General features: G+C 38.8%; 1 protein-coding gene and 1 long non-coding RNA gene across 4 annotated transcripts; both read right to left on the bottom strand.

Moving 5' to 3' along the window:
• Positions 1-3398: 3398 nt before the first annotated feature.
• Positions 3399-5598, bottom strand: LOC121337637. Of its 2 annotated transcripts, none has more exons than XR_005952922.1 (3): positions 5336-5598; positions 4076-4202; positions 3399-3745 (listed from the first exon to the last, which is right to left on the bottom strand). It is a non-coding gene; the product is annotated as an uncharacterized LOC121337637 (long non-coding RNA). The 2 variants fall into 2 exon arrangements; XR_005952921.1 differs by having other exon boundaries at positions 3399-3740.
• Positions 5599-11125: 5527 nt separating this feature from the next.
• On the bottom strand, positions 11126-94532 carry LARS2 (leucyl-tRNA synthetase 2, mitochondrial). 2 transcript variants are annotated; one of them, XM_041407889.1, is made up of 22 exons: positions 94434-94532; positions 91354-91604; positions 89376-89504; positions 80060-80151; positions 78168-78228; positions 70438-70527; positions 66154-66297; positions 54104-54211; positions 52392-52551; positions 49094-49198; positions 46289-46404; positions 45053-45336; positions 42373-42417; positions 41860-41958; positions 38904-39041; positions 30761-30864; positions 29388-29570; positions 26632-26801; positions 25557-25634; positions 23436-23547; positions 16935-17062; positions 11126-11491 (listed from the first exon to the last, which is right to left on the bottom strand). In XM_041407889.1, the coding sequence occupies exons 2-22, from the start codon at positions 91585-91587 to the stop codon at positions 11312-11314; spliced, it is 2760 nt and encodes a 919-aa protein (XP_041263823.1). In that variant the 5' UTR covers positions 91588-91604; positions 94434-94532; the 3' UTR covers positions 11126-11311. The 2 variants fall into 2 exon arrangements, with proteins under 2 accessions (XP_041263823.1, XP_041263824.1); XM_041407890.1 differs by lacking the exon at positions 42373-42417.
• Between the last annotated feature and the right edge of the window lie 28621 nt (positions 94533-123153).

Genomic DNA, 123153 nt, shown 5'->3' with positions numbered 1-123153 from the left:
GTCACGCAGCAGAGCTGGGAAGGGCGTGCACAAGGTGGTTAAAGTCACCCGGGTGATGCAAGGAAGGTGCTTTTGCCTCGTCTCCCCCCTGGATAATATTCCTCTTTTTCACCCTGCAGCCCGGAAACCTTCCTGAAGAAGCCTTGTGAAAAATCACAGGCGCCCGTCGGGGAAGAAAAAAAAATACAACAGCCCTACTCCCCATGAAAAACTGCGAGGAAAATCTCATTCCATAAGTGTTAGAGCCATTAGTCTGTAGAGTAGGAAATTGTATGAATTTTCTTGGTGTAGATAGACATTCTGTGCTGGATAGTCACGCTTAAGTAAGCATGGCCAAAGGACTCTTTGCCTGAAGAATAAAGGATACCTCTGGATGCCCAAGATAACATCAGCATCCCAGCTTTCCAGACACCTTTGAAACCCCCCACCCTGTTATCCAGCATCATACATGTAACTGCAGCAAGACAACTCCAGAGACGTTTAGATGAGGAAAGAAGCAGATGGATCATGACATCATAAAATTATTGTTGCTTTGTGATTTGGTAGCATATGTGTGATACATAGGGACTGTGTGAATCATGTTCCCAAATGCTTAGAAGGTATAGGAGCTGTGTGCAAAGCTGCATTTGGGGTGCCCCGATGTGATCAGGACACTTCATGCCCACGATTAAAGACTTACCCATGTGAATCTACACTTTACATCCCAGTCTCCCTCCTCTGTCAGCCTGGGCCAGTTGCAAAATTTTCACGGCAAAACACAGCCTGGGGCTGCCCAGAGGTTGGAGGGCTGCAGTGGGAGCTCTGCTGGGCTCATGGGAGAGGCTGGTTGGTAAGGGAGCTGTGGTACCTCTCAGTAAACTTACTGGTGCAGTTGATCCTACGGGCCCAGGCACGTGTCTGGCATTCCCATGACTTGTTATTGTAATTCTCCCCCAGGCTCCAGGAGAGAGGGCCAAATGTTAAGGAATGTGGAAATTCTCTGCCTTTAATAATAGTGAATTGGGCTGTGACCAAAACATGCCAGAAATTAAAAAAAAATCCCCTTCTCTCTTTGACCCATACCCTTACAAAAACACTCCTGAGCAACTGAGGCCAGACCTAAAATATCCTGCCTCTTCCTGTGAGATTTGGCCCAATGTGCTTAAAAATGCACATTGAGCCCCTGGAAAAGGTGTCTTGTCTTCTTTCAAGGCAACCTTGGAAATACTGTGGCGTCTCCGAAGAGGCTCCGAGCAGGATTGAGAGGTTGGAGGCTTGTCCCTGCAGCAGCAGGCTGGAGCTTGAGCTGATAAATGATGAACTCTGGACTCACAAAAGTTAGCCCAGCCATAGCACAGCTTTAGATAAGGGGGTTTATGGTTTCTAGGGAAGACAGGTGGATGGGAATCCCAGCACAGGGCAAAGGACAGCTCCCCCAGTCCTCAGGATCTGGAGAAGTGGCACCCCAGCACATATTGCTACTAACCATGGCCTGCCACTTTTTAAAGAGATTGATAATGCTGGAGCATTTCACAGTATCAGGGAAACATCCCAACTCTCAAGCAATCCCATCTATCAAACCTTTCCAAGCCCTCCTCTGCTGTGGGGATGAGGGAAGGAGGGGTCTCACAACTCTCTCAGGCTGATCCCCACAAGACCTGTTTCACTTTGAGAGAAGCTGGGTCCCTGGGGGCTAAACCCACTTTGCACAAGCCCCACAAGTTCAGGAGGAGAGTTTAGCCATCTGGATGTCCATCATGCAAAGACAACAAACCCCTGCCCGTGCTAGGGCTCTTTTGGCTGGAGTGGAAGGGGTTTGCCTCCCATTTTTGTGGCTGGGAGAGGCCACAGTGGCCCCCACCAGCTGCTTCATGCCAGGCAGGTGTAGGCTCAGGCCACCAGTTGCCAAAAGCAAGAGTGACTACCTCTTTTGTGGGTCTTGGCCAAAATTGTCAAGTTTGAGGTAAAGCTCAGATGGGGCAATGAAAGCCAAAACAGTTTCAGTGTCTAAAGAGCATCCTCAGAAAGGTCTCCTGGAAGTCTGTTTTTGGCAACACTCTGGGCTGACCAGGAGAACCACGGCAAGTGATTGAGGCATGGGACGCCTCCTCCTCATTGCTGCCTTCAGGATGCTTTTGGAGATGGGCTTAGGTGAGATGCTTGGCTTTCAGTATGACCACTTTTATCTAAAATGGGCAAGCTTCAATGTTAAAACAATAAGTAAAAACAAAGTTGGTACTGAAGCACATATTGAGTTCATATTTGTATGGAGAATGACAGAAAGGAAACAGAGCATCAGGTAGATAAGGATGGGAGCGTGAGCCCCAGCACTGCTTTACTCGCTGGAGGAATATGCAACGTGGACAAAGAGTGCTTGGAAAGGAAATTACACATCGTGCACCTTCTTGCCTCCTTCTCCCCAAAGGATGTGAAGTTAATCAGGGGAGGCCATGCTCCTATCCAGCACATCAGAGACTCAGACTTGTGTCTACTGGAGTTTTTTTTATTCCAACACACTGAGATGAGGCTCTTCCATCCCTCTAAAAAACAGTCTATTTGGTGGAGCAGAAGGATTTGGGAGTAGATGTCTCTATTTTCAGCTTTCAACACACAAACCAAGGAAGAATCTAACTTCCATCAGATCACGTATTTTTTTGTCTTTCTTTTTTAGGTCATGCATACATTTTCTGCCGTTACTTTTTATCTAACATCTGTAAGTCCTCTTACAGTCCGACCTGCAGGAGCTCACCACTTTGCAGAGGGAAGGAGTGGGGGGAAGCAGTATTCTTGCCAAACGGCCGCTCTGGATGCTGCTGACCTTCACCAGCTATGTAAAGTACATTTCCTTCCTATGCCAGAGGATCAAATCAGCTGTCTGCAGAACAATGCTTACGCGGTACGCGGACGACGTGGAAAAGGCCGCTGAAGCCCTTTGGATAGGGAACCCCTCGCACTGGGCTTGGCCTCCTTCCAGGCTCCGCATGCATGAGCAGACACTTTGATGGCAAGCGCCTTCGAGGGGGGATCACCGCCAAGCCATTCAAAGGCATTTTGGAGTTGAATTTGCAACGGTTTCAGCGAACATTAGGCAGTGAAATACCTTTGAAGTTTCCTGCTCGGATTTATTCTTTCTGTGAGATTTGGGCTAGAGGTATTCCCAAGTGAGCAGATGATTAACTTGAACTTTCTACTAGACTGGAGATGTAATACTACACTGACTTGCAGACCCTTCTGCTATGATTAGATATGGTCCCACATGTTTACAGTTCCTGTGACTTTTACAGCCCATGCCTATTAAGAAATTAATGGGTCCACGATTGCTGTTGTAGCACAGGACCAAAATCTATGTGCCAATTGGAATTAACTTATTCTAAACCCTACCCCTTGAAGAGAAAAAAAAAAACAAACAAAACCCAAAACATTGCTCATTTCATCTGTTTTTGTTCCTGTGGGCAAGGCTTACACACTGCATTTATTCATGCAAAATAATGCTGACAGCTTGTAACGTGGCAGTCTCAGCTGCTCGTGGGGTGGAGGGAAGCAGTGATCTGGGGAGACGCAGCCCCCAGTGGTGTTCCCAGCTTTTGGCTCCACCTCGGTGGGAGTGCTGGGCACACCAGCGCAGCCTTGTGCAGGGGCAGCAGGGCGCTCCAGGGCCGGCAGGCCGGGACACAGCTCTGCCTGCCTGGGTAAACAGGGAAGTCGCCAATAAGAGCAGGAAGGGGATCATCTGTCCTTGTTTCTCGCTGCCACGTTGGTGTCTGGGCTCACATTGCAGAGAGATGGAGAAAATGTGAAGAAATTCTCCACCACAAGTTCACAAGTTTCTTTTCCCTGCCCTCCCCCCGCCCCGATCTTTTTTCTATCTGGGAGAAAACGCCCTCATATTTTAAAGCATGACAACAGCCCGCGGCTGTATAGTTTATGGAAAAACATGATTAGGAGGAGTCTGGGTGCCAATTTATAGGCAGATCTCTCTCCGGAAGCAACTATTGCATGCTCACACTGCCTATTTGCAACCAAACGAGTGTGAGGAACCAGCGGCTGGCAGCACACCAGGTTGTTTGTGGACATGTCCAGGGCTGGTCCCCAGTACCTGTGTCTCTCCAGGGCCGTAGCTGTCCCAGGCAGGTCACTTCTCACAGGACTACGCACACCGCTCTGCAGGGCCTGAGATACGTGCTCTGGTGTGTTTTAGCAAGAAGGTAATAAAGGCTTCAGTGCTAGAGTATAAACAGAGTGAGTCATTTATAAGGCAGAAGTATTTCCAGGATAGAGCCTGGCGTGGTTCTTGCAGAAGTAAATGTGCTTCTCAGCTTCTTGCAAGGCAGTGCCACGGCATCTGTGAACTCCTGACTGAATAGCAGGGGGAAATGATGGACTTTCCTTGCAGCTTTCTAATAGAGATTTTCATTAAATGTGCCATTTATCTGCACCTGCCAGATGCGTTATACTAGGAACAAGATGCACAGCACTGTTGGGCAAATAAGAGGGTGGAGGAGGAGGAGGAGGGAGGGATGAAGCAAGGTGACTGCAGAGGTGAGCCCGGGGGCTGCTGTGGGTGGGAGGGTTAGGCTTAAGCCGGGTGCCAGACTGCTGGATGGGGCGCTGCGGAGGTGGGGAGGCCAAACCTCAGCCTCTGCCTTCCCGAAGGTTTTCAGGAAGGCGGCAGGGCAGGGCAGGGCAGGGACATGCTGTTCCTCCTCACAGCTGCCCCAGGGGCCCCTGCATTCCTCCAGGAGGCCTGTCCTGCCTGCAGCCGGCTCTGCCAGCCCTGCCTGCAGCCTGCCTTGCCTGCTGCCTGCACACTGAACCCCCAAGCTGCAGGGGCAGCCTGGGCACTGGGGGCAGCCCAGGTGCTCACCATGCAGCCTGGGTGGGTGCGACCCATGCCCTTGGGATCAGGGCAGAAATGGATCCAGACATTTCTGCTGGATCCTGCTGTGCTACAAGTGTCTACCACAGGACATTATCTCTGGCAGGGAATTATGCTAGGAGTATTAATTAACACTAATTTAATTAACAGTAACGGAAGAGAAAGGCCAGGGCAGTACTTTGCACACTGCCTTTCAGGAGAGGCAGTTCCTTCCTAAATAGCTGCACCTACAGCATCAGTTCAGTGGGGATGCTGTGGGCCCTGCCTAGAGGAGGGTAAACTGAGGCAGGGAGGGTTACTTGGCAGGCCACACCTTGGGAAGGTTAGAGGAGCCATGCAGAATGACCGAACAGGAACCCAGGAAGCAGCAGAGAGAGAAGCTGCAGATCCCTGAGCTGCAGCAGCTCGGTCTCTGTGAGGAAGGGCAGAGCTGGGTGCCAGGGACCCAGCTGCTGCTCCGGGGCAGACAAGAACGTTTACCTTCCCCTCCTCAGTTCCTCCAGGTGCCAGTGGTGTTGGAATCATTGGTGTCCCTCTGCTGTCACTCCATGGGCCAGAACACTTCCTTTCAGTGGCTGCGGATTTACAGCAACTGATGCAGACAGCTCTGTTAGTTTTCCTACCCCTGCTCAAAAGAATGTGGAATAGTTTGTTTTCTCCATTTTTTACTTAAAAGAGCCTTTTATCAGAACAAGAGCTTGCCTGGAGAATTTTCCAGCTCTGTTTCCCTGCCTCTTTATCAGTGCATTAACACAAACAGCACCGTGACCTTTTTAACCAACAGACGTGGCCTCCAGTAATGCTGGGCTGGAAGCACTCCACAGGTCAGACGACATCCTGCCATCAGTCATCGGCCTCACGTGGTCTGGTGGACTTCGAGTGGATTTGCCAGATGCAGTCAGTGCATCCACTCTGTTCTTCCATGCATGTCCTAGGAGAAGCTCTCTGACTAACAGATGTTTTAAAATGCTCTTTCACATGGGAAAATTGGGAATTACATGTTTTTGTTGTACCCTTGCTATTTCATCCAGCGATGTGGCTCTCCAGGGATGGAGACGTACTTAAGGAAAATATTCACTTCTAAAAGCTTCTACAGATCTTTTTCACAATACTTCCTTGGCTTAACCAGCCAGCAACACACACTTGTGTTTCTGTTTTGTGGCAATTAGTAAGATTTGCTAATTACACCACTATGTGCTTAAAGACAATTGATTTCCCTTTGTAGCAGAAAACAATTTCCTGTTATGCCAATTCTCTTAATGTTCATCAGAAACAAACCCAGGCTGCCATTGCCAGTAATGTGTCACGTTCCTTTATTAAATCACTCTTTTTCTGCCCCAGTTATGTGTCCTGTGTTTATTATTCCTGATCAGTGGATTGGATCACCTACAGCTGTTATGACTTGTACGTACTTTGCTTCATGTATTGCTGGCACCAGGCAGAGTTACTGAAAAGCAACTCCCTTTGCTCAGCAGCTTGCGTGTCTCCTTTGGCAGTGGGACGCGGGTGTAGGGACAACCCCGGACCTTTTACGCTTGGTTTTGGCACGTGTAAAAAACTACTGGCAGATGAGGAAGGTCAGAGCCTTGTATGTGAGTGTGGGCCACCCCCTTGCAGCCAGCCCAGAGAGCAAGCACAAAGCACACATTTCTGCTCACGTAAATGAACAGGTTTTGTTTAGAGTTATAGTGAAGAAGACCAGGCTCCTCAAATAAAAGAATTTCTCATGCCCGGGCTGAGCACCACTAGTTCAAGCAGTGTGTGAATATTCAACTCACTGTACTTAAGCCTGCCCCATTTACACATTCCTTTGCTTAGTGAGAAAAGCAGCAGCTCAGAAGAGAGAGCAAATTGGTGTGGCCCAGGCAGATGAGCATGCAAGGAAATGTCCTGGATAACTTTGTATGGAAGATGGTGCTGGATGGCAACAGGGCTTCAAACCAGACCTGAAGTTTTCCAACCCAAGGCTTACCTAGTGAGAGAAGTGCCACGAGCCACAAAGGCGGTGTGTGACTCGGGGCCTCCTGGGACAGACAGGGTTAGTGCACTGAAGACTGCTTTGTGATAGCGGAAAGCCACATTATTCAGGAAAGGGAAAAAAATTCCCACCTTTCCTCCACATGTCAGGCAAGATCTCTTTTATCATCTGGACTGCAGATGAGAGCTCTGATCCTCTCCCCTCCTGCACAGAGATAATGCTTCAACTCAGTTCTCCCGCTACTAGGGCTGGGAGATGCTTAAAATTCCCTCTGATTGACTGTGATCAGCTTCATCCTTCTTCTTTGAGACATGAACCCCATTTCCATGAAAAAAACCCCAAAACTAACCACAGTGTAGTTCCAGCAACATTTTTTAAGGTCAAAAGCAGACTGATAGTATGTATATTCACCACTCAGGTTCTGTGGTCATAGACCTGGTTTAACAGCTCAGTCCTTTGATACAAAATCAGCTCAGATCATTGAAGGAGAGGACTGATGAAACATGGAAGCAGAAAAAGCATCCAGCAAAGCCAGCATATGTACTCTTCCAAGTGGGTAAATAAACATGAATAAAACCAATCCCATTGTAAACTGTATCCCATCTGTAATCCCATCTGTAAACTGTAGTAAGTATTGCAAAACTACAAAAAAAAAACAAAAACCAAAACCCAAAACCAAAACGCCAACACACCAACCAGCCCAAATTCTTCACTTATAGCAAGCTTTAGAAAAATCTCCCATACTGCAAACCTCCCTGGGAAGGAACCAGCAGTGCACTAGTTAACACTCTTTCTAGTGCATGTTGGTTGTGAAAGGTTTAGAGAATAGGAAAAGCTTTCTGTGAGGCTTTACACAGAAGGAGAGACAAAGAGGAGAGACTGTACGACCTGCCTTATCTGTGGAAATTCTCCCTCCAAAAGAAACAAGCAGGCTTTACAAAGTCAGATCAGAAAATGCCACTATTAACCTGATTTCAGTTCTGGGGCATTACTTTCGTCTGGTAAGAGAGCACAGAGTTTTTATTTTGCACCAAATCCCCATGTTTGGGTTCTGATAAAGGTCATGGAAATATAAACGCTTGTCCAGCAATGCCCCCGTACAGGGCTTTTTCCAAAGAACAAGCTGGATAGAGATCTATCTTAGCTAGTGACCTAACTTGTAACAGTATCCTTTAATGTGACAGGAAAAGCCCTCTTGCCTTGCTGCAAAGCACCACGGGTGTGTCCATGTCACCTCAGTTCTCACCCACACCAAATAACACATTTTTCTACACAGTGGTGTCTTCCAGCACATTTCAGTGCCCCCATCATCCCAGCATCTGAGATCCTTTCTCATGAAATCAGTGGCATAGGAAAACTACTTGGTGACCTTTCAGGACTTTGCCAGTTTTTATTTTTCTGGAATCAATGTTTGGGGGCTGGATTTTTTTTTAAATTTAGTGACAACAATGAACAGTGAACAATTTTGGGTGGAAAGTGTGGCAGTAATTCTTTAAATCTGACGTTACTTAAAATAGAAATTCAGTATAGATTGGATCAGTGCAACAACCAATCCTCTATCCCTTAGATGGACAGGATGCTGAAAATGCCCCTTCTGTGTCATGGATTTGTTTCTTGGAGCAGCTTGTCCTGGGTCTATCCCACTGGGTTTAGCAAACCCCCTCCATCATCTTTGGATCTCACTTTATGGAATAAGGACAGTGGCACCATGTAATTTTTAATGTGTGTGAATGCAGTGCAGTTTGACTGATCACCTGCCAGCACCCTTCCTTGTCACTTCTCAAGTGTCCCCTGCCCAGATTTAAAACTCCAGCACTATTCACCACTGAGCTCTTCAAGGGGGCACAATCTATATACACCACCTTCAGCATAAAGATGCCTGTCTACTGTAGCACAAATAACAACTGCCAAATAAATAAGACTTCTGTGCCGAGTTATTTTACAAAGGCTTGGTAACAGGCTGCAGCCTGTGTATCATTATCAGACCCATCTAGGCACAGACCGAACCTGTGAGTCACAATTACTGTAGGACAAACGGTAATTGTGCTTCAGAGCAGCTCACCCTTGTAAGAAATGTCAGCGGCTGCCAGCACACAGCAAAGCTCCGCAGCTGGCACCTCTGCCATCCTTCAAACATACACTTAGCAGGGGATTAGGCTCTGTCACACTGTCTGCATCATCTCTCTCACTCACTCTTTCACCACCTTTTTTGTATCCTCTAGACCACACTGAATTACAACTTACTGTAAACACACTGGCGGGACTTCTGACCTTACGCTTTTTGTGAGTCGGCTGTTCACTACCTCTCCTTTTTTAGCCTGTAGAAATCCATTCCCTATTTTGATTTTTGCCTGAATCACCAAGTGACATCTACAATTCACTTCCTCAGGCAAGAGCAAATACCCTCAAGTGCTAACAGCAATAAACACTGTGGGCTGCTGCCCGGCCCTGCAGTGACTGCAGCTTTTGTTTAAAGGCACCACAGGGTTGCTGGCCTTACAACATCTTTCTTCATCCTTGTAAATTTATAAAGTTTTTATTTACATCAAACATGTCACCTTTCCCCCAAACAAAAACTCTGTAAAAATGGTTCCACAGGGTGTGTTAAACCTTTTACATACATTAAAAAAAAAAAAAAAGAAGAACAAAAGAAAAAAAAAAGAAAAAAGGAGAAAAAAAGCAGGATTGGGCTGTGCCACAGATTTTACTTCAAAGGATCTCTTTCACAGTCCTTTTAGGGCTTCTGAACAGGAGTTTTATGAATTTATAACAACATATATGTCAGGCAGACACTGGAATTCAAATTATTTTAACTCCAACTAAAGGCCTGTGTTCAAATGTCTGAATGGATTCCTTTGTGGCTCAGATTTTTGGAGTCTTAAAACTGCAAAGACCATATCTTAATTGTAAATATTCCATTTCTTAGTCATTCTGCTGTCAAAGGACTGCTGGAGAGAAAATCTGCGCAAGTGTGGTCCAGGAGGAAGCAGAAATCAGAAGAGTTTTGTTGCAGAGGTGGGGATGTGTAGAGCCAAACACACTTGCTAAGCCTGGCATTTCTGTTATGCATCTGGATATTTGGTACCAAAAACGCAAAAACCCCAAATGAATATTGGCATTGCTTAGCAAGTGCCCACATGGCAATGTGAACTGTCTTGGGCCTGGTTGCTGAGGATCTATGAGACTTATTTACTGTTATGTGGGATATTTTTCTTGGTTTCCTTTCAATTCAGTACAGAGTCTGGGTGCCTGCTGGGCTGGAAGGTTACTGCAGAGCTCTGTATTTGCCTCGCTGGTTGTTACTGCTGATTTCTTAACTGTCAGAATGGCTCACAAATGGCTGGCTTATTGGGCTAGTCAGTTGGATGACTGTTAAAGAAAAAAACATTATTTCAACATTATTTCACAATGAACCCTGCAATTGTTTCCTTGGAAACTCTTTTTCAAGCATTTGCTGAAGACAATAAGTATTTCCATGTGGATATATCAGCAATGCAGTGTACAAATAACCTGTCAGGAATCAGGCATGAGAATGGCTTTACGTTTTAGGAATGTCTGATTGATTTTTAGAAACATGATGGCTATTTTCACTTAATGAACCCCTCAGGGAAAAAAAAAAAAATCTCAATTCCAGTTTCACTATCTAGGCACTACAAGAGCCTTCCCCACTGCTGCATTTCTAGCAGCTGACTGATCCCTCTCTTGAGTGCCCTGAAAGTCTCAGAGATGGCTCATGCACAGGAATGAACTTCCATCCTGTTCCATGCAGAAACAGCCATCAATACTTTGCTGAAGCTGCACCTCCCATGCATGTGCCAACACAAATACATCAGCTAGGAAGGAGAACCCTGGCTAAGGCAGGGCTTGACTAAATAATCTGACCTTTTCCTTGGCTTGGCTCTGAAATTTATGTGAAACATATCAAACCACCCCATTCTGGCTACCTGCTGTGCCCAAGGCCATTGGTCAGCACAAAGAAATTATTTTTTAAATTAACCCTCTGTAGTGTTTCCTTAAAACTTTAAATGCTAGTTAATGGTAGGGTACCCAAACATGAGATCCAGGGAGCAAAGCACACCTAACATTTGGGGTAGCACATACTCAGGAAAGTTGTTTAGTCCTGGAATCACATTTATGCATCTGCAATTAGCCAAGCCAACTTTCCAACAGGATATATTCCTGAGGCTGACACTAAGCCCCATGTGCTTTCTTCAGTTACATTCTCTTACAATTAGTTCTTCTGTGCTTCCTTCTCATTCTCCCAAAGATTAAGGACAAGCAGCATCTTACTGTGACTCAGTGAGAAACTTTAATTCCGCACATTTCTCCACATTGAAAGGAAGATTTAGCAGCAACCTGATTTTAATAAAATTTCTTTCCCACCTTTACATGAAGTGAAATAACCACAACTGCTCTTTTTGCATTGCTCTCCACCTCAAAAGATTCCAGATCCCTTCTGCAGCCCAGCAGAGCCTTTACTATTCTTGCACTAAGAAGTTGATAAGGGCAGTTCGGGGAGACAGAAAGGCCTTTTTAATGGCTCGTCCCTGGAGATGCTTGACTCCAAGTTCACTCTGAAGAACAAGCTCATGGACTTCTTCAAAATTGCGGGCTGCTTGCTGAGGCACAAAAACTTTGCCACAAGCTTTGTTATTGATCTGAAAGAGAGACACAAAACCAAGAAAAAACAGAAATTTAACTAGACTGTTTCCTACCATTTAATTTCCCGTATCCAACCCATCTTTTTACAAAAGGAAAGGGGGAAAGTGGAATAAACTCTCTTTTCTCCAAACCCACACTTTCTAAGCAGAGGATAAAATTCTTCCTATCTCCTGTCCACCATAAGATAAAACTCTGATTCATGATACTCAAAAAAAAACTGGAGAAGTGGCCACAGGAAGTCTCAGTTTTGAAGACAGCAAGCAGCATGTGACTGTGCAATGCAGTGATCTTTTAATTTTAAAAACGTGACAGTCACATAAGCTGCATAAAATGTCTGGTGGGAGTCTTGGTTTGTACATACTTCTGGGCAGCAACTTGGATTCTTTACAGCTAAGCAATGTCTTGCAGAGATTCAAATGGAAGATTTATTATTTTTAGAAAAATAGGCTTTAACTTAGTGTATGTTGCACTCATTGTTATATGTTGCACTCAACCCATGGCTCATTAATCCAACACTGACCACAAAGACGTCAGCTACTCACTAAGTAACATTTTCTGTGTGTGGCTGGTTTTCAGTGCAGCTCCCATGCTGGTTTTGCTTCAGTAGGGCAGAATCACGTAAGTAAAACTGAGTAAGTCCTTTGGTGGGAAGCACCTTAGTTTATAAAATGGTTTTATAAATCCTTTCTGTCATCCAATAAGAGTAGATAATGGAGACAGACTACAGAGCCTGACTGAGTACCTTTCTGGAGCTGGCATAAAATTAATTATTGAAAAAGGCTTTCAGATTTATATTAACTATTTTCAGGGGCTTAATGTGAAGAATGTCAATCACACATTTTAGAAAATGAAATAATTTGAATTTTTTTATGCAGTTAATCACATTACTTGCATATTAATCTATTTAGGTACTGCAGATTTCTGACCCTTAGGCATAATTTCAAGGAGATTTCAATCATCTAAAAGAAACACATATTGCTTCATGCAGTTTGGACATAAAATTGTTCACGACTTGGTTTTCACCTGGATTTTATCCAGGATATCTGTATGCAACATATGACAAATGAGAAAGATCTAGTTCACTTACCTAGTTTGTATTTGTTTTATTGAAAATAAAATAATTTGTGCAATTCTCTGAGAGAGGAAGTTGGGACAGATTTTTAAGGAACAAGATGGAGTCTCAAATGCAGGAAGGATGAGCCTCTTCTGTTTTTTGACTAGTCTTGACAATAATTTGCAGTGATTATGTTAGTAGGCTTTTAATTACTCCTACATGCATCCATAACATGGCATCATAAAAGGCTGGCTGTGTTAAACTTTGCCTTTAGCATCTCGTGTAAAGTAAAAATCCTTGAAAAAATAGGAGTTAATTTTTAAAGTTTTTGTGAAAAATAAATCCAAACAGTTCTTTTTGACAAGACACTTCAGAGAAAAAATGCATTCCACAGGAAAAAGAAAACAGTAAAATCCAAACAGATACAGTTTTAGTGGGAATATAAAGCAAGCCTCTCATCTTGCTGCTAGAACACGCAGCCTGCAGTTCAAAGCTATGCCTGCCTAGTTAAAATGTCATTCACTATCCTCCATCATGCAAATTAATATGTCCCAGTGGATGGATGTTGGCAGGGGGAAATTTTCCACAACTAGTCTATTTGGTGCTGTTCTCAATAGAAAACCCAAGCAGCCTAAATCAACTTGGTAAATAAATGACTGCTAGTGGTTGTGTTTTCCTAGAAAGGTTGAGAAGCCTGGGCGACCTGGCACTGTGTACCTTCCCACAGCAGATCTCCACCTTCCCACAGGGTGTCTCCTGATCTTCCCACACTATGCTCTGAGCCGGGACCATAACTCTTATCAAACAGCAGACTGGTCATGGTTTCACCACGTGTTTGAGCATGGCTTTCATTAGATTGTAGGTATCATGAAGCATTTTAACACTATTCTTAAAACAGGCAGCTGCAGCTTTCATCACATGCTGTGTGTAACAAGCATCCTATTCACATATCCTTTTAGTCCAGGGCTTAGGTTCTCAGCAGGAGAAATGCCTTCTGCTATTCCTCCATCTCTCTTTCTGTATCTCACTAGACCAGCAAAACCCTTGGCATTTCCAGGTAAAAGTGCCACACAAGAAAACTGGGTGCTGGCAGCCTTGTTTCTCTGAAAAACCATGGCAAACTGCAAGAGGAGAAATACATGAGTCTTGGGTCCTTTCTTCCCCTGAGGAAGGAAGCTGTTGCTCTTCTCTCTTCTCTTCTCTTCTCTTCTCTTCTCTTCTCTTCTCTTCTCTTCTCTTCTCTTCTCTTCTCTTCTCTTCTCTCTTCCCTCATTTCTTTTTTTTTCCCTAATAACATTTGACATTCTACACTATTCCAGATCTACAGGAAGCCAGTGGTAACTACAGAAGTTATAAAACTTGAAATGAAATCACAAAAGACTGAAAAATAAGCACTTTGAGGCTGCAGAGAGGAATTCTAAATTCAACTCAAATATTTTTTTACCATTGATGCATAATCCTTCTGAGAAGTTAGAAAGAAAATAAATATCTGTGCACTGTTAGGCCTCCCTCATATGCCAAAGCAAGGAAAATGACACCAATTTTTTTTTTATTTATAAAAACATCAGTTATAAGACCACATCTGCTAACAGTTCTGCACCACCTAGAAAATGTGAGGAATGTTAGTCAGAAGTATTTATAGGATGAAATGCACACTACATTCAGGTCAGATTTTTCAGAGCATTAATAATATACAGTATTATTAAAAATACTCAACTTTGCAATAATATTTAGAGGAACAGATACTGGGCATACCCAGTGAATTTAAATGTCTTTCTTGTAGGCAATTTATATTTTTTCAGCCAAGGATACAGGGAGCTGGTTGCTTTTGTTGCTTTGGGTTAAATATGAAAAGACATAACTCCAGCACAGACAGGAAATAATGAAGTATTTTGTGTGAAGAGAAATAAACCCAGAATGTCTCAGCAGACAAATCCCTGGCAGCCTGAGGCAGTTTTGATGGCTTGAGAAGAATAGGGTTGTGGCCCAAAGACTTGCTTTGACTGTACAGCCTTGTGAAGAGACACTGACTCTTTGCAAAACCAATTCCTCTGTATGGCGAGTGTTTCTTGGTTTAATGAGGGCAATTTATTTTTGCAGCCATACAAAAACCTTCAGTGTCCACAAAACTTTCCACATTCCGTGCACATTCACATTCCCTGCTCCCCCATATTTCCCATTTGCTTTACTCTTACAGTAGAAAGCCAGACACTCTCTGTAGGCACTATTGCTAAGAATTATCCCCAGTTCAAAGAAACAACTTGTCTCTCTGGTCCTCCAGTCACTTGCTTTCTCAGAAGGAAGGTGTTTACATACATCATATAATTCCATGAATACATGACTGAGAACCCAGGGGGTATTTTTTTCTCTTATTACAACAAGACTTACACAAGTCTATGGCTTTGACAAAACCAACCAGGAAAAGAAACAAAAATAATTTTAATAAATTAAATAAATTAAATGGATTTTTTTCTTGTTCCTTTTTATGAGAAGGAAATTTTCATGCCAGCAGAAAAATATTAGTGAAATATTTAGGCATTTTCATGTTTGGTTGTGGAGTCTTAAAAACACTGTGTCCAGAGCTTTCCCTGTGTTGCTGAAGTTGTTATTTCAAGGATATATTTAATAACATGTTTTCTTTAACCACAACTGCGAAGACGTTTCTATAATTACACAATTTCTCATTCATGACTTCCTTATAAACTGAATGCTGGAATTCAAGATGTTTGCTAGCTGTGCTTGGACGTGAAGGCTTATTTTGGGCTTGAGAGAAGTGACCATACCTCAGTGAAGATTTTTACTGTTAGAACTAAAAGCTTATCACTTAAAGAAAGAAAGAGAGGGCAAGAAAGAGGAAAAAAGCAAATCACCCACAGTGACTATTAGGCTAAAAGTCTTCTATTAACCCCAGCTGGCAGCTGAGTCCTTCTTGGTTTGGAAAGATGACGACTGAAAATTTCTATCAAAAAGACATACTCCTTGGTCTTTCTTAAGAGTGTATGTTTAATGTTGGAAAAACTAGTGCTTTAACATTATTTCTCATTCTGTTCAAATAAACTGAGAGATCTGGCAAGATATGAAATTATTTGTAAAGATACTTTGATTAAGGAAATCTACAGCAAAATGGCTTCCCCTAAATTCAACCAGTCTTTTCCCTCCTCAAAAAACTCAACAAAAACAACCCAACTGCTTTGCTCCCTCCCCCAAAGGGGAGAACAGAAAAAAATACAACTAAAATGCATTGCTTCTGTTTCTTTTTACATACATAGAACATACAGTTTTACATGACCAAATGACATTTCTTCTATAGGTTCCATTTTCACTGAATATCCAGAAAAACAGGAAGTGTTTAAGTTGAAGTGTTAATTTTAATTTAGAACATTAAAATTTAGAATGTTAGCATTGAAGATTATCCGTTGGGGAACAGTGAAAAAGGCAGGAATCCTCAGATCTAGTTAATTACTGACTAGCTAGGTTAATTACCGACTATCACAGTGCCTGAGCATGAGGAACTTGAAGGCAGGTGGAGCAGGAGTCAGCCAGTGGAAGAGCTGAGTCATTGCTCAGGGATCCCACACCTTTGGCTCGAGGCATCCATTCCCTCTGTGGCCTTGTCTAATGACCAAGCTTTATGATGCCTGGGAGCATCCTGAACACATGCTAGTTAACTAGAGCCAGAGGAAAGAGGACAGTGAACTACACTGTGCACACGCTGGGAAACTGGAGGTTAACTAAAGGTAGCTCCATGTGCACTCTTCCACTGAACAGCCAGCTCCTTCCCTGTGCCATAAGGGGCTTTGAGCCCAAAGAGAAATTGGAAGTTATAACATTTCCAAAGATAGCTGGTTTTCTCAACCCCATTCCTGCAAATGGACTCTCCTGACATGTGCCAGAAATTCAGCCCTAGGCAGATGGGAAACATCATTCAGCAAAAATCACAACTTAACTGAGCTTATGATTGGTTCTGTTAGGGAGCCATAGCACTACTGGTACCACAAGAAATATCTCCTAATTACACATTTGTGTACAGGGCTGGGTGAATAAATGCACTGTCAGGCAAAACATCTGGGCCTGTATTGTGATCCCAGTTTTGACTGTATCATCCTTGCCCATAGCTGTTCATTGGTCAAATCTCCACAGGGACTAATATGCAGTCACTCTGAAAGGTTTATATTTAGGGCACCTCTCTTCCAGACTCACTATATCTTTTTGTTTAGGAAACCATTTTAATTACTCAGGACAACTGTAATAACAGCTTCTATTTTGAACTTTCACTGGATCATCTACTATGGGCACTGACTTCCACAAGAGAAGAAATTCCATCATCCTCCAGGCTCATAGCACATTACTGGGCCACTACTGAAAATAAATCAAAATGCTCTTACCAGTACAGACATCTCCACAACATCTGATGGCTGAAGGTAATCTGGGTCTACTTTGGGCCAGGACTGAAGCAGAACATCAACATCCCAGTGATGATGAGTACAAAGTTTATTCTGCATATGTGCCAAACCTAGAAAATGAAAACAGTAAAACATTCATCTGTATGGTAACCAGAACATTTGGTCTCTGGAATTTGTTTGACAAATTAGATCAGGATAAAGTTGACTTTAAAAGCAAGTGCCATAGGAGGAAATAACATTGTTTAGATTAGCATACAACACATTATAAACAGAAGGATTTACATCTTTGAAGCATTTTATACCTTGAGTAAGGATGGACATTAACAATGTGGGCACACTTTAGATTCAAATTTACACTCTATAACTCTGCCAAGAGCACAGAAGACCGCTGCTTATTATTTTAAATTGTAATCCTACAACACAAGCTGACCTCTGCTTCTAAAATTCAACCATAATACTGCATTTATTTTCAGTAATGCCACCAGTTTGATTAGAATTTTACTAACAACTGAGAATGACAAATGATTATGCTTTATTTTACTGCCTATAATATGCTGGGTAGTTTCTAAATTTGCAAGTCAAGCTACTTGCAAGATTTTCTCTATTTTGTGTATATTTTCTCACAAATTAAAGGTGATACAAAGGAATGCCTTGCAGATCTTGCTCTCCTTATGATTTTTACATTCTGAAACATTTTATCCTTCGATATTTTAAAAAATTTCTAAAATGGCTAGAAGTGATCTGCTTTTATTAAACTGGTCTTCTCAAGATAATTAATTCCTGATTTCTTTAAGTCATAGGAGAACAGGATGCAAGTAATTCTGAAGCTGCATTCTATAACTGAATAGAAGCTCCTGAGTGGGATTTCTGTTGCTGTTTACTGCAGCTATATGACAAAATACAAAGATTTTTTTTAACAAGATGCTGTCAAATATAATCAATATTGATGATTATATCTGCGACTCTCACAGAGCCAGGAGATTTTTAAATTAAAAGCATTCTCTGCATATGAATAAGAACACAGACTAAAACTTTTTATAAGCACATGCTTCATTCAGGATTGCAAAGTGAAATCTCTTCTGTATGTGAAATCTCTTCTGGTTTAGGGAAACTCCACCAAAAGCATAAAGAAAACATATCCACACAAGACTCACTGGTGAGACTGAGGCACTGAAGCTGTTCAAAACAGCACGACAGCAGCCACAGGCATTCACCCAACCCATGCACAGTGCATACATCAATTCAGCTCACTGGATTGTTTAGACTAATACGGTGAGTAACAGCAAACAGGGGCATAAACACCATGCAGCTCCCTCCAGAAAAATCCACCACATTTTTGTCAGTGCTTTTTCAGACAAAGTGCTTCGGTAAAATGACACACAGCTGTGCTATTTGCTGAATGACTCAGAGAGGGACAGTGGGGAGGACCGATGGGGGAGTTATTTCTAATGGCAAGCAAGAACATGCTCATTTCCTAATGACAACAACTATTTGTTAGGCAAATCATTTATTATCAGTGGCTCTGATTTTGTGTATTTTCTTTTTCTTTTGCAGCAATAGCTCAGAAATTGAGAGAGCAAAAGATAGTAAGTCAAGCAGAAAATAATCTTCATATTGATGATTCATGATCACATTGACTGTAAAGAAAACAGCTGTTAGATTCTTTCCTTTTTGGCTTTTGAACATCCAGATGACCTCATTTCTTTCCAACTGATCACACGCCTTGTGGCAAAAGGATGAATCCTGGCCAGTCCTTATTTTACTGTTGAAAAGGATTCTTCAAACTATCTAAAACCCACTTTCTGATATATGAGTTTCTATCTACAAAAGCAAACCAGGGTCCCTTTTAATTCCTGTGGAGGCTGTCAGTCCTAATAAACCGACCAGTACAAAAATAATTAAAATATGTTCTGAAGCAAAGTGTGAGTAAGCCCAGTGTCACTCCTTTGGTTCATTTTCTTGCTACAAAATGAGTTATGAGCTCATCCATAGAAAAACAGAGTAGAAAAGTCAACAGAACTAGTTGAGAAAACAGTTTGACAGGAAACCAAAATGAAGGTTTTAGTTATGTTGCCTGTTTGGCTTCCTGCCTTAATTCACATTTTATAAGCTGTAGAACACAGAAAACATAATGATTTGGTTTGTATTTTCAAAATTCAACATGCTAAACAAGAAACTTCATCACCCTGATCCAGAATAGTGATTGATACATTAAAAATGGACCATTTCTGAAACTTTGATTGTGAAAACATGAAAAACATATTTTATTGTTTTACTGTACAGGAAAGTGCCTAGTGAAGTGTATTTGATGAAGTGGTGTGCATTTTGCATCATATTTTTTGATGTGTTTTGCTTTTATGGGTATAGATTCTCTTGCAGATGCACAACAGAAAGCTAACAGTATATTTTTTACTTACTGTGAGCTTTTTACTTATATGTATCCATCCGTACAGGACAGATCAAAGACAATACTTGTGCTCCGTCTGAAGTCTTGATCTTGCTGTTGGATCTGCTTCAATGGACTTCTACTGACTAGCAAGCAAATATTAGAGCAAGTTTTCCCTAACCAGTAACTCACAGCATTGGAACCCATTTTAAAACACCAAGTTAAACGAGTACTATAGTACTGTAAATTAGTGAGTTGAGAGAAAGAGGGGACAGGACGAGTCTAACAACTTTTTAGCTCAGGGCAATGTTTTACTAGCATTACAGGAGTATTTCATAAGCATAATACTTCCCCTAAGGTGCTATTTGACAAGGCAGAGCAGATACTCATTTTAAAGAGATTTAAGAAGGAAGATGTGGGAGCAGTCGTGTATCAGCAAGGTGTCAGGATGGAAAGGTAACTCTAGTCTTACAGAAAAAATGCACTGGAAAAAAAATGATCTGTAAAATTCCAGTAATTGTGCAGCTACTTAGACACAAAATTCTGTAGGCCAGAGGAAAAGTTGTGATTATGAAGTAAATTGAGAAAGAGCTGGCTTGTGACAAGCCCTGGAACAGAGAGGTTAAAGCAGAGAAGGAAATGAAGATGGAAGTCTTAATGGGTGATAAAAGGAAGCTACTGAAAGCATCTGAAACAATGGCAGTATGAGACTTTAGGACTAGGGATTTTCAAACAGAAAATGTAAGAAGATCAGAGGAGGAAGTACAAGATGACTCTGAGGGGTGAATATTCAAATACTGCTAATTTAACTAAAAAACTCAGATTGGGAGTGTGTAAGGGCAAGTGGAGAGACATTTTGGGTGAGTATCTACTTGCCTGTGCAGCCTCTTTCTGGCATTGTTACCATGTTACTTTGTTCTTGATATTCTCTTTACTATTTAATGAATCTCCCTATTTGACAGATTTGGGCAAGTTACATATCTGAAATTTCTTTCTGCAGCTCAAGAAGAATATGTCTGTCAGTCATATGTGAAACAATCTGCAACTCAAAGAAATGGTAACAGCTGTTTGCAGACAGCTCTGAAAAAAGATGTATTATACCACTGGTGTAGTAGTACAGAACTAAGATGGGTTACTGTAAGCTAACTCTAGGATGTGCTTGCAATCCAGCAAACTCCAACCAAATACTTTTAACCTTCTTAAAACAATCTGTCTTCCTCCATTTGAAAAAACTTTCTCTCTTTCCTTTTATGCTATTACTCTTGGAGAAAAAAAAAAATTGAAACTCCAAATCATGTTTCTTATTGGATTTGCGAAGGGGGATTTCTTCATTCAGATTTTCAATTTAAACCTGCAACATCAATTAGCTTTTACTCAACTCAATTCTTTCCAGAAGCCTTTTTGAGCAAGGGCTGAATTCAGAAAAATTCTTGCAGCAGAGCTATTGTAGTTACAGTTAAAATATTGCTAAGACAATGATACCATTAAAATTTTTTAAAAAAAGTTTAATTTCAGTATTTCCTAAGATGTGTTTATCAAAGGTGTACATATCTTTCATGTGCCATCTCTAATAAAAATTTAGCAACTCACAATAAGCAGTTTCATAACCTTGTCTGAACAGCGAAACACTGTACTACTACAAACAAACTAAAAAAAAAAGTCTCAAATGGTGTCTGTATATTCCTTAGATACAAGGTTTCAGGAAGGAAACAGATTTCCTCATCCTGTTAGTGTTCATAAACTGCCAAGATATCAGCCGGATGAACTCTTCCCACACTGAGGGGCTACGGCTGCTTTTTATGTTATTGAGCGATAAACCGGCGCATTCTCTGCACGATTAACACCGTCAGGCTGACATACCAAAACACCAAAAACTGCTCGTCCTCTAAGGGGGGAGAAGAACTTCTTCACACACAAAGTGTCATGGGTTGCTGTTGTTCAGCTGCTGAAAGGTGAGGCACTTACAGAACAGCATTCAAGCAGCTTCCATCAGAGTGGGGTCCAGTGCTATAGGTGCAATTTATAGAACTAACAATATACAAACTCCTTTTCCTGACCAATTTACGAAAGAGGAAGTAGCATTATCCTGACATTTAGATGCAAAGCCAAGGTACAAAAGGAGAGACTTATTCTCTCTGAGTATGGAGAACTAAAGTGTAGAGAAAACTAAACAGAGAATTTAGAAACTTTAATTTTCGTATTGAAATTATTTAATATAGTAAGCATCATCACTTATACACAACAGAGTTTGAAAAATTGGTTACATTAGAAGAACAGCAGGATTTCGTGGAACCTGAGTGCAATTCAAAACTTGGGGAATCTTTAACATGAAATCTCAGTCCCAGGACAGAACTGATAGATGTTGGCTATTTCAAAATAATACAGTATTCTTACCACAATGCAGTAGTTAAATGTATGCACATTTTCCTGATAAAATTGTTCAATAACTTCAGTATAATGCAATGATTACCATGTTAAAAGCTACTGTCATTTTTAAATTTAGTAATAAAATTCTTCAGGCAATAATCAATATGCAATTTTTTTTATGATTGCTGCACTGAATTACAGTGCACATGTCTTTGGACCACACAAGTAAAATTTTATCTTTAAATGCAGACAGAAGCTGAGGACAATACACTTCCAATTTTCATATGCTTCCTTTTGATTCTTACATCAGAGGGAGATCCAGAAAATGTTCATCATTTTCATTCTCCAGTGATTTTAGTACCAAGAAGACTTCCTTATCTAACATTCAAAATGCTACAGGATTAAACTTTGTGTTCAACAAGTTGTTAATTAAGATACCCTAGTGCTCTTTGTCATTTTATCAACCATAGCTGATAATTCTTTATTTCCTAACATATATTAGAATTCCAAGTTCAGAAAGCACTGTATGTATAATTATCCTGAATCTCTTCCATCTCCATCTCAACCACTGCAGAAAACAGTCATGCTAACTGCTTTTAGTTAGCATTATTTTAATTAGATGGCATGTGATAGCATAAAACCAGATGGATCATGTCTGATGCCACTCTTTATTCTAGACAGTTAAACTTCTATTAAGACATTTTTAAATCACTTGAAATGAAAACACATGCAAAAAACCCAACCCACTCTCCCTACCCTATCTTCTTGTTTCCACAGGCTCTGCTTCTTTGTTACTGCTTTGAACAAGAGTGGTCTTTCCTTGGTAATTAACATTACAAGCCATGCACAACACTGAAATACCATCGGTTTAGTTGCTCTGCAAACACTTGAATGCACAATGCTTTTTGGGACGACCATTGAAAATAAAACCATTAAAACAGCACCCAAAAGCTAACATTAGGTCCAAAACCACACAGCAGTTTGTGGCCAGCCACGATGCAGAATATATTCCTATCTTCCCACATGCATCTTGGGACTTTTCCCAATAAACCTTACAATCAGTTTCTAAACTCTGGCATGCACATCCCTTACTTCACAGGCTTTAACTGTATCAGAACCACGCAACTTAGCCCATTTGGTATTCAGACCTGTACAACTGTGACAGGTCTTAGAAAAGATACCCTGTCTACAACTCCCATTCTCCATGGCAGGTTAATTTAAAGCATAGTGTCCCTCAGTTTCTGGAGCATTCTAAAAGGGCAGGATTTTTATTGAACATTTCTTTAGTCTTTTTAGTATCCAGCTCTCTGATATGGTTTGCTTTGTCTGAATTCCTGAAAGAAAATATTTGTAGTCCAAAGGTTCTGACAGAGTTATTTAAAAAAAGGCTGGTTCTGCCCTGGTGTTCAGATCTTAATAATACCATCCATATTCAGAAGCAGTTAGCAGCTGACATATGAATTCCTCATGCAAGTCCTGTCTTGAATTTTTCTTCTAGCTGCCTTTCTCCACCTAGTTTCAAGAAATCCACCTCTCTATGCAAGGAAAAAGAAACCAAAGGCAGAAAAGAGGGATGTGGGAATGACACAAAGTTCAAGTTTGTTTAACAATTATGACAGAAGGTGACAAGCTGATAAAGAATTCAGAGGTGACACATGTGCTGAGTTACAGACATTTTTGCAAATTTCTTGTCCTTTTTCCTACAACACCTGTATGAAGTTTATAAATACCTTTCCACATCTCTGACGCAATGTGGGGAGCCATAGGCGCAACCATAATGCAGAGCGAAGCCAAAGCATCTTCAAATTCTGTGCTGTGGAGAACAAGAGGCCGAGGAGCATGCTGAATGAAACAACAAGGACAAAGAAACAAACTATTAACATTCTGAGGTGGGGAGGAAAGTAGTTGAATGAAGAAGAAAATGCAGTAATAAAACCTACAATCAATGTCTATGCTAAGGAGAGTGCAATTTCACAACAAATTGGAGACTTATGAAAATGGAGAATTAAAATCACAACTCTTGGTCATAGAGTGCCCTCTAACACTTAGAAGCTGATCCTGAAGTGGCTGATGAAGACCCTTGGGGATCTGCTCTAGCACAGAACTCTGAACACACACTCATGTGGACAAGAGTGGCCCACAAAACCATTTTGAGTGCTGCCTTTTCTAGAAGTGCAATCGTAGGCAAAACCAGAGCTATCTGAGAAGAGGTGAAGCACTTGTATATGACAGTCAAACTGTGCTGAATGCAACACACATTTTGCTTGGACAAGGTTCCATTCTACAGGATCATAGAGTGGCTTCAATAAAGCTGAATTTAGTGACAAAGTGAGGTTTTAGAGCTGAAGGAAGCCTTGGGAATGAAAAGCACAACAAAGTTTTATATTCTCATTATTTTAGTAGAGTGTCTGGCTTCTTTAGTATAGAAAATGTGCAATTTCTGGAAAAAGGTAGCTTGACTGACAAAACTTGAACTTCATTTCCCCATTTAGCTTAACTTAGGGAAAACTTAATAGAAAAGATACAGCACTAAAAGTAATCAGGTGAACTTTTGTTTCTTTGCCTAAGAGATTACATCCCATGGCAAATTCAGCTGATACATTTATTTTGTAATCTATCTCTCTAATGAAACAGCACAAAAAAAAGGTCAATACATGTCAACTCATGAAAATTATTTGATGTGAAGAAAACCCATTCTCATCAACTACAAAATTGTCCAAAACCAGAGATTTGATTGACTGCAAATGTTGTCAGAGGGCGTCTTATAGTGCAAATTATATTTGAGTAAGTTTTAGCAACTACTGCCCACTTTCAATGTTTAATCCTTGCCCACCTCTCCACTTCCTCCTTCTAACTGGGAGCAAAAGAGGAAGTGTCAGCATGCTATGTGGAAACTTATTCTTCAAAGACACTGCACTGTCTTCTTCACTGCTCAAGAAATATATCAGTGTTCAAGTATCTGGCTGTCTGTAGGACTCTGAATTTTATTTTTTTTAACATTCATTCCACCTTCCATTAACCCCAAATGCCTGTGAGTCATTGAATTGGAGATAAAGAACTGTCTGTTACCTTCCCAACACCATACAGGATGCCAGACTTAAATTGTCTCAGTACAGCACCTGTGCACAACGTACTTCACTTTTTGTTAACTTCCTTGATTGTGCTAAATAAGCACCTTGGAATCCATAATGTATAAAATGGCATTTCAATAAAGAAATTAAAGCTTTCAAAATTATATTTAATTTCTGGTCTATATCAGGTTACCATTATATGCCTGAAGGATTGCTCAACCAGATCTAAGAGTAGTAACGAAAATAATGATAATAGTTCATTATATTTATCTATCACCACTGGCTGATAAACAACATAATCTAAATAAAAAATCTTAAAACTTAAGTTCAGCAGTGTAAGCTGTCTTTGAGGACTGACCATGTGTGATTTTCCTTGCAAAGAACAACCCTTTTAAAATCAGAATGTTTGGTAATTCTATAATGTGCTACTATACCTAGTTACCTAGGCAACTTGGCTAAAATCAAGAGAACAAAGAACAGAACTAAATAAAACGTATCCTCTTCAAATTACAGGATGCAGACATAAACATCAGAATTTGGTGGATCTAATATGATCAAGCTCCTCCTGCAAAACTGTTTATAATTCAGGGTTACAGTGATATCAGAACATGCTTTTGAACTGAATGTAACTCAACAAGGCTGCTGACTTAGTAATACTGTTTATGAAGTTAATGACTTACAGAAAGCTGGACCTATACTTCAGGCAGCTCCTGCTTCGTAGAAAGACTGACAGGAGCAGTGTCTGAGAGAAAAATACCTTCATTAATATCACATACTTACATGGAGTACATTTGTGAGGCTCATCAATCGGGAAATAGCTGCATTGAACAAATGATCCTTTGTGAAGTACTCGGTTACCTTGTATTAGAAGAAAAGGTCTGTCATTAATTACTTAAAATTCTCCAACTCGGAATACTGGGTTTTTAAATGCAAAACAATTACTGGTAATCAGTTTCAGTTGGTGAAATATGTGCATCTTACCTCTTATGTAAAAATCACTTTGGTATGCAAACACATCATATGTGCAATCACATGGGTGGAGGGGAAAATAACAATCACATAAAAATTCAACTGATTAGCTTCCCTTCTGTTTCAGGATTTAAAAAGCTTCAATCAATGCTATGAAAAATGTGCATTAGTCACCCTTTATTTCTTTTAATAAAATACATTCCCTTTGCCCCTACAAGAGGCCTTCTCTCTAGTAAATCCATTTATACTGGTGAAAATTTGTTCATAGATTACAAGATTATAATTATAAAGTTTGTTAAATGATCTAGAATATCCCTCACAGCTGGGTTTAAACTGGCAAAAGTTTTTATTCACAGAAAATTACTTGAAGTTATTTTGCAGGTATTTATGTTTCCTTCTCAGTCTTGGATAACTGAATTGATATTAATCACAGCAGGAGACAACATATAGTAAGAGATGAATAACCACTTCAGTATGTTTTTCAAGGCTCTGCTAATATATTTTCACCAGTGGCTTTTTTCATTCTGTATGAAACAGCAGGCATGATAATGAGGTATGAAACAAACAGACCAAAGCTTTTGTTAGGGTAACCTACAGAACTCACCTATGGTTTTGTTACTTGAAATGGAGTTATTCGAATCCCAGATTGATAAAACTTCAATGTCATAACATTTCATTCCTTAAATGAGGCATATATCCTTTAAATAATTTCTGTCCCACAAAATTTGTAGGTAGATAAAATTATTTACATAGAGAATAATTCACTTAGAAAATTAGCTACTCATCTGGGTAAAAAAGCTTTTGGCTCCGAAAGTCAAACATATGGTTTTAGCATAAGAAGCAACTTATTTAGTAATTTAGAAACTATGTAAGTGTTTCTTTTAACCTCAGAAATCACCAGATTCTTCTGCTCCCAGATCTTTCTGGCTTCAGCCTTCTCTTTCTTATTCAGAAGCTCAGGATTGGGCATGGTTCCTGAAGTCCTTGCTTCAATGAGTTTGGTTACAAGTGCCCAGAGGCGCACCTGCCATCTCTGAACGCCGGGCATGGCATCAGCTGAGATTAATGAAAGATTTCAGAAACAAATGTCAGTTACAAGTAAAGAATTCAAAATTTTAAAGAAAAGCAGGAACAAAACATTGGAGTTAAACATTTAAAAAAACCCCTCTCTATTTTAAATGAAAGACACCAATGCAATTAAAATATCTTTACAAGTAATACTGAGTTGCCTTAATGAAAAAAAATCAGTAAGTATTTTTCTGCAATGACTTTAAAACAGATATATGTATATAGCAAGAATACAGCATAGAATATTTACTAAAATCTGTAAAATAAGCCAATATTATGTCAATGCTAGAATGCTCATCTGTTTAAATGACTTCACAAAGGAGTTGTAGGTGCTCTCATTTTTTGAACTCACAGCAGAATATAAACATATACACAAGTATGCATACACATATTTTTTCAAACTGAGAAGTTTCTTTTCAAATTTGATTTTAGCAAACATGTATACTTTTGTTGCTAGAGATGTTATTGTGCTAATGGGTATAGGCTCTGACCTTGGTACTCTCTTTTGACACAGCTTAGTTTGGGATGGGGAGACTATGAAGCTGTTGACCTTGACCCTGCAGCATCACTCCTGCTCCACGGCTGCTCACACCACAGGAGAGAATGATGTAAGCCCTGCCTTGATGTCCTCCACTGAAAGGACAAGGAATCTAGTCTGAAGGGCAATCATCCAAAGGCTATTACATCCAGAGGAGAGAAGGATCATGATAACTGAGAACCACTATTCAACACTGTCTGAATGAAAAATTCCTGTAATGGCTTTGCATGGCAAAGTTTTGGTAGGGAGGGGCTACAAGGATGATTTCTCTGGGAAGCTTCTTAGGAGCTTCCCCCATGTCTGACAGACCCAGTTGAGCCCAGGAAAAAGGGAGGGATGAAGGGAAGGTGTAAATTTGGTTTTACTTCTCATAACTCTAATTTTAATTGGTATTACATTAAATTTATTTCTCAGCTGAGTCTGTTTTGTCCATGATGGCAAATGCTGAGTGATCTCCTTGCCCTTACCTCAACCCACGAGCCTTTTGTTGTACTTTTCTCCCCTTATCCAACTAAAAAGCAAGGAGTGACAGAGCAGCTTGGTGGGCATCTGACATCCAGCCCAAGGTCAAACCCAACACAACTTGCTTAATTTCTTTCATTTAAACATTCATAATGTTGTTATAATTAAAAAATTCAGAACAAAGTATAAAGATATTTAAGAGATGTTTTTCACCTAACTTTCTATTTTCTTCTCCCCTGGAAATATCTTTAGGCAGCTAAAATCTCATTCTGTTCACATTTTCCAATACTTTTAACATTAGATGATGCCAAAATCTTCCTTTGTATTTCTCAAATGGTAAACATGTTAGCTTGAATGACGAAATACATTTTTGCTAGCATTATAACTGCATGTGCTTAGCTTTCTTACAAAAATGTTTAATCATCAAACTCTCGTATACTTTGCAACTAACATTTGGTACACACTATCCTGACAGTAATTTAATTATTCCATCTTCAAGATCAGAAAATACAGCAAAAAGATTGTGCATCGCCAAATGAGCTGCCTCAGAGGGAATTGTGTACCTGTGTAGTGTTTGGGGTGCAGCCGTTAAGGCTTGATTCTGACTCATTTTTTTAAGAGAGCTTTTCAAATGCCTAGCTCTCTGCTGTTGTGATTAGGTGGTGACAGAAAGCCAGCTGAGAACTCATAAAGCCCACTCCTCCAGTACATACAGTAGTGCAACAATATATAAAAAAACACAAATGAATATAAAGCATGACAGACACAACTGAAATAAAGTTTAGTGCAGGCTGAACTAAGTGGCAAGAACTTAACACGTGAAAGAATGAAGAACAACACTTTTTGGAACCAGGAATGGGCTGTTTTATTAAAGCCTTATGCAACAGGAAGGTGAAATGTAAATGAATGTATAAGACTACATTAAAATGTATGAATCACAGTAGGTAAAAGAAATTACGACCTGTCAGTATAAGGAATTGCATGACAGGAGTAAATAAGTGCACAGGAGGGTAATTCTTAACTTATTCAAGAAGTAAGCTCATAAAAATGTCATATCTAGAAATATCAATTACTAGGAACTCTGATTATCTTCTAATGAGATTCTTTCTGAGAACTATTTCATAGTCCATCTTAAAAAAGCCATTGCATGTGTGTTAATAAACAGAAATAGGAATATATTGTGAAGTTGTATCTTTGATCTGATATGATGAGGAAAAAAACAGATTATAAAGAAAAATAATTTTCAGTTAATCAATTACTGCTAATTTAAAAAAAGATAATGAGGCCCAAGTTTTCAGAAGAAAATACAACTTAAGAAGTAGTTTTCTTATGTGCTTTTAGCTTATAAGAGGTAAGCTGCTTGCAATAATGTAAGTTTGCCTCTTAGCGACAGCTTCGTGACCTTCCCTCCTTTAAAGGAAACAAACAATAAAACCTGTTTAAGATACTTTATTCATTCATTTTTCCAAAACTTGGGCATCAAGAACTGTATTAATTTTGTGTCTAAAATATACTACTTGAGAAAAAAGAAACAAATCCACAAGAAAACAAACTACAGAAATAATCTGACTTACTTTTAGCATCCCACAAAATGTCTTGTTCTGGAGGAGCAGCAAACAGAATGTAAAGGCGCAGGGTGTCGATGCCATACTCTTTCACTATTTCCTCAGGGTCTATTCCATTGTACTTAGATTTGCTCATTTTTTCCCAAGCAACTTGGAGCTTCTCACCAGTTTTTAGGTGAACTGGTTCACTTCCTAAATATTAAGACATACAAAAACTACTGAAAGAAATTTTGTTCACTTGTAACAGCAATTAATTTTGTTCCCTAAGCTTGAGAAGAAACAACAAGTGCTAGTGTTTCGGTTTTGTTTTTCCAAAATAGCTTAAAGAGGAATACCACCCATTCCAAACACTCTTTTCCTTCCCAAATTTTTCCTGTGTTAATGTTTTTAACACAGTGATAATGTTTTTAACCAGTGATATCCTAAAGCTTCCATCCCATCATTACAAAAAGTCTTCTACCATTTGGAAGCTGTATCTGGCATGCATTCTAAGTGCTGCCTTGACAGCTCCTGATATGTAAACTTTTTTATAACCATGACATTTAAAACTTCCTAGATAGTATATTGATTTGACACAATTCTGACCTGTACTTAGCTTTTGCAAATACCAAAGTTATAGGTTCCAATTGCAGTAAGTTATCCTGAAAAGAGTGTGTTTTCTCTTGCATGAATTTAGAGACAGTTGGACACTAACACTGAAAAAAGTGCAACTGAGTAAAACCCTCTACTAAAAAACCCCAATCTTTTCTACTTTCTAGAAGAAAATGGGGTAGCAGAAAGTGGCAAAATTTAAGAGGGTGGGGTTGGTTGGTTGATTTTTAACTGTCTTGCAGGGTTTGTATCCAGTAAAAACAAGGATGTATGAGAGGAATGCTTAAGAGAGGCAAATACAACCAAACCATTTTTGTTAATACAGGTGCCAGAGGAATGACTGGTCCAACTAATGAAGTGAAGGCTCTGCAAAGAACTTGAGAACGAGCACTGTTTCCTTAAAGTTTGACATTCCTAATACCTACTGAATACCACTGCACCTGTGTTAGTTTTGCCATAATGATTTTGTAGGTTGCCTATTTGCTGGGACTAACTGGCTCCATTCACCAGGTTGCTGAGCACTGTCTTAACAAAACTGACTTTTGATCTTTTGGACTACACTGGAGCCAAAATAATACCACAGCACTGCTTCTATGTTTGGATGCAATTAAAAGCTGCTCTGTTAGTAGGATCTCTGTGTACTCAGCAGTACGTGTAAATCCAAAACTCACAGAAATTGCTCTCCAGTTTAAATATTAGCTTCATTTTCTCATCCAATTTTTCCCAGCACTGAAGCAGTCCCTGGCTTTAGGGATGCACCTATGCTGATTTTCCCATGCAGTTTCTCTTACCAGTGAGATCAACCTCCTCTCTCTTCAAACACTGGCCTGTTGTTGTTAGTCTGAATGTCTGATTCTTGATAAGACCTTGAACCAAGAGCTTATGGAAAGGCTCCCTAAGGATGGAAGGAAAAAGAAACTTCTCTGTTGAAAAGAGCTGTCAAAAGCATACTTTATGATAAGCCTCAGGTGTTGAGCCAATCAGGCACAATTTTTTAATGAAACAAGAATTTCAAGTTGACTATACATAAATAGTTGTCACCTTAGAGTACTTTGTGCATTGATTAAAGGTGGTTGGCTGGCAAGTCTAAGTATTTATTTGCATTCTGCTCACATTCTTGTACCCTAATTTACTACTAAGTTATTCTAACACCACTTTTCAAATTAGCATATGGATAACACACAGAAGTTTCTTGGCCAACAGTACTATTTCCCTAACTTCAAGCTAAATCTCTTGCGTGAAAGCATTCAAGTACCTGGCCTCATTGTCTTACAAATATTTAGTTCTAGCTTCTCTCTGAGTAGTACAGGATTTTGAATAAATCAAAATGCTGTTGCACATTTCTTGCTATAAACAGATAAGACAGTTTCTCTAACATAAGCACCCACATGTCTTGGCCCCTTGCAGAACTAGCCAGGAAGGCCTGGCTGTATGAAAAAGTGTACTAGAGAAAGGGCAGTGCTGAAAAGTTCATACCTCAGTGCATCAATTTTTTAGCACCTTACTTTTCTAGCAAAAATTTACATCAGGGAGAGTAAACTCACATGAAATTAATATATGACAGGGCTAAAAAGAGCCTTGAAAGGCAGTAGTGCACTCAGCAAGAAATAAACTCTAAGTAAACACTGCTCTGGTTGACACACTATTGTGGCCCCCTCCTTTAATGATCTTGCATTTCTAATGCATTGAGTCACACGTTTGTCACTGTCACTGTTTTCACTGAAAAAAAAGGCAAGAAAATTAATCTCTAAAGCTTTTGGGTCCCACTCAGTAGAACAGGAAACAGTTCTAACATAGCTTTAAGAACAGTAGGGGCCAGGGAAGGAGGCATGGAGCCAGTCCCAGAAAGCACACACAGTCTGGAAGCCTTCTCATGGGACCCTCCAGCACAGGGACATCAGCGACCATCATTCTGGAGGACGTGATCATCAGCACTGGTTAATACTGACTTGCACCTCCTAATGCTGACATGTGTGTGCAACATTAAACAATCTGAATTTTCTACACTTTTTACTTAATGAAACCTCAAATGTGTACAAAAAAACTTATGTAAAAAGGATGCATTATTTCTATAAACTTTTTTTAAAAAAAGACAGAGTATACCCATCTAAAAAATAAGTAGCAAAACCAGACTTCCACATCTTATTTATTAGGTGTACAAAAAAGTCATAATCCAAAACATGATTCACTGTTAAGGAATTAATATAGAATTTTACATTATTAAGAAATATGAATTACATGACAATTTATCTCACAATTTAAAATGAAGTAATTTAATAAAACAATTAAAGTATTATTAAATTACAGAATAATTAGGCATGTTTTTATCATATTAAAGCAGGCATACTCCAAGTACTACTCCTTAAACACTTTTGATGACTCTGAAGTAAGAAGATATTTGAAAACAAAACTATAAACTGGGAGAGAAAGTGACAGGCTTCATATTTTATCTTCAGTATGCTCAAGTTTGAACATGAGTTTCCATCCTTGCATATTTTGTATACTTATAAATATTGTGCAAGTACTGGCACATATTGATGTATCACTCAGTCACAAAGAAGTATGAGTCTCTGCCACGCCACCTGGCTTTATCAACAATGTTAACTAAGAGCAACTCAAGCATCTCTATAAATATTTTGTAGATGATACTTCAGAGGTTGATGAAAAATCTTGTTGTTTAGAAGTAAAGGAACTTAAGGGAATGAGAACTGAAGTAAAATTTAGAGTAAAAATTTAGAGTAAAATGAAGAAAAACTATTTCAAAAACAGGATGCAAAAATAATCTAAAATGACAAAAAATTATTATAAATTATCCAAGTGGATTAGAAGGTAAAAACTGGGAACAAAAACTTTGTAACCCTATCAACAACAATGGTGGGAAAATCCTTCAGGATAAAACAGTTTATGATACATTTCTTCTGTCTCTACAAACTGCAGACATAACACCACAGGAAAAAAAAATTCCCTCCCTATCATTCAGTACTTCAGTCTGTTTAAGATCTCAAACAGTTATTAAAATAGCTACACTTCCTGCTATCTAAAGTAAAGCTAATGAGGTAGCCAGATCATCCAAATCAGACAGGACTCTCCACTGGAAGTGATTTTTCAAGGAACACTTATTTTTAATGACAAAGAGTTAGTTCAGATCCTACGCCAAGTTACTAAAAACTGAATGCAGGAACGAGCATTTCTTATTTTTGTTTATGCTGACAGGGGCTACAAAAATGCAACACAAAATACATTACCAAGTATGGGGAAAACAAACCCCAACCATGTGTCCCTAGTGGGAGACCGCAGGAGTATGGAGGCATGCCCAAAACGAGAAAGCCAGAGCCCATCTGCTAAACACAGGGCTCTAAACCAAACTGAGCCCTGCACTGTATGCACAGTGATTTTGGCAGTGTTCTGGTGGCTCCCTCTCATGTTCACATGCAGAGTTACACTTGAATTCATGTTCATAAAACTGCACACCTCAAACAAGCCCCTTCAAAGGCAGGGATGCACTTCATGGCTGCATAAGGGAACTGCCAAGGGGCTGCAGCATAGCAGGGATGATGCCATTCTGACCTCAATACTGCAGCACCCGGTCAGGGCAGCATAAATACCTCCTGATCCAAAACACCAAGAATAATAAAATTAAGCCATTTTCAGACACACTGACATTTCTGGCACAGAAGAGGAGTCTGGAGTTTCTCTGAATGCTTGGTCGTGTTTCAGACTGTAGGTATAACGGAATGGGATAGGCTTTCACCTGCCTGTGAAGTTTGTGCTCACGCTGGGGTGTCTGCACTGAGACCTTGCCCATATTACAGCTTTTGATCATGCTGTACATCCCACCTGCAGTGTGCCTGACACCTCTGAGAAGGATCAGCTAGCCATGAAGTCTGTAATCCATCTTTTCCTTTCGCTAATGTTCATATACAGGTTAATCTCTATGAGACTAATCTAGGACCATGCAATGGATAGTAGGGCAAGCATGACAGACAGATCAGGAATTCCTGCTCAGTGCCATGTTCTCATGCTCTTTGCTTTGCTCTGTGCAGGGTGAGCAGCAGGACTTTCAATCCTAGTACAAATGACCAGGCTGGAAGAACTCTGTGCAGCCTGACACAGTGATAAAACAGTGAATTCAGAAAAAGGGATAACCCTGGCAAGGGAGCTCACTACATGTATTTGTACCCTGCACCTTTAGAGAGGCTGAGGGAGCCTGTGTGAAGACAAGAGTAGGTCAGTTACTATTGGCTGAGTCCAGGAGTCTGTGAAACCTGCTGTAAGATACAGCTCAGCAACCTTGTGGAGGTGACTGAAGGATGTGGAAACTGATAATTTTAGGCAAAAAAGAAAAAAAAAAAGCTATAACAATATTAAATGTTCAAGATTCCACACAGTTAACAACTGAGAAATTTGGCTTAAAATCAGCACTAGAGATAAGGTCCTAAATGAATGCAGAGAAGCTGAAGCATCGTTCCTTCACAGAACAAGCTATTTCTGTCACACACACATCTTCTTTTATTCTGTAACTCAGCTATGTGAAAAATAGTGCTTTCTTACTCTGTAAGAGTCAAATCTGCTGACTTAACGGCAAAAATAAAATTTTTTAATTGCTTTATAACTCTTCAGGGAGAGTGTGCTAGATTCCGTTTCCAATTATTCATCAGACAGAACTGATTACTGAAGTCTAGGGCAGAACCAAATTCTGTGTAACTTGTACTTGCACAGCTGAGCAGGTGCAATGGAGAATGTCAGCGCACGCCAGCCATGGTGGATTAAGCTGGAACAGAGGAGGAGTTTTCTGGCCCCAGCTGCCTACCTGGCCCCTCTCCCAGCAGTGGTCACAGCTGGGAGGGCTTGCTGCCTTGTGAATTATTTATAGAACCAATGCATTTTACAGACGAGACTGCCAGAACAAACTGACATCAATTTGGGCTTAATCTGGTATCACATGTATGAATACCCAGAGGGTACCACTTATTCTGCCTTGTCATTACTGAGAAATTGAGCAGCATTTCTTTCCCACCATCTTCAGTCCAATGCATTAAAAAATAAAAGACCATGCCTCATCTTGAGGGGATATTTAAGCTATACTGACACCTTTACAATTCTAAATTCTAATTCTAAATGTCTACATTTAAACACTGTATTTTCACTGCATGTATGTGTGTCTGTAAATGCCTATTTCATACATGTTGCCTGTAACATTTCTGTAATAATCCTTACACCATATTTGGAAAGATTGCTTTGAAAATCCAAACTACAAGAATTTTAATTTCTGTTTTCAACCACATTACTATATAAATAGGCACTAAAGACTACCCATCATTAAAGACCACCCAGAAGTATTTCAGTGGTTTTGAACATCACAGGATAGGAGCTAAACAATGAAAATTTCCATAAAGAAAACATATCAAAATGAAAAACTACTACAGATAAGTAGGGGAATCATAAAAATTTTTAAGGACGCTAGATGACACTTTAAATGGTGGCAGCTCTCATCAGCTGATATAACAGCTTTATTTATTTAATCAGTGAAAAAGACCTAAGCTACTAGACAGAGATTGAAAATGCACAAGAGGGCAGTGTTTTTTAACATTTTAGTGTTTTCCCTCAGATCTGTAGGTTTTGACATCATGACTTTGAGCTTCCTAACAATAAGCCTGTTGTTTCTAATTACACTTTTCAGATCTTTCAGATCAGCCTTGAGCAGTTCAAACAGAAGACTGAGCAAAAGTGGCTTCTGGTTAACACTAAAACATTTAAAATACATGGTAATATTTATAAAGGAGTTATGATTTCCATAAGAAACCAAAATCCTAATTTGACTTAATGGCTTCAAAGCACCAAATGCTTTACCTTGCATAGAGCTAAAGCAATTGAACAATTTTGTGCATGATGATGAATTTGTTACAGTCATCTTGCAGTCTGAGCACACACCTAAGCATTTCATACACCCGGCCCTCAGGGCAATGCTCTAACACATCTTCACATGTGCAACAGCTCTTGAGATTGTATACGATGCCAAAGGAATTCTCCAGAGTCTTGCAAACTGCTTCTGCAGAAAGCAACTTCTATTTTCTTCTGCCATTGTCACTAGACGTAGTCAGTGCTTCTTAAGGATTGTTCTTAACTGAAGGTAGAGTTTTCTTCTGTAATTTACCACATTTAGACCAGCCTACAATACACAGTTTCTGTGCTACCTCTCTGTCACACCAGAGTGTGAACAAAACACATTCCAGTGTAATGCAGGTACAGAATCACAGAATCCTTAGAATAATGCAGGTTGGAAGGGACCTTTGCAAGTCATTTGGTGCAACTCTTTTCTCATATCAGACCTAACTTCAGGTTGTTCAGGGCCCTGTCCAGCTGCGTTAAGAAAATATGCAATGATGGAGATGCCACAATGTCTCAAGTCAAATGGTTCCAGTCTCATCACCTCCCCTGACAAAACTGTATTCCTTCTGTCCAGCTGAAACTTGCTACAATCTGTGACTGTTACTCCTTTCCTTTCTCTGTACATCTCAGAGAAGAGTCTGGCTCTATCTTCTCTATAAACCTCCTTTAGGTAACAGTAGATAGCAATTACATTCCCTCCTTAACCTTCTCCTCTCCATGAGGAACACACTCAACTCCCTTAGCCTCTTCTTGTATGTCATACGCTCCAACCCTGACTATGGTGGTGCTCCTCTTCTAGACCCTCTTCAGTTCCTCACACTGGGGTGAGAGCCTCAAAACTAGACACAGTGTTCCAGTTGCTCCTGAATGATGAGAAGAGATAACCAAAGCTGGGCATGGTTTTGCTAGCAGAGTATACTGTCACGCTATACTGTCATGCCAGCTGCTGACCCACCTCTAACTTGCTGTTCACCAGGACCTCCAAGCTCTTCTCTGTTGTAATCCTCCCCACACAGATGGCACAGCCCCAAATGTTCTGTTGAAGTAATGGTAAAAGATATGCACAGCTCTCTCCTCATCCACCGATGGAATCACCTCATCACAGAAGGAAAGCAGATTAAGTCGGGCATAATTTCTTCTTGGTAAATCCATGGTGGCTGCTCCAGTCACCTTGCCTCTCATGCCTGGAACTTGTATGTGTCTGGCTTACTGAAGTGAACTCAATCCTACTCCACAATGGGCAGTATCTCTTGCCTTCAAACTTTCCTACTAAGCACAGACCTTGACAGCAAAGGCTAAGGCAAAGACTTTTCTTTCTACTTAGGCTCTTTGTTGGATTTTGCATCAGGCCAATGTCTTCCTTGCTGTTCTTTTCAATGTATGTCCAGAAGCTCTTCTTACTACCTTCACATTCTTCACTAGTTTCAATATCTGATGAGCTATGACCTTTCCATAATCCATATTGCCTATCCAGTAAAGGCTTCTACATTCCTCCAGGGGTAGCCCCTCCTTACTTTCCTTGCACTTATTTTGCTCTTCTTGAAGTCACACAGGAGGTCCCTTTTCCAGCTGGCCTCTTTCCAAGCCTTTTTTTCTAGCACACCACTCACTCTGCAAGCAAATCTCCCCTGCCCTGTGATCTCACTTTGTATTGATAGTACTTCAGCCACTAATGTGGTTAATGTTATTTTGGAAGGCTGAAGTATTTGACTAGTAAAAGAACATTTTGCTGCTGTGTGTTACAGCTCCACTAGATGGCTGATGGAAAATAGGATTGTAAAATCTTTTGTAGAATTAATAAGCCTAAAATTGCTTGCAAGGGAAAGCTTTAAAATTCTCTGCTTGAAGGCACAGCACCTCTGAGAGGAAGGGTCTGCTTTGAAAGGTCCACTCAGAGAGAAGAAACAGCCTTCCTGCTGCAGCTACACAGGCTGCAGACAACAGAGTGAAACAGGTACACAAATCATCTATATCCAATATTTCAATCAAACTATTGTACAGCCAAGAACGAGTTATTAAAACACATTGCCTATTTTCATCAAAAATAGGAAATACCTTGGGAAACATTCCGCTAGCTGCAGCAACTTGTCCATCTTTTTCTGGCACATAACTACTTAAATTCTGATTTTGTAGCAAAACTACAGTATTTGAGTGAGTTCAGTGATATATATATTTAGACTCCTCTTTAACATCAAGGTTTTAGAGGGAATACTTGTAAATAATGAATTTATTTACATGAGTTGCAGCTGAGAAATCACTGAGCAGTTCTTCTCATGAGGCCACTCATTTTGACTCACTCTATTCAGTCATCTCTGCTGATGGCAGAACAGAACAGAGCATGGGCCAGAATTTCCTTGTTCTGTCACCAGTACTCTTCAAGCTGAGGAAGGCATTTTAGGGTACAAAAGAGCTGAATTTCAGTGGAAATGGGGATGTCAAGCTCAGAACCTATCTAAGAGGACAAAGAACAGAACAACATATGACTCACCTTCTTCCATCACACTTTACCTCTAACCAAAACAGAGAACAGTGAATTAGGCTATAGCAGCAGCATCAACAAGAAGAATTAAAAGTAATTATATAAAATTAATTAAATAAAAAATAAATTGACATGAGATAAATATATTGCTTTTGCCTATCAAGAAGTGTTTTGTACTGCTCAGATCCAATTATACAGTGACTTATAAGAGTGCTTTGTTTTTTACATATGCATGGTTCCACTGAAATTAATGCTATTATTGGTAGGAAGTTACCTAATTTGAAATAATAGCACTGCACAGAATGCCTGAAGTTACTCGTTTGTGCACGCTTTTGCAGGCTGGAAGTCTACAGCAGCACTTTATCACTTGCTCTGAGCCAGTTAATACTCATGCAATAAAAACCTTTGTATGAACACATACAGGAAGTGCAACTCACTGTGAGAAACCAAGTACTTAATTAAGGCTTATTCAATGTCATGTTCCACCGTCTCAACAATGTCCAGTAATACTCTTGTGACTCAAAAGAAATATGAAAGATTAGAATAGAAATATATATAAAGCTTACTTGTGTTTAGTCATCTTTAGATCGTGGCAAAAATGGCTGAAGAACCTTGCATAGAATAAGTGCATAACTGCATGCTCCTTTCCTCCGATGTACAAATCCACAGGCATCCAGTAGTCTGCTAAGTCACTATTAAAGGGCCTGACAAAACACAATTATAGGAAAAAATCCAGTGTTGAAAGAAAAAATCAGCACTACTGAAGTAGCTCATCATCCTTAACTGGACAACACTGTTTACTCTGAGCAATACATGTGTAATAAAACTTTCAGTTTGCTATCAGATCTTTTTGTTTTTTTAAGACATAAATGCTTATTATAGACAAAAATTTAATTTCCGCTGAGATGTAGATCCACAAAAAGATTATTTTCCTATATTTCAGGCAAGCAATTACCTGAGAAAGCAATGAAAACGCTTGACTGCTCTTTAAATGACTTTTTGTAAATACCCTGTGGCTGGCTTTAAATTTTTTAGTATTTATCAAGCTTTATATACAAATATATTAGAATGAAAGACAAAAGACATGACCACTTAAAACCAGTTTTTTAAAGTGACAGTTTGCATTGTTGCCATTAGAGGGCAATGATGCAGTTTAAGGCTGCAGAACCCTCTGTAGAGTGAGATGGGTCACAGCACTCGAATGAAGGATGCTCGATGAAATGACAGTAAATTTGCCATTAACAGCATATTTGCATATCATTGGAGGTCACCTGAATGGTTTCCCAGCATTGCTTACTGCTTCATTCCATATTTCTACGTCTCCTGTAGTGGGCCCACAAAATACAATTTGTACAGAGGTTTTTCTCTTCAAGCTTTCGCTTCAAGCCCCTGCTCTAACAAATTTATTTGTTTTGTCTGTCTGATTATTCCATCTGTAATTTTTGTTACAGTGATACTTCCTCCCTCACAGATGAGCCCAGAAGCAAATCATGGATCTGGGATTCATGTCTTTGGTGGAACAAATCAAACCTAACTTGTTCATAGGGTTCCAGAATCAACAGAATAATTCTCTGTAGACTAGTGAAATATGGTTTATGGAAATGAAGGATTTACATATGCATAGCTTAGTTAAAAGAACTAACGAAATAAATCAAATGCAGGCAGCAAATTAGTGCACAAGTCCATATAAATGTCCTCATTTCAGTGTAAAACAGATTAGACTACACTAAGCTGTTACTTTGACAGTTGGATGTTACATCTGACTATTTATTCTTCAGCTTTTGGAAAAGTCCCTCTTGCCCACATACAAAAAATACTTCAAACTGTAATGGAGAGGAAGCAATCTGCCGAACTCAGTAATAGCAGTAATATATTCATGCTATCACTAGAAAATAATTAAAACTGGCAAGAAATAAAAGAGTTCACAGAAGATTTTTCTCTAGTTTAACCAAACTAGTGCTGCCAATACAAAAAAAAAAATTATTGGCCCAGCAATACTGTCACTGAGTATATGTAGTATGTTCCCAGTCACTGCTCTGCACAATAAATAAACAAATACATGCTCAAACAGCCCATCATGTGGTACCAATGTTTTAAAATGTGATTCTTCCTGTCTTCCTCAGACTATATAGTAGGGATGCTGCACTCATTCTTCTTTGGAAAAAAGGGTGCTATCAAGCAGCGCTACTACAGCCAGACTATGAAGCAGAAAAACAGCTAAATAACTACATCTGTCTCCCCACACTCTCCATGCTGCAGACATTAGTCCACAGCACATGAAAAATCTCCTTTCATTAACTACGCATGTAGTGGAAGTGCTGACACAGCAAGACATTGCTGTGATGCCTTTTCACTCGAGGTCTGCACACAAGGAAATGGCAAGAGTCACCAGAATTTAAAAGGAGAGAAAGGAAGGTTCCAGGTTTGGCAGCTGGATGTTACACTGGACTTTTCCTCTTCTTACCAGTGGAACAGCACTGCCTGTCCACACACTGAACTACTCAGTGCATTGCCAGGGAGGTATAGCCAGCAATTTACCATGGCAGGCTGCTATTCCTGATGGCACCCCCCACTAAGAACTTCAGCTCCTCAGCTGAACATTTTCTCTGTGCCCTGCCCCATAATTCCCATTCATGCAAATTTCTGCTCCTTGCCCTGTAGCTCCTGTGCTTACACAGTTGTGCTTACACATCCTGCTCTTCTAGATCTCCTGACACAGGAGCAATCAAAGACCACATTTTTAGACCAGCTCCATATATTGTCCTAGTTTTGACTGTGATAAGAGTTCTTTTTCTTCTGAATAACTGGTACAGTGCTGTGCTTTGAATTCAGTATGAGAATAATGTTGATAACACGCAGATGTTCTGGTTGCTGCTGAGCAGGGTGTACTGTAAACCAAGGACTTCTTAGTCTCTCATGCTCTGCCAGAGAGCACGTGTACAAAGAAGCTGGTAGGAAGCAATGCCAGGAAGGCTGACCCAGACTGCCCAAAGGGATATTCCAGACCATGGACTGTCATGCCCAGTAGATAAATAAACCTGGGGAGTTGGCTGGGAGATGCCAATCTCTGCTAAGGGATGAGCTGGGCAGCGGTCAGCAGATGGTGAGCAATTATATAGTGCATCACTTATTTTTCCTGGGTTTTCTCTCTCTATTTCTCCCTCTCATTTTATTATAATTATTATTATACTTTGTTTCAGTTATTAAACTGTTCTTATACAAGCCATGATTTTTACTTTTTTTTCCCCTCCTCCTAACTGTCCTCCCCAGCCCACAGAATGTGTGGGGGGGGTGAGCAAGCAGCCGTGTGGTACTTAAATGCCAGCTGGGGTTAAAGCACACCCCCTACCCTGTGCTGTGCTCAGGCCCAAAGGGCAGGCACATAATGAGGGCAGTGCAGGGATTTACCCTGCCAGTAGACTGCAGCTAGGAGCTGGAACCAGCTGACTGTGTGGTCTCTTTGTTCCCTTGTGTTCTGTGTAGCAGGCTTGTCCCCAGTGGCGCTGTGCCTGCAGCCCTCACCTGTCGGTGTTGTGAGGGTCAGTGTACCTCAGGTAGTACCAAGCAGAATCAACAAATGTATCCATGGTATCGACCTCCCGCCGTGCTGCTGCCTTGCACCTGAGCAAGAGAGGAGAAAAGCTTTCTTTAGATAAGCGACAAGTTTGGAAAAAACCCAAACAAACATGGACAGAGTGACCATAAAGACATTTAGATTCAAAACAGCAGCCCGAAGAGTGACATGTTCAGAAAAAGTGCAACAACAGTAACAGGACTGACTTCTTCCCTCTCCCTCCCAAAGCACAGCAAAAGCGAGCCAAAAAGAAGCCTGAGCAGCCATCACATCCAGCAACAGCACAAGATGGCACTGCACTGGACAGCCCTCTCAATCTTAGAATTTTTTAGAATTGCCTTTTTAAAAGCTACAAAGCACAGACAAGCCTACTTTGCCATAAAGTTAATGGGTACTGAATATAGATCACACTCGTTAGGTACCAGCAGATTTAGCAGAAAGGTCAGGTGGTTGCCACTCACTGATTGTCTGTACAAAATGGTCTTTGCAGATTCCATTTATTATCTCTAGAAAAAATTAACTTAGTTTAATTTCAGCTTTCACTGAGATCAAATCTCTTCTAGACCTTGTAACACAATTTTAATTTGTGATTACAGTAAATTGATTTTTGCTTGTAATTATATTGGCAGCCCTAAGGAACAGTTTCAAAATAGATTTTAGGAGCTCAGGTTACTTTCTGTTAATTTCTCCTTGAATATTCGTTGTTTGTAAGAGCCAATAATCACATTTAATAAACTTCCATTTGTGGTAAATGATCCCTCTTAAAACTCTTACTATTAAAACAATGGGATTATTCTAAAGTCAATGAAACTTTGCAATCTGTGGCATAATCTTGTACATAAATTCCACTGATTATATGTAAGAAATGTACACAGTTAATAACTGTATGTACGTTTAAATGCATGTATATAGTAGTAGTAAGTACACATAATGAATAGGGACTAGCTATTTCATATTTACTAACTGAATATTTAGTCTCTGATCAGTATTGATGAATGAGCTGCAACATGTATCTCTGCTTGTCTGCCTGATACTTCAGCTTGGCTTGCCAAGGCAAGTTTACAAGAGCATCACCACTTAACATTTTCCTTCATTCTGTCTCTGTACCTGGTCCTCCTCAAATTTTTCTTCCAATGATAATAATCTAATAAAGGAGTTTTACTTCTAACTGCTTTTTAGAGTAGAAAAATAATTTTTAAAAATTGTACACATAAACAAAGACTCGGCCATTGTAAAAGAATGGCTTTTCTGTCAAAAGTAAGAATACTTTACAGTCATTGAACCATAATTATATCTGCTTCATGCCTCTGTGCTCTAAACGGACATGGCTCACTAACACAGACCAGCATAGGCATCTTTCAGAGTTTATACAATTTATATCAATATTGTGATTACAGGCACAATACTGTAATCTCATTAGACAATCTTCAGACGACTAACACAATTACTGGGACTTGTATAACAAAGAATAACTTGGGCATCTCCTCCCATTTATGATTGTTAACATTATTGTCACCCAAATACGCAGACTTTTGTAGCTTTCCATCTGGTTTCCCTTATTAATTCTAGATATTAAATGAAACTAATAAAAAACCGCATTACTGGAGAGAAGAACTAAAGGAAGGGATGATGTCACTTCTTGGAGCAAGAAAAAGCAAGGATGACTGCACACAGAAGTAATAGCTCAAATGATTTGAAACTGTAGCAGACATGGATGAGCAATACTGATGATAGCTGTCAGATAGGTGAAAATTAGGAAGACAAATAAAGATGAGAATTAAAAAAGTTAATTTCAGCAAGCTATTACATTTTAGGCTAAGAAACTAATCCTGTGTGACTTTATTTCTGACTAAACAAATGCCTTTGGTTAACGTCTATGCAGAGCAGCCACAGTAATTATCCAGAAACCATAAGGATTTGCTATACATCAAAAGCGTGTTACTGTCTGGTAAACAACAAATTAATTTTTAACTAAGGTTGTGGGGCAAGACAAGAGTGCACACAGTGACTTTCAGTCACAACAGGAAAATTTTTCAACTGAAATTAGGAATTGTAGACCAAGGCACTTCTGGGGGCTTGACTAAACCTGTGGATCTTATTCAGTAAGGCTTCACTGCAAAGGCCACACTTTAAAATACACTACTATGTGCACTTTCAATAGGCACATCTGGGAAGAAATTTTCTATGCAGAAACATGGGAGTGAAGGTCTGTTTTACAAAAAGTTACATGTTATCAACAAAGTTCAAAATACATGTTTCCAGAGAACCATGAAAGTGCTAATATGAAAAAAATGTAGATGTTATGAATCTGCTGAATTATCAGTGAGAGCCCTATTGCCATTTATATGTCTGATTTCCCTACCAGACAGCCTGACAACGTTTCTTGTTAGTTTGGTCAGGCTGCTAGGAGGAGCGATGCATTGCACTGCTGATGAAAAACGTCTCTGGGATACTTTATGTTCTACCAGTTCCTCCCACAGAACCTATAGGCAAACTTCAGTGTACAGAGTATCTATGCAGTCCTCAAGATTACACAACTGATTTTTACAACACAACTCTCACTACATCATTTAGACTTTTTATTTCTTGAACAGATGGACTACAAACAATAAGGATTACAGTGAGGACAGGATGCATTTACTTTCAAATCTGAATTAAATCCTATCTGTAAGGTACAGCTTCATGATAAAGATTTATATAGCTGAGGGAGCACTTTATTGTTGACTATTGCAAAAAAATAAACACAATGTTAGTTTCCTTAACAAGATGACCAATTCAGTAATCATTATAGGGTTTATATGAACATTGATGAAAGATAATGTAAATAGTAAATGAAGTGATAAATACTGTTAAGAAATTAAAATGGAGAAAATTATTCTTTTTTTCTTTCCTCCAACTTAAAACCAGTGAGTTTTGTTTCAGCTTGTTTATGAAAAAACAGCAGTAGGTATTGAGTGTTGCAAAAAAAAGGAGTTTTACAGAGTGTATAAGAAAAAAATCCCTGTCCTGGGTCAAACTGAATATTATTTTGAAGTAGTATCCTGTCTCAGAGCAGTCGCCAACACTTTGGGAAAGCGCACGAGAAACAGGCAGGTGCAAAGTGATCTCTCCCAGGCTGCAGCAAATACAGCACTGACTTACCTTGGACAGGAACAGTTCACCCATTCTGAGGCGCTTTCCAAAGGTGAGGCTCCCTTTCCTGTGAAGGTGGTCACATTGGGCAGCACCACAGGTAAGTGCTCGTAGGGTACGGGGACAGCGCCGCACGCCTGGCAGTGAATGATTGGAATGGGCGTTCCCCAGTAGCGCTGTCGAGATATTAACCAGTCTCTCAATTTGTCACTCGTTAGGTCTCCACCTATTCTTTTATTTTTGGCCTGCTGAGTAATAGCTTTTAAAGCCTCCTGCCGAGTCATGCCGGTGATCTGATTGAAAAAGAAACAAAAAATGAGACGTGGAAAAAGAAAGAAAAAATTATAGTTGCTGTCAGTGAAAGTGCAAGAACAAACAAAGCCAGTCAGTTTTCTGAGAGTCAAATAAAACAACAATTTCCCTCTTACCACTGTTTAACATCCTGCTACCCAAGGGACTATTCACATATCAGCTGCTCATTTGAACCTTCTTGCTTAAGGGATTGTGTTGATGATCTGAACAGAAGAAGGCTGAGAAAGAGTCTTGTAGACCCCTTCAGCCATTATTGGCAGATACCTGCACTTACGGCTGATATATTTACCAGATGCCGTATGCCAAAACTTTCAGAATTCTATCACAAACATAAGGTAGAGACCTTATGAGGAAAGTGCAAATGAAAACTGCTTTCCTTCTCCTGTGCTCATTTCAGGTTTTTCTATTCTTGCTTTCACATCCATTTTAACCACTTAGACCCTACCTGGGAATTAAAGTGTCTGCTATTAAAACACATATTTTCAAGAGCTATTTCTAAAGATAAGATTCCTATGTTTCTTGAGGAATCCATGATACCACAAAGGCTGAAGCCACATTTCAATTAATTTGTGAAAGAAGGGTTAGTATGTTCATGTTTAGGTTAAAATTCTATCGAGGTTACGAAATAAGAGCCAACTTTTAACATAGCTTAAATTATTCAGTTTCCATTATAGAACTGAAACCAATACAGAGGAAAGTTCAACCTTCCTCTCCTGTACAAAAGGAAAAAACTTATTTTATTGATACAGCAGGGCCAACATATCTCATCACTAAATTATTCCCAGAAATTTGGTAGCATAAGCTTGGCTTGATTTAAAAAAAAACAAACAAAAAATCTCTTTAATCATACAAAGTATTTGGCATTCTTGAGAAAACAGATTTAGTTTGCATTGTTACTGTAAGCTGGAAAGAAATCCATACTTGTATACTCACCTCTGCAGAATTAATGACCTTCTCCGAACCATCTGGCAATGTCTCAATGACTTCAGTGAAAGAAATGCCCAGATTCTTAGCTACTGCAGCATCTTCTGCACTAGTACTAGGAATTCCTAGAAGGGATGAAAAACCATTTCATTTCTGTGGCACTCTCTTTATAATGACTTACATTTTCCCAAAAGAGTTAAAGAAAATGGTTTAAGAACAGTAAAAATGTTTTTGTATTCTTTAAGCAGTAAAATTTAAACAGAAATAATCGCAACTCAGTAATTTCTCAGTTCCTCTGCAATTCAAACATTCATTAATGTTCTGTCCTTCTTTCAGAAAAGTTTGAAAATTTTATGGTTCTGAAAAAACTAAAAATAAAGCTATAAAATTTGGATAGCTTTACAGAATTTTCAATATAACCACATTATCTAAATATAATGTATTTAAACAATACAAATTTTAATTCTATTTGCTAATATGATAATCAAAGGCTCAACAAAGAACACAGTCTTCCTGTTTCAATATTAATTTATCTCTAATTTCATAGAATTATGAAATAATAGAATATTATTGGAATTAGAAGTCATCTAGTTTCACCATAATGCAACAGTCTCAAACATTACTATCCCTTTAACTTACTATGAAAGACATGATTTGTTTATAAACTCAGGGAAACTATTAAAATAACATCAGTTTGCTATTCAGACTATAACTAGTGAGAACACTTCCTACAGCTATTCAGATGAGTTACACAACTCACACTATTTAAGGCTCCCAAAGCTCTCTTTCCCTCTGCATTTTATTATTTGGGACAGCCATGCATTTTAATTCTGCTCTGGAGGGTTTCACAGTGACTTAAGAAATTTCTTAGCTTGCTTTATTCTCACATGTATTCTGAAACAATATTAAGATACTAACAGATTTATTATTTACACAGAGATACATCTTTTTGCACATTTTCCCCTTCAATAATTTAATTAATAATTTGAACCATCTTGCAATTACTGTCATCTTTAAAAGGCAAAGAAACTTATTCTAACAAGACAATGCCAGCATTAAATTGGTGAAAACTACACACAAAAGTTCTCAAAATATTTGTTGAACACATTGGGATTATTAACTAAACCAGCTTAACAATTGTCTTAGTTCAGGCAGTGAAATGCCAGCTATACTTTAACTCTGCCAATATGTGGAAGTTTGGAAGCAGATGACTAAAGAAAATCAAACGAAACTCCCCTGTGACAAGTAACCCCTTAACTAGAAAAACACAAAATTGCTATTATCTTCCCAGCAGATGTACACTCTTGCCATTTCAAGAACAATGTTTGTATCTTAATTTGTCAGAGAGCCCTGTAGTCTGCAACAGGTGACTTCACAATATGCTCTGCAAATGGAAAAAAGCAGGTCCCACTTTCTGGTCTGCTTCCTTTTGGAAAGATGATGCTATTAATGTACACTGGCAAAGCTCAACAGCTGGCACCCACAGCTTTCCCATGAAGAGCTGGGCTGTTTCCAGCAGACATAAGGCCAAAGTATGTGCCAGCAAACTGGAAGATTTTATGGAAAATTAAGATTAGGTATCTCAATCATTTGGCTTCTCCTATATGAGGAAAAACTTAGTTTGTGAAAACCAGATTCAAATCAAAAATGTAAGATGTGGGATGCTATAAACAAGGTAGAGAGCCCAAATGAGTAATTTCCATCAGCCCTGCGAGGGTCATCCAAGACATTTTTGCACAGCCAGGTGGTTTAATTCAGTCCAGTTGTGCAAAAATACCAATGTTGGCAGCAGTGAAAGCAGCAGCCCCAGGACAGGAAAGAAGTATCAGCATCAGGGAGACAACAACAGGAATTAAGGGATAAGGAATGCACTGGAAAAAGGGAAGAAGACATAACCATTTCCCATTAGGACTGGCATTGAACACTGCCTTCTCAATGCAGCTGAGACCATGGCAAAGCACAAGAGTAAACAAAGAGCTGGGTGGGTGCAGATTAAAATGGATATGGTTTTTAAAACTTAGTACAATTTCTACTTTGATTTATTAGGAGAATCATATCATCTAAGAGGATGTACTTAGCTGCCCAGTTTTGGGACCAGGCTCCAAGTCCAGGAAAGGAGTAAGACAGGCAGATTCATAGGACAACTTTGGGAACAGAAGCTCACTGCAGGTGATTCAGCATCCTCTAGCAACACCCTCCCCCTCCACTAATGAATCCTCAACTCTAAATCATGTCTTAAATTATGGGAATGCTACCTTGAGAGATAAAGGATCTAAGATAACCGTCCAAGACTACCTGAAAACAATTATTACCTATCCTGATCTATTTTACTGGCCTCAAAGCAAATATTATTAGATAAAAGTCAAAGTTGAAGTTTTGTACATTCACCATCTGAAGCATTTCTCTAGAAGCATGTACGCAATTTATGTAAACTTAAGACACACAAAAAAGACGAAAAGTTAGGGTGTTTGCCAAAAAATGGTACAGCTCTGTTTTGATTAAGGATGGTGAGAGACAGCCAAACACATATGTTGTAGGTAACCAATTATCTTAAGATATACAGATCCTCAAACTTAACTCATTAAATGCACTAATTTTATAATGTTTCCATTTAAAATTATCATCCTGTAAATCTCTTCACTCACATAGATTCCACATACCTCCTTTTTCCTCCCTTCTTCCCTAATGGAGAACAGAAATCCAAAATCCAGGAGAGAGAGCCTCTGTGTTCAAATATTTACTACAACAGTACCTGTGCTCCAACACAGCAACTGAAAACCATACTATTCCACTTAAATATCTAATGTCACATACCTATTTTAGTATCAAGATAATTATCAAAACTGGTTTTTGCTGAGATGACTACAGGAATCTCCTGATTGGTAAGCAAATTCACAGCTGTCACTGAAGTAAGTGAGTCTGAAAACAAATGTAATGATATGGTAAGTAAAATATAACAGAAGATATACTAAGAACATCACTTACCATTACAATGCAGTTTATCTTAAACTTACATGAATTTTAAATAACAGTTTTCTTTAAATAAGAAGAAAGTGACAAACCTATTCACATTTCGAAAAAGCTCAGATGTATTAAAAGGCTCACTAAGTCATATTGATAAATTACCATGATTAGAAAACATACTTATAACAAGCACCTTTATAAAAACAGAGTAAGATTTGGATTATAACAAAAAATTGAGTCATTGATCAAAATACAGGCTGCTGCAAAGTTGTACAAACTGGTTTTATTAAGCCTTGAATTATGTACTAGCATACAATGCACACAATGTTACAAAATCCCACCAAAATCAGATAAAACTGCAGGGGAGCATATATCCTTAGGATTTAATTTCTTACAGAAGAACTACGAAGCATGTGACATCTGTTTTCTAACTTGGGCTAAAAACCACCTAAGTAACCTAGTGATATCCAAACAGGATATTAATATTAAAATCAATATTCATATTCAAATTACAGATGAGGAACCCGATGTCCAAGCAAGGGGAAATAGGAGAGGAGAGAATTAAGGGTTTTATTAGAGAACTAATAAACTGAAATTGATTTACCATGTGCAGACTGGGTGGCTTAGCAAGAAGAAATCCAAATCTGAATACTCTAAATTTTGAGGATTTGAACCCCAGATCTCAATTTGGGCCTATTTCTAACTTTTTCAGTGCTTTTAAATTGATGTTAATTACAATCATTAAAATATGGGCTGCTAAGAGCTTCCTTTCACCTTTCTTCATAGCTAAGCTGAGGCTATGAAGGCTTACATTGCAATGCATAAAATCTGCTTGAAGTAAAGTAACAGCAATTTTGAGAACAGAGCTGTTTATTAGGTGTGTCATCACGCTTCTTAACACAAATTATACATTTATTTATTTCTGATTACTACTTTTCCAAATTTTAGATGTCTGAGGTATCCATATTATAAAGAAAATTTCCACATTCCAACCACCACATGCAGCTTTCCTCTGTTTAAAAAAAGCACAAAAGGGACAATTTCATTTTTTAAAAGCAACTAACCAAAAAGCGTCATGAGCAGGAAGCTGAGTGGGCAGGACACTGCTTTTAAAAATAACTTCTCTCTTCCACCCAGCAATAATTTTCATTTTATGCTGGAACCCAAAATATTATCTACAGTTTATGAAGGTGCTCTTTCCTGTGCCCATTTGCTCACATCATTATCATCAGAACCAAAAAGAGAGAGTGGTACAGGTACAAGTGTAAGACAATGTATGCAGAGAATTGTAATGAGATAATGAACAACGTAAAGGTCAAATCTTTATCTCAGGCACCTCCTGCTGTCCACACCATTAGACTTACCAGATTCTAAATTAACATACATTTTTCTAGGCAAAAAAAAATTGAATGTTTGACAACTGGTTGTTCAATTTATTGAAATAAGAGTAGCCTAAAATACAGACATGTACTTCAAGACTAAAGGTTTTAGAACTTTCAGTTACTCTGCTACACAATTGCTCTTTTTCTCTCCTAGAAAACATAAAACCATACCCTCCTACTTATTGAAATGAGAACACAGTGAAGAAAGAGAATTGCAGGACTATGCCCATTGAAAAGAAAACAATTACATTTAATTAAATTAAAATTTCAGTGATAGTGAGGAATTTTTTTAAAAAAAGTCTTGCTTAATGTGAAAATAGGGTCTATGCAAGGCCATCCAAAATTTCTTTTTATTTAAATGCCATTGTTGGCCTTTTATATGTCAAATTACAATCTCAGCTAATTTCAACTGAAGAATGTCTGTTCACAAGTAGCAGGAGTATACAATAGCAGAGTTATGTGCAATTGTGCCTCTTTTTTGAGTACTTTTGGCTGTCGTCATTTCAGCTCAGAGTTTCGTAATTTAACTCAGCTAAAAGCTTTAAGCTTATTGTTAACAGACATACAAAAAACCTTTTGCAAGTATTTCCACTTAAAAACAATATAAAAATATACCATTGTCCTTACTAAAAGCAAATTTTGCACATTTTTGGTTTGGCTTAAGGCACAAGATCCAACAAAGGTACAGGCACATGCATGAATCTGTGTTTGTGCAGTTAGTGCTTTGACTTGGTTCAACTGCAAGAACTACAAATTTGTTCTCCAAAATTCTCCCAGCTTTTCTCACCTCTTAGACAAGGACTTTATGTACTCAACCCAATCAGGCTCCATGTTTCTTTCTACTAGCAAGCAAACTTTTTAAAGGTAGAAATGAAGTATTTAACAAAGCAGGTTCTGTATAATAACACAATTTTCCACAAGATGCTGTTGAAATCAGATGTTATATAGACAATGAAGCCCCATCTTTACCAGTAAGGGAAAAAAATATTGAACACCAGCCTGAAGTAGAAACAAAACATATTATATTTACTCTTGTCATATCCAGGTTTTCCAAACAATAAAAAAAAAATTAGACCATGGATGCTAAATACAGGCAGAATTGGTGGTTGGAGACTTCAGGAAAGCAGCTAACAACAATTAAAGCATTATCAGTTGACTGTGCAAGTCATGAACTGCCATAGGGATACTCTGATTTTACTCCATTAGAGTCTTGTATTTACAAAGGATCTGCATAGTAGAGTATTATTTTACTATCTATCAGTTTTCCACTTTGCTATGTATTAGTGATAAAACCAGAGAATTCGTTTTTATTTAAAAACAATTTTTTAAAATAAAGTAAAAAATTAGTGATATATTGACCTTTTTAGATTCCTTATGACAGGAAGAAAACATTGCTGGTGCAAGAATTAGTTCTGCTGTCTTTGTGCGAATGACAACTTACCATACAGACATGAGATTTTCCAATGGGCTGACACAGCCAAATTTGGGCTATTCATTTCTGGTGGATGAGGAAATAAGACTCTGTTCCGTTGCTTTTATATACTATGAAGTGTAACAACTATTATAAAAGGAATTCTAGCAGAGCTGCTCTTGCCACATCTGAAGCCAGGACAGGCTGATGTGACACTGTGTGACATAGCAAGAATCAAAGGCCTGCTTGCTCTCAACAGGAACAGCTCCTGCTCAGCTTGATGCACATTCTATAAAGATCATTCTTTATAATTGTTGCTCTTCTACAACAAATTGCAGTATGAGAAAAATACCACCTTTCCCTGGGATGAACTCCCTCTGCAAGACTTCCTTAAGACTGCTATTCCCATGCAGCAGTCTGTGAGTTGGTAAGATATATAAATGGGAAGTTCCATAAATGGCTTCAGGTGTATAGGTGTAAGCTGCTAGCTTCTCTTCTGTTACCTTGCCATTAACCTGAAAAAAAGCAGAAAAGAATTCCCACTGGCAGTGCGGTGGTTATAGATTTCCCTTCCTTTTCACACAGCTAACGAGTCTACATCACCCTGCAGAAATACACAGATCCAAATACCAAAACCAGACACAATCCCACTATAGAAATTTTCCAGAATCAAACCTTGACAAACTCACTTTTAGGCCTTGATAAAGTTGCTTTACAGTTTTGCCTTAGTTTATCCAAATATATCTATAAAAATATAATTCTAATCCCATATGTAATATTGCACTGTGCCACTGAGATAGACTCAATCCCTGGCTAAGCCACCCAGAATCCTTCTATGCACTTTTAATATGCATGCCTTGTTTCCAAGAAACTGGAGGGAGATGCTGCCTCTGAAATCTGAAGATAATTTAGGATTTTCTCAGCTACAATGTGACTTTACACCATACTTCTCTGATGAAGTGAATGCTGCAAATTATGTACAGAAATAAAATAACAAAAGGTGGTACAACAAACAACTGGACATAAAATGTAAATAGTAAACTTCAAAGACTTTTAAAGAATTTCCACCTGTAACTATCAACAAGGTTTATATCTTAGATCAACTAACTGTGGAGTATAAGGGGGTCTTGGAAGGAGATTTTTCTGTAATAAGTATTGATAGAAATTTTCAGAAACAATTGATAAAAACAACTTTAATACAAAGTTATATATACAAATACAAATAGAAGTACTGCATCTTTTAGCAGGGTGTAAATCAGAGGTATTTAAAAGGTTTAATTTGTCTCAATTTGAAGTTCTGAAAAATTCAGTACTTTAAAATAAAAAGTCACTTTAAAAATGTTAGACCAGAGTAAATAATCACAATAAAACTTTGAAGTACAAGGACTGAAATCTGATCAGAAATTTCAATCTCTGAAAATCTCTTCCGTCACAATCATTTTCATGGAGCCTTGCTCATATCTTGACAAAAAAGGGGAAAACCGAAGTCCTTCTGTAGATAATTTTTTTTTCAGGTTTCCATTTCTCCTTCTCCTTTCTTTCTATCTAGACTTCTCTGTAGCTCCATTACTACCTAATAGTGCTGTTTCCATTCTTTTAATTATGGGAATTCAGTAAGTGAAATAATGGAGATATGTAAGGAAAGCAGTTTGCCTGAGGACAGCTTGGGTCTGACAGAGAAGGTGCCATGCAGAGAAAAGCAAAAGCCCAACTAGACCCTAGCTGACATGTGCAGACATGTGCAGTGCCACTTGATAGTGCACTTGGCACAAATAATCTGGCTTTCAGGGAAGCTTATTAGCTGGCACGTATTTTGGCATAAATATACACAGCCAATTTGCATCCACTTGAACACGCAAACCCTTTCCTAAGGAGGATAGGAGGGAGTATCTCTTCAACACTCAAGTAGTGTTCTTCAGGAATCTGTGCTGGTCTGTGCATGAATATAATAATAATCTTTTTTAGGAGATTTCAAGCTTTTAAGATCTGAAAATCCATTCCCATCACACATTTCAGGGGTTGCAGTAAGCCCAACAAAGAGAGTAGCAAATGAAATTTCTGACTTACCTTTAGCAAGAAGTCAAGAGAGCACCCAACGCAGTCACCTATCCAATTTGCTTGCATTTCTTTAATACCATACCACTCAGGGAGATCAGATAAAGCATCAAACATGGCCTTAAGCAACAAAAGAAAGAATGAGGACATTCAGCTTTTGTAAGCATATGAATTAATACTATGGGTTTGATTATAACTAACAGCAAAATGGCAAGGCGCTGGTAAAAACATTGGAAGAGGTGTTTTATATTGCTGCTACCTCAAATAATCTCTGTGAGAATAGAACTAACATGGTACTAGCCAGAGGTATGCCACTGCTAACAGAGACCCTGTTATTAAAAGTGGCCTTTCTTTTGAATGGACTAGACCTTAAGATACAGCAAGAAAAAAACTTAGATGAAAACAAACACAGAAAATATTCCCAGTGGTTGTAACTTCTGGGAAGTGTAGACAACCTAGTGAGCTGAACAAGACTTAACAGTTGTGCTTGCAGATATGAAGCCTACATTTGTATTAGCTGTTTTAGACAATAGCCCAGAGATTGCAGTCAGACAAAAGGTGTTAATATGTCCTAACATTTTCAAGCTCTGGCTTAAAATAGCATTAGAGTTTCTAGCTATCTATTTTTTCCTATTTCATATTGGTATTTTACCAAGCACTACAGGCTGCAAAATTGATTGGGATCTTTAGGTTCTACCATCCTGCAAAAACAGCACTAATCATAATGACAAAGCTTTGTATAAAATAAAATTATAAATAATACTACAATAATATCATTCTTATAAGTGACCAGCAATGAAGCTGGGCCTAGAGGGGTCAAGGGTCTAGAGCCACTCTTCCGAAGAGTGGCTGATGCACCTGGGGATGTTTAGCCTGGATAAAAGGAGGCTCAGGGGGGACCTTATCACTCTCCACAACTGCGCAAAAGGAGACTGTACTGAAATGGGGGTCAGTTTCTTCTCTCAGTTAACAAATGACAGGACCAGAGGAAATAGTGTGAAGTTGCACCAGGGGAGGATACTACAAAAAAATTCACCATTGAAAGTGTTGTCAAACATTGGAACAGACTGCCCAGGGAAGTGCTTGAGTCATCATCTCTGGAGGTATTTACAAGACCCACAGACATGATGCTTAGGGATAGGGTTTAATGATGGACTTGGCAGTGCTGGCTTGAAGGCTGGACTTGAGAATCTCAGAGGTTTTTTCCAACCTAAATGGTTCTATACTATGCAGCAATGAAGAAATTCAGTCCTTTACTAGCCATAATGTCCAACAACCAACTTGTAACTTCTATGTATATTTGCACTCAACAAGAGATAAATCTATATATTTATGTGCTTTCAGATGTGTGGAATGGAAGCATGAAAGTCTATTCCAAGTCAGCTAGTATTGGTCTAAAAAGTTTGAACAGCATGATTTTAATAAATGGCATCTATAACAATGTAAAGAAGACAGATAACTTAAAGTTCATCTCATTTCTCACTTCATAACACTTCACATTTTTGTTATGAATACTGTGACTGTCCAAAATCTTTACTTTGGCAGAAGTACAGCCAGATGCATGAGTCATTTGGACAGATGGTGAATATGCTGAACAATTACAGTTAAAATCTAAGAATAAGGCAACATGTTGAATAATTTCTCCTTCAGCTGTGACTCTCAACATCAAATGTGCAAGCTCTTTATTATCTCAGTAATTTCTAACAACCTGCAAGGATGGACAGCTACTACGTGCTGTTCCAATGAAACACTAGGTAGGTGGATAATTAGTGAATGCACACTTAATTCTTCTCCAAGAATGCATTTCAAGTTCTGTTTTAATGACATACTTAACTAATTTCAAAGTGAAAAGTTACTGTAAGAATGACTTTCTACATTACTGCTCTGTTGTATATCTGTCATTCAGAATATAACAAAAGCCATGTCCTTTGTAAGCCATAATATTACACCACCATTTGGGATTTTTAGTGCTTTCTACAATTTTAAGAATCAAACCAATTTACTGATTTATAAATAAAAGAACGCTAGGCTTTTGGAGAGATTTTTATTACACTATAATCAGTTTTAACTCACAATTGCAAGCATGCTTTATCACAGAGAATTCAAAGTTTGGAATATTCTCATTAATTGCACCATTCCAGAAACAGCCAAGCTTTATCTACCATGATGAATCTATGTACTTATATAATTATGAAAGAATAAGAAATAATTAGCGATATATAAAATATATCTCTATGCTATCTATGTGTATCTCTATACATACACACAATACCTAGATACATTCTTTGTAAGAACTTTATACATTTAAAAAAGAATGAAATTGTGTCAGTACACACAGAACTGGCTGTTCATATTAGAGATCCATTCTAATCTATATCACATTTTGCTGCCAGAAGCAGCTAATTGTGCATGTGTTCTACTGAAACTGTACAGTCTGTAACTGCTTGCCAGCAAAGCTTCCTAGATGTTTTCTTCACTGCAGTATGCACACACCAAGATTGTCAATACCAGTGTGATAATGATTTTACTGTAATTCATTTGCCTTATTAGAAGCTACAGTCTACAGTTTGACTTAACCCAGTTCTTTTCTTGATAATGCAATTACTTCATGCAACTAAATACAGGAAGAGCCAACTTTACTTCATGTGAATGAAGATAACTAAGCTCACTCTGCATGATGACGAAGCCTAGCAGGGTTTGCAAACATAAACCCTCCATAACTTAATTTATACATAAACAGTTTAGTGCGATACAAAACAAAAAACCCAAGCAAACAAAAAAACTTCAAAAACGTTCAAAATGGAATTATGATTCTCAGTTCTTTGTACTCAACAAACTTCTTAGATTTCTTCTCAAGGCTATGAACAGCAGGTGAAGCAGAAAATGAACAAACAAGTTACCTGGTGTTAAAAAGGCAAATAACATAGAATATTCACACAGCTAGCATGTTAGTGTTTCTGAATGGTAAATTAACCTAGGGTACTCACTAGCAGGAAAGCAGAGAAACATTCAATTCTTACATGAATGCCCTTGCACATTCAAAATGTATAAAAGCAGAGAAACATCAATTGTTACATGAATGCACTTGTACATTCAAAATCCATCTGTGCAAACTAGGACCTTTTAAATGACAGCTTAAGGAAAACCCTTTAAAAAAGCTTTTCATTTTCAAATCCAATTGCACTACACCCTGCAAAATACATGCCCATAAATATATGCAAAAACTATTATTAACAGTAAAAAAATTACGTGTAGAGTATTTGGGTCTTAACCAATGCTAGCATAGAAATCCCTGAATATTTTAAGTTACTATTTCGAAAGTTAAATATTAACTCCCATGAATTTTGCTTCCATGTTCTTTTTTAAAAATCATTGCCACACTCAGTAGAACATTTTCTGCGTCATTAGAGTAGTCCCATGAATTCTGCTCCAATTTTTATTTTGCAATTTGCCAACGCTAGCAGTGTTCAAGGCCAGGTTGGATGAAGCCTTGAGCATCTGGGTCTAGTGGGAGGGGTCCCTGCCCATGGCAAAGGGGACTGGGACTAGATGATCTTTAAGGTTCATCCCAACACCTTAACATTCTATGATTCTGTAATTACTGATAATTTCCATTTAAAAAAATGCTGATCATTGTATGAAAATGCGTATATAACTTCTCTTTATTTCTGCCTCAAATTTGTTAACACAGAGAAGACAATCACCAAGAAGACTCCTAGCACACAGGCAAATAAACAAAAGTAAAACCATGTTGGAGTCAGCAGGGGACAAAGAACAGCAGCATTTCAATCCAGTGAACAGAAAGTGATAAGATCATCAAATAAATCAATTTTCAAATTTCTGATGATAACTTAATAGTGAGAAATTTGGAAACATGAGGTAGCAGAGTCTTTCTGCTTTCATTTTTCATTACTTGGGAAGACACAAGAAAACTTTAAATGCAAACATCTAATTACAGGAGAAATTACTCCCATCTTAATTAAACATAAGTCAAGGAATAGCATAAATACATTTTGGCAGTCTTTCAGATCTAAAGATAGACAGACTTGGGAAAAGCTAACGAAATCAAAGTTGTGTTCAGGGATGAGAATGATTTAAAGGCTCTTACACCTGAAAAATTTGGAGACTGAGGATAAACCAATGTTTCATGGACTTGTTTACTCTTTCAGAATACGCAGAAAATTCTGGCACAGCCAGAATATGAAAGTCAACTACCTCAGATGATCAGAGAGTAACTAAATCAAGATGAGTTTGCTGAAAATTCATCAAAGACAATGATGAGCAGGCCTGAAACTGGAAGTAACATGTTGTATGTAAAAAACTGATCTCACATTTCTAGTTGTTTAGTCTGCTGAGGATCATGACAGAAACAGATCTTCAGTTAAGCAATTTTCAGGCAAAAAAGATCCAGAAAATCCAAGAACATAAGTGCTTTACAATTTCCTAAGAGCATCTCAACTCCAAAAGTCCTCCTGCTTGTAGTTCAAAGAAAGATTCTGCTGAACCCCTAAAAAATTCTGTCTCTGACTTCATCAACTAAAAGTTTTATTAGATCAATACCTGCTACTAATTTCATACTTAGTGAGAGTAATTTAACTCCTCTATGACAGTAAATGAAATAAAGTGGAAAATCTAAATATAAGCTATATAGTCAAAAGTATACTCTTTTTTTAACGAAGACACTTCAATGAAGTTTGCGAGATCTGCAAGGTAACAACAAGATCAGAATAAAAATTCAGCAAAAGGCTGCATTTCAGAAGAATGCAATTAATTAGCATAATGAAATTGCATTGTACTAAATTACAATAATTTTTAAAAGCTTTGCTTCTGAGGAAGAGTCAAATAAATATCCAAGCTCTGTTTGGATTAAAATGAAATTCTTCACTTCATTTGAGCAAACTCCCAAAAGAGCAACTAAATGTAAACTAAAGATTACACAAAATCATTTAATACAACGTAGTATATTAACATATATTGAAGTTCAAGAAACTAAAGCTAGGCTGCCCACTGTTTTATTTTGCACTCCATTGCAGTGTTCCAACTGTGATTATATGGTACAGCTTCTGCTGGCTTTTAATATCTTCTTGTTTTACCATTTCTTCTTCTCCTTCAGTAGTTTCTGTCTATACTATTGTAGGTCACTCTTGACTTTTATTTCCCATGTGTAAAGAATACTGAAAACATACATTAAAGAGGAGCAGTAACACAGATACTGAGTATACTGAAAATTCTTTCTCATAAATGTCTGAACTGTCAGCAGTTTTCCCATTTCCTTACCTACAATTTATGGTCAACAAACACCTCTGGTGTGATTACACAGAGTTGAGGCAAAAAATGTTTCCTTAAAAGCAAAACATAAATCCAGAACTATTCTCCAGATTTGCTCTTTAGAGCTGTTCCTTGCTTAAATTTCCGAAGATACTCCCTTTCTGAAATAATGAAGTATATATTTGTGATGAGTAACTGCATCCATAAGTAGAAAAGCTCTTCAAAACATTTGCTATAATTTTTAATAGTATTAAGTATTCACTGTTTTGATTAACCCTACGCCAACAGGAACTTAAATGTACATTGTTGTACCATCAAATGAGATGCTATGTTTAAAACAAGGTGAAAAGACCAGCCTGGTCTGGATATCCACAAACAATTTTCTGTCTTGCCAAACTGACAAAACAGGTGCCATTTCTTAGGAATGAAGTGCTCAGCAAGCTGAGGGAGCACTGCTCTTGGTCCCTGTCCAGGAGAAGCTCTCAGCCTGGCTCAAGAAGAAGAGTTTCCAAGTGAGCTTTATCAGGCCTGCTCTGTTGGGAGAAGACAACTATGAGCCAGACTCCAAGCGTGGGAATCAAAACAAATCACACATAAAGAATGAAAAAGAGCCAACATTTCAGTTCTCAGTGATGAGGCATTACCTCCTGCTATGAAATCCCAAGTGCTACCAAAACTCTTAACATCCTGAAATTCAGTACTTCAATTTCATTACATTTCATTACCATTCTGTTTAAGATCTCAGAAATAAAATACAAAATAAAAAAATCAAGCAAAACACAATTACATGAAATAATTCCAAATCTATTCAGATGAGATAAAAAGGGCTGTCTGATGCAATGCAAAGCCAAAGAAAATCTGGAGAAGAGCTGTAGTTCATTTGCTGTTTTCCCTCCACAGAGTCAGCACCATGCCCAACATCTGTGTTCCTGAAACCCACAGAAAATGAGAAGGGTTTATCTCTAAATGTCTTTACAAAAAACTTAACTAAGAAAGGGTGCTGCTTATGTGTAGGGCAACTGTAAATTACATCAACAGAATTTTCTTGGTTATGTTCCCCATTATTTGAATTAAACAGACTGCCCTACTGCTGTCCAAAAAAGGGAGATTATTTAAGGCAAAACTTGAGGTTTTAAAGTTGCTTCTGTTTCATTTTATTCAAGGAAAGATTATTTGCCAGCTATTTGAATGATTTTTTGTACAGTAAAATATGGAAAAAAATAGTGTAAAATTAATTTAGGAAGAACAGTGTCTATAAAAAGACTAACCTTGCCAATTCTGTTTTGAGGACTCAGTTGACCATGTATAAAAACCTCCATAAAAGCAATTTACACGTACAGAGAGAAAATACTAACATTTACAGATAGATTTTTCCAATGAATCTGCCTACCAATTCAAGAGGGTAACCATAGCAACTAAATGTTTTAGCTTAAACATCTTAAATGCACAGACAACAATTTGAATAATAATGCCATCAGTTAAGGTATTATACTTCCATCAAAGAAATGTGTCAAAAGAAAACTAACAATTAAATGTTCTCTAAAAATAAAAAAAAAAAGCTGCTAGACCATTTCACATGTACTTTACAGTTTAAAAAAATGGGTCACAATTACTTTATTACTTTACATAAGTAAAATGCTTTCTGCTAAGCATTAAAAGCATGGTCAATAATTTTTGCCCTTTGAACAAAACTCATTACCAATGGTAAACTGCCATGTGAGCCAACACTGCTTTGATTGCAATTTTTATTGCAAGAAAGTGCAGTAACTACCAAAAAAAAAAAAAAATCAAAGCAAGTCCACAGGAGATGATCCCTCTGGACACAAGAGAAATCTGAAAAACAGTGTGTGTAGGAATGAAGCACTGACTCCTGCAATACCCAGCTTCACAGACCACTACTAATCATGTAACTCCTGGCTGCCAATTGACCTGTAATGTAGGCGCTGCAGATGAAGATTACCCTGATTAGTTTTTATTTCCATTAAGGTTGTGAGATACAAGGGAAAACAAAAAATGATAAATGAGCAAAATAGAGGAACACAGATGACTAGAATAGATCATCAGTATACACTATAAATAGGCTACAATGAAATAATTTGTGGATGCTACAAGCAGAAAATAGGTTGTATCCATACATATTGAGCCATTATTGCTAGCTGGTAATTTGCATGAAGAATTAAGGGATAGAAGATGAATTAAAATTATTTTAAATGGAACTTTTTCTATGAAACAAGGTTATGGAAAGACTTATATTTTCCTCTAAGCCACACAGGAATGGAGCAAGTTAACAGAAATAAAGCTTTTTAAAAAAAATAAAAGTATGACAGTATGACATATTCCCAGTATGACAATTTATAGAAAACTCAGGTATAACTTTGGGGAAGGAACAGGAAACAGATTTGCAGAAAGCCATTTTTCAGAAAAAGGGCAATGAAGGTGGTACTTCTGACATTTGATCTTGAATTTCTGTACACTTTTCAGAAGAAGTATTAGTCACCATTGAAGGCACAAGTAAAAGGTGACCAGAATCAAATGGCTATCCCTATGATACACCAAAACCAGATAAAGGCCTGACTGTACAAAGGTGAGTGAGACACTCATAGAATTCTAACCCTCTAAATTTGAAAGTAGCCCAAGTCAGAAGAAAATACAAGTCTTAACCAAAAGGTGCAAGGATCAAGTTACTCTCAGATAGTCTCTTAGTGCCTTCCAATTTTTAAATTTCAAAATAAGAAGGAGTGGAACTTCAGTGGATAGCAGAAATCTAGTCACACAGCTCACTGAAAGCCTGATCCACTTAGCTCTCTACCTTTTTCCAAACCTAGGAAAAACATCTTGCACAAAGAAGGATTAAATCTGCTCCGTGCTTGTGAACTTGTCCAAGCTGTGAGGAAATAAAGGGCCATGTGTGCTTGGATACAAATTCTGGCAGTACAGCTCAAAGACCTAAATGCTGCTCTGTACTGAAAACACAGATCTTCAGATTCCAATGATTGTGACCATGCTAACCTGACATAATCTTGCCTTAACCTTCTGGACACATAAAAAAAAAAAAACTGAATTGGACAAAAGATGTTCAACAGGCAACTGACTCATAAATGGGGAGTAAAGGACTCAGGAACAGACAAGTTCTGGAAAGGTAATTTTCTACTTCTGTTAGTGTCTAATGCAAAACAAGTTGACCACAGATTTGAAATTCCCCATTTTATAATGTCCTCTCAGATTTCCCTTTTACAGGAGCCTGGCATATGAATTATCAAACAACTGACAAAAAAGGGAAGCGAGATCCATAATGAACCAAATGGCCGTACTAATTTATCATTAGAGGCACAAATATCTGAAGTCTCTGAACTGAAAAGAATTTCAGGAAAACAAAGCTGTACTGGTAGTGTTTCTGGTCTGTTACATAAGTCAGGAAAATCTCTTTATGGAAATAAGTGTGTTCAAAATCAGGAGACATGAAATAATCCCTCTTGCTGAAGTGAAGGTATCACCACCAATGTTATCATCCTGAAATTGTATTAGCAATTAAAGATCTTAAGCTTCTTAAAGAGATGTCTTTATCCTCCACTATAAGGACTAACACCATAGAAATCTGGACCCTCCACTCCAAGAGGAAAGGCTCTGTAAATGATAAAGGTGAATGAAGATCTCCCTGTCCATAAAGCCCATTCTCCTGGCAAGAGCTTTTGAAAAGAGGTGGGGAAGAAGGTTTGCAGAATAGGCTAGGAAGAGTGATTAGTGTAACCAGGGTGTTCAACAATGCAGGACAATATGGATTCAGATGAACTGTCAAAAGCCTGAATCCAATGAAAAAGGGGACAAAAGAAACAGACTTAAGAGAAAGGATTCATGGCTCTTACCACTCCTGGAGAAGTACCGGCATGACTACCATAAGGAATGAAGAAAAGTGTGCAAGGATGTTTTGAGGATAACTAGTCAAATTATTCAGAAAGAGAAGCCAAAGTTGTAGCATTTCAGATCTGTAATTTGGCTCCTGTCAAAATGCTAATGTGAAGCTTCCTGATTATGTCAGTGTGTTCACAGAGTTTCTAAAAGACTGAAATACTTGGCCACTGTGAGCTCAGATCCAGCCTCCCTCCAATTCTGGCTTGCAGTTCATGGGCTGTTCAGAGCTGTATGGCCAAAACAGTCCTCTTCAGAAAGTAAACCACAACATGCTATGTTATCTAGTCTCTTGCAACTTGAAAGCAAAAAAAAATTACCAAAAAAGGGACTTTATTTGTCTTAATCTTCCAAGCATTAACTCCATCAACCATCAGATACTGGACTTCATAGAGCAGAGCCTGGTAATCTATTATTCTTATTTCAAGGTCGGGGGGAAGTTATTTTTCCCCCTCTACAACCAAATGTTTAAAAGCCTTGCCAAAAGAAGTGGAGTGAGACTGTTTAAAAAGAACCACAGCAACAAAAATAGGAGTGAGTGGAGGGTGAGTAAAAAGGAAAATCCAAACACCTGCTGATTCTTGGTAGCATCTGTCACTGTACAAGAAGTGGGAGAACATGAAGGTAATGCTTGCCAAAGCACTTCAGCTGGAAGCAGTATGGCATTATTCACTGATCTGGTTGTATCAGCTAGTAGGTCCTATGGAATATCAATCACAAACAGAACAAAATTTTGGGAAACTCTCACAGAAATCTGTACAGTACTAAACTGTCCTTTGCAGCAATGCTTTAAGGTTTTGTAGGAGTTGCTACAAATGGTCTTCCCAAAATGAAGAGCAGAAGCTGCTCTTATGTCACTAAGATGTTCAAGAACAAAAGGTCACCTGCACATTTGCCCTTCACGTAGGTAGGGAATATGGCAGTGTCCTAAGGTGACATTTTTGAGGGGAAGATGAAAGGGTGTTGTGGAGGCAAAGTTCCTTCTTATCATAAGATAAGCCTGCTTACTGGGGAATGACATGATGGAGACGTGATCTGCCCAAGAGATTGTGCATTTCCTGTAACAGCATTTCTCAGGTAAGAGACTAAACACAAAATATAAATCCTTCCTCGCAGAGGATGGACATTGAGCAAGAGGTAATAATCCCATAAACCAAGGGTGTTTTCAAGATTGCCGAAAAACTTCTCAGTCGTGCCTTTAGGTCTTGATGAGTAAAAATTTATGGCTGATTCACCCTTTTTAAAGGGATATAAGCAATTGGGTACTAGCATGGATACAGACCAGAAATACCAGTCATTGCTTCCTACAACTTGTACAGAGGCAATAGAGAAAAGACATTTCAGTAAAGACAGAAACTCTAATGGAGCTCCCACTGATGGGGAATTTGGGGAATGACATGATGGAGACGTGATCTGCCCAAGAGATTGTGCATTTCCTGTAACAGCATTTCTCAGGTAAGAGACTAAACACAAAATATAAATCCTTCCTCGCAGAGGATGGACATTGAGCAAGAGGTAATAATCCCATAAACCAAGGGTGTTTTCAAGATTGCCGAAAAACTTCTCAGTCGTGCCTTTAGGTCTTGATGAGTAAAAATTTATGGCTGATTCACCCTTTTTAAAGGGATATAAGCAATTGGGTACTAGCATGGATACAGACCAGAAATACCAGTCATTGCTTCCTACAACTTGTACAGAGGCAATAGAGAAAAGACATTTCAGTAAAGACAGAAACTCTAATGGAGCTCCACTGGGGAGCTTTCACTGATGGGGAATCAGTGAGTTAGGGCAGACCCTAAAATATCACAAAGGTCATAATGAAATCTGGTGACAAAGGAACTGGGAAAAAAAAAAGCTCAGAACAATGTGTTTATTTTGTGATGCTGCAGACATGCTCCATTTTTCCTTCAGCTATTGCAAATGTTCCCTCCTTACTGCCAGAACAGGCAGCACAATCAGAAAAAATGTATCTCAAGCACTTCTCTGTATGAAGAATCAAAGCATCTGGCAGGATATCTAAAGCTTTTCTCTTTATTATGAATAGACTAGAGAGAGACACAGACTTCTCCTAGGATGATAGTGGAAATTTGATTTCTTGAATCTGAGACTTGAGAAAAGGATAAAAGATGAATTTTTAATATTTTTTGGGAGCAACTTTCTCAACCTGTACTTGAAGTCTCAATACACAGAACACTCAGAGGGAATAAAAACTTCACCCAGACACAACAAGAAGCTGATACTTTCATTTCAGAGAGCATAAAGCCAAAACTTTTGTTCTGAAGTGTGGAATCTAGCTTGTCCCAGCACAATCAAAACTGGACCTCATAAGAAAAAAAGGATGTTTAAATAACTTGAAAACATTTTTAAAATAACAGATTATCAAACAGAGTAGAGTATGAACTGAAGTAGAAGGTTGAGATGAATCTTCAATAAAAAGCAGTTAAACATTAAGAATTATGGTGCAGACACAGCTGGAACTGAATTCTAGGTGCCAGGCTGTACTCCATTGCTTATAAAATGCCCACAAGTCAGCAAACAAGTTTTGTACAGCTCTACCCTCAAAATATGCAGAAAAGAACTTGATGGTGAATACAGGATGCTAATGTGCAAATGCAGAACTCAATAATTCACCTCTAATTTATGCCTTTTGATTTCATCAAAACTTAATTCCACACCAGTTACCTACAGTTTTTAAAGAGTTGAACAGAGGGACTTCAGGGGCAATAATTTTAATATACACACATACACAGGGATAGATCACACATGTTATTATACAATTATATATTATTCAAACATGTATGTATCTATAAAGGACCAGCTTCATATTTCTGGACAAGAATCTCCTCTTTGAAGTGTTACCATAATTTCCAAAAACTGTATTCTCATACCTTTGCATACGCAGTTGTCTTGATAAACCACTGTTTGAGGTATTTCTGTTCCACTTTTGCTCCTGAACGCCACGAGCAACCATTGTCATCCACCTGCTCATTAGCTAGAACAGTCTGATCCACTGGATCCCAGTTAACCAAGGCCTAAAAAAAAGTTGCAGGAAGAAAAAATACTTTCAGCAGCTAGTTAAAAACCAAAGCTTTACTTTGCAGATGCCAAATGAATTATCCAGAAGCATACCTTGAAAATTTACCTGAGTTTTCTGTATTTTTAAAACATCCATTTGAATCAGCAACATGGACTAAGCTGGTAAAGTTTTGAACATTCATCTCCTCAGAACTCAGAAGACCCAAAAATGCAGTTGGCAAAGTTTGTCTAGACTGATCATGCTAGCAGGATAGGCGGACAGCTGACTGCTTGGCTGTAATATGTAATAAGTGTTCCAACTGACTATACTGCAAACAAAATAGTCTGATGCTTAAAAGTTCTTCACTACTAATCCAAAAGTGTTGAGTCAGACTGAAGGGGATGAGTAGACAAGGATGTCCAACCCAAGAGGACAGAATCACGAAGAAGTATTACAGCAGTCAACTATAGTTTACGTGAAAGAGTTGATATTACCTGTATGTAACTCATGTCAACTGCATGAATTACTTTTGGAATCCTCTTTCCTTATCAATACAAATGCATTAAGTAAAAATCTGTAAAGTGAAATGTTGGTGCTCAACTCCACAAACCCTGCATTTTGAGCTTTTGAGTCAACTGAAATAGAAGACATAACATACTGGGAAAGGAGCAAAAATCAAACTCACCCTCCCCTAGGGTTGAAAAATTTAAATGGTCACTTATCAAAAAGGATCTAAGATCACAGAAGAATCCTATCCAAAAGTGGCATTAAATGCTATACATTGACTTGAAAAAATGAACAGAAAGAAAAAAAATATATAATCAGAGCAACAGAGTAATCTATTATATGGAATGTTATTTAGTATTTAAGCTAGATCAGTCTGACTGAAAAACAGTAGCTACAGTTCCATAGAGATCTAATATATTAAACATTAAAAAAAAATTGAATGACTTCTTTGGGTATGGGGAGGACTTGTATCTCAATCAAAAATTAGTAACTGCACTTACATTGTACTTTATGTTTTATCTATCACTGATCACCTTCGGACCAGTTTCCAAACAGCTAATATTACTTCATTTTAAATATGCTACATATTCTTACAAATAGTAAATACCACAACCACTTTACAAATCTTATAATGAGGAGAGCTAAAAGAAAGATGCAGGGATCCTCTTTCTTAGAAATACTGCTCATAACTGTGTGAGCACAAAGTCTGGCTACACTGATTTATAAAAAAATTATTATCAGTAAACGAATGAATTTTATTCATTGATAAACTGAAACTTGCCTTCAAATGAAGCTTCTGTGAATTCAGACTTGAATTTAAACTTTTTACTTTTTGCCTTTTATCTGTTACCAACCAATAATACCACATCAGATTTTATAAAAGGCTTATGAAAATTCATTGTGAAATTAAAAGAAATCAATATGTTCCACTATTACAAACCTATTTTCCATAATTCCAGAAAATACAGCTTCTTCAGTAATAATACAAGACATTACGAATATGGCTCTAAAGTAATGATGTTTCAATTTATAAAGTTCTGAAAAAATGCCACACAAAGTTGTAGTTTGTGAGAGATAAAGAGAGATAAAGAGAGATAAATCAAACAACACTGAGAAGTAATAAAATTCCAGTTCCATAAAGTGGTATTAGCATAAGCTCGTATTAAACTGGCTGTGACTCTAAGTTGAGAAAAAATACCATTTCTATTTTGATGATAACATACCAAATTTATGGTGAAAATTTTGGAAGGTAACTGAAATGATTACATAACTGTTTAGCATAACAAATCCTGCTGTTACAACTTATGGGGCTGTATCTAAATAAATCGTGCAAAACATAAAGCAAATGTACATTTAAGAAATCGTTAACAGAAAGGTCTTGTCTTTGTATTTTTTAAGTTACATTCCTTCCATCTCACACAGACTTTTGACAATATCTAGAACCTGGCTAATAAATGAAATCTTTAGTTCCTGCTTGTACCTCACAAAGGCAACTTCTTGACAATGACAGCCTCTGCAACGATGACCCCAGGAAGCTGCTCAAAGTCATCTACACAAAGAAAGCACAGAGCAGGAGTGCTCAGAGCACACCAATTATCTCGCTCTCCTCACTACGCCAATGTAGACCATATGCTTTTAAGACAGGATTCATCTTGTCTACCTTCAGGTCTCCAAAGTGTAAGTATCTATCCCCAGGCTTGCTGTGTCTGAGTCCACTATGGATTACAGGTATCTGATCAAAGGAGCAGAGTCAGGGCAGGTATTAACCTCAGTGAGGCACTCACATCTGGCCAGGTCAACAACCTCTACAGTATATTGACTAGGTGAGTACTGCAGGAAAAAGGGATGATTTTGCTGCAATGAATAAAGGTGCCGTCTCTGGATGCTGCAGCACTCACACAGACATTGTTAATCCTCCATAATTGCAGCTCCTGGACATATCCTGTGTATCCCTGTGTATCCCTGCCAGGATAATTTCTGGTCAGACATGCACACTCCTGGAACGGAGCATTAACTAGGCTAACACTCTACTTGCCTTATTCTTATTGTCACAGCAAGGCTATGAATTATCTCTTGTAGCTAAAATGAAACTGTAATACAGGAGACTTCAAGCTGTGTTTAATACATATTGCAGATACACTGACAACATGAGACAAATATATGCTTTAAGTATATATGACTGTTCAAAAAGACCCAGGGTTATGGGCTCTCTCTGCCATCTGTTTCCTGCCAAAATGCAACTGGTTCATATCCACCAGAGATTACATCCCCTACAGATTGACAGATGCTGATTTAAGTCCTCAAACTGATCCTTGACTTGAAAGCAGATGGAAGTTGGAAGTAGATACAATCACTGGTATCCAAGCACCTCCAGGATCCCACAGTACTTGGAGTCAGAATGTAAAATTTATTTTATATATCATCCCTGCTTTAAATGAAGCAGCAAACTTTTACTTTTCAGATTCCCCTGAGTCTACTTGTCAAACAAACAAATTCACAGATAAAAATAGGTTTGTTATAACAAAGCTAGGGGGTTAATTTTTTTTTAATACAAGAAAAAAAAAATTACAGAAGGAAAAAAAACCCAAAACCGAAACCTCAATTCAGCATGCTAGTATATATCAAACACTGAGGGGTTTTTCTGGTTGTCATTTAAGATCTCTGAATACAAATGCAAATAGGAGAAATAGCTCAGTAACACCCTGCTATCCTAAATGCTACCTTTCACCATCAATCTCTTTTTCCAGGTTCAGAGAATAATTGGAGTACGTCCTTAATTATATCCTATGGGGTTTCCTGGTTTCTACAGAATACAAATGGAATATCAAAGCATATTTAAGAAATCTTAGTTTCCATTTTAATTTAGAAACACTCACTAAATTGCTGCTTTGTTAAAGTGCAGCTCTTCACGTATTTTGGAACTGCATTGCCTAGGCTATGCAGAGAGATCTCTGGACTGCTCATTCAATATCTTTGTTTAATCTTGTGTTTAAGAAATAACTGAAACCTCCACTTTTCAGATACAGCCTGACACATGTTATGTACAAAATATTATAATTTCTTAATGTAGTGGTAACTGATGAACAGCTGTGATAGTCTTATGACACCCAATACTTCTTTAATATTTTGAAGATCACAAATAGGGTTCAGGAATAGGATGGTTTTGCACCTAATGTCCAATTATGCTATCCAAAACCATAAGTTCTGAGAGAGTATTACAGTAATGTTAGACAGGTAAATAATCTCACTGCTGAAGAGACTCCTAATGATCACCATGTCATGTATTTCCACGAGGGACAATAAAATCTAGAAAATATTAAAGCCAGGAAATAAAAAACTAAAAGCTATATTCTGATCCTGCACTTCAGCGCAAATCTCTGACAATAAGCATTTCTGACTTGAATTGCTACAATGGTCATGTGTGTTAGTTAGCTAGTTATAAACTGCTACATAGAAAATTCTTATAAATAAATTATATATAAAATTAATAATAATTATATAAAACATTAATTCTATTTTAGAGTGATTTAAAACCAACAGAACACAATCACTTTATGACTGTGAATGGACAATCCAGAAATGTTGCACTGACATGAGTGATCTAAATTAGCGTAGCAGCAAAATGTTGAAGGGCAAAGTTTATACCTACCTCTTTTTGATACACTATCCCAGCTTCAAAAAGCTTAAGAAAGAGATATTGTGTCCATTTGTAGTACTCTGGTAAGCAAGTGGTTACCTCCTGTAGAATTGAAATAAAATAAAAATTTATGAAACGATTCTCAGTATTTTCCTACACTGTTTCAACTTCAACAATTAACCCAGGAGTGTATAATACATTCCACAGAGTAAACATTTATGCAGGTATTCATGTACAAACCTATTTATTTGTACAATGCTTACAATAGTGATATTCACCTGTACACAAAACCAGAGAACACGGGCTTTGTGTGGGCTTAACGCAGAAGGAAAAGTTTCCCTGTTAACGTGGGATATAAAACTCTGTAAGATAAAGCTGATAGACATAAGAACAGAAGATGAATGGAAGTGATCACAGCTGCCTGATCAAGGAAACAGCAAAACTAGAAAATAAAGCAGACTTCTCTCAAAGAGCCCTCCTAGCCAGGCTGCCTTTTCCACTGTTGCTCAGCAATGGGAAGCAGGAGCAGAGGCTGTGGATGCTCCGAGGCAGCAGGGAGCTGGCTGATGTGAAGCAGGCAGAGCGAGGAGCTGACAGCTGAAATGGTGGGTGCAGGAGGAGAGCAGAACAGCGCTGAGGAACGCGGACTGCTGGCACACAGACAGTGCGGGACACAGGATGGAATACAGTGGAAGACACTGAATTTGAAGATGAAAGACTCGGGAAGGGGAGCTCACATTCAAAGGTCAAATAAGCAACTGCTCCAAAAGGCAAGGGAGCTCAAGTCAGGAGGATGCTCTAGGTTAAAGTATGGAAAAAAATGAGTCATAAAAGTCACAAAAGAGGAGGATGATTATGAAGGAAATAAAGACAGATAAAAATAAAAGACAACATAAGCAGGAGGAATGGGAGCTAAGAGAACAGCAAGCTACAGTATAATGGATAGCTTTTTTAAAACTCAAAAACAGTTGCTAAGTTTTGTCTGATAATTAAAAAACAAGCTGCTTACCAACTGCTTACGAAGCCCCATATTTTACATGTTTGTTCTTAAAAAACTCTGACTTAAAATAAGCATTAATATGCAAAGACAAATAATGGATTAGATTACAGACTCCCTGTTTTCTCAACACAAACACAGGTTTCACAGCTGCAACGGAAACCCACATACCTGCTTGAGGTGGAAGATGGCTTCTACACCGAACTTCAAATTACTTTGATTTTAAAGTTACAGACAAAAAGTAAGCCACTGATACAATTTATTCCATTTGGAGTAGTTATCAAGCATCAGAAATAGCTTTACATGTGAAATGTCTTTCACGTGGGCTTTCCCATCATCCTAGCTTCCCACTACTCACAACTCCTGCAGTATCATCTGCTACTCAAATGACATCTGAAATGCTCTAGCAGAAAATTTTTATTCTTTTTCTACAATTTTATATTCTAGCTGCTTTGAACTTTATATGTCAGTGCTGAAACATTAGCTTTTAACAATTAATATAACCTTTGAATAAATGTGCCTCAAAAGTGTGTATAAGAGGTTTTCAAGATCAAAAAGAGACATTTAATGGCAAGTTTTCAGCTCAGCATGTGAGAAAACCTAGTAATGAAAAACAGTTGCTTGATTAAAATCCTTTGCTCTGCACTGAAAAAAACCCCACTTGATAAAAATCTGATTTCCATCACTTCAACTAAGCACATTTAATAGTTTTTTTCCTCCCCTGCTTCTTCACACAGTGACAACAGTTCTTGTGCCAGTGTGATGCCACTACAGGCAACTGAGTTTCATCACTGGAGTATCAGACACACAAAAGAAGAGAGGCAATCCTTTTCAGTACAATATAAGATTATGTGAGCAATAGGCAAACAGGTAGGACAACAAAAGTGAGCTGCCAAATAAAAAAAGTGAGTAGAGATTGGTCCTTTTGGCACTGAAAGGCAGATGTGTGTCAACTGAAACAAAAAGATGACATTTCCTAATCTAAACAAACATGTTACAAGCCACGCAAGCTTGAGCTACAAGATACAAGCTAATTCCTGCAAACAGAATCCCATGTACACGCTCTCTCACAAGGAGTAGATAGACATTTCTTTGAAAGAAATGCAGCAGACTGTATCACTGAAAAAGAAATCTGCTGAGTGGTCACTGAGATGCAAAAAGATCACTCAAGCTCAGAATTTAACTTTATAACCATGAAGGTTTGGAGTAACATTTCAAGTTAATGAAGAAAGAGAAATTACTTCACTAACAAGAAAAATGAGGTACTGAAGACAAGCCAGCAAACTCCTGCCAATCTTGAAATGTCTTTTGATGTTTTTTTTTCCTATCATTTAGCACAGTAAGATTTACTGTTATAAATAATTTTCTGTGTATTCGAGTTACTGACCCTGATTAAATGAATGATGTCTGATAAAAAGTTTCCATTAGGCGGCCATCATGTTAAATTAAGGTGAATGTTAACATCTCTATTTATACTCTGTAAGCACGACAAAGTTCTGCAGAACATTAACAGAACTATCTTAACTCAGAAATACACAAAAGAGTTTATAAAAGGGTTTGAAAAATAGCATGCTGGAGCCATTCCAGCCTGCCAAAAACTGTACATTTCTGCTTCTCATTTGCGATCTGAGCACTGGCACAACAGCATACATATAGAACCCCATATCATAAAGCAGTACAGTGAATATATATAACAGGGTATTACCATATTTTCCACAAAAATAAAATACCTACTAAAAATCCCAACTCTTCTAAAAATATGTAAGATGCTGCTCAGCTGTCCATTGCATGTGCTCTTCAGTGCTCTGTGAGAGATTTAGTGATCACCCATCACCTCAGCATTTCAGGAGGTATTATGAAATGAGAGGGAAAGCCTCTCCCTCTTCCCCCCATCCATTTCGGCTTCTACTTTTGTCAGCTTTAAACAGATACTCTCACCAAAATGCATCTTTGTCTTCGGTTACTGCCCCTTATTCCTACAGGAATGACACTCATTCATTAATAGAATTCATTACAACAATTTAAATAAACCACCTACACAGGTGGTTTGCTTTTAAAAGAGCAGATACTGGCAAGGCATAGGAAAGACCTCTATCCTTCCCAAAAACTACCTTGCTTAATCCATTTATTGCAGCACAGTAATTTGTTACTAACAAATACCATACCAGAGGGGTTGGTAACATGTTTATTTTTGCAAATAAATTCTCAGTTACAGACTAAATGGGTAGTATTACAATCTGGATTTGATATCACTGCAACGTGGGAAGCAATGGGTCCATGTAAAGGTCAAAAAGCCATTCACTATTATAAAATCTGATTTATAGAGTACCTTTCAACTACCAATAAAAATAAGGGCAACCAATAGTAAAGAATCCTGCATAAAAAAACCAACAAAAAACAACAACTAAATCTGGGTGAAAGATTTTGTTGTTTAATAAAAGTAATTTTCAAATGCTTTGTTTTGAAATTCATGATTTGTTCTAAACCTGCTCGCTTCTTACAACATTCTATTATGAGTCTCTGACCTTATAATTCATTTTTGCTTGTATTTTTAAGAATAAGGCTACAACTTCAAGCTACTTCCGTGGCTATATTTTAAAAAATAAAAGTAATATTTATAGGCCGCATGAAAAGATTTTGTTTTTTCTAAGATCCACCAGGCTTTATGAAAAACATATAACTAGACTGGAGATAAGCAATTTCCTAGTTTATTAATAATAAATTTATTTTTAGCACAGTCTTATGCTGTCCTGAAGACAGGCATGTTGCACCTCTTTAAAGGGAGATAAGAAGAAAAAGTCAGGATGGATTTTTTTTTCAAAATCAATTTGGGAAGATAAAACAGTCTTTAATCAATTATCTGCCTATTTTGGTTTTCAAGGGCATGCACTACCTCATCTAGAAGTATAATTATTTGATTTTCAGAGGTTTAGAGCTACACCAACCTACATTTCTAAATTAATTTGAGTATTTGTATTTCAAAGGCCTTTAGTTTTATGCTTTATTAGCTACAAATAGAAATGTCATACAGTGCCTACATTTTGGAACATGAATATATTTCCTGAAAAAAAAAGCAGTCTTGTATCAACAGTTTCTTTTTAAAAAAATTTAACTATAATTGGGTCACTGATTATCAATGGTATGTGGATAAGAAGAAAATTTCATAGGTAATAATCTATGTACTGTTGGCTTTATGCATGCTCAGGCAGTACACACAGATGACAACTTCAAAACTAAATAGAAAATTATCTGCACAAAGAAAATCTACCAAAGATTTACATTTTTTAATAATGTACAGAGCAGACAGGGAACATTAGTCTCATGCACAAAATATGTCACTTGGAATGCAGAAATTGAAATTACTAAAAAACCTTCACAGAAAGAGCTACTTCCTGGGAGAAAGTTACAGACTGATAATAGTGGTGAACTGACAGCTTACTAGGAACATGCATTTGGTCTGATGACACTCCTGAACAAAATAAAGTAAAAACATTATATGCTTTTCATCTTCTGTTGCTGATGACATGAATAATTGAAAATTATACTGCTTCATTCCCCTGAAAATCATGCTCAAAAGAAGTCACAGGCAGTTTGCTATGCTGTCTGGGGTGGTATTTTCAAAAAAATCTGATCATCAGGAGTGCTCAGATTATAGTTATTTTAAAACCAAAACATAATGTTGGGGATTTTTTAAATTTTCCATGTGTTTTTAATGAGTCTTAGAAACATTTTTTCCATGCTCAAACTTCAGCTTTTCAACCTTTCATCTGAGAAATATAAATATTCAGAATAGAAATGTTATCTCACTTACTGATTTTTTAAAAAAATCTCTCCCCAGAATCACACCATTTTCAAAGTGATTTACAAATATAATACTTCTAACTTGAGGCACTTAGAATACCTCCATGTTTCAGGTAAAAAAATCAGATAATCATTTGTTCTCAAAACTACTCTAAGGCAACGTACTTACAGAGTTATTTTAGTAATTTAATTTTCTTTTTCATTTGCTTAGATTTTCTGTTTAGGAGAGCAATTTTAAAGTGCTATTGTAACCTGACTGAAATAATCTAATAATCTAATCTAATTAATCTATCTTTTAATAAGTGTCTTATTTATGATATCTTACTAGATAAGTAAGTTCACTGACAGCTACAAGACAGAAATACCTGCACATTTTGACTTGTAATACAGAGAGAACAATGGAAAAAAAAACCCCATGGAAAAATAAAAGGAAATTTCTAGTATTGCAAATGCACTGGGATTTGTTCATACTAATTTTATCAAGCAATGAGATTTAATTAGTCTTTGTATTCCTGGACACAAATTTCTTGACAACCAGATGTGACTTTATAAGCAGGCAGACTCTTTAGGACAGCTATATGCACTAGGTTCTCAAAATTGATTTTTTTTTCTTTTTTCCACTTCTCTTTCCCCATACTATATGTAAAAAGTAAAGTTTATGTAAGTTTCCTTCCCATCATCTAAGCATATACTCTAAGCTGGCCACAGAGGACAGAGACAGCTAACATAAATTCCCACTTTAAAAAAGCAATTCACCACACATCAAAATATGGATCTAAGTTAGGAGAACGAGTTACCTCCAGCATGATTTGGTAAGTACTATGCACTAGCATAATAAAGGGGTATATTTAAGCTACATCAATGAAATAAAATTTAAAACAGGTCCCTGCTTTGTGCAATGGTCTTGGTTAATGAGACCAACCCATATAAAATCTGTTTTTCTTGGATTGTTCATACGAGTCACTAATACTAGTGGGTTTTTTTGCAGTGTCACAGTATTTTGTGAGCCACTGATTTAGAGCCATACAAGTATAGAATACTATAAAAAAATACTCCTTACCTCAAATAACTCACTTTTAAGATAAGCACTTGCACAGCACAGTGCTTTTCTGTGCAAAGATGCTTGAGTTAGCCCAGGAGCAGTACAGCTGAGGCAGTAAGATGCTCTGCCCAGCCTAAGGAGCCCTGCAGAGAAGCAGGCTTTATCAGCCTGTAAAACACCCTGCTACACAGCTTAGCCCTTCCATTTCCACAGGTGCTTCTTTCTTGGCCAGCTCAAATATCTGTGCGTTTGGAGGTCACATAATATTTTGGGCTTCATTAATTTTTTTGCAATTAATAAACATATCTGTTTCTATGGCTACCATTCAGGTTACTCTTACTCCAATTAGTATGGCAGGCTTTCCAAGTAAAACAAAACTTAACTCATAAGCTAACGAGTAAAAACTCTAACATGTGTTTCAAGGAACATTTTTCAGCTGTTTTAAAATCTTACTTTTCAAAAGCACCAACTATGCGTCCCTAGAGCATTCTAAAGCATTTCAACTACACAGCATCTCAAATGGAGTTAGTAATAGGGTATCAAAGCCTTTTCCACAAGTATTCAGAGACTCCTGAAAGTTCATTAACCAAAACACAGTTTACCAGTTGAGTGAAGGTAACTCTTGAAGAATAGGCATAGAGATGACAAATGACTTTTCCCTGGGTACTTATACTTCTTGCCATGGTTTTCAATACTGCCAGTTTTCCATCTGTTTTTCAGGATGGAAGGGCTAAACAGAAGTTTATACATGAGACATTAATTTTCTCTATTTTCTTGAAATGCAACCTGCATCACTGAACTCGTGTGTGTGTGTGCTCCATAACACAGCCTACACATAGGATTCCACTGCTTTCAATACTGCTGCACCACACATACAGACAACCTCTGAGATACCCACAGCTTTAAACATTAGATGTCAAGAATGTGTGCAGTGAAGCTTCCACAACAAATCTTTTCTTTTCAGAGCAACTTTTTTGGCTACCAAGAAAACTTAAATCTTATTCAAAAGGTTTATACTGAAAAATCCTTCCATATATGAGACGTGACAAAATGGTTTTTTTGGATGCAAGACATACAAATAAAAAACTTCACCTTCATGATTAAAGAAAACAGATGGCATGTCTCAGACTGTCAGAAAACTAATGCTTTTCCTTTTCAGATCTACAATACTGCTATAAAAATCCAAGATTAGCATCTCCATCACTCTATTCAAAATCACATTAAGGTGATAAGCAGCAGCTATTGCTGAGAACATAAAGGCAGTGACTGGCTGATTCACTGGTAAATGCAATAACCTCACAATCGCTTCAAACGCTAATTTATTTTTTATCTGGAGAACGACATTAGCTTATGTCTGATTGTGTTTGGTAAGTTTTTTAAGGTGAACACCTGATTCTCAAGCATTAGTGTTTTAAATAAAATTTCTGGTTTCCAAAATCTTGATATGAACATCTATGAAAATGCAGGCTTATACTTCAAAATTTGGAATAACATAACCGAGCCACCGTTTCAATTTACTATCTTTAAACCCTTGACATATGCATTGAAAACAGTACTCCTCAAAAAACACATACCTTAGCACAAAGGCATTGCTGTTTCATAAATATCTGTTTATTGCTTTATTTCTAACACAGAAAATTGATACTTCAAAGAGAGAAAAAGCAAATACAAAGTTGAAATTACTTTAAAGATTCTCCTACTCCTTGATACTATCAGATGATATCAGCATGTCAAAATTTAGTGAAATCTGGTAAAAAGCTCAATTTTACAGTTTAAGAACTTAAACTGGTCATTACCAAAGACAGCTGTATCATCATATATAAAATGGTGAAACTCCATGGGTCTCAATGCTCCATCATACAATAAAATAAAGCAGTATACATTTTAAAAAGAAAATCTTACCCTTTCCCATGTAAAAGACAGACCTAGTGCATCAAACTGTTTCCTCATGTGTTGAATGTTACTGCAAAATAATGATAATAAAGGCAAAATTGTTAGCTTAAGATACTCCTAACATATGATCATATAAAAAATCTGGTGCTTATAGAGTTCTGAGAAATCAAAAGCACTAGTTAACCCCTAAACACTATGATCTCACTAGCAGTAAAACTCAGAATTATCAGAATACTCAAATAATAATTTTAAAAAGCCCCAAATATATTCTGGCCCAATTCCCACGGCTATGTATATGAGGCAATATATATTTTTTTTCTCTAGATCTGAATGCAACTTAAAAGTAAATATGGCACTGTAGTTTGAAGGAAGCATTACTCAAGCACCACTTCTTACTATTTTTAATTATCTTTACTACAGTTGAGTAAAAGGGCCCTCTTTAATCTCAATGTAGTATGGAACACTTCCACTTTCAGCTTAATCCTGCTCTATTCTGGCAATGCTCTCCTGGCTGTATTTTGCTGTGTCTCTGGTGGTGATTGTGTGGCTGTAGAATAACCTGAATCAGCCTACCCATTCAGTTGAAGATATGCCCTCCAAAAATTCTCCAAAAAAAACCCCACTGGATTTCTTTCTTCCCTCTGATCAACAGGCTGATCAAACCAAAACTGTGGCCCACAAAACCAGCTGAGCCAGTGCAAAGGAGGTGGTGAGAGCTTGTATCCTGGGAGGTGACAAAGAACTACAAAACTTCTGGTGGCAGCATCACCATAGATAAACATTAATCAACTCTGACACTGTCAGGTTGGATGCTGCTCTGAATGGATTGTAGTACAAATGTAAAGTAAGATACACCAGGATATACAGTGATGCTTTAGTTTGAAAATGTACTAAACACAATTTGCCAAAATACCCACAATTACACAATATTAGTTAGTGAGCTGGTGGGAATTCATTCATATACTGTAAAATGGATTAAATTTCTTAGGGACTTTGACCTTTCTACTGAAAGACGTTCTGTCAGATAAAGTAGTATCTATCCTCCTAGAGTGGATAAGTTGACAGTTATGAAAACAAGCATTTAATTCTGATCCAGAAAAAACTTGCAGTCCTGAATAATTGAGTACTGCAAGCATTTAATATTGAGATATTTTTGTTGGAAAAGTATCAAGAATCTTAAGATGGGACCAGACACATGAACAAAACCCAAAGAAACAGCATTATCAAAGAAGGAAATGGATCAAGGCCTATAAAGGTACCACAGATAGATTACTGCATCCAGAGTACAACAAACCACTTCACTTAGGAAGACTGGTTTCCGAGAAATTTTCAGCAGCTGTTTACTTACATAACATTTTAAAGAATATTAGGACAACATAACATAACACCATTCTGTGGTCTAAACCTAAAAATGTTCACAGAAATCAGCAGCAAGAATGGCTGCTTAGTACTTTCCAAGATCCAGTCTCAGAAAACCCCAACTATCTTCTTCCTCTCTCACATGGTACAAAAAACTGCTAATAAATCTAACCACATAACTTGTGATTTTCCACTGTGTACTCTACACTAAGGTTTACCTCACCATAATGAAATTTTGATTTATTTATACCTGCTGGTTTGGGTGTTTGGGAAAAGTTTCTCTTTTGATATTCTACCATTTTACAATTTACAAGTCATTGAGATTAAAACCTTGAAAATCATCCCAATATATTTATCTTTCAAAACAGAGTCATCTGCACAGTCCCATAAAATGTTGTCAACCCTGGTCTCAGATAACCAGGGTTGTTAAAATACTTCCTGTACCATCTTCCTTCTATGTTAGTTTTGCTCTGTTTTGTTGATTCATGGGGGCCACAGTACAGGTATTCACAGTGAAAATGCCATATTTCAATTCATTTCACCTTTGTGTCCAGCTTGCAGGGGGAAGGCCATGTTCAACTGCAGCATTTTCTGCTGGTAAACCAAATGCATCCCATCCCATTGGATTTATCACCTGCCAGCAAAAAGAAAAACCACAATGTTATGCAACTTTCTGGAAGGGCATTGGCAACACACTGAGAGGCCTCTGAATAATGAACGGTGCTTGGCATTCCAGCATTTGCTTTGTCTGAGCTGAACTTCTTCCAAACCTGCCAACTATGGCCAGATTTGCTTTAAAAGATGACTATGAAGCACACTTGTTACCTACAATGAGATGTTAGACAGAGTTCAAAGTATTATGCAATAAACTCTCATGACTATTTAAATATCAGGTTGACAACGACAAAAACCAACTCTTGTGAGTTTGTGTGGTGGTAAAAGCCAGTTGATGCTGCCACTGGACAGAACCAAATATTAATTCTAAAATAGAAGATGTTAAGTAGAAACAGTTGAAACAAGTTTTATAACTGTAACTGATGTGTAGACTACTATTTTTTACTTTGTGTTGAAAAACAAAATAAAAGAAAAATAGCCTACAATAAGTTTAAATTCACCAGATAAAATTAAGAAGATGAGGAAAACCAGTTTTAGTCAAATTTTACTGAAATATCTCTTGCAAATATAGACTACAGACTGACAAATTATTATTTCATGACCACAAATAAATAAAGGTGGGGAAAAAAGTTTACTACAAAATGTAATAGACAATTTCTGTTGAAATAGAGATGTATTCTTTCTGTTAACATGCACATTATTTAGAAAAATAATCTAGCAATATGGTAAGTATTCAAAAAACCTGTTTGATAACCAACAAAAGTAAGGCCATTACTTAAGATGCTGTCATTAAACACATATATACAGGATACCTGGTAAAGCCAATTCTATTTCTTAACCTACAAATGTGCTATAAATTCAATAATCATTATTAAAATTACACAAATTTAACAACAGCAAAACATGACTAACATTTTACAAGTCATAAGAAATCAAAATTTTTACCCCTTAAAATATCTATTTATATAAAGAATGTGTTTCTTAGTGGCATGTAAGCAAACAAGCCATAAAAGAGCAATCACAGCCATACTAATCTCATAATACATCTCCATGTGAAAAATCTCCTCGTTTTAGAAGCATAAGAGCTACTTTTGTCACTGCTTTGAATTATTTTTATTCTTCTTTGCCACTGCTTTCCAACCTTCTGACTTAATGTAATATTTCATAAAAAATATTTTATAGACATGTTTATAAAGATGCCCTAGGCACCAACACAGTGTAAAAGCAACAGGATTTAATAGATGTGACTCTTCAGCATTCTCATTTTCAGTACTGATCTAAAACTGAACCTGCTGTCTATCATTACTGGTACAGCAACAAAACCAAAGGTATTAACTATGATCATCTGTGATCCAAGCCAGCCCAATAAGGGCCTATGCACAGCATATTTTTGGTGTCTAAATCTAACAGAATTGGAATGCTATTCTGTGTTACAAACTTTCCCTATCAGACAAACTATTATTCCTCACACCACAGTATCAGAAATTATGAGTCTTAACTGCCTATTTCCTCACATATAGAGCGGGAGTTTACATGGAAAATGTCAGCTGGAGCCTAAAGCACTTCTCAACACCCCATTGAAGCACATCTCTGCCCAGCCCTTTCCCTCCCTGACCATCCACCCACCAGTCAAAACTATTGGTATGAAAGAAAAGAGAGTTATACTTTACATAAGCTATAAATATCAACAGAATTTTTAATGGACATCTTAAAATATTAATTTATGCAGCTCAGTTCTTTTTGACCGCTAGTATTGCTGACAACCTATGTCTGGACAGATGTGATAGAAAAAAGCAGATTTTTTTTTCCATGTATAATATATGTTTTCTCTATTTAAATGCCCTAGACTAATGCCCTGCCTTTACATTCTTACAAATGCCCTGTCTTACTACAAGTTGATGCACATTAAGTGAGATTAGAAAGAATCACTCTTGGTTAATTTTTGTAAAATTTGGCTTCTAATGATCTCCTGGATACAGACAAACGCAAGGCACAATCTCATTTCTCATGCTCCTGAGCAAAACGATGCGGGAAAAACAACTTCACTACCAGCTACAGACTCCCCAAAAGGGCAGATGGGTGCTCTAGGCAGTTCATGTGCAGACATTTTAACACTGTACCATCAGCAGTGGAAGGAGCAACCTGTGCTCACAGATCTTCGAAATTCTAGCATTTATCAAAAATACCATATTCACTCTTCATATTCAAAAGTTCAATTTAACGACCAATAACATTCCCCAAGCTAAAGGTCTGAAAAAGTATGCTAATTCAACTTTCAATCAGAAAACTGAATTTAAAGAGACATTAAAAATATCCTCAAATTAGCCTCCAGGATAGATCTATTTATGTAGTTGCTATAGAGATGAATGTAATATGCACAGTGGTTTAGAAAATGATTTCAAGTTTATTGTCTCTTTTACTTCTCTACCATGAATGGCTTGAAAGATTTGTGAAATGCATTTGTCTAAACAACAGGTCAGCTCCTTCTGGCTGTAATCTGCAGCAAAAATGCCAGTCTCCACGCAACATTTGACATTACATCTTAACTCTAGTTATTCAAGATAAAAATCTGAAGAGAAATGGAAGCGGAGAAGAAAATATGCAACTAACATGTCAAAAGTTGGCACAAAGGAAAAAGGAACGTTTGAATGTTCAAAACAAATTAAAAATATGAAGAAAAAAATGGAAAGCAGCTTTGAAGATGAAAGGGTTATTCCTTGTAGCTCTTTGATGGGTTGGTCACTGGCTCTAACTAGAAGAAAACTTAGCTGCTCTCTGTAGCAGCACAGATGAGCAGAAGAAAAACAAGTTATCCACTTTCTTGAATGCTGACTTGATGCTTTCAACAGCAACCTCTAAACCTTATGCAACTGAGGGATCCATTCTGCTCACTGCAGTGACCATTCTTCCAAGCATCAGTTCTCTAAGCCTCAAGGAGAAAGAAAAACAAATAATGACTGTATTTTCTTAAACAGGAGGCTGCATAACTCCTGTTAAGGGTGCCTACACCAGGTAAAAAAAGGCAGGCTGTAGTTTCAGCCATTTTACAATGGCAGAAGGCGGTGCTATCACCAAAGGCAGCTGTGTATTTCTCCTCACAATGAAACAGGTGAACTCCTCATGCTGAAAACTCCCAGGTTAGTCTTGAACACACATAGCATAACTTCAGATCCTCAAAAGCTCACATGACCATGCAGGATCAACTACAAAACACAGACATTTTCTACCACTTAATACAGTGTGCATGGGAGCAAAAAACGTTACAATGAAGTGATTAAATAGTGTGTAGGGAACAAAGTAACTACCACACTGAATGGTCTTTTTAGGAACAAATTATTAAAAATGAAAACAGTTGCATCTTGAAACATTTTAGATCCTAAAGACTGTGGCTTGAAGCATTTTTAAGAATCACTCCACAGGATGGTCAAATATCTGTTGTCAGCGATGGCTAGAGCTCTTTGTTTTACTGTGGGACCAAGGGGAGGAAGACACAGAAACTCCCTTGATTCAATGCTGAGATCTCAGCTCTTCCTCTCAGAGCATTCTCATCTGTTCACTGCTGTAACAATCAGCTCATCACACTGACATCAGTAGGTGAGATCAGTGTACTATATAACACAGAGCTGACAATGATCTCATAACACTCAGCTCTAAGCCTCCATCAGCATAACCAGGGCTGGTGATTCAGTGAATTTTCCTCAGTCTTTGTAAGGACACAAAGAACATGTTGGCTCTCCTGATATACCCAGTGTGTCTCAGAACTATGACCAGGCAGCTGACATACTGTTCTTACACTCAGATCAGTGCACTCTAAATTTTAAGAAAGATGGCAGACTCAGTGTCAGAAAGGTCTGCAAATAAATATATTTAATTCAGAGAATGTGTAATAAAAGAAGATGACCAGAAATGAAAATTAAGAGGTTTGCTGATAAATTAGTGGTTTGAATTGATACAGCAAAGTCTACATTCCTATCCCTACTTGCAGCCCCATGACACACTCGACATGAACTAACCAAAAAGGGCTGGCAAAACAGGCAATCCATGATTACAACTTCCAGCTGCCAAAAAACACCCCTAGCTCCATCACGGATCTTGCAATTGTGCAATCACAGACACATGAGACAGTGAGGACTTGCAGTTGGAGAGGGGAATAGAAAGGATGGCTGCTCCTTCCATTGGCTGCCCACAGTGGGCTGAATGTGTTGGAAATCTGCTGTAAACTGACGTATTACAGCATACTTTAAATACAAGACCTCCCCTTGTGTGAAGCCTAGATTCTCTTTTAAACATTACAGGTAATAGACATCACTGAAACAAGTAAAAATTACCATCAAACAAACAAACAGACAACTCCCCCAAGCAGATAAGACACACCTGGAAAAAGATAAAAATAAGGAATTTTTATCAGTGTGCACATTCTAAAAATGACTATTTCAATGCTTCTCTGCAACATAATGCTGCATATTAGAGAAGGCACTCTCTAATAATCAAACCATACAGATTTCTATCCAAACATAAATGCCCATTTATTTTTATTCTCATAGAATATAAGATATGAGATATTACTCAACATCCACAGAGTACCACACACACATTTTGAGAACAAAGTTATCTTTTGCCTCCTTAATCTCACACATTCTTGTCTAACATAATTATATTTAAAATTATATCTCATTTTCTCTTTTTCTTTCAAAACGAAACTGAGTGAGCTCATTAACACCTTCAGTACAGGCTCTGGGAAAACTGAATTTAAATAAGATTCAATTCACACACAATACTTGTAATATTTGCTACTTTATACCACATAAAATAACCTGACAAAAGGACACAACAGTCTCACCAAAAAAAAATAGAAGGTGAAGAATAGCAGCTAGTGATGATCAGAAAACAGATCTGTATCAAAATAATTCATCCTGCTGATGATTAATTACAGAGTTTTAATTAAACCTGCCTGTCTGGATTCAATACCATTCACTTTTGCAATTTCAAGAGTATTAAAATTCACTGCTGAAAGGGAAAATAATTCATGAAAATACATCAAATTTAAAAGAAGATATGTTATGGATAAAAAGAAAATGCTCTTCAAGTAATTTAGGGGTGTTGCAGAAATATCACTGACTATATTCTAATCCCATCCATCCCAGTTTAAGTATAAATTAAGAAATAATTAGTACAGTGTGATTCTAGCATGCAGGAATTTCACCCTGATTTGATTACAGAAAGGACTGTTCTCAGTTCTGTACAACTCTCACATGTGACTGCCTTGCTTTGGTACCAGTTTCATTATCAAGATATCACAAGAACTATTGAACTGAATCACTCTGTTTACTGATCACTAAGGGAATTATTCCCAGTCCTCCGAGAGGCACAAATTCTCCACTTTGGAATTTATCAAAGACATGTTAATGATAGCATGATAAAGTAATGGTAAATACTTTTTCCCAGAGCAATAGTACACTGGAAATCTGCCATACTGAAAATCACCATTAATATCTCTATCATTTCTACACAGCAATCTCAAATAATTAATAGGAAATCACTTCTTACAAAACTCCTACATTTTAATTCACAACATGCATGTAAATTCACAGACTAAACACAACCAGAAACTACACATCACCAGAAACATGTCACTCTTAACACACTCTGGAAAGCCAAGCTCTGTGCAGTCATGCTAAGTAATCTATAGAGCTTACATTTCCCATGCAGAGACTTCAAACCTCATCTTCAGTAATCAAAATGTAAACAAGTTATCTTAAAACACATGTATTCTACAAATCATTTATCCAGCAGCCCAATCCAAGAGCATGACAGCTTGCTTCCCATGCACTGCCTACAGGTCCTTGAGGAGTGAGTGCTGGAACAACACAATGCTTTGCAATGCTTTCATCTACAGTTTTATATTGAAGCAGTATTTCTTTCAGAAACAAGGTGGGGAAAAGAGCAATAGATATTTATTTTCACACTTAAAAGTCCTGGTGCAGTACAGGTTTATGAGAAATATCTGTAGAGTTCAGTGCACATTACCTCTCAAGAATATTTTAACTGAAACAAAATCAGACCTTATGGAACTGAAAAAACTGAATACTAAAGTTACATTTAGAAAAACCAAAACCACAACAGAATCCAAATAATTAAAAACTTTCCCAGTTAAAATTTCAAAATACCCCCAATATGAAGATATTACACAACTGCATTCCAAGGAAGGTCTAAAGGACCTCTAATCCCTTTGTAAATGTATTCTAGCCTGTCCTCACTAAAATATTACCAAATATAGGCCAATTCTTGCTTGTTCAGAGTAAATCAATATGTAACTACTTTATTGTTTTTTCATTAAGGTATTCTTTATGAAAAATACCTCCACCATATTCAACATAAATTAATCTCTTAATCATATATTCTTGTCAACTACATACACATGATAGACGTTTCCCCTCACTGTTTTTTAATTTGTTTTTTAAATAACAAATATACATTGCAGTCTGAAGCTTTCCCTGGGAACTGTAAATCTGAATGGTTTTGTCTGTAATTTTCATTTTAACAGTCCATCATTTCTCACTGCCTTACACTTTTCTTTTAATTTGAAAATGATGGATTCAAACTTTAAACAACATTGCCACTCAAAAATCTTACCCTAACCTTGCACTGAATGCCTGAAATGCATTCACTTCCACTCAGATTTTTGATTGGAGAAAAATGAGCATTCCCTAAGCTTTCAAACATGCAATATTAAAGCTGAATTTTGAGAACGAAATAGAAGATCAATGGATCTTCCAAATTATGCACACTAACAGTTCTGTTTCTAAAGCATTCTTTCTTTTTAAATACTGAAGAATTCCAGTAATTCCTTGAATACAGGGACAAATTAGTTTTTCTAGGGAATATATAAAATTTTATGATATAACGATGTCTTAGCCTACAATCATCACAGTATCTTAAACATCATAATAATCTCTGGCAGATTGCACAACCATGAAAAAGGCAGAGAGAGGTTTTAGAGGCTGATAAATTAATGGCAAAGAAAAAATCAATTATACAGACTCTAATTCTAAGTGATGGAGAAATTACCATGGGTAATAAAGCAGAAGTTCTTTAAGGTAAATGTAAGTTCCAGCAAGTTAATGCATATCAATAACACAATGTCTATTAATCTGACATACCCAGAAAATCATCTGAGAGATTTTTAATGTCTCTTAATCGTAAATGAAAGTTAAATTCTTTGGCTGCCCACCTTTAGTCAAAAATAGATGTTCAAACTGGTTAACGTAACAGAAGATACAAGTATTTTTAGAAATCCAGCATGTTCTACAGGCACTTCTTCAAAGTAATTTTTACATGAAATATAAAAATATGCTGAAATGCAAGATGTAAAAACTTGAAAAGCCTGGAAAAATTTTTCTAGAAAAAATATAAGCAAATGTGGAAATAAAAACTTGTTTACATGGTGGCTCTTGCATTTCATTGGAATTATATTATCTTTTTACTTTTCCCAAATATTTCCATTAAAGGTGCTTACTTACCTTGTATTCAAAAATTTACAACTAGAGCATGCTACTGGATGTAGATAATTATTTTCACTTTACTTTCACAAGTACAAGAAAAAGCAAATTTTCTTCTTTCTGAACAGCAATTTACTGGCTACCTTCTCTGCTATTGATAAGAGATGGCTACATTCTGAAATGACATTTCATCAATAGTTTTAACATCAAGCAAGAATCAAGCATCCCTTCAAATGCTCTGTTAGCTCAATTTTTTTAGTGAGATGCAAGTTCTGGTCATTCAGAGGAGTCAGGAAAGGTAAGTGTTGTAAGAGACATTGGGGTTTCTTCTCATTTAAAGTCTAAGGCGTTTATTTCCTTTCCCTGCAATTTTGAAGCCTAAGAATGCATATCTGTAAAGCAACAGCAAGTATTCAGTGCATTGTATGTTCATCACTGGCAAAAAACACATAGTATTTGGAAAGGCAGCACGCTGAATAATGCAGTGACGATACCTATCAGAGTCTCACAGATGGTGACAAATCCAGGAAATGCTACACTTCAGCATTTGCAGCAAGGAAATTGCACTTAGTACCACAACCAGCAACTAACAATGCTTTCTCAATTTCATCTTCTTAGTACTTTTTTGAGGTTGATACCTATATTCTTGAGCTGCTCCTTCTCTCTTGAACAATAGAGAGACTCCTTCCTGTCATCCTAGTTCCTTGCCTATACTATTTTTCTCTTTTTGTTCCCTTCTCTTTCCATATTCCTCCTTCCTACTGTTTTCCCAGCTTCTTCACATTTTCCCTCTACCAAATGTCTTTCCTCTGTAATATGGCTGTCACTCAGGCCACAGTTCTCCTACACCTTCCTTACATCCTTCAAATTTTACCTTGCCAGCCTTTACTGCAAAATGCCAGCCAGGATCTCACTGCAGACTGCAGGGACAAGGCTCTCAGCTACCCCTTCCACCTAATGGAGAGACAGAAGGCAGCAAAGAAAAGTTATGGCAGGCATGGGGGAGACTGGGAAACAGAGAAATGTGGAAGGGAAAATGGGATTTCTCCTTGCAGATGTAGCAAGAAAGTTAGACTTAGCCTACCTCGTAGGCCTGCACCTTCAGAAGACATTTTATATATATGAGCAATGCTGAAATGGGCAAGCCAAGGGGTCAGATGCTACAGAACAGAAACTCTCAGCTACACACACATGATGTAACGTGTGGCATGATTCTGTTCATCTGACTTGCAGCAGTCACAAAGAAAAGAGAGGTTTCTCTCGCAGCGGGCACACAGGCTGTCCCTCTGTGTCTGACAAATGACATGATCTGGTTCTCAGGAGCAGAAGAGGTGAAAGCAGTTGATTTTGGTGGTATCTACTTTCTCTTGCCAGGTACATATTTTCCTCCCCCTGGTCCTACCCAGTTGGCAGGAGGGTTTTCAGCCTCCTCTCACAGAAACTGTGTGGCCCAGAGGTCTCAGTGACACTGTGCCACACATCAGTACAATCAGACACCTCAGAGAGCAGCAGCTGTTATCATCTGAGGTAGCTTCTAACCACTCTTACCAACAGTGAGCTCTGAATACCACTGGCTTTAATAAAATTCTGAAATTTTAATATTCAAAGCTTCACAGGTAATTATCCACACACCTGTAGCACATACTCCACTTCCATGGATTTTGTAAAATACTAATTTCCTGATCAATTATGATATTGAAATATACAAAACCCCCACCCAGTCCTACCACTGATCTATTCTTACCTGCATCCCTCTCATTTTCTGGAACCGAGCTACTGCATCACTGATGGTGTAGACACGAACGTGGCCCATGTGAAGCTTCCCAGAAGGATATGGGAACATAGAAAGCACATAAAATTTTGGTCTTGATTTCTAGAAAGAAATTTTTAGAAACTAGTAACTACATGTGTTAGCATTTCACTTGAACAAGTACATGTGCACATTATAAACTACTACATGACAGCATAAAGAGAAACACAGTTCTGCTGGAACTGATCCAAGTGAGCACTGACAACGTTCATTGGATCAAATTCTTTGGGGCTGTAAATGGAGGTGTTTTACCAGACTTTGCTGCCATCTCGTCAATTTATACTGAAAATTCTATGGCACTTAAATGTTATGAAAATTAATTAACTTTTACTCAAACAAGCTATATTGACAGAACTGAAGCTTAACAGAGCAGCATTGCCACTGTAGCATCTGCAACTGATTATCTATGTGTTCTTAGTCTGCCCCAACAAAAACATGAAAACATAGCAGATTAAATTGCTCTCGTTTAAATTCTCGTTAAATTACAGTTTAAATAATTAATGTTTTACTTTGTATCTACAACAAACACAGAGCTCACTCCTGGCCAGTTGTTTTCCATCATCTGAACTGCAGAAACTCCCAGAGTAACTACATCATTTGCAATTGCATGAACATCTGCTAAAGGGAAACTTTCAGTTTCACTATGTATGCTCAGATTCAAACACATCTTACAAGCAAGATTTTGCATAATGAAAAGAAACGGAAAATTTCATTTACTTAGGTTTAATTAAAATGACAAAAGTTACAAAGAAATCAGAAATCCTCTTTCACGTCAATTATTCCTAATACATCTTGATTGCCACTGAATTCATCACTGATACATTGACAGTATCAAGTACCACTGATACTTGCTAAATTCTTGTATTATTTTTCTTGATAATAAAAAAATTACAGGCAGCTTTCAGCTTTCACTGTTTGGAATAAAACTCTATTAGTATTTGTCAAACAATATTTCTTTATCACTTTTGTTCAATCACAGCAAAATCAGAAATAATCTGAGTACTTCACTGCAGCACTACACACTATTTGCCTCTTAATACGTTATTAAATTTACTTCAACTGTAAGGATAAAACAAAATATCACTAAAAATACAATTTAGAACTTAGCATACATATGCTACATATGACTCCCATGTACATATGCATATAAAAGGCACAAGTCTTAATGAATGCTTTCCCTGCTGCAGGTACTCATGCACATCATTTCAGTTTTCTTCCCCAGAAAAAGCAAGCTCTTTTCTCGCTTCAACATTTTGATAGAATAATTTTTTTTTTGTCAGAGAAAAGGCAAATTTTAAGGGAGATGAACAAAAAAACATCAAGAGCCACAGAAATGTTTTTTATCTATTATGACAGAATAATTGTGAAGGCAAAAAGAGTCAGAGACTGCGATACAGCTGTTTTCAAGATCTTTTATTGCATGGGAAAACTTTTTTTTTTCTTTAAGTCACTTACTATTCCTATGAGACTGTAAACCAGAAAATAGTAAAAAAGCATTTTCCCTTAACACAGATTTTAGTGAGTAGTGTAATAGATTTGTCATAACATGGGGAACAGAACCTTGAGAAAATTGTTTACAAAAGTTACAATTAGATGTTTCTTTTAATACTTTAAATAATTAAGTGCCAAATATTGTATAATACGCAAAGAAAGAATTGATTACTTAAACCCTTCCTAAATTTACAAGTTTATACTTTGCCTATTACAGTATTTTTCCTCAGGACTTTTAAAATTATTTTTGTTTACTTATTTCATTAATGGTTTTCAATAATCTACATGAAAGTATTTTCCCCTGAAATGTAATGCACATCTAATCATTATAAGCCACTTGTACTAAGTAAGTTTCAATTAATTTCATTCTAAGAAAACAAAAATATAAACACGTAATCTCCACATTTTTCAAAATGCTTACATCAGTTTCTGAAATTCTGCAGAACTGATCCTTTATTCTTGGGAACCACCAACTTTCAACACGTTTTCTTGTCTCCAACCCATATTTTTTTTCCCATTTCCCCGTCTCACTGTAAATCGTTCTCACACAAGCAGGAACCACTCTTCTCTGCCATTTATTTAATCCCAGAAAGCCATTTAGTTGTCTCTTCAAACATGAGGAACACGGGCCAACTCTTTGATAAACCGACTGCATTCTTAAGGTTATGGTACCTGAAACGACAAAAATGTGCATTTCATGCCACAATACATAACAAGAACTCAATGATCATTATGATTATACTGAAAAGTGGTAGCTATTAAACCATTTTAGCTTGACTTAGACTACTCAGCTGCTTTTCATGGAACTTGCATTTTTTTTCTGTGTCTGAATTATAAAAGTATGTAATTTTTAGTCAAGAGAACTAACTGTGGCCTCGCACAGAACAAAACCTATTGTGCTAGATGCCTTATCTAATAAAATAAAATTCTTGCATTCAGTCTCCCATAAAGGCATAATCAGTCAATTGAAGGTTCCAGAAGCTCCATTGCCTGAATAGAAGATGGCTAACAGGGTGTTAGTAAAAATTCAGAATGAAACAGAGAGAAGAGGAAGTTGGATGAAATTATACTGTAAAAATACTGAATTTGTCATCACTGAAAAGAGATGGGGGAGGATCACTATAATTAGTAGATTTCAACCAGATATTCTAAACCAACTATTTTGCTAAGGCTTTCTTTTTCAACTGAAAATCTGGTTAACTCCTCAAATCCTATAGAGTCCTTCCTCTAAAGCTACTCAGATGGGAGAAAGATCAAACAGTTCCCATATTTGGGATCAGTCTCAACAAGATATTTGCTGATTTTACTTCCTACAGTAGGAAATATAGCATTAAAAGAACCTCTAATCTGAGATTTCCTCATCTTGACTGCCTTTTTGTTTTTAATGGCATTTTTACATTTCCTATCCTCTATGGTTGGTTTTGGTGTTTTGGTGTTGGTTTTTGTTTTTGTTTTTTTTTTAATTTTGCCCAATACACTTGTATCAAACTAGCTTTTTCAGTCAGTTCAGAATTTTCCTTGCAGAGTTACATCAGTAAAATCCCAGTGTAGAAAAACTCTGTATAAGAAAGGATTTTACTTATGCATTTCCCATAAGGTAGAAACATTACCAGTAGAAATAATTGCCATAGCACCTAAATTAGATCCCCAGCAAGCTAGTGAGAGTTATGCTTCCTTTAACATTCACCATACATGCATACACAAACCCTCACTGCTTGTCTCATTATCTATAGAATTGCTCCTTTTCTTCCTTATCCACCAGGGTCTATAAACACTTTTCTACTTATGTCACATCAGTGCTTTGGATTTCTTGTTGCTACCCTCCATAAATCTCTCTCATTTGTAATAAAAACAAATCCAGGACGGTACTCAGGATTCCCAGTTCAGGCGCACATGAGTCATTCAGGAGACTCCAACTTCCCTCCCTCCGTACCACCATACTCATCTCAACATTAGCATTTCAGTACTTCAAAGTTTTCTGCTTATTTTTACTAATTATTTCCTTATTACTTATGTCTTATTTCTATTGATTTATTTTACAACAGAAAGGAGAGTTTCCTTATGCAAGCCAATCTCAGCACTGCCGACTTACAAAGCAAGTATTTTAAAGCCCAGGAGCTACACGTGAAGGGGAGACTAGCGGATGAGAGGACAGTCTCAAGCTGCACATGGGGAAGTTTATGTTGGATGTAAGGAAGAATTTCCTCCCAGAAGGGGTGTTAGATATTGGAACGGGCTGCCCAGGGAGGTGGTGGAGTCACCATTCCTGGGGGTGTTTAAGGAAAGACTGGACATGACACTCAGTGCCAGGGTCTGGTTGAAAGGGCTTGGACTCAGAGTGATCTCAGAGGTCTTTTCTAACTTAACTGATTCTGTGATTGTGAGACAGGAAGAACAGAGACTCTGTGCCTGTGCACAGCTCAAGGAAGCCCACCAGCCGATGTTATGTCTGAGGGCACATTTGGGTGACCTCAGGCCTTACAGGTCACCCCAGCAGGGGTCAGAGCAGTGGGTGGGAGTGAGAAAACAACCACAGCCAAGGGCACACCGCACTAGCGCTAAGCTCATTCCAACACATGGAATTTCAGGATGAGAAAGAGAACTGCAGCATCCTTCCTGCTCCCAGGTACCATCATGCACAAGACGCAATGGTCAGCCAGGATGTGTTGGGCCAAGCCAGGATGCATGGCACAGAGGATAATCAAATCCAAAAACCACGGCACTAAGCTGTTTTTCCTGTCCAGGCTTGTGTGCATGGGACTAGGACAAGGAGAGTGCCTCTCCCAGCCCCACTCAGGGGCACTCCAGCCCAGTGCTGTGGGAGTCTTTCAAGGAGCAGGTTATGAGCCTAAAACTGTCTTACCCAGGCAGTGTGCCAAGCAAAGAGGAAGGGGCTGGTCTGATAGAGAAATAAATCACAGAATGTCCTGAGCTACAAGGATCGCTGACTCCAACTCCTGGCCCTACACAGCTCACTTCAAGAGTCACACCATGTGCTCAGCATTGTCCAAGAACTTCTTGAACTCCGTCAGGCTTGTGCTGTGACCACTTCCCTAGGGAGCCTGTTCAGTGCCCAACCACCCTCTGGGGGAAGAACCTTTTCCTAATACCCAGTGTAAACCTCTCTGGCACAGAAAACGTTTGGAAAGATGCAGTAAGCACGCGGGACACTGAATTCAAGTCCTGGAGACTGCCTGACGAGGCCCAGCACATTTTACCCAGCCCCGGGGGGGTGGGGGGTGTGGGGGGGGCGTGTCCCGCCGCTGGAGAAGCTTGCACGGGGAGCAGGCGGCTCCACGGGCGGGACAGAGCGAGCGGAGGAGCGGTGACAGAGGGAGGCTGGAGGAGGGGGGAACTCCGTAGGCACAGGACCGCCGGGAGAGCCGGCTGGGCGCGGGCAAGGAGCCCAAAGGAGCGGGCTTTGGGCCGCCGCGGGCAGCGGGATTAGCGTGGCTCCGGCGGGCGGGGGCGTGAGGCGGGGCCGGGCGGGGGGACCGTTACCTGCGCGCGCCCTCCATCAGCTCCCCCGCCGGGCCGCGGGCGCCGCCATCTTGGCGTGTCGGTGTCGCAGCGAGGCGCCGCCTCCGCCCGTGGCACCGCCCGATGGGGCGGGAGCTGCGCGCCGGGAGGGAGCGGGAAGAGTTTCCCCCTTTCCTGAATGTGACGTGGAAACGTAGAAGAATAGTAGATAATAAAAATAATAGTTAAAAAATTAACCCGTGTTGAGCTCTCTAGAAAACGCACAGAGCCTGCTCGGCCTTGAGAAGACAGGGGCCCTCATTAATGTCTAGAAATGTCTGAAGAGGGGGTGCCAAGGGGACGTGTCCAGGCTCTTCTCGGTAGTGCCAAGCAGTGTGACATGAGACTACTGATGTAGGCAGAAACTGCTGCGCAGGAAGTTCCGGCTGAACATGAGGAAAACTTCTTTGCTGTGCAGTGACCGTGCACTGGAACAGATTGCCCAGAGAGGTTGTGGAGTCTCCCTCATGTGAGGTATTCGGGAACCGTCTGGATGCAATCCTGTGCCGTGTGTTCTAGGATGATGCTGCGTGAGCAGGGAGGTTGGACCAGATGACCAACTGTGGTCCCCTCCAAGCTGACCTTTTCTGTGTGGGTAGCTTTGCTGTCCTCCACAGCATATACAGATGCCCTGTAAAGTGACTGTATGGGTTAGGGCTAGATTTCAGTAATTTCAATAATTTTACTTACCTGCTGGGTTGGTTTGTTTGTTTGTTTTGGCAGAATCTGAAATAAAAGGCAAGGGTTTGGGGATTTTTTTTTTTTTTGTGATGACTTTTTAACTAGTAAGAGTAAAAAGCAGACGTCACAGCAACACAGGATCACAAAATGGGTACCTGGGAGCAGGAAAACCGCTGCAGTTCTCTTTCTTGTCCTGAAATTCCATGTGTTTGAACGGGCTCAGCTCTAGTGCAGTGTGCCCCTGGCTGTCATCTAGCCTCCCTGCTCCAGCAGGGTCATCCTAGACAACATGGCACAAGTCAATAAAGACAATCTAGCACAGCATAATTATTTCTACCTCTGCCTGGAAAGCAACATCTCATGCCGTTGTCAACACTGTGGAGTTCAGAGTTGGTTTTAATTCCTCCAAGTAACTTGTACTGGCCTCCAAGAAACAAGAAATAATATGGGGTTTTTTATTTCCCCATGTTTGTACCCTTTTGCTGCTGGCAACTGTTGAATCTTTTCATTTGTAGACCTTTTTCTTCACTGTTGTGTCTCCAACACAGTTTAAACAGACACATTCTGTTTATGCAGTGCAATGCCTACAGTAAAGTCAACCTTCTTATGTGACTAAAAATAAGTATTTACTGAATAAAAGCTTTCCACTTGGTTGTGTGTACCTGTCAAGTGTGCTTAAATTATAACTTTTCCACCACAAAAATGAACAGAGAGCAGCTCTGATGGTTACCCTGCTGATAAATTAGTACAGTTTCCCCATGACTCTGTGCATAATTTTATTTTGCTTTCCAGTTGATCTCCCTGTCAGCAGGTGGTGGCAAATTGGCTTTCACAGGACTTCCATCCCAAATTTCTCCCTGAGCTGCTGTGTGAGTTCCTGGACTGAGGGAAGATGAAGCATTTTGTTGTGTGTGTGGACAGACAGTACAGTCCCTGGCAGTACAGTCCTGGGACACCCTCCCAGGATAAATGACAGCTCATGACCAGCTGGGACATGTTTTCAACTTACAGGATGATTTCTGCTCACACCGCCCTTAACCCCTGCACTCTCCTGATTCACATTTGAGTGAATGGATGAAAATTATCTCAGAGAGGTTAGCAGACTGGGTGAGACCACAGAAAAAAAGCCAGTATAAGATTTTGGAGCTTTTGTGTGCTTTTGGCTGTCCTCTTGACACCCTGGGACAATTATTCATTGCCATTTGTAGGCACTGCTGACATGGGGTCTTGACAATGTTTTTGAAATGGTGCTGCCAAACAGTCAGTGTTTAATAGATAAGTAACTCCTACCATAAATAAGGCAATAAAAAAGTCCAAATACCAAATAACAGTGTATGTCTGGATTGGTTTTGGCCTTCATGGATTATCATACCTTGAAGAATACCTTTCTTCTTTCCTTCTCAGACTGTTTCTGGTTGGTCTTGGTTTTTCTCACCCAATTTCAGTTTCTGTTTACAGAAAATCTTACACCTTTTCTAGCTTTGTTTGATATTGGCTGCCTTCCTCACTATTAGAATCCAGTTTGCACAATGAGCTCCAATAAAATCAACAGAAAGTGACACAAAATTTCAGTATATTCTCAGAGTAAGTTTCCAATAGTATCTTGACAGAAGTCACCTTTTACATGTTCTAAGTAATGCACAATTTAAACCTGTGTCAAACCTGCTTGACTTGTTTTTGTTAGCAGCTAATAAAAGTCATACCAGTAAAGTCCTTCCAGAAGAAAATAAGAGTTTGGTTAAATTTTAATTTTTTTAAAATAGTGTCTGCAAAATGGCACTATAGCCAAGACTTGGTACAATACTTGCCATTTCATCAGAATCCCAGGACAGATTTGAGCTCATCCAGATGCAGTTTGGGTTGTTGGTTAATATGGTAAACAGAGAAGAGCTAGAGGCTCCACATGGGCCCAAACCTAATGAGTGCTCCTCAGGTGTGTCAGGTCTACCTTTGTGTATCGCATACATCGAACTTTCTAGGAAACATTTAAGATTGTGATTAATTTAGTATTAATCTAAACAGATTATCCTCAGCTTCGAGCAAATCAAATACATAAGTAGATTGTCAGGATGAGAAAGTAATGTTTTAGTGAAATGAATGGATTAAAAAGATAAGACAAAGGTCTAACTACTGAATCAGCTATAATCTTCATAGCAGTGGGTGATAAATATAGGTCAATATGTTTAATGTTAGATACTTCAACAGTCCAGAGATTTAAATGTTTTTTAAAAACTGTAGACCTAAATTTGAATTTCAAAATGTTTTCAAGACAACAAAAAATAAACCTCTCGTTATTTTGCTAATTTTTCTCGCTCTAAGCTGTATGGTGTTTTCCCCAGTTGAGGGGAAGAGCACTACACACACAAAATAGAGAGGTTTTCATTTGCAAACCAGGACGGCCCGCTGCTCCACATGAGGTCCCTTCCCCTTGGAAGTGGGAACCTCTCAGGTTCCTGAGCAAAATCCTGTAGCAATCATGAATCAGAGCTGTAAGCTACACAGCACACCACATGAGTGAAAATGAAACCCAACAATGCCTTGATAGCCCAGGCAGGGGTTGGAGACACCACCCACTCACCTGTCTCTCCTTACTGGGCCAAAACTCATGTAGAGTGCAGAGAGCAAGCAGGGACACAAGCCCTGAAAGAACTCAGACTTTTCCAAACAGGATATCTAACCCACTCTCCCTTGATCCCCACCTTCCCCACCTGGAGTTTTGCTTCCTAACTAGTCTGTTTTCTCAGTCTCATTCATTATGGGAAATAATTGATACAGAAATATTTGTATTTGCTTTAATAATCATAAGCTATTTTCCATCGTGCTGGTAGTCCCCTGATTTCTTTTTTTAGACTTTGCACTAATGTGTTTGTTAGTATTTTCCACATAAAATGTTAGTCCACATAAAGCCTGAAGCTGATTGAGTGAATGGGTAATTCATTAGTTCCTCTATGGGAAATGTGCAGAAGTGCCCCAGTTGTTTGTCACTTAAATAGACATGGTTCCCAGATTTCCGTACAAGTATAATTTTGCTTTGGCTGATAATTACCAGAATTGATGTTTGTTCTTCCTGGAATTGTTTTTTTGCTCCTACGTCAACAACATGACTAGTATTTTTTTCAGCCTCCTAAAAAAGAGGATTGAAACCCAGCCCTTCAAATACAAAATTATTTTTACCACCTACTTCAAACATCAGCCACATTTCATGTACTTAAATAATTTGTTTGGTTATTTTTTTTCCATCCAACTTCTTGAATGTGGCTTTTGCTACTGAGTTTCATTTTGCTGTTGCTTACATATACGCATATTTAGTGATATTGCTTTGAAACACAATGTCAGATAAAAAATGCGGGTGATTGGATTGCAGGGGGGTGAAGAATATCACTTGAGAATTAAAAAAGCAAGAAAACCATAGAGTAAATTTAAGAAAAATCCTTTCAAACTCAATCTACTATCTGAGCCCAGATCTCAAAGGAAAGAATTCTGAGTGAGACCAAAAAGATCAGTAGAAGCTTCACTTTTGCAGTGGATTTTATTTTAAAAGCACTCAGTTGTTGTGGTAGTGGAAGAATAAACGCTTGGAAGAGGTAGAAAAAGCAGTTATACTTTTGGGATAGAAAGGAATGGATTTGGGCAAGACTGGTCACATTACCAGGGGTGGAGCTTAGCCTTTAAATGGTGAGTTTTGGTAACTCCTAACAAGTATTACTTGTATTATAGGTATTACTGTTTGATGCCCACTTTAGGTGGAGACTGGCCTTGGTGACAGAGGAGGTTCCTGTCATCCAAACCAACACAAGATTTGTCATTCCTTGGTTTGTCAGAATGAAGAACTCACACAAATTGTCAGTGGAAGAAAAGATCAGCTGTGTAAAAAGTCATAAACCTCCCTGCCCCATCCAGTGCCTGGTGACCAGGATAGCCCTGTCTGGTTGGAAAGTATCTGTGCCTGTCCCCATGCCGCTCATAAAAACACTGATTGTTATGAAAGAATTTTGAAAACATGCAAGATCCAGACTCAGCAGAATCATATTTACCAGCATTTATCAGGCTGATGTTGGTACCCTGAGCCTGGAGCTGGGACGTGGGGCTGACTAATTTTTCAGATCTAGGTGAGCCTTATTCTGAGGGGGTCTTATGCAGCACCTGTATTGTCTTATTTACAGAAGGGTACATTTAAACCAAAACACACATTCTCCATGTTCCGCATGAAGGCGTTAGACCAGTGACAGTCAGCACCTTCTTACTGATTCAGAATAAAATCAGTGTGTGAGTAGGTGTGTGCATGTGGCTGGGGAGAAGTTATCAGAATCGATGCACCTTTACTTTTTTGCCTTTCATCAGCAGCTCAGTTTTCAAACAAAGTGATTGGTACTGTATTTTCCTCTTGGCCATCTCCTAATGCACTAGAACAATTTTGCTGTTGGCTGGAACTAGTTATATGCAGTGGGAAGCAAAACTACCCCTTTGCAGCTTTCAAAGCTACACATTTCTTGCTTTTCATCTCAAAAGAATTTTTCTGTAAGACTGTTTAAAACTTTGAATTTACAGTTATTTACAGGGAGTAAGAACTCAATCCTTGTGAGCTGGTGAGCTCTGGTCACAGTGACACCATATTGTCATTAAACTATCTACAATTCAGGGGCATCTAGGAATATTATGTCTCCTTATTACAGCTAGGAATGCAAGTTTTGGAAACCTGGCTTTTCATTCTTCTGTCTTTTTTGAAGTGTGTCATTGCAGATGGTAAGTCAGTTGTATGCCTAGAGGCAGGTGATTCCAGCTGCTCAAAGCCCTTAGTGAAGGCTGCCACATTGCTGTGGTACATCTCCTCTACACATGTGTGGGGGAGAGAATCATCCATCTGGACAGCCACCTTACAGAGAGGCACTGCATCTCTCTTCCTCCACCTCCTCTCACAATAACTTTTTGTATTACATAAGTGTGTGCTACCATGTCAGACAAGAAGACATGTCAGATACTTTCTTTCATTAAGAACCAGGCCCTCACATTTTAAATAGATGGCAAATGGACATTTTCTATTCACTGTGACTGTTAAAACAGCTTTTTGTACTAATGGACCAACTTCATCATTGCAATTATCCAACTACTAGATTGCACTTGAACTGTGTAATGATAGCAGTAGGAAACAGTTTGAGTGCCAGGTAAAACCATCCTGCACACTGGGCTTGTCTTGGTGGCTGTCAGCTGGCTTCAGAAGGAGAAGTGGAAAAGGAGGAAAATATCTGCAAGTCTCAAAATTAATGAGTATTAATTAATCCTTATTGTATGGACAAGTGAAAATGGTAGTATTTCCTTAAAAAGCTCAGTGCAGCTTGGAAGTTGTTGTGTACAAATATTTATCTGTATGTGTTTGTGTTGCCCATGTGTATATGCAATACTCATATGTACATACACATATATATATATATATATACTCATGCTTTCTATCTATAAGCTCATCAACATGCCCCAGATGGAAGTGGATGTGATCTCCCTCAACTTTCTTCTGTATTTCTACACATAGTAAAATTACCAATGGAGAAAGAATGACTAAATTATTCTTTCTAGTTAAGCATAAAACAAACTGAAAGGAGCCTGGGTTTACAAGGTGGACATGGTGCCAGAATAACCTGATAGCTTCCCCTAAATGAGATATGGATTTTCCAAAATAAAAAATGTGGTAAACCTCTTTTGTACCCTAGCAAAGTAGTTGATACACCCCTATACTGGAAAATACTAATGGAGCAAAAGAAGACGGCGTTTAAGATGACATGAAAGGTGGGAAAGAACTGACCAATGGGAAGTGGCAGAGGAAAAGAAAGAAGTGAGAGCCAAGAAAGAAGTTACAGTGAGTTCCTCAAGGGTCAATTTTAAGACCAGTGCTGGCAATATTTTCATGAAGTGCATTAGAATATGAAGTCAGCAGGCTCTTGAAATCTGAAGGGGCATAGCTAACATGCAAGACTTATCATTTATTAAAACTTTTCTGACTCTGACAGATAAGTGGAAGAGATATTTGATTAGAACAGAATTTCAGTGTGTGCGCTTCAGGCTTAATGAGGAATTTGTCTAAGGGAGACAAGAGATGACTCGGATGGTGAGGACTGCGTGACTGTGACTGTGAATTGACCATGGGATGAACCCATGAAGAAGGTGTTTGTGGCCATAGCATACAACAGACAAGGTATTTCCAGCAGAAAGTGAAAGCTCCATTGTAGAAGGCATGGGTGAATGCGCATCTGCAACACAACTGCTGCCACATTTTTCTGAAAAAGATTAATTAATCTGCAACAAGTGCAGAGGTACCATAAAGCATGTCATATGAGAGATGGCATGAAGTGCTGCTTAGTCTAAAAAATAAAGGTTATTATAAGATACTAAATTCTTTCTAAGAAGATATTGGTTAGCCTAGTACCATCTTTCTCCTATTTAAGGAAAAGGAGAAAAAACACAAAGTAACCATATCACATGTAGACTGGATAGAAAGAACAGGTTCTCATTGTTGGATCGCAGAAGTCCTCTAACCTTCTAGAGGACTACAGCTGGAAACAGCTTCCTCCCTTCAATAACTCTAGCAAGGTTTAGGACTAAATTCAGCCCCTTAACAGCACAATCTCTCTGGAAAGCCAGGGCCTGCTTTAGATTTGGTAATGCAGGTGGCCTCTGGAAATATTATAACCGGTTACCCTATTTTCCTGGAAAAATTGTAAATTACTTTGGTAAATAACATTTAAACGGGAGCCTTGCGTGCTAAGATTTAGCTTGGAATCACAAAGTAAGGCAGATACTGCAGCCATCCTGCAGTACAGTGGGAATCCTGAATGTCTCATAGATATGTAACGCAAAGTTGGCATTTCTGTAAATCACTTTCTGCTACCCCTTCAAAACTTGTTATGCTTTTATAAAAATGAAGATTTACATTCCAACAGGAGGAGGGTTCTTCTGCACATTTTTCAGCACAACTGCCAGCATGGCTTGCTGGCATACCAGATGTACCGGATAAGCTCACTCAGCGTTTCTTACTCCCATTGAAATTACTTGCTAGAGACAGGCAGGAGGGGATGTTCCATGCCTTCCTCTTCCAAAAGAAAATTCAAGCAAAGGACATGCAATTTCAGCACAGGATATACCTTGATTCATACTTTATTGATGAAAGAAAATCACTTGTTTACTCAAGAATGAGATAAGCCTGGGAATGATGGTTATGGGTGGTGACTCAATGCTGTTCCGTATTACCATTTCTTTACAATCGAGCCACGGTATTTCCTTGCAGTCAGGGTAATAAAGTAGTAAAGTTTCAGGGTATAAACTGGTTTTTTTGTGCTAGGACACTGTGTCCTTTTTATACCTAAGGTAGCTAAATTTTGTGTGTCTCTGTCCCAGGCCAGTGAGGAGCGATGTGTGGGAATCCCACCTTGGACCCTGTGGAGCCCACTCTGGGCATGAGGCTGGAGGAGTTTTTACCATGGCCTGTTTTAGCTGAGGAGGGCTTTACACAAAGGGAAAAAGTTATTCCAGTGGCAACACAGTGTACCTAAGTCAGACCCTGCTCTTTCCATGCAGAAAGAGACCAAGAAGGGAGCTGGCCTTCCCCAAGGGTAGTTTTTGTCAAACTCACTCACTTGTGCCCTCTGGCCATCATGGACTGTTGTGAAGATGTGAAAGCTGCAGGACATGTTGGCACTTTAAAATTAATATTTTATGTTCCTTTACCAATCTGCTTCTTCTCATGACGCATGGACAGGCAGAAAAGCCAAGAGTGCATGAGAAGTGAGCATGAGAAATTTCTTGAAACATTGAGTATGATGTTTTGTCCCAACCTGGCTGCTGATCTGGGAATGGTGAAGGCTGCTGAGGTGCAGGAGCCCAAGCAGAATCAGCACAAGAGTAGCTAGATACTGGACCCAGCAAACCACTATGTCAGGGATGATGCACATGCGGTCTGCTTGCTCACGGTCCAGCAGAGAGTGTTGCTGCTCTAGGGTATTGCAAGTGTTACACCTGGGAAAGTTATGATGTTATTATTATGGTCCCTTGCTATCTCATGCAATTACAGATAGCTTATGTTCTTCATTAGTACTATTTGCATCTTAGAGTTCAGCCAAAGGAATTTTTAATTTAATTTTCTTTGGAAAGGAAGCAAAACAGGATTGGTAAAACATTGTGGATGCTGTTTGGTGTCTGATGATCTTTTCTAATGATCGCCTACTGTGATTTAACATTTTTCTTTCTCCTTTTTCTTTTAAAAATATTTTTTATTAATTTAGTAGGTGACTATCAACATATATATTTAACGCCATGTAAACTACACAGATATTATGTCCATTATATAGTGTGGTCTTTGTTGATAGCTATGATGCATATGCTATTCAAATCCACTGGTACTAGATAGAAATCCTCTTGCATCTAAATGGTTAGATAATGAATAGGACTTTTGAATGCTCTGGACTGCAATTCTTAAATACCAATTAACACCTCCTTTCAGGATTTGATGTTATGAAACCTGTCACTTATTTTCTCTTTGTAGCTGAAATTATAGGAAAAGATGTCACAAAGCCTAAATAAGAAAATGGAGAGTATATTGCTTCTTACAGAAGACATTTGAGATTTGTGTGATATAGTTAAAATTAGAAAATATATTTTAAATGTTAAGCAATTCTATTTCAACAATATAAGACTTTTTAAATGAGTGCAACTTTTCTTTTAACAGTTGAGAGTGTGTGTTTGGAGAGTATGTCTCATTAAATATTCCATTGCCATAAATAAACTCAACTTTGCCAAATGTTATTCTGGAATGCAAGGAAATTTTCACTTCTAGTTATGCAGACCCAGAGGGATGCTGTGGTCACCTGTTTGTATTTCCTGTCATTGTGTCCTTCATGAGAAGTACAGGACTGCTTCAGTAGTTGGCATTCCATTTTTTTTTTTTTTGTTTCGCTTTGATTTGTTTTTTTGTTTGGTTTGTTTTTTTGTTTTGTTTTGGTTTGTTTGTTTGTTTGTTTGTCTGTTTGGGGGGGGGGTTGTGGTTTTTTTGGTTGGTTTTTTTGGTTGGGTTTTTTTTGGTTTTTTTTTTTTTCCCCCAGCTTGAACTTGTGAAAAAGACTTTGCATGAAGTGAACAAAATACCAAAAGATCATTCAGGTACTCTGTCTATTACTCATACAATCAGATTCCTACTTTTGATTCTTATTTCTAAAGGGTTTTTTTGATGTATTTTTTTCTTGTCAGCATTCCCAAGTCTAAGCAGAGCATGTAATGTTTGCAGTTTTTGCATATGTTTTGCAAACCAAATACTTACACTGTTAACCTTATGTTAATTTAAATATTGTGTTCTACTCTTTAACATTCAAAAGTCCACTAGAGGAGTTAAGATTAAAAGGTAGCTTGACAACTAGGATCACCTGCCCACATTAGCACTGCTTTTACATGAACATAATGCTAAGATTTCTTAAGGCTTGTCCAGGATATTTGGTGCCTGTTCTTTTTAAGAGTGTTTTACTGTATCTGGATTGAAAACAGCCCATTGCTTGTATGAAGAGTGACAGAAGAATTGAGGAATGCTTCTTATTCCTTTCAGGCTTCCATTGAGGTACTGTCACTTCTGTCCTAAATCAAGGGTTTAAACTCCAACCTGTACTTGCCTTCTTGAGGCTGAGGTGTTAATGCAACATAGGGCACTTCCCACAGGACATGGTGGACAATCATTCAGCAGCAGTTTCTGCACTGTAGGACTTGGTGTGCCTGACAGCATGCTGTCCTGGTAGAAGTCTACCAAGTCCACAGGTTGGGAACTGCATGATGGCTGTCTCTCTATTGATCTGAGCTTTGACAAAACTGAAGAAAACTGGAAAGCAAATTTTACATGCCAGCAACTTCCCAAAAATCTGGAAGAGGTGATGGAGAATTAGATAGGTAAAGATCTGCCTTTAGATGTGCCATCAGAGAAAAAATAATTAAGTTTTTGATAATAATTTAGAAACTCTAAAATGATCTTAGTGCATATGTGAAATGCACTGGGGGAGTGCTATGGCTCCGTGTCTTGTGAAGTACCAGCTGCAAACAGAATGATTTATATTCTCTGGGAAAGTAGATAGTCTTGGCTTTCTAATGATATAAAGCAATTGATTCCTACCTTAATGCATCCAGGGGTTCCAAATCTCAAGCCAGATTCAGTTTCAGTGCTTGGAGACTTGCTGTTTGGAGGCTGCAAGCAAGTGTAGTTTTTGGAGATTAAATTAATGTTTTGGGAAAGAAAGGGACAGCTTTGTCTGGCATGCTGTTTTGTGTTTTAAAATTGTAGATACTCTTTGTAAAATGTTGGTGTGAGAAGCCACCATGTGGTGTGTATTTGTTGGTGCTTGTTTTCCCAAAAGGCAGGAGGCCAAAGGTGTGTGATAAATGGTGCTTATTAGGCATTCAGCTGTTTGGCTAATTACCTACTTTCTGAACAGAGTGTAACTGAGAATGCTTTTTGTCCCAGTCTCCTGGATATCACATGGCTAAAACTGACCGCCAGGCTTCGTGAACCATTAATAATGAAATTTCTGTTGTGAAAGATGTTGGCTTCTTCATCACATCTACATCACTATATTTTCTGGTTTGCTGTTGCCTCCCCAAAATCTGAGTGCAGCATCTGATTTTGCTGACAAAGAATTGAGTAATTAAGCAATAGTCTAGGGTTTTCTTGATGTCAAAGATCAAGAATCAACTAAGAAGGAAAGGTCTTCTTATAAATTAGACCTTTATTTAGATACTGAGAAGAGGTAGCACAGTGCATCATGCCTTGAAAGCATGGGCACTTTCCACAACCCTGGCAGTAATCTCTGGAATAATCTCACAATAGTTAATCAATTTTTGGTTTTCAAATCCTTCCCTCTTATCTCATTTTTAAGAAGTTCCCCATATCCAGTGATTTACAGCTGAAGAGTTGAGACTCTGTGTAACCTAACAAGGAGTAATCTATTCTAAACATCATTTTCCTTGAGTCCACAGGAAGACATTAATGCCTTTACCAGCCAGGGATTTTGTAAAAGCAATTATTATTAGTAATCAGCTGGACGCTGTATGCACAGAAAGGAGAAAAGGAAAGAGTCTCAGACATGACGATTCTCTTTATGGATTGATCTTTGTTTTTATTATCTGTAGGAACTAATGAACAAACCAAAATGCCAGCCAATCTCTTCCAGAAATCTGGATTCTCACGAAGACGAGCGTGTAACAATAGTTTTTTGCCCAAATAGGCAGATTTTTCTACCCTGTTGTATCCTACGTCCCTCATCTCCTCATTGAGCTGCTGCAGGTAAAACCTTTCTACTTCCTCTTAAACCATTTTGATTACTCTCTCCTTTCAATGTTTGTGATTAAAAAATACAATAGGAAGATGACGCCTTACAGCAGGAGAGGCCCCCACCTGAGTTATCTTCTGTAGCTACAAGCAGCGATGGTTTCTCCCCCGGAGGAAAGTGAGGCAGATGAAAGGAAACAGTGGTAACAATTCTCCGCTCACAAATCTGGAACTAGAAGAGAGAGGATTTACAAGATTTGTGGAAAGGAGATAAGTAGCAGACCTCAAAACTGAACCCAGATACCCTGACAAACAGCTGTGTCTATAACTGAGTAGGCACATGCATTGTTTCTTTGTGATTGCCAACACAGGGCTATAAATCCAAGCAAGTAGTGCTGAGCTTTTTTAGCTCCCATCAAAGAAAGTAGGGCTCAGAGGTGCCTGCCCTCAGCAGGAAGGTGACATTGGACCTGCTATAGGCCAGTGTGCGTTCAACTCCTGCCACCCCCAGGCTCTGCTACCTGCCTGCGTCAGCCACCTTCTTCTATTTCTCATATGGCTCTAATCCACCAAACACACACGTGGGAGTATCTAAATTAAAAATAGCAACCCAGGAAAAAAAATGCAGTGCAGTTGGAGAGCTGATTTGCAGCTGAATTATTCATCCCCACATATCCCTCTCATCCCAGGATGATAGTGCTGGAGCTGCGCAGGTGCCGCCTGGCCCAGGGACTGGTCATGCAGGGGAGAGACAACAACTTTGTGGGTGTCTCTCCCCTGTCAGCAAGCTAAACCTCCCACCTTTCAGTTCCCCTGTCTTTTTATACCAACTGCTACATGAAAACGCTTTAAACACCATCTCTCTCCCATCTATGTCACTCCTTGCACCTACTACTTATTGCCCAATAACCAGATTAATGCAGCTTGGCTCTCTCCAACCCAAAGAACTGAGTTATTCCAACCTTTTAAAAGGTTATTGGAATGTTCTGTTCCATTAACACCAAACTTTAGTAGAGAAGCACATAAAAAAGCTGCTTCTGTGCTTTTATTGGCCAGACTTGAGCTGGGGTGCTTTGGTGGGTTGCCAGCTTGCGAAATTGCAATTTGCGAGAGACCTGGAGTGATTTTCCCCATGTATCTGCAGGGATGACCTCTAGTTTTAATCAGTGCTCTGGTAGTTATGATTGCAGTGTATGATGTAGAAAAAAAAATCTGGCAGTTAATTGTCACTTTTTTTGTAAAGAATTTTTGTAAATAACATTTTTATTTCCGCCAAGAATCATTCAATTATCAGAGCAATCATAAAAACCTCAGAAGCCAGAAGATTCTGCGACATGAAAGAAAGGCACAAAAAAACCCTGGACTTAACTTCAAAGTAGTTTTCATGGTTCCTGGCTGGCATCCTGCTTCCCATGCTTGGTGTGATATATTTGGCTTCCCTCACCACCATATTCCTGGGCCAGAGCCTTGCAGGACCCCCATCACGCATCCTCCATGAGGATCACACCCTGATGTTAAACTCGTGGGCACATGAAAGCTGAATGGCATAATAATTAGAAAAAACCCTATATATTTGGTAGTGCCTCTTGGCTTCCAGCAGGCAAAACCTCCCATTTCAACTGCAATGTAAGCAGAATGTTTGTGTTGCACAAAACAGAGCTTAGTCCTAGATTATTCTGGGCAATGTCTTTTATGTCTTCCTTCTTGTCTCCATTGGCACTCCTGCCTGCGGGATCCCAGCCCCCATTTTTCTCTTCCATGGCTTCTGTAGGATAACTACACAAATGTGATACTCCCCATCTCATTCCTACAACCTGCTGTCATATGCCACCAACTCATACCCAGTCCAGTCATGGCTGCCTTGGAGGTGTGTTGGTGTCTTAGAAGGCTAATCTTCCCCCACAAAACTGCCGTTACTTCTTTCTGAATTACAGCAAATTCCAAGAAAGACCTTATGAAGATTTGAGTTCACGTAAGGGTGGTCCTACCTCACTCCGCTGCTGCAGCCATTCGAAAGGGAAGATAGTGAAGACTTCAGTAGCACCCAACCCTCTCCCGTGATCCAAGTATCTTTTCAGCTTCCACCTCAGCCTGAGGCATTGCATAGGTGGAGCAGGAGGCAGGGATTGGCTTTGGATTTTAGCCAAAGTAACCATGGGACTGAAGTGACCAACAGAAATGGGAAGACAGCAGCTGTAAATCCAAGATTATCCAAGGAAGCACTTGCAACTTTGGATAGAAATGCTACAGTCTCTCTCTCAAGTTTCTAACCTACTTCTGCAACTCAGTGATACGGGAGACTGTGCTAGACATCAATCTGGGCACTTGCCTCAGGCCTTCTGCTTTGCTTTTTTCTAGTTGGCACTCACTAGTGTCATCCCTTCAGGGCAGGGAGATTGTTCCCAGTGGGAGCTGCAGGGAGCAAGACTGCTACTCACAGACACCCAGGCATCCTTTTCTGGGCTGTAAATGCCCAGGGGTCATGCACTTCCAATGTACAGCCAGAAAGAAGCCCTCCAGTTTTCACAGCTCTCTACGGCTTTTCCTAAATTTTGTATCACCTTGTCTTTAGCAGATAAATCTCACTAACAGTGGTTAGTGAACAGCTGGGAAGCAGCTGTTCACTAACCACTGTAACAGGGCCAATTTCTCCAAAAAGGGCCATTCAGCAGCAGCGTTGCTACTTTCTGTGTTCATGCATATCCTCTATATCCTTCTTTTTTTTGCAGCTAAACATTCGTTTTGTGTGAAGATTTGCTGAGCAGTGAAAGATAAAGCAGGCTGGAGAGAGAAGGGAGCCACAGAATGCTATTCGTGTGATGTCAAAAGAGCACCAGATTTTACTGTTATCTCTGATGAAATGCTGAAGAGCAAGGTGAGAAAATGGAGATTTATTATCACTGAACATAGTTCTTCTTTTGCTGGACTCACAAAACAGCAGGAAGTAGAGAAAAGAGAGAATTTTGACTGGCTTTCAGCTGTATATTTAAGTATGAATCATCCTCCATCTATTGCAAAGTCTTTTTTTTATGTTGCTGAATTTTCATGAAGGAATATATGAACTTTGGCTACAACAGATGTCATCTAGAAGGTTTTTTTTTTTTTTCTTTCAATATCTGACTGTAGCCCCAGTATAATAGGCAATACTGGGCTTTCATTTTTCACCACTACTAGCTATAAAATCCAGAGGAGATGATCATTAACATGAATGACTTAAGAGAGGTACAGCACTCAGTGAGTCAGGATACAGACCAAGAATTAATTGTTGAAGAAATTAAAAAATAATTCAAGGACGTTTGAGAATATTGCAGTCTGTCCAGACTCCAAAGAGCCAGTGCACAGTGAAGATGGCTGGGGTAATCTATTCTCCTCCTGCTTCCCTAAAGAGATACAGGGAGAATTTGCTGGGAATACAGTGGCCAGTAGGAACATGTCTGGGTTTGCAAAGGAAGTGCTGGCAACATGCTGCAATGTGAGTGTGGAGGGTGAGGTTGGATGATGGGAGCTTCCAGTACCAGGATTGAATTTTCATAGGAAAAGTAGTCACTCACTGAGCTGAAAATGGCCAAGGTGGCTGTCAGAGAGGGGAGCAAGAGCTGGCCAGAGTGCAGGTTGCTGGAGGCAGCCTTTTGCTAACTGCTGAGGAGGAGGCTTCACTTTTCACAGCCCACCAGTATGGACTGAACATGCACATGCAACAGGCTGGTGGACTATATACAGGATGTGTATGCTTGGAGATGAGTGAAGTGCTGAAGAGGCCATGCTCTGTGGCAGCATCCTCAGCCAGAGCCCAACACTCAGAGCTGCAGCTGAAACAGAGCCTTTTAGTAGCTCCCTGCATGATTGCCCTACTGAGCTTTCCTTCAAAATATTTAAATCTCTCCTGAACAACTGTCTTGGTGGCAAAGCCTAACCCCTGCCACATTATAAGGATGCTGGGAGTTTTTTGTTGCTATTATTATTCACCCTGCCCTTTATGCAATGCCAACACTACTGCTGATTTATCTGCTGTATTCAGAGCCTTTTTCAAGACCTCATTTTCTCCATGAGAATATTTCTTACTGATTTACATGGGCTGTAGTGAATCAGGCCATTAGGGACAGGAATGGCCACACAATTGGCCTGAACCTGCAGGCTGCATGGGAAGCTGTACAGTGAAATACTTATGAAAGAGCTGCCCCAGAGCTCTGTTTTTTGGGAAGATAAAAAACAGGTTCAGCCAATGCAGAGTTTTTCTCTCCTCTCCCAGAGTAATTGCTGGGTTCAAGAGTCCAGTATTTCTAACCACTTTCTTTGATTAGATAGTTTCTTTGTAAAGAAATTATTTTTGAAAATCAATCATTGTTTTCTTCTGCTAATTTCCCAAATTTCTCCCATCTCTCTCCTCTACTGAATCATGCATGTGCCCTCCAGATTGCATTGTCCTGGTAAGTTCCTGTTGATTTCATATCACTGCAGGACAGTGCCCCTTGAATGGCTCCACTGTGGCCTCTGCTCAGCAGATTCCCCTGAGCTTGCTATGAGTCCCAGTGTGAAAACTGGCTCTAGCAGCTGTATACGTGTAAAAATGACAAGCTGGAAGATGGAAATTGAGTCAGCCCATAGTGTCCTGCTCTCTGAAAGCAGGGGAGTGCTTTACATTGTGCTCTCCCACTAGCTAAGACAAAATGATTGCTTTTCTTACATGGACTTTGTGTAGCACAAGACTCCAGAAACATCACTCTGACCACTGACTGAGGGTGGACAATGGACTGTCCTTGAGTTTTTGCCAATGGGACAGGGAGACATATGGACATGGGAAGATGTTTTCTCTGTTTTCAGTGCCAGTACTTATTATTTCTTTGATCTAGAAATACAAATTGCTAAATGTTAAGTGGTGCCCTGTTAAAAAGCCATAATTTCTAGTGAAAAGGTTGCCCCTGCCTTAAAATCAGACAAGAGCCTTAAAAGACCTCTGGTTGTTTCCCTCAGACTAGCCAGATACTGGGCATTTTTGCAAATAAAGGCTTTCATTCATTTGTCACAATAAGACTTAATGACTCAATAAAACAGAAGTAGGGAGTTAAGTGGTCTATTGGCTTACCATTTTCTCAGACTGTAAGTAGTTGAGCTTTTTATTGCCTTTATAAGAGGTTTCTGGCCTAGTTCTGCCCCCAGCCTCCTGGCCACAGGGCTCTTGCCCTCTCAGTGATCTTTTTGTGGCCTATCTCTGACAGAGGGGACAAAATTCTCCTTCCTTTCTGGGTTTGTGGGAAAGGATGATAATTGGCAGTTACTGTATGTGCCTAATGCATTACTGCCCAAGTAGTATTTACAAAGGTAACAACCCTGTCTGAAGCTAAAGCAAGGGTGCAGCTAGGAGTGACAAAAGCCCTGTCATTAGAGCAAGTACATTACGGAGTTGATGTCAGTTTGTTTGTCTCTTGGCAAGCCCTAGTGCTAAGAGAGACACAAGAAGAGCTTCATACATTACTTTACTGATTATAATCTCTGTTTTACTGCCTTGGTTAGCAGTTTGTCGTAGAAGGTCTGTGCTTCATTCAGGTGCACATATGAAAGCTTCAGTGCCTTCCCCAGTTGCTCCTGTGGGATAAGGAAACTCTCTGATCCTGACCCTTAATCTGACCCATACTGGCTTGCCCTTTCCATTTGAGTAGATTGAATGTCTGTGCCCTTCCCTGGCCCTTTGCAATTGCACATTCTCTCTGCCATGTGAACAAGGGGGAGATTCACACTCCACCACGGGTGAACGGAGTTGGAACCTTTGGCTGGAGACCCTCAAGGGGGCATTTGAGAATTGGCAGCCAATGGTCTGAGCACTGTTGTGGAACAGAAGTTCAGAAGTTGCATTTGGGCTGGGAATGGAATAGCATTTCTCTTCATGCCCATGCTATTTGCCTCACAGGTAGTCACTGATGTGGGTTATTTTCTGCTACTAACTAGAAGATTAGTTTTAGAGCTACATGTCACTCTCCCATTTTACTTTTAAGAGACAGTACTTATTTTTAAAAGAAATTGCTTACAAACAGTAGGTTTTCCTGGCCATATCCTCTGATTGAAATGTCTGTATTGCAGATGGCAGCATGTCTAACCCTCCTGAGACAAATTTCCTGGAACTGAACGGAAGACAAAGTGTGAATATCACAGCTTCGAATAACTGTGCCTGTTCAGTAGAAAATCAGTCAGCAATAGAGAACAATTATTTAAGAAAGCACTGTCTTGGGCATCCATCTTAAGTTGCATATAAACAGCTCAATCTTTCTCAATTTAGTTGTAGCTGGCAGAAGTAAAATTGGGAAATGAAAACATTGTTTCAAGATGGAAATTAATGAACGAGCTACTTACTAATCAGAGAGTGTTTCTCTGCTGGCACACACTGACGCCCTCTGGTTTCTCTTCCTTCTTGAATGACTATAATAATGAGACAAAATAAAAGCTTTTGCTTCTTAGAGAAATAACAGCTCAAGAACTACCTTGCAAGCCAGCAGAAGAACAGGGTCTTGAAGGGCCTCCTGCCAACTTCCTCCTTGTTGAAGCTGAGTGAAGTAGCTACAAGCTTTCAGAGATGGGCAATCAAACAACCAGACAGACACCACAGCTCTAGCTGGACGTGCTTATAGTGAAAGGCTACGCTTGATGATGATGTCTGATTTCAGATTAATCTTTGCTATGCAAGTATATTGTAGAAAAAGAATGGTGTAAATAAGTTGAGGAGAAAAGAGAGAAGCAGTTAAATAAAACTGAGGTCTTGACTGTCCTAAGAGATCAGGAGTACAATGCTGATTTTAAAAGCTTTTGCATTTATGTTTTGATATTCCTGGATAACTACAAACTTGTGAAGAGTAGGAATCAAGAGTACCCAAGCGTGACCAGTGCAGTTGAAAATAAAGTATTAGCCCAGGTTATGTATTTCAGAGTAATCTGTTTTTCAGAGGGAGGTATGTGGGGGGATTCACTAATATAGTAGAAAGGGGAAAATTATTAAATTTTGTCTGAGGAAGATATTCTTCATCTCTCTAAAGAGACTTAATCCCAAGCTGATTCAAGAATAATAGACAAAACCCAGGAGCAAGAATAATAAAACTCAATTTTTTTGCTTCTCTTCTTTTTTTCTTCTTCATTTACCCTTCCTACATTCGCTGTTTAAGTCTAAAGGAAAATAATCTGCATACAGTAATAAAGGGAAGGTCAAGATGAGACAGAAGCCCCAGAATTCTGCCAGCAATCATTGAGATCTTTTCCCTTACAGAGCTCAGGACAGGGTGATGGAAGGAAAACTTCACTTGTTTTCCTGTCTCCATTTCAGCAGGTTGGGCATTTTCCCTTTTAATCCAATCTTCATTTAGTGGAAGGGGCCTGTGACATTTTTTTCCTTAGTTGCTCTCCTATGTATCCTTTCCTATTCTGGAAAGCAAGATGTATTTGGGATACCACAGGTGAGCAGAACCACTCCCAGTACAAGCATGATAAATATTAAAAAATTTCAGCAGTGCAATCTGCTGGCAGAGGAGATAAAACTAATACATGTTTATACAAATCAGTATCTTGAGCACAGAAAATACATGGCCCAAAGGCTCTGTTGGCTTTTTTAGGTTTAGTGTAGGTGGGTGGAAAGCTCCTTTGTGCCTACAATAGAGCAGAATGGCTAATGACTCTGGGAGAGAAGGGAGGTAGGACGGACTGAACACTGTGGATGAATCACTGGAGCATGGCCCTGAGGAAAACTAGGAATCTCAAGGTTATGCTGCCAGGAATGGACTGGTGCCCTGCTTATGCACGGGATGGAAGCTACTTTAATTTGTTACCTACTCTGATAAAGGAGATAAATAGCTTCTTTGCAACTTCTTAAAAGGGTTCATATTGTGAGTTACTAAATAACAACTGAAGCCACGTGAAATACGTAGGAATTTTATGAGGCTGAAATTATGGCACTTTTCTCTGCAAAATAATTTCAACATCCCTCATGCCATTTGAATTATATCCTCTGTCACTACAGTGAATTGCACATGTTTGTAGATGTCTCCCTGCATATATCTGTGCACATATTTGTTGATATAAAAGAACCATCTTCAAATGAACTGCTGAACTGCAGCAGTAAACTGGCTGTAGACTCAGACTAGAAGGCTGGCGAATCTAAGTCAGGAGAAGAATTTATTTTTTAAGCATGAATCTCTCTTCTTGATGTTTGCTATCACTCAGATATCTCACATTTTAACATACTGTATCTTCTGCGGGGTGAAGGGTGGGCAAAGGGACTCATGAGAATGACACCTCCATATCTGGGCAAACACAGTCCATAGCCAGGAACACAAAGAATGCCTGGTATTTGTTCAGCAGCAGGCTTTCCTGGAAGAGGAACATTAAGTCAACAAACCACTAGCTCTGAAGACATGCAGCCAGCTTGCAGCTTTAGTACTACTCCAGTCATTTTAACCAAAATATTCCTTCCAAGACTTCTGTATTGCATATATGGAAAAGGATCTCTTCTGACCATGCAATTCATCACCATCAGAAAGAATGTGTACAAAATCTTATCTGGCTACAAGCACCAACTGCAGAACACTTTATGAAACTCCTCTTTGTGACAAAAAAAGGAAAATAATTTCTCCCCAGTTTCTTGTACCTCACTTGCTGTATACATTTCCCCATCTCTTTTCCAGGCATTGATTCCATCAAAGGAGTTTGGGTTTGCTCAGTATTGCCTCCTTTGACCCACACAAAAAGTATGTGATGGGCAAGATTTTGGAATTCCTCTCTTTTAGCAAAAATTAGTTGAAGAAGAGAGAATGCATTTTAATACTTACCTACCCGTCTCAGGGAAGATGGAAATAATTTTTCTTTTACCTGTGTTTAGCTTTTCCCCAATATACAGAGGAGGAATTACTCATGATAAATCTGTTTTTAGATATTTACAATCACTTGAGATGCAGGTCCCCTCTTTACTTTCTAGAAGGGGATTATACCAGGAGGGTGATGTGTATGGAGACTATTTTCTTTGCAGGACCAGATCTACGGAGCAGAACATCTTCTCACAGCCTCACCTCTGCTGTCTTTGCTGAGTCTCATCCATAGTGGGAAAGCTGCATTTTGCCTATCCTGCTGAGAAAGCCTCCCTTCACATTTCTTATGGCCATGGTGAACTCAGACCATGGCACCTCCAAGACCAGAGTGTCTTCCTGCTCTCATCTAAATGACTTATTACAAGGCAGCCTTTCTGGAAGAACAGCAGCTCAGCTAGTCCACGGGTTACCTTACTATGCATTAATCATCTGTGCTTACATTTCCCTGGCGGTTTGCATCATTGTGTGACAATCTCTGGAAATGAAACTTTTAATGCCAAAGCAGCCCCAAACAACTCCCTGCATGCTGGTCAGTGAATCTCAGCCTTTAGCAAGAGAAGTGACTGCAGAGTTTTTCTCTGACTCCTGCGACCCAACTGCTACTGAGAAAATTAGGCAGGCAGCAGAAAAAGACCCAAGATAATGCCACACATAGTTGCCATAAGTATAATAGCTGGCATTTGTGTCTCACTGGCAACTTAAGGATAGCATCCATGATGCCCAAGAGGTTGCCATACCAGGCTCAGGATTTAGAAGAGAGATTAGAGGCAGCTGTTCCCTTATCTGTGTAAAGATGGGAGTTCAGGGTATAAAAATAAAATGCAACTGATGATCATTTCCTCAGAGGCAGTAGCCAACTTCAGCAGTGGCCCTTGCCTGGAGGAGCAGTGGCAGCAGCATGGCATGCCCACCCTGTCATTGTGGAGGGTGCTTGGCAGTGCAAGCCTCAGCCCTGTGCAGTGGCTGCTGGCATCTTTGGGGGGATCTTCAAGTCGTCACTGCTTTTCAGCTCCCTGGAGGGATTTATTTTAGGGGACAGCTACCTCTTTGGAAAACTTTTGTTTGGAAGAGCTTTGCTATTGAATGAACAGCCATAAACAACCTTTTGAGCTGCTATAAAGGGCACCTAATTTTGTTTTAATCACACAGAATAATTTTTCTGTGTCGCAATAGGACACGAAATAATGACACGCACGCTGGAACTTCTAAGGGTAAAAAGAAGTTTATTTCTTGACTTCGATATATATAGAACTCCAAAAATGACTTTGGATTGGAGGATGAAATTGTCACTTCTCTAATGACACTGGTCAAACTAACAGTCTATCAAATTTCTCCTCCTCCAGAAAGGAATGCAAAAACAATCATTATTTACATAAAAGTGCGTGAGAAACTCCATCACAAAAATGTAAACATCAGAAGGTTTAGAAGAACTTAGAAGAACAGGGCGACATTTCTGGAAATGTGAAGTGTCCATGCAGGCTGGGAAGAAGCACCTTTTATTATGCTTCCAGTCTCCTTGTCATGAGGGAACAGAACAGAATATCTCCTTAGGCATGGCGTTGAACTGCTCCATGCCTAAGGAGATGTGACTTGAGTCCTTAGCACTGGGGGACAACTGCCACAGAAATGCTGATAATCATGCCTGATGGGCCAGGGCAACCATGGGGTTTTTCCTAAAAAACAAAAATGTAACAAACTTTCACAATGCAAACACAAATTGAACTATTAAAGCCCAGCTGATCTTAATATGTCTTCATCTGGGTAAGCTGTTTTCTGTAGAGCATAATAAATTATAACTGTTTCTGCAAGCTATGAACAATGAGATGAGAACAGAATACAAACCATGGGAGAGATATTTCAAAACCTTAATCCCAAGAAAGGGTACTCAAACACTGCTTAAAATTTCTGTGGTGTTTAACATTTCTTAACATGTCTCTTGTTTAGAAAAATCAGATTATTCAAAACAAAATAGCGTAAAAAATGGTCTTCAGCAAAAAATGTTTTTCCCCAGTGGATGTCTCAGATTGCCACCATCAATTTGTACAGTGAAGCATTTACTGTTGGCCCACAACATTTGTTGAGTTATATGTACCCCCTTAAATTTGCCCCTTATCCTGTATCACCATACTTTTTCATCAACGGATACCTCTCTTAATCATACAAAACAGTATGCTTATATAACATGTTCTTCAAATGTAGATACAAAGCTAGAATGATTATGAACATTGAAAAGGAATCATCTTTGGGAAGGAACTAAGCACTTTAAACTTTATTGCTCAAAATGATTGCATTGGAAAGTTGTGAGATTTTAAAGGTGGACTTTAATGACACCTTCCTAAAGTACTGCTGTCTGATTTATTTTATGTATAGTCTGACCATCTGCCTTGAGAAAGTATCACTGCTAGTCATAACTCTTAGATATTACACTGTGTTACTGGAAATGGCTGTTTTTTTAGACAACTTGATAGATGATTACCAGTTTTCTAAGTATTGACATCTTTTTACCTGGCACTTAAGCCATTTATTAATAATAGGATTATGCTGGGTAATTAAGAGAAGGATATACTTTAATCCTCATTTTGGCTCACTTCTTACACTCATCTTCATTTACTTCACTTCTGAAAATCATCAAATCTTTAGTTCCAAGTTTTAATATGCAAACTGACATGTCCCAAGTTATATATTTGATCATTTTGTTAAGCTCTGGAGCCCTCTGCTCTGTCATTGCTGGGCAGCTGTACAAAAACCTTGGGTACTTTCTATGAAATACCAGGAAGCTTTGTGCAGTGTGTGTTAATCTCTGGTTTGAACATCAGAATACACAGGGAATCAAGCAGAAAACAAAATGAAAATGTGAAGAATGAGGAATCTCAGTCACTTAATTCTTCATAGACTTGGTCACAAATTAGATCTAGCAGAATGTATCAGTATGTGAAATATACATGAAAAGTCTCCCAATGGGATCAGTAATTTTAATTGTTCCCATTTACTTAATGCTTTCAAGTAGTTAAAAAATTGCACGTGGAAGAACAAGATGGTCACTGGAGGACTGGCAGCTCCACTCTGCTCTGCTCTTTTGCCATGACAGTAAATCTATTCTGTTTCAGGAGAGGTATCATACCATGAAGCAGGGGAGAAAAATGCATATTTTTGCAAATAATCCCAGTGATTTCTGTGGAAGTGACACAAAAAATAGGTTCCTGTGGTTCATCTGTGAGGGAGGGGGGGTCTTGTCTGATCACCCTGGATAGGTGAAGATACCAAGGCATTTGCTGACAGTGAGATATATCATTCTTCCCACTGGACTCTGTCTGTCCTAATGAGTGCCTGCTAGACCTCTCTCTGCAGAAAATGGTCCTCCCTGGGCTAAACAGTACATTTAACACTGGCACTCATCCAGAGCCTAGGGAATGTCAGCTGTATGCTGTGTCTCAGTTCCTTTTCTGCCAGGTAGACCCGTAAATGTGATCAAGAGTGCGCATCTTAAAATAGCATGTTGGAGACATAGCACTCTCCAAATGTTAGCTAATTGTCGCAGCAGCCTGGCACAGCACATGCCTAGGACTTGAGCTCTGCACTGATTAGGGATTCACACATGTGGGGAAGAGCAGCACACATGAGGAGAATGACAGCAAGAGACAGAATAAAGAGACAGATCAAATCAGACAGGCAAACAGGGAAAGAAAAACCAGTAGATAGAGTTAGGACTGTCAGGGATGAAGGCAGTGGCTCACAGAGGATGCATGAGTGTTACAAGCAGAGGACAGGAAACAAAGGGTTTGATTTCTTCTTGCTTGTACCAACTACTGCTTCAGTTTGATGCTCCTGGCAAACTGACCTATTCAGAGATTACAGAACACTCTCCAACCCAAGGGGATCTCTGAGCAGAGGATGTGTTTTAAGGAGAAAAAGAGGTTTCTCACTGATAGGCTGGGGGAAGAATCCAGGAGAAATGAAAAATGCATCTGCAGAGCCCCAGTGGGTGTCAAACACACACATGATCAGTCTTCATACCCTGACTTCCCATATGGGCAGAGAGCCACTAAAAAGCCTTCAGACTCCCCATGATGTAGGAGTGCATCCCCTCTTGGTTTAGGAATGAGGAAGCATACACACTTTACAGTCTTTGCTCAGCCCAGGTTTAGGGCTGAAGTCTCTCAAGTCCTGGATTTTTACATCTCCCACAATTCTGCGGTTTCCTGTTCATCAACCCTATACTCACCACAACACATTCAAAGCATCGTGGTGTAGAAGCTTTTCCCATCTGCCTTGTTAGTGATGTGCTACACAAACTTGTAATGTCACATATTGCCACAACTAGAATCTCCCTAATAAATATTATAGTTAGGCATGTAGTTAGTATTGGAAGGCCAATAACTGCCAGCTTTAGTCCATATCTGGCATGTGACACTTGGATTTTTGTGTTCTTGAAAAGCATAATCATGAAACTCCTGTTCTATGTTATTAATAGGAGAAAGTAAGCCATCATTTTGTTCACATGCAGGCTGCAGAGTAGCCAATGAAGATTTCTGTATTTCCACTGAATTGGTGTCTAGAAGATAACAGAGGTCTGAAACAGCTGTAAGTTCTCCCCTAAAATCACACTTTGAGAAGCCAAGGTCAATATTGCTTATTATGGTGTTTGCAAGAGTGAAATTAAGCTGCATAAGCATGCTGGGCCAGAGGAGTTGTGCCTTCCCCACGCAACTGTTCTTGTAGAAACGGAGAGAAAACTCTTTTAAGCGATGAAATACAAATCTGAATCATGACATCATCAGAAGTATCTCGCTGGCTCACATAAGCTGTGAGCAGGTTACAGTTACCTAGCAACTCCTGCAAGCAGCTCGCTTCAGCACCAAAGCATTAGGGTTTAAGCGGCAGACACGGACCTGGCTCGAACCACTTTATTCATCGTCAGAACACAGTGTTCGGTTGGCAGAAATCAGAAAAAAAATCAGGAATATTATTAAAGACCCCCATAGCAGCTTCCAAAGCAAACCTGCTTGGGGGCTCACCCCATTGTGGTGCTGCATGGTAGATGCCAGGCTTTTTGTCCATCTCTGAGCGGCAAGCTCGGGCATGCTGGTGAGACAGACAGCCAAGCAAGAGAGCTCACGAGTGTCTCACAGATCTGCGAGCGTTGCTTTTAGATGGCACTTGATGCCAAAGCCCATAAATTTCCCTTTGCAGTTCTGTATTGATCCTAATTGCATGTGCCCAGTTAGTACACGTGTTCTAGGAAGGCAGATGGTTTTAATAGGAAGGCACCAAGCATGGATGAATTGACCATATCCTGCATTCTGCAGCAGGACGTCTGCAAGCTTCCCTGGGAATGCCTGCACAGTCTCCAGGATAAAGAACACAGAAAAGCCTGAATAAGCCAGCTACCAGGAAAACTGTTCCACAGACTTCAAAGTCATCACCACTTGGTGACTCCATCAAGTGAATTATATATTTATTTGTCTTCACATTTTTAAAGAACTGCAACTCTACTTGCCTTTTCCAACACATGCTGGCATATCCTGAGCCATTCACGCAGTCAGGATTTCACCCAGATTTGCCACTTACATTGGCATCCGCTATGAGACATCTCCTATTTCTACATGTCAGTATCCAAATTGTCTCGTTTGTGGGGGAGCCAAGAGATTGCAAAAGTCTGCAGCAGATAAGGGGTGACCTGATAGCAGTCTGTACTGAGTAGCTGAGGAAACACATAGTGTGAGCATGGTGTAACGCAATAGATGATATTATTTATAATCTCATCAGGCTTTTCATGCTTTTAACTGCTTCCTCTGCAGATTGTCATAGACTTATTTCTACATGACAGTCACAGTTTCTATTCAATATTAAGGTGATTTTTGCTTTTCTTGTTGAAACACTGAAATTCTAGCCTATGACTTAGGTGTCTAGCCCTTTTGATGGACTTTTCTCAGAAAATCCTTCATTAAAAAGAGATGAGTGTGATGTTCCTTCTCTCAATATTTTCATCACACTCTCCTCTCCTGCAAGCCTGTAGGAGGATATTGTCATCTTGATTAAGATAGGGCTTTGATGGGGTGATAAATACAGATGTAGATGAACTCCCCTGAGCAGGACAGAGCAAAAGGAAAGAGGAGCCCTGTGTGTGGTGGTCCAGGCTCTGACACTGCTCCTGCTTGCCTGACAGGTCTCTGGGGAGCAGCCAGAGACCATGGCTGGTGAACATGGGTGTGCCTACCTGTGAAAGGAGGACTTTTTTTTCTTGCTGCAGTACCTGGATAAAGATAAGCTGTATCATTACAGAGTGGATGAAGAGGGAGCAAACCATCCCCTGGCCACGAAATCCAGTTGATTGGGTCTGTATCTCAGCACACCAAGATCACAGCTGCATTGCTGCTATTGCAATGCCTTTCTTTAGAGGAAGGAGGGTGGGAAAAGAGAAATTTGCTCTCCATCTACAGCTGTTACTCCTCTGTCTATTCCAGTGGCATTAGTGTATCTGAAAAATCTTAGTCCCCCAAAAAATGTCACGCAGATTTAAACAAAAAATATGAGGCCCAGGGATGAGATGAGCCATTCATGAACACACTGACTAACCTTTATCAGTTTTCTTCTTGTTAGTAGCTTCATAGGTGAAAATGCAGGAACTGCTGTCAAGGAGCAGGTGAATGGTCCACCCATTACCATGTCACTGATTCTTCCATTTCACAAGACTGTAGAGGAAGATGATGAAAAACCAAAGGAGATGATGAAAAACACATAGGAGATTTGCCTGCTTACTGAAAGGAAGACTACTTCTTATCTTTTTGTTAGTAAATTGAGTTCTCTAGATTATAGCCTTACATGAGATGAGACAGAGAAAATAATAAATTGATATTTTATTAATATATATAAACATCTAATAATTATTATAGCTTCACTAAGTTCTTGGTTTCAGTAGTTATTGTATCAGGTTATCTATACTTTCAATAAAACTGACTTCCTTTTATCAGATTTCAAATTTGTTGCCTTTAAGTTAACATCTTGTTCTTCTGTTAAATTAACATTTTGTTCTTCTGTTTTATGACCTATAAAAAAAGGTCGTTTTACCTTCTCCATGGCGGACATGAGGAACAGGGAATATGAATCTGTCACATCCTTCTTATCCATGCTCTCTCCCGATTCAGCACTGCTAATTGTTCCAGCTTGTTTACCTGCAAAAGCTATTCCTGTGCACTGAGGCAGTCTTTTGAGATATCAGCTTCTCTTTTATCTGTCATGGTGCTTTAACTGTGGTGATCAGAGCTGTTGGGAGCTGAGGGAGGATGTACCACTTGAGTCTCACAATTTAATACTTTTGGGGCATCTAGTCTGTCTCAGGCATCTCAGTTGTCTTGGGAATGACTGACTTCACCTAAAGAAGATGGCAGAAATTTTGCTTCATTGATGAGCCCATGGCTGGGTTCCCCTAACAAAGGCAAAAAGTAAAAATGAATGCTGCTGTCCTGTCTAAAGACTTCAGCAATCCTAAAGAGAAAAGGGACTGATTGTTCTTTAGCCTTCCATTTTTCTTCTCAACAAACTGTTAGGAAAGAGTAGGAGCTGCTAGAGACATAGCAAGAATAACAAAAATCCTTGCAGTGCAAGATGTGTGGAGGCTTGGAGAGTCGTGGTACCATCTGTGCCTGTCTATTTACAGCCAGAACAACTAACGCCCAACTAATGGTGAAGAGAAGCAGAGCATCATGTCATGGAGACAGCTCTCTCATCTTACATAAAAGCAGCTCTCTGAAAAACCTGAATTGTTCAGATGGAGAGAGGAATGGTCACAATTTACACTTAGGAGGATTTATTTATGGAATGGTAGAAACACCTCTTTGTTCCAGCCACATCCTTTAAGCAATCTTCATCTGAGACTCCCAGGCAAGTTTGATCAGTG

The sequence above is a fragment of the Onychostruthus taczanowskii genome, unplaced genomic scaffold (genome assembly GCF_017590055.1).
Source record: "Onychostruthus taczanowskii isolate IOZ18803 unplaced genomic scaffold, ASM1759005v1 scaffold28, whole genome shotgun sequence".
Taxonomy (NCBI): Eukaryota; Metazoa; Chordata; class Aves; order Passeriformes; family Passeridae; genus Onychostruthus; species Onychostruthus taczanowskii.
This window is presented reverse-complemented; position numbering and strand designations above follow the sequence as displayed.

Bases quoted from the DNA above. Each gene is read 5' to 3' on its own strand.
- LARS2 (XM_041407889.1), bottom strand. From the start codon at position 91,587: ATGCAGTCGGTTTATCAAAGAGTTGGCCCGTGTTCCTCATGTTTGAAG. The intron at 46,405-49,093 runs GTATGTGACATT...CATCCCTTCTAG, and splicing joins TTATCTTGATACTAAAATAG to GAATTCCTAGTACTAGTGCA. The intron at 30,865-38,903 runs GTAAGCTTTATA...TTCCATCCTTAG, and splicing joins CTAAAGATGACTAAACACAA to GGAGCCTTTCCATAAGCTCT.